A 144,179-nucleotide genomic window follows, 5' to 3' on the forward strand; every position below is an offset into this window, starting at 1 on the left:
GCAATGTCATAAGCCGTCATTTTGGTGTACGAAGCCTATGGGGTTGTAGCCGGGGAGGGGTCAGAGGCAAAAAAAAGCGTTCCGCTTTGAAGATAATTAAATTGATGTCAAGATAAACCTATAGAAGTTGTAGTCTGATATCTCCTTCACACATTCTAATCGATTTCATAAGACCAAAAGTTGTTTCAGGTCCGTAGAATTGATAATTTCAAGGGCAATGTCATAAGCCGTCATTTTCGTGTACAAAGCCTATGGGGTTATAGCCGGGGAGGGGTCAGAGGCAAAAAAAAACGTTCCGCTTTGAAGATAACTAAATTGATGTCAAGATAAACATATAGAAGTTGTAGTCTGATATCTCCTTCACACATTCTAATCGATTTCATAAGATGAAAAGTTGTTTCAGGTCCGTAGAATTCATAATTTCAAGAGCAATGTCATAAGCCGTCATTTTGGTGTACAAAGCCTTCAGGTTTGTAACGGGGGAGGGGTCAGAGGCAAAAAAAGCTTTCCGCTTTGAAGATAACTAAATTGATGTCAAGTTAAACCTATAGAAGTTGTAGTCTGATATCTCCTTCACACATTCTAATCGATTTCATAAGACCAAAAGTTGTTTCAGGTCCGTAGAATTCATAATTTCAAGAAAAATGTCATGTAGGCCGTCATTTTGGTGTCCAAATCTTATGGGGTTATAACGGGGGAGGGGTCAGAGGCAAAAAAAGCGTTCCGCTTTGAAGATATCTAAATTGATGTCAAGATAAACCTATAGAAGTTGTAGTCTGATATCTCCTTCACACATTCTAATTGATTTCATAAGAGGAAAAGTTGTTTCAGGTCCGTGAAATTGATAATTTCAAGGGCAATGTCTTAAGCCGTCGATCATTTTGGTGTCCAAAGCCTATGGGGTTATAGCCGGGGAGGGGTCAGAGGCAAAAAAAGTGTTCCGCTTTGAAGATATCTAAATTGCTGTCAAGATAAACCTATAGAAGTTGTAGTCTGATATCTCCTTCACACATTCTAATCGATTTCATAAGACGAAAAGTTGTTTCAGGTCCGTAGAATTCATAATTTCAAGGGCAATGTCATAAGCCGTCATTTTCGTGTACAAAGCCTATGGGGTTATAGCCGGGGAGGGGTCAGAGGCAAAAAAAGCGTTCCGCTTTGAAGATAACTAAATTGATGTCAAGATAAACATATAGAAGTTGTAGTCTGATATCTCCTTCACACATTCTAATCGATTTCATAAGATGAAAAGTTGTTTCAGGTCCGTAGAATTCATAATTTCAAGAGCAATGTCATAAGCCGTCATTTTGGTGTACAAAGCCTATGGGGTTGTAACGAGGGAGGGGTCAGAGGCAAAAAAAGCTTTCCACTTTGAAGATAGCTAAATTGATGTCAAGTTAAACCTATAGAAGTTGTAGTCTGATATCTCCTTAACACATTCTAATCGATTTCATAAGACGAAAAGTTGTTTCAGGTCCGTAGAATTCATAATTTCAAGGGCAATGTCATAAGCCGTCATTTTGGTGTACAAAGCCTATGGGGTTATAGCCGGGGAGGGGTCAGAGGAAAAAAAAGCGTTCCGCTTTGAAGATAACTAAATTGATGTCAAGATAAACATATAGAAGTTGTAGTCTGATATCTCCTTCACATATTCTAATCGATTTCATAAGAGGAAAAGTTGTTTCAGGTCCGTGAAATTGATAATTTCAAGGGCAATGTCTTAAGCCGTCATTTTGGTGTACAAAGCCTATGGGGTTATAGCCGGGGAGGGGTCAGAGGCAAAAAAAGTGTTCGGCTTCGAAGATATCTAAATTGCTGTCAAGGTAAACCTATAGAAGTTGTAGTCTGATATCTCCTTCACACATTCTAATCGATTTCATAAGACGAAAAGTTGTTTCAGATCCGTAGAATTGATAATTTCAAGGGCAATGTCATAAGCCGTCATTTTCGTGTACAAAGCCTATAGGGTTGTAACGGGGGAGGGGTCAGAGGCAAAAAAAGCTTTCCACTTTGAAGATAACTAAATTGATGTCAAGATAAACCTCTAGAAGTTGTAGTTTGATAGCTCCTTCACACATTCTAATCGATTTCATAAGACGAAAACTTGTTTCAGGTCCGTAGAATTGATAATTTCAAGGGCAATGTCATAAGCCTTCATTTTGGTGTACAAAGCCTGAGGGGTTGTAACGGGGGAGGGGTCAGAGGCAAAAAAAGCGTTCTGCTTTGAAGATAGCTAAATTGATGTCAAGATAAACCTATAGAAGTTGTAGTCTGATATCTCCTTCACACATTCTAACTGATTTCCTAAGACGAAAAATTGTTTCAGTTCCGTAGAATTCATAATATTTCAAGGGCAATGTCATAAGCCGTCATTTTCGTGTACAAAGCCTATGGGGTTATAGCCGGGGAGGGGTCAGAGGCAAGAAAAGCTTTCCACTTTGAAGATAACTAAACTGCAGGCACCGTAACACATTCTAATCGATTTCATAAGACGAAAAGTTGTTTCAGGTCCGTAGAATTCATAATTTCAAGGGCAATGTCATAAGCCGTCATTTTCGTGTACAAAGCCTATGGGGTTATATCCGGGGAGGGGTCAGAGGCAAAAAAAGCGTTCCGCTTTGAAGATAACTAAATTGATGTCAAGATAAACATATAGAAGTTGTAGTCTGATATCTCCTTCACACATTTTAATCGATTTCATAAGACGAAAAGTTGTTTCATGTTCGTAGAATTGATCATTTTTCAAGGGCAATGTCATAAGCCGTCATTTTGGTGTACAAAGCCTACAAAGGGGTTGTAACGGGGAAGGGGTCAGAGGCAAAAAAAGCTTTCCGCTTTGAAGATAACTAAATTGATGTCAAGTTAAACCTATAGAAGTTGTAGTCTGATATCTCCTTCACACATTCTAATCAATTTCATAAGATAAAAAGTTGTTTCAGGTCCGTAGAATTCATAATTTCAAGAGCAATGTCATAAGCCGCCATTTTTGTGTACAATGCCTATGGGGTTATAGTCGGGGAGGGGACAGAGGCAAAAAAAAAGCGTTCCGCTTTGAAGATAACTAAATTGATGTCAAGATAAACCTAAAGAAGTTGTAGTCTGATATCTCCTTCACACATTTTAATCGATTTCATAAGACGAAAAGTTGTTTCATGTTCGTAGAATTGATCATTTTTCAAGGGCAATGTCATAAGCCGTCATTTTGGTGTACAAAGCCTAAGGGGTTGTAACGGGGGAGGGGTCAGAGGCAAAAAAAGCGTTCCGCTTTGAAGATAGCTAAATTGATGTCAAGATAAACCTCTAGAAGTTGTAGTCTGATAGCTCCTTCACACATTCTAATCGATTTCATAAGATGAAAAGTTGTTTCAGGTCCGTAGAATTCATAATTTCAAGAGCAATGTCATAAGCCGTCATTTTGGAGTACAAAGCCTATAGGGTTGTAACGGGGGAGGGGTCAGAGGCAAAAAAAGCTTTCCACTTTGAAGATAACTAAATTGATGTCAAGATAAACCTCTAGAAGTTGTAGTCTGATAGCTCCTTCACACATTCTAATCGATTTCATAAGACGAAAACTTGTTTCAGGTCCGTAGAATTCATAATTTCAAGGGCAATGTCATAAGCCTTCATTTTGGTGTACAAAGCCTATGGGGTTGTAACGGGGGAGGGGTCAGAGGCAAAAAAAGCGTTCTGCTTTGAAGATAGCTAAATTGATGTCAAGATAAACCTATAGAAGTTGTAGTCTGATATCTCCTTCACACATTCTAATTGATTTCATAAGACGAAAAGTTGTTTCAGGTCCGTAGAATTCATAATTTCAAGAGCAATGTCAGAAGCCGTCATTTTCGTGTACAAAGCCTATTGGGTTATAGCCCGTTAGGGGTCAGAGGCAAAAAAAGCGTTCCGCTATGAAGATAACTAAATTGATGTCAAGATAAACCTATAGAAGTTGTAGTCTGATATCTCCTTCACACATTCAAATCGATATCATATAATGAAAAGTTGTTTCAGGTCCGTAGAATTCATAATTTCAAGAGCAATGTAATAAGCCGTCGTTTTGGTGTACAAAGCCTATGGGGTTGTAACGAGGGATGGGTCAGAGGCAAAAAAAGCTTTCCACTTTGAAGATAACTAAATTGATGTCAAGTTAAACCTATAGAAGATGTAGTCTGATATCTCCTTAACACATTCTAATCGATTTCATAAGTCGAAAAGTTGTTTCAGGTCCGTAGAATTCATAATTTCAAGGGCAATGTCATAAGCCGTCATTTTCGTGTACAAAGCCTATGGGGTTATAGCCGGGGAGGGGTCAGAGGCAAAAAAAGCGTTCCGCTTTGAAGATAACTAAATTGATGTCAAGATAAACATATAGAAGTTGTAGTCTGATATCTCCTTCACACATTCTAATCGATTTCATAAGATGAAAAGTTGTTTCAGGTCCGTAGAATTCATAATTTCAAGAGCAATGTCATAAGCCGTCATTTTGGTGTACGAAGCCTATGGGGTTGTAGCCGGGGAGGGGTCAGAGGCAAAAAAAAGCGTTCCGCTTTGAAGATAATTAAATTGATGTCAAGATAAACCTATAGAAGTTGTAGTCTGATATCTCCTTCACACATTCTAATCGATTTCATAAGACCAAAAGTTGTTTCAGGTCCGTAGAATTGATAATTTCAAGGGCAATGTCATAAGCCGTCATTTTCGTGTACAAAGCCTATGGGGTTATAGCCGGGGAGGGGTCAGAGGCAAAAAAAAACGTTCCGCTTTGAAGATAACTAAATTGATGTCAAGATAAACATATAGAAGTTGTAGTCTGATATCTCCTTCACACATTCTAATCGATTTCATAAGATGAAAAGTTGTTTCAGGTCCGTAGAATTCATAATTTCAAGAGCAATGTCATAAGCCGTCATTTTGGTGTACAAAGCCTTCAGGTTTGTAACGGGGGAGGGGTCAGAGGCAAAAAAAGCTTTCCGCTTTGAAGATAACTAAATTGATGTCAAGTTAAACCTATAGAAGTTGTAGTCTGATATCTCCTTCACACATTCTAATCGATTTCATAAGACCAAAAGTTGTTTCAGGTCCGTAGAATTCATAATTTCAAGAAAAATGTCATGTAGGCCGTCATTTTGGTGTCCAAATCTTATGGGGTTATAACGGGGGAGGGGTCAGAGGCAAAAAAAGCGTTCCGCTTTGAAGATATCTAAATTGATGTCAAGATAAACCTATAGAAGTTGTAGTCTGATATCTCCTTCACACATTCTAATTGATTTCATAAGAGGAAAAGTTGTTTCAGGTCCGTGAAATTGATAATTTCAAGGGCAATGTCTTAAGCCGTCGATCATTTTGGTGTCCAAAGCCTATGGGGTTATAGCCGGGGAGGGGTCAGAGGCAAAAAAAGTGTTCCGCTTTGAAGATATCTAAATTGCTGTCAAGATAAACCTATAGAAGTTGTAGTCTGATATCTCCTTCACACATTACACATTCTAATCGATTTCATAAGACGAAAAGTTGTTTCAGGTCCGTAGAATTCATAATTTCAAGGGCAATGTCATAAGCCGTCATTTTCGTGTACAAAGCCTATGGGGTTATAGCCGGGGAGGGGTCAGAGGCAAAAAAAGCGTTCCGCTTTGAAGATAACTAAATTGATGTCAAGATAAACATATAGAAGTTGTAGTCTGATATCTCCTTCACACATTCTAATCGATTTCATAAGATGAAAAGTTGTTTCAGGTCCGTAGAATTCATAATTTCAAGAGCAATGTCATAAGCCGTCATTTTGGTGTACAAAGCCTATGGGGTTGTAACGAGGGAGGGGTCAGAGGCAAAAAAAGCTTTCCACTTTGAAGATAGCTAAATTGATGTCAAGTTAAACCTATAGAAGTTGTAGTCTGATATCTCCTTAACACATTCTAATCGATTTCATAAGACGAAAAGTTGTTTCAGGTCCGTAGAATTCATAATTTCAAGGGCAATGTCATAAGCCGTCATTTTGGTGTACAAAGCCTATGGGGTTATAGCCGGGGAGGGGTCAGAGGAAAAAAAAGCGTTCCGCTTTGAAGATAACTAAATTGATGTCAAGATAAACATATAGAAGTTGTAGTCTGATATCTCCTTCACATATTCTAATCGATTTCATAAGAGGAAAAGTTGTTTCAGGTCCGTGAAATTGATAATTTCAAGGGCAATGTCTTAAGCCGTCATTTTGGTGTACAAAGCCTATGGGGTTATAGCCGGGGAGGGGTCAGAGGCAAAAAAAGTGTTCGGCTTCGAAGATATCTAAATTGCTGTCAAGGTAAACCTATAGAAGTTGTAGTCTGATATCTCCTTCACACATTCTAATCGATTTCATAAGACGAAAAGTTGTTTCAGATCCGTAGAATTGATAATTTCAAGGGCAATGTCATAAGCCGTCATTTTCGTGTACAAAGCCTATAGGGTTGTAACGGGGGAGGGGTCAGAGGCAAAAAAAGCTTTCCACTTTGAAGATAACTAAATTGATGTCAAGATAAACCTCTAGAAGTTGTAGTTTGATAGCTCCTTCACACATTCTAATCGATTTCATAAGACGAAAACTTGTTTCAGGTCCGTAGAATTGATAATTTCAAGGGCAATGTCATAAGCCTTCATTTTGGTGTACAAAGCCTGAGGGGTTGTAACGGGGGAGGGGTCAGAGGCAAAAAAAGCGTTCTGCTTTGAAGATAGCTAAATTGATGTCAAGATAAACCTATAGAAGTTGTAGTCTGATATCTCCTTCACACATTCTAACTGATTTCCTAAGACGAAAAATTGTTTCAGTTCCGTAGAATTCATAATATTTCAAGGGCAATGTCATAAGCCGTCATTTTCGTGTACAAAGCCTATGGGGTTATAGCCGGGGAGGGGTCAGAGGCAAGAAAAGCTTTCCACTTTGAAGATAACTAAACTGCAGGCACCGTAACACATTCTAATCGATTTCATAAGACGAAAAGTTGTTTCAGGTCCGTAGAATTCATAATTTCAAGGGCAATGTCATAAGCCGTCATTTTCGTGTACAAAGCCTATGGGGTTATATCCGGGGAGGGGTCAGAGGCAAAAAAAGCGTTCCGCTTTGAAGATAACTAAATTGATGTCAAGATAAACATATAGAAGTTGTAGTCTGATATCTCCTTCACACATTTTAATCGATTTCATAAGACGAAAAGTTGTTTCATGTTCGTAGAATTGATCATTTTTCAAGGGCAATGTCATAAGCCGTCATTTTGTGTACAAAGCCTAAGGGGTTGTAACGGGGAAGGGGTCAGAGGCAAAAAAAGCTTTCCGCTTTGAAGATAACTAAATTGATGTCAAGTTAAACCTATAGAAGTTGTAGTCTGATATCTCCTTCACACATTCTAATCAATTTCATAAGATGAAAAGTTGTTTCAGGTCCGTAGAATTCATAATTTCAAGAGCAATGTCATAAGCCGCCATTTTTGTGTACAATGCCTATGGGGTTATAGTCGGGGAGGGGACAGAGGCAAAAAAAAAGCGTTCCGCTTTGAAGATAACTAAATTGATGTCAAGATAAACCTAAAGAAGTTGTAGTCTGATATCTCCTTCACACATTTTAATCGATTTCATAAGACGAAAAGTTGTTTCATGTTCGTAGAATTGATCATTTTTCAAGGGCAATGTCATAAGCCGTCATTTTGGTGTACAAAGCCTAAGGGGTTGTAACGGGGGAGGGGTCAGAGGCAAAAAAAGCGTTCCGCTTTGAAGATAACAAAATTGATGTCAAGATAAACCTATAGAAATTGTAGTCTGATCTCCTTCACACATTCTAATCGATTTCATAAGATATAAAGTTGTTTCAGGTCCGTAGAATTCATAATTTCAAGAGCAATGTCATAAGCCGTCATTTTGTATACAAAGCCTAAGGGGTTATAGCCGGGGAGGGGTCAGAGGCAAAAAAAGCGTTCCGATTTGAAGATCACTCAATTGATGTCAAGATAAACATATAGAAGTTGTAGTCTGATATCTCCTTCACACATTCTAATCGATTTCATGAGACGAAAAGTTGTTTCAGGTCCGTAGAATTGATAATTTCAAGGGCAATGTCATAAGCCGACATTTTCGTGTACAAAGCCTATGGGGTTATAGCCGGGGAGGGGTCAGAGGCAAAAAAAGCGTTCCGCTTTGAAGATAACTAAATTGATGTCAAGATAAACATATAGAAGTTGTAGTCTGATATCTCCTTCACACATTCTAATCGATTTCATAAGATGAAAAGTTGTTTCAGGTCTGTAGAATTCATAATTTCAAGAGCAATGTCATCAGCCGTCATTTTGGTGTACAAAGCCTTAGGGTTTGTAACGGGGGAGGGGTCAGAGGCAAAAAAAGCTTTCCGCTTTGAAGATAACTAAATTGATGTCAAATTAAACCTATAGAAGTTGTAGTCTGATATCTCCTTCACACATTCTAATCGATTTCAAAAGATGAAAAGTTGTTTCAGGTCCGTAGAATTCATAATTTCAAGAGCAATGTCATAAGCCGCCATTTTTGTGTATAAAGCCTAAGGGGTTATAGCCGGGGAGGGGTCGGAGGCAAAAAAAAGCGTTCCGCTTTGAAGATAACTAAATTGATGTCAAGATAAACCTATAAAAGTTGTAGTCTGATATCTCCTTCACACATTCTAATCGATTTCATAAGAGGAAAAGTTGTTTCAGGTCCGTGAAATTGATAATTTCAAGGGCAATGTCTTAAGCCGTCATTTTGGTGTACAAAGCCTATGGGGTTATAGCCGGGGAGGGGTCAGAGGCAAAAAAAGTGTTCAGCTTTGAAGATATCTAAATTGCTGTCAAGGTAAACCTATAGAAGTTGTAGTCTGATATCTCCTTCACACATTCTAATCGACTTCATAAGACGAAAAGTTGTTTCAGATCCGTAGAATTGATAATTTCAAGGGCTATGTCATAAGCCGTCATTTTCGTGTACAAAGCCTATGGGGTTACAGCCGTGGAGGGGTCAGAGGCAAAAAAAGCGTTCCGCTTTGAAGATAACTAAATTGATGTCAAGATAAACATATAGAAGTTGTAGTCTGATATCTCCTTCACACATTCTAATCGATTTCATAAGATGAAAAGTTGTTTCAGGTCCGTAGAATTCATAATTTCAAGAGCAATGTCATAAGCCGTCATTTTGGAGTACAAAGCCTATAGGGTTGTAACGGGGGAGGGGTCAGAGGCAAAAAAAGCTTTCCACTTTGAAGATAACTAAATTGATGTCAAGATAAACCTCTAGAAGTTGTAGTCTGATAGCTCCTTCACACATTCTAATCGATTTCATAAGACGAAAACTTGTTTCAGGTCCGTAGAATTCATAATTTCAAGGGCAATGTCATAAGCCTTCATTTTGGTGTACAAAGCCTATGGGGTTGTAACGGGGGAGGGGTCAGAGGCAAAAAAGCGTTCTGCTTTGAAGATAGCTAAATTGATGTCAAGATAAACCTATAGAAGTTGTAGTCTGATATCTCCTTCACACATTCTAATTGATTTCATAAGACGAAAAGTTGTTTCAGGTCCGTAGAATTCATAATTTCAAGAGCAATGTCAGAAGCCGTCATTTTCGTGTACAAAGCCTATTGGGTTATAGCCCGTTAGGGGCCAGAGGCAAAAAAAGCGTTCCGCTATGAAGATAACTAAATTGATGTCAAGATAAACCTATAGAAGTTGTAGTCTGATATCTCCTTCACACATTCAAATCGATATCATATAATGAAAAGTTGTTTCAGGTCCGTAGAATTCATAATTTCAAGAGCAATGTAATAAGCCGTCGTTTTGGTGTACAAAGCCTATGGGGTTGTAACGAGGGATGGGTCAGAGGCAAAAAAAGCTTTCCACTTTGAAGATAACTAAATTGATGTCAAGTTAAACCTATAGAAGATGTAGTCTGATATCTCCTTAACACATTCTAATCGATTTCATAAGTCGAAAAGTTGTTTCAGGTCCGTAGAATTCATAATTTCAAGGGCAATGTCATAAGCCGTCATTTTCGTGTACAAAGCCTATGGGGTTATAGCCGGGGAGGGGTCAGAGGCAAAAAAAGCGTTCCGCTTTGAAGATAACTAAATTGATGTCACGATAAACATATAGAAGTTGTAGTCTGATATCTCCTTCACACATTCTAATCGATTTCATAAGATGAAAAGTTGTTTCAGGTCCGTAGAATTCATAATTTCAAGAGCAATGTCATAAGCCGTCATTTTGGTGTACAAAGCCTTAAGGTTTGTAACGGGGGAGGGGTCAGAGGCAAAAAAAGCTTTCCGCTTTGAAGATAACTAAATTGATGTCAAGTTAAACCTATAGAAGTTGTAGTCTGATATCTCCTTCACACATTCTAATCGATTTCATAAGACCAAAAGTTGTTTCAGGTCCGTAGAATTCATAATTTCAAGAAAAATGTCATGTAGGCCGTCATTTTGGTGTCCAAATCTTATGGGGTTATAACGGGGGAGGGGTCAGAGGCAAAAAAAGCGTTCCGCTTTGAAGATATCTAAATTGATGTCAAGATAAACCTATTGAAGTTGTAGTCTGATATCTCCTTCACACATTCTAATTGATTTCATAAGAGGAAAAGTTGTTTCAGGTCCGTGAAATTGATAATTTCAAGGGCAATGTCTTAAGCCGTCGATCATTTTGGTGTCCAAAGCCTATGGGGTTATAGCCGGGGAGGGGTCAGAGGCAAAAAAAGTGTTCCGCTTTGAAGATATCTAAATTGCTGTCAAGATAAACCTATAGAAGTTGTAGTCTGATATCTCCTTCACACATTCTAATCGATTTCATAAGACGAAAAGTTGTTTCAGGTCCGTAGAATTCATAATTTCAAGGGCAATGTCATAAGCCGTCATTTTCGTGTACAAAGCCTATGGGGTTATAGCCGGGGAGGGGTCAGAGGCAAAAAAAGCGTTCCGCTTTGAAGATAACTAAATTGATGTCAAGATAAACATATAGAAGTTGTAGTCTGATATCTCCTTCACACATTCTAATCGATTTCATAAGATGAAAAGTTGTTTCAGGTCCGTAGAATTCATAATTTCAAGAGCAATGTCATAAGCCGTCATTTTGGTGTACAAAGCCTATGGGGTTGTAACGAGGGAGGGGTCAGAGGCAAAAAAGGCTTTCCACTTTGAAGATAGCTAAATTGATGTCAAGTTAAACCTATAGAAGTTGTAGTCTGATATCTCCTTAACACATTCTAATCGATTTCATAAGACGAAAAGTTGTTTCAGGTCCGTAGAATTCATAATTTCAAGGGCAATGTCATAAGCCGTCATTTTGGTGTACAAAGCCTATGGGGTTATAGCCGGGGAGGGGTCAGAGGAAAAAAAAGCGTTCCGCTTTGAAGATATCTAAATTGATGTCAAGATAAACATATAGAAGTTGTAGTCTGATATCTCCTTCACATATTCTAATCGATTTCATAAGAGGAAAAGTTGTTTCAGGTCCGTGAAATTGATAATTTCAAGGGCAATGTCTTAAGCCGTCATTTTGGTGTACAAAGCCTATGGGGTTATAGCCGGGGAGGGGTCAGAGGCAAAAAAAGTGTTCGGCTTCGAAGATATCTAAATTGCTGTCAAGGTAAACCTATAGAAGTTGTAGTCTGATATCTCCTTCACACATTCTAATCGATTTCATAAGACGAAAAGTTGTTTCAGATCCGTAGAATTGATAATTTCAAGGGCAATGTCATAAGCCGTCATTTTCGTGTACAAAGCCTATAGGGTTGTAACGGGGGAGGGGTCAGAGGCAAAAAAAGCTTTCCACTTTGAAGATAACTAAATTGATGTCAAGATAAACCTCTAGAAGTTGTAGTTTGATAGCTCCTTCACACATTCTAATCGATTTCATAAGACGAAAACTTGTTTCAGGTCCGTAGAATTGATAATTTCAAGGGCAATGTCATAAGCCTTCATTTTGGTGTACAAAGCCTGAGGGGTTGTAACGGGGGAGGGGTCAGAGGCAAAAAAAGCGTTCTGCTTTGAAGATAGCTAAATTGATGTCAAGATAAACCTATAGAAGTTGTAGTCTGATATCTCCTTCACACATTCTAACTGATTTCCTAAGACGAAAAATTGTTTCAGTTCCGTAGAATTCATAATATTTCAAGGGCAATGTCATAAGCCGTCATTTTCGTGTACAAAGCCTATGGGGTTATAGCCGGGGAGGGGTCAGAGGCAAGAAAAGCTTTCCACTTTGAAGATAACTAAACTGCAGGCACCGTAACACATTCTAATCGATTTCATAAGACGAAAAGTTGTTTCAGGTCCGTAGAATTCATAATTTCAAGGGCAATGTCATAAGCCGTCATTTTCGTGTACAAAGCCTATGGGGTTATATCCGGGGAGGGGTCAGAGGCAAAAAAAGCGTTCCGCTTTGAAGATAACTAAATTGATGTCAAGATAAACATATAGAAGTTGTAGTCTGATATCTCCTTCACACATTTTAATCGATTTCATAAGACGAAAAGTTGTTTCATGTTCGTAGAATTGATCATTTTTGAAGGGCAATGTCATAAGCCGTCATTTTGGTGTACAAAGCCTAAGGGGTTGTAACGGGGAAGGGGTCAGAGGCAAAAAAAGCTTTCCGCTTTGAAGATAACTAAATTGATGTCAAGTTAAACCTATAGAAGTTGTAGTCTGATATCTCCTTCACACATTCTAATCAATTTCATAAGATGAAAAGTTGTTTCAGGTCCGTAGAATTCATAATTTCAAGAGCAATGTCATAAGCCGCCATTTTTGTGTACAATGCCTATGGGGTTATAGTCGGGGAGGGGACAGAGGCAAAAAAAAAGCGTTCCGCTTTGAAGATAACTAAATTGATGTCAAGATAAACCTAAAGAAGTTGTAGTCTGATATCTCCTTCACACATTTTAATCGATTTCATAAGACGAAAAGTTGTTTCATGTTCGTAGAATTGATCATTTTTCAAGGGCAATGTCATAAGCCGTCATTTTGGTGTACAAAGCCTAAGGGGTTGTAACGGGGGAGGGGTCAGAGGCAAAAAAAGCGTTCCGCTTTGAAGATAACAAAATTGATGTCAAGATAAACCTATAGAAATTGTAGTCTGATCTCCTTCACACATTCTAATCGATTTCATAAGATATAAAGTTGTTTCAGGTCCGTAGAATTCATAATTTCAAGAGCAATGTCATAAGCCGTCATTTTGTATACAAAGCCTAAAGGGTTATAGCCGGGGAGGGGTCAGAGGCAAAAAAAGCGTTCCGATTTGAAGACAACTCAATTGATGTCAAGATAAACATATAGAAGTTGTAGTCTGATATCTCCTTCACACATTCTAATCGATTTCATGAGACGAAAAGTTGTTTCAGGTCCGTAGAATTGATAATTTCAAGGGCAATGTCATAAGCCGACATTTTCGTGTACAAAGCCTATGGGGTTATAGCCGGGGAGGGGTCAGAGGCAAAAAAAGCGTTCCGCTTTGAAGATAACTAAATTGATGTCAAGATAAACATATAGAAGTTGTAGTCTGATATCTCCTTCACACATTCTAATCGATTTCATAAGATGAAAAGTTGTTTCAGGTCTGTAGAATTCATAATTTCAAGAGCAATGTCATAAGCCGTCAGTTTGGTGTCCAAAGCCTTAGGGTTTGTAACGGGGGAGGGGTCAGAGGCAAAAAAAGCTTTCCGCTTTGAAGATAACTAAATTGATGTCAAGTTAAACCTATAGAAGTTGTAGTCTGATATCTCCTTCACACATTCTAATCGATTTCAAAAGATGAAAAGTTGTTTCAGGTCCGTAGAATTCATAATTTCAAGAGCAATGTCATAAGCCGCCATTTTTGTGTATAAAGCCTAAGGGGTTATAGCCGGGGAGGGGTCGGAGGCAAAAAAAAAGCGTTCCGCTTTGAAGATAACTAAATTGATGTCAAGATAAACCTATAAAAGTTGTAGTCTGATATCTCCTTCACACATTCTAATCGATTTCATAAGAGGAAAAGTTGTTTCAGGTCCGTGAAATTGATAATTTCAAGGGCAATGTCTTAAGCCGTCATTTTGGTGTACAAAGCCTATGGGGTTATAGCCGGGGAGGGGTCAGAGGCAAAAAAAGTGTTCAGCTTTGAAGATATCTAAATTGCTGTCAAGGTAAAAATATAGAAGTTGTAGTCTGATATCTCCTTCACACATTCTAATCGACTTCATAAGACGAAAAGTTGTTTCAGATCCGTAGAATTGATAATTTCAAGGGCAATGTCATAAGCCGTCATTTTCGTGTACAAAGCCTATGGGGTTACAGCCGTGGAGGGGTCAGAGGCAAAAAAAGCGTTCCGCTTTGAAGATAACTAAATTGATGTCAAGATAAACATATAGAAGTTGTAGTCTGATATCTCCTTCACACATTCTAATCGATTTCATAAGATGAAAAGTTGTTTCAGGTCCGTAGAATTCATAATTTCAAGAGCAATGTCATAAGCCGTCATTTTGGAGTACAAAGCCTATAGGGTTGTAACGGGGGAGGGGTCAGAGGCAAAAAAAGCTTTCCACTTTGAAGATAACTAAATTGATGTCAAGATAAACCTCTAGAAGTTGTAGTCTGATAGCTCCTTCACACATTCTAATCGATTTCATAAGACGAAAAGTTGTTTCAGGTAAGTAGAATTCATAATTTCAAGGGCAATGTCATAAGCCTTCATTTTGGTGTACAAAGCCTATGGGGTTGTAACGGGGGAGGGGTCAGAGGCAAAAAAAGCGTTCTGCTTTGAAGATAGCTAAATTGATGTCAAGATAAACCTATAGAAGTTGTAGTCTGATATCTCCTTCACACATTCTAATTGATTTCATAAGACGAAAAGTTGTTTCAGGTCCGTAGAATTCATAATTTCAAGAGCAATGTCAGAAGCCGTCATTTTCGTGTACAAAGCCTATTGGGTTATAGCCCGTTAGGGGTCAGAGGCAAAAAAAGCGTTCCGCTATGAAGATAACTAAATTGATGTCAAGATAAACCTATAGAAGTTGTAGTCTGATATCTCCTTCACACATTCAAATCGATATCATATAATGAAAAGTTGTTTCAGGTCCGTAGAATTCATAATTTCAAGAGCAATGTAATAAGCCGTCGTTTTGGTGTACAAAGCCTATGGGGTTGTAACGAGGGATGGGTCAGAGGCAAAAAAAGCTTTCCACTTTGAAGATAACTAAATTGATGTCAAGTTAAACCTATAGAAGATGTAGTCTGATATCTCCTTAACACATTCTAATCGATTTCATAAGTCGAAAAGTTGTTTCAGGTCCGTAGAATTCATAATTTCAAGGGCAATGTCATAAGCCGTCATTTTCGTGTACAAAGCCTATGGGGTTATAGCCGGGGAGGGGTCAGAGGCAAAAAAAGCGTTCCGCTTTGAAGATAACTAAATTGATGTCAAGATAAACATATAGAAGTTGTAGTCTGATATCTCCTTCACACATTCTAATCGATTTCATAAGATGAAAAGTTGTTTCAGGTCCGTAGAATTCATAATTTCAAGAGCAATGTCATAAGCCGTCATTTTGGTGTACAAAGCCTTAAGGTTTGTAACGGGGGAGGGGTCAGAGGCAAAAAAAGCTTTCCGCTTTGAAGATAACTAAATTGATGTCAAGTTAAACCTATAGAAGTTGTAGTCTGATATCTCCTTCACACATTCTAATCGATTTCATAAGACCAAAAGTTGTTTCAGGTCCGTAGAATTCATAATTTCAAGAAAAATGTCATGTAGGCCGTCATTTTGGTGTCCAAATCTTATGGGGTTATAACGGGGGAGGGGTCAGAGGCAAAAAAAGCGTTCCGCTTTGAAGATATCTATAAATTGATGTCAAGATAAACCTATAGAAGTTGTAGTCTGATATCTCCTTCACACATTCTAATTGATTTCATAAGAGGAAAAGTTGTTTCAGGTCCGTGAAATTGATAATTTCAAGGGCAATGTCTTAAGCCGTCGATCATTTTGGTGTCCAAAGCCTATGGGGTTATAGCCGGGGAGGGGTCAGAGGCAAAAAAAGTGTTCCGCTTTGAAGATATCTAAATTGCTGTCAAGATAAACCTATAGAAGTTGTAGTGTGATATCTCCTTCACACATTCTAATCGATTTCATAAGACGAAAAGTTGTTTCAGGTCCGTAGAATTCATAATTTCAAGGGCAATGTCATAAGCCGTCATTTTCGTGTACAAAGCCTATGGGGTTATAGCCGGGGAGGGGTCAGAGGCAAAAAAAGCGTTCCGCTTTGAAGATAACTAAATTGATGTCAAGATAAACATATAGAAGTTGTAGTCTGATATCTCCTTCACACATTCTAATCGATTTCATAAGATGAAAAGTTGTTTCAGGTCCGTAGAATTCATAATTTCAAGAGCAATGTCATAAGCCGTCATTTTGGTGTACAAAGCCTATGGGGTTGTAACGAGGGAGGGGTCAGAGGCAAAAAAAGCTTTCCACTTTGAAGATAGCTAAATTGATGTCAAGTTAAACCTATAGAAGTTGTAGTCTGATATCTCCTTAACACATTCTAATCGATTTCATAAGACGAAAAGTTGTTTCAGGTCCGTAGAATTCATAATTTCAAGGGCAATGTCATAAGCCGTCATTTTGGTGTACAAAGCCTATGGGGTTATAGCCGGGGAGGGGTCAGAGGAAAAAAAAGCGTTCCGCTTTGAAGATAACTAAATTGATGTCAAGATAAACATATAGAAGTTGTAGTCTGATATCTCCTTCACATATTCTAATCGATTTCATAAGAGGAAAAGTTGTTTCAGGTCCGTGAAATTGATAATTTCAAGGGCAATGTCTTAAGCCGTCATTTTGGTGTACAAAGCCTATGGGGTTATAGCCGGGGAGGGGTCAGAGGCAAAAAAAGTGTTCGGCTTCGAAGATATCTAAATTGCTGTCAAGGTAAACCTATAGAAGTTGTAGTCTGATATCTCCTTCACACATTCTAATCGATTTCATAAGACGAAAAGTTGTTTCAGATCCGTAGAATTGATAATTTCAAGGGCAATGTCATAAGCCGTCATTTTCGTGTACAAAGCCTATAGGGTTGTAACGGGGGAGGGGTCAGAGGCAAAAAAAGCTTTCCACTTTGAAGATAACTAAATTGATGTCAAGATAAACCTCTAGAAGTTGTAGTTTGATAGCTCCTTCACACATTCTAATCGATTTCATAAGACGAAAACTTGTTTCAGGTCCGTAGAATTGATCATTTCAAGGGCAATGTCATAAGCCTTCATTTTGGTGTACAAAGCCTGAGGGGTTGTAACGGGGGAGGGGTCAGAGGCAAAAAAAAGCGTTCTGCTTTGAAGATAGCTAAATTGATGTCAAGATAAACCTATAGAAGTTGTAGTCTGATATCTCCTTCACACATTCTAACTGATTTCCTAAGACGAAAAATTGTTTCAGTTCCGTAGAATTCATAATATTTCAAGGGCAATGTCATAAGCCGTCATTTTCGTGTACAAAGCCTATGGGGTTATAGCCGGGGAGGGGTCAGAGGCAAGAAAAGCTTTCCACTTTGAAGATAACTAAACTGCAGGCACCGTAACACATTCTAATCGATTTCATAAGACGAAAAGTTGTTTCAGGTCCGTAGAATTCATAATTTCAAGGGCAATGTCATAAGCCGTCATTTTCGTGTACAAAGCCTATGGGGTTATATCCGGGGAGGGGTCAGAGGCAAAAAAAGCGTTCCGCTTTGAAGATAACTAAATTGATGTCAAGATAAACATATAGAAGTTGTAGTCTGATATCTCCTTCACACATTTTAATCGATTTCATAAGACGAAAAGTTGTTTCATGTTCGTAGAATTGATCATTTTTCAAGGGCAATGTCATAAGCCGTCATTTTGGTGTACAAAGCCTAAGGGGTTGTAACGGGGAAGGGGTCAGAGGCAAAAAAGCTTTCCGCTTTGAAGATAACTAAATTGATGTCAAGTTAAACCTATAGAAGTTGTAGTCTGATATCTCCTTCACACATTCTAATCAAGTTCATAAGATGAAAAGTTGTTTCAGGTCCGTAGAATTCATAATTTCAAGAGCAATGTCATAAGCCGCCATTTTTGTGTACAATGCCTATGGGGTTATAGTCGGGGAGGGGACAGAGGCAAAAAAAAAGCGTTCCGCTTTGAAGATAACTAAATTGATGTCAAGATAAACCTAAAGAAGTTGTAGTCTGATATCTCCTTCACACATTTTAATCGATTTCATAAGACGAAAAGTTGTTTCATGTTCGTAGAATTGATCATTTTTCAAGGGCAATGTCTTAAGCCGTCATTTTGGTGTACAAAGCCTAAGGGGTTGTAACGGGGGAGGGGTCAGAGGCAAAAAAAGCGTTCCGCTTTGAAGATAACAAAATTGATGTCAAGATAAACCTATAGAAATTGTAGTCTGATCTCCTTCACACATTCTAATCGATTTCATAAGATATAAAGTTGTTTCAGGTCCGTAGAATTCATAATTTCAAGAGCAATGTCATAAGCCGTCATTTTGTATACAAAGCCTAAGGGGTTATAGCCGGGGAGGGGTCAGAGGCAAAAAAAGCGTTCCGATTTGAAGATAACTCAATTGATGTCAAGATAAACATATAGAAGTTGTAGTCTGATATCTCCTTCACACATTCTAATCGATTTCATGAGACGAAAAGTTGTTTCAGGTCCGTAGAATTGATAATTTCAAGGGCAATGTCATAAGCCGACATTTTCGTGTACAAAGCCTATGGGGTTATAGCCGGGGAGGGGTCAGAGGCAAAAAAAGCGTTCCTCTTTGAAGATAACTAAATTGATGTCAAGATAAACATATAGAAGTTGTAGTCTGATATCTCCTTCACACATTCTAATCGATTTCATAAGATGAAAAGTTGTTTCAGGTCTGTAGAATTCATAATTTCAAGAGCAATGTCATAAGCCGTCATTTTGGTGTACAAAGCCTTAGGGTTTGTAACGGGGGAGGGGTCAGAGGCAAAAAAAGCTTTCCGCTTTGAAGATAACTAAATTGATGTCAAGTTAAACCTATAGAAGTTGTAGTCTGATATCTCCTTCACACATTCTAATCGATTTCAAAAGATGAAAAGTTGTTTCAGGTCCGTAGAATTCATAATTTCAAGAGCAATGTCATAAGCCGCCATTTTTGTGTATAAAGCCTAAGGGGTTATAGCCGGGGAGGGGTCGGAGGCAAAAAAAAGCGTTCCGCTTTGAAGATAACTAAATTGATGTCAAGATAAACCTATAAAAGTTGTAGTCTGATATCTCCTTCACACATTCTAATCGATTTCATAAGAGGAAAAGTTGTTTCAGGTCCGTGAAATTGATAATTTCAAGGGCAATGTCTTAAGCCGTCATTTTGGTGTACAAAGCCTATGGGGTTATAGCCGGGGAGGGGTCAGAGGCAAAAAAAGTGTTCAGCTTTGAAGATATCTAAATTGCTGTCAAGGTAAACCTATAGAAGTTGTAGTCTGATATCTCCTTCACACATTCTAATCGACTTCATAAGACGAAAAGTTGTTTCAGATCCGTAGAATTGATAATTTCAAGGGCAATGTCATAAGCCGTCATTTTCGTGTACAAAGCCTATGGGGTTACAGCCGTGGAGGGGTCAGAGGCAAAAAAAGCGTTCCGCTTTGAAGATAACTAAATTGATGTCAAGATAAACATATAGAAGTTGTAGTCTGATATCTCCTTCACACATTCTAATCGATTTCATAAGATGAAAAGTTGTTTCAGGTCCGTAGAATTCATAATTTCAAGAGCAATGTCATAAGCCGTCATTTTGGAGTACAAAGCCTATAGGGTTGTAACGGGGGAGGGGTCAGAGGCAAAAAAAGCTTTCCACTTTGAAGAGAACTAAATTGATGTCAAGATAAACCTCTAGAAGTTGTAGTCTGATAGCTCCTTCACACATTCTAATCGATTTCATAAGACGAAAAGTTGTTTCAGGTCCGTAGAATTCATAATTTCAAGGGCAATGTCATAAGCCTTCATTTTGGTGTACAAAGCCTATGGGGTTGTAACGGGGGAGGGGTCAGAGGCAAAAAAAGCGTTCTGCTTTGAAGATAGCTAAATTGATGTCAAGATAAACCTATAGAAGTTGTAGTCTGATATCTCCTTCACACATTCTAATTGATTTCATAAGACGAAAAGTTGTTTCAGGTCCGTAGAATTCATAATTTCAAGAGCAATGTCAGAAGCCGTCATTTTCGTGTACAAAGCCTATTGGGTTATAGCCCGTTAGGGGTCAGAGGCAAAAAAAGCGTTCCGCTATGAAGATAACTAAATTGATGTCAAGATAAACCTATAGAAGTTGTAGTCTGATATCTCCTTCACACATTCAAATCGATATCATATAATGAAAAGTTGTTTCAGGTCCGTAGAATTCATAATTTCAAGAGCAATGTAACAAGCCGTCGTTTTGGTGTACAAAGCCTATGGGGTTGTAACGAGGGATGGGTCAGAGGCAAAAAAAGCTTTCCACTTTGAAGATAACTAAATTGATGTCAAGTTAAACCTATAGAAGATGTAGTCTGATATCTCCTTAACACATTCTAATCGATTTCATAAGTCGAAAAGTTGTTTCAGGTCCGTAGAATTCATAATTTCAAGGGCAATGTCATAAGCCGTCATTTTCGTGTACAAAGCCTATGGGGTTATAGCCGGGGAGTGGTCAGAGGAAAAAAAAGCGTTCCGCTTTGAAGATAACTAAATTGATGTCAAGATAAACATATAGAAGTTGTAGTCTGATATCTCCTTCACACATTCTAATCGATTTCATAACATGAAAAGTTGTTTCAGGTCCGTAGAATCCATAATTTCAAGAGCAATGTCATAAGCCGTCATTTTGGTGTACAAAGCCTATGGGGTTGTAACGGGGAAGGGGTCAGAGGCAAAAAAGCTTTCCGCTTTGAAGATAACTAAATTGATGTCAAGTTAAACCTATAGAAGTTGTAGTCTGATATCTCCTTCACACATTCTAATCAATTTCATAAGATGAAAAGTTGTTTCAGGTCCGTAGAATTCATAATTTCAAGAGCAATGTCATAAGCCGCCATTTTTGTGTACAATGCCTATGGGGTTATAGCCGGGGAGGGGTCGGAGGCAAAAAAAAGCGTTCCGCTTTGAAGATAACTCAATTGATGTCAAGATAAACATATAGAAGTTGTAGTCTGATATCTCCTACACACATTCTAATCGATTTCATGAGATGAAAAGTTGTTTCAGGTCCGTAGAATTCATAATTTCAAGAGCAATGTCATAAGCCGCCATTTTTGTGTACAATGCCTATGGGGTTATAGTCGGGGAGGGGACAGAGGCAAAAAAAAAAGCGCTCCGCTTTGAAGATAACTAAATTGATGTCAAGATAAACCTAAAGAAGTTGTAGTCTGATATCTCCTTCACACATTTTAATCGATTTCATAAGACGAAAAGTTGTTTCATGTTCGTAGAATTGATCATTTTTCAAGGGCAATGTCATAAGCCGTCATTTTGGTGTACAAAGCCTAAGGGGTTGTAACGGGGGAGGGGTCAGAGGCAAAAAAAGCGTTCCGCTTTGAAGATAACAAAATTGATGTCAAGATAAACCTACAGAAATTGTAGTCTGATCTCCTTCACACATTCTAATCGATTTCATAAGATATAAAGTTGTTTCAGGTCCGTAGAATTCATAATTTCAAGAGCAATGTCATAAGCCGTCATTTTGTATACAAAGCCTAAGGGGTTATAGCCGGGGAGGGGTCAGAGGCAAAAAAAGCGTTCCGATTTGAAGATAACTCAATTGATGTCAAGATAAACATATAGAAGTTGTAGTCTGATATCTCCTTCACACATTCTAATCGATTTCATGAGACGAAAAGTTGTTTCAGGTCCGTAGAATTCATAATTTCAAGGGCAATGTCATAAGCCGACATTTTCGTGTACAAAGCCTATGGGGTTATAGCCGGGGAGGGGTCAGAGGCAAAAAAAGCGTTCCGCTTTGAAGATAACTAAATTGATGTCAAGATAAACATATAGAAGTTGTAGTCTGATATCTCCTTCACACATTCTAATCGATTTCATAAGATGAAAAGTTGTTTCAGGTCTGTAGAATTCATAATTTCAAGAGCAATGTCATAAGCCGTCATTTTGGTGTACAAAGCCTTAGGGTTTGTAACGGGGGAGGGGTCAGAGGCAAAAAAGCTTTCCGCTTTGAAGATAACTAAATTGATGTCAAGTTAAACCTATAGAAGTTGTAGTCTGATATCTCCTTCACACATTCTAATCGATTTCAAAAGATGAAAAGTTGTTTCAGGTCCGTAGAATTCATAATTTCAAGAGCAATGTCATAAGCCGCCATTTTTGTGTATAAAGCCTAAGGGGTTATAGCCGGGGAGGGGTCGGAGGCAAAAAAAAGCGTTCCGCTTTGAAGATAACTAAATTGATGTCAAGATAAACCTATAAAAGTTGTAGTCTGATATCTCCTTCACACATTCTAATCGATTTCATAAGAGGAAAAGTTGTTTCAGGTCCGTGAAATTGATAATTTCAAGGGCAATGTCTTAAGCCGTCATTTTGGTGTACAAAGCCTATGGGGTTATAGCCGGGGAGGGGTCAGAGGCAAAAAAAGTGTTCAGCTTTGAAGATATCTAAATTGCTGTCAAGGTAAACCTATAGAAGTTGTAGTCTGATATCTCCTTCACACATTCTAATCGACTTCATAAGACGAAAAGTTGTTTCAGATCCGTAGAATTGATAATTTCAAGGGCAATGTCATAAGCCGTCATTTTCGTGTACAAAGCCTATGGGGTTACAGCCGTGGAGGGGTCAGAGGCAAAAAAAGCGTTCCGCTTTGAAGATAACTAAATTGATGTCAAGATAAACATATAGAAGTTGTAGTCTGATATCTCCTTCACACATTCTAATCGATTTCATAAGATGAAAAGTTGTTTCAGGTCCGTAGAATTCATAATTTCAAGAGCAATGTCATAAGCCGTCATTTTGGAGTACAAAGCCTATAGGGTTGTAACGGGGGAGGGGTCAGAGGCAAAAAAAGCTTTCCACTTTGAAGATAACTAAATTGATGTCAAGATAAACCTCTAGAAGTTGTAGTCTGATAGCTCCTTCACACATTCTAATCGATTTCATAAGACGAAAACTTGTTTCAGGTCCGTAGAATTCATAATTTCAAGGGCAATGTCATAAGCCTTCATTTTGGTGTACAAAGCCTATGGGGTTGTAACGGGGGAGGGGTCAGAGGCAAAAAAAGCGTTCTGCTTTGAAGATAGCTAAATTGATGTCAAGATAAACCTATAGAAGTTGTAGTCTGATATCTCCTTCACACATTCTAATTGATTTCATAAGACGAAAAGTTGTTTCAGGTCCGTAGAATTCATAATTTCAAGAGCAATGTCAGAAGCCGTCATTTTCGTGTACAAAGCCTATTGGGTTATAGCCCGTTAGGGGTCAGAGGCAAAAAAAGCGTTCCGCTATGAAGATAACTAAATTGATGTCAAGATAAACCTATAGAAGTTGTAGTCTGATATCTCCTTCACACATTCAAATCGATATCATATAATGAAAAGTTGTTTCAGGTCCGTAGAATTCATAATTTCAAGAGCAATGTAATAAGCCGTCGTTTTGGTGTACAAAGCCTATGGGGTTGTAACGAGGGATGGGTCAGAGGCAAAAAAAGCTTTCCACTTTGAAGATAACTAAATTGATGTCAAGTTAAACCTATAGAAGATGTAGTCTGATATCTCCTTAACACATTCTAATCGATTTCATAAGTCGAAAAGTTGTTTCAGGTCCGTAGAATTCATAATTTCAAGGGCAATGTCATAAGCCGTCATTTTCGTGTACAAAGCCTATGGGGTTATAGCCGGGGAGTGGTCAGAGGAAAAAAAAGCGTTCCGCTTTGAAGATAACTAAATTGATGTCAAGATAAACATATAGAAGTTGTAGTCTGATATCTCCTTCACACATTCTAATCGATTTCATAACATGAAAAGTTGTTTCAGGTCCGTAGAATCCATAATTTCAAGAGCAATGTCATAAGCCGTCATTTTGGTGTACAAAGCCTATGGGGTTGTAACGGGGAAGGGGTCAGAGGCAAAAAAGCTTTCCGCTTTGAAGATAACTAAATTGATGTCAAGTTAAACCTATAGAAGTTGTAGTCTGATATCTCCTTCACACATTCTAATCAATTTCATAAGATGAAAAGTTGTTTCAGGTCCGTAGAATTCATAATTTCAAGAGCAATGTCATAAGCCGCCATTTTTGTGTACAATGCCTATGGGGTTATAGCCGGGGAGGGGTCGGAGGCAAAAAAAAGCGTTCCGCTTTGAAGATAACTCAATTGATGTCAAGATAAACATATAGAAGTTGTAGTCTGATATCTCCTACACACATTCTAATCGATTTCATGAGATGAAAAGTTGTTTCAGGTCCGTAGAATTCATAATTTCAAGAGCAATGTCATAAGCCGCCATTTTTGTGTACAATGCCTATGGGGTTATAGTCGGGGAGGGGACAGAGGCAAAAAAAAAAGCGTTCCACTTTGAAGATAACTAAATTGATGTCAAGATAAACCTAAAGAAGTTGTAGTCTGATATCTCCTTCACACATTTTAATCGATTTCATAAGACGAAAAGTTGTTTCATGTTCGTAGAATTGATCATTTTTCAAGGGCAATGTCATAAGCCGTCATTTTGGTGTACAAAGCCTAAGGGGTTGTAACGGGGGAGGGGTCAGAGGCAAAAAAAGCGTTCCGCTTTGAAGATAACAAAATTGATGTCAAGATAAACCTACAGAAATTGTAGTCTGATCTCCTTCACACATTCTAATCGATTTCATAAGATATAAAGTTGTTTCAGGTCCGTAGAATTCATAATTTCAAGAGCAATGTCATAAGCCGTCATTTTGTATACAAAGCCTAAGGGGTTATAGCCGGGGAGGGGTCAGAGGCAAAAAAAGCGTTCCGATTTGAAGATAACTCAATTGATGTCAAGATAAACATATAGAAGTTGTAGTCTGATATCTCCTTCACACATTCTAATCGATTTCATGAGACGAAAAGTTGTTTCAGGTCCGTAGAATTCATAATTTCAAGGGCAATGTCATAAGCCGACATTTTCGTGTACAAAGCCTATGGGGTTATAGCCGGGGAGGGGTCAGAGGCAAAAAAAGCGTTCCGCTTTGAAGATAACTAAATTGATGTCAAGATAAACATATAGAAGTTGTAGTCTGATATCTCCTTCACACATTCTAATCGATTTCATAAGATGAAAAGTTGTTTCAGGTCTGTAGAATTCATAATTTCAAGAGCAATGTCATAAGCCGTCATTTTGGTGTACAAAGCCTTAGGGTTTGTAACGGGGGAGGGGTCAGAGGCAAAAAAAGCTTTCCGCTTTGAAGATAACTAAATTGATGTCAAGTTAAACCTATAGAAGTTGTAGTCTGATATCTCCTTCACACATTCTAATCGATTTCAAAAGATGAAAAGTTGTTTCAGGTCCGTAGAATTCATAATTTCAAGAGCAATGTCATAAGCCGCCATTTTTGTGTATAAAGCCTAAGGGGTTATAGCCGGGGAGGGGTCGGAGGCAAAAAAAAGCGTTCCGCTTTGAAGATAACTAAATTGATGTCAAGATAAACCTATAAAAGTTGTAGTCTGATATCTCCTTCACACATTCTAATCGATTTCATAAGAGGAAAAGTTGTTTCAGGTCCGTGAAATTGATAATTTCAAGGGCAATGTCTTAAGCCGTCATTTTGGTGTACAAAGCCTATGGGGTTATAGCCGGGGAGGGGTCAGAGGCAAAAAAAGTGTTCAGCTTTGAAGATATCTAAATTGCTGTCAAGGTAAACCTATAGAAGTTGTAGTCTGATATCTCCTCCACACATTCTAATCGACTTCATAAGACGAAAAGTTGTTTCAGATCCGTAGAATTGATAATTTCAAGGGCAATGTCATAAGCCGTCATTTTCGTGTACAAAGCCTATGGGGTTACAGCCGTGGAGGGGTCAGAGGCAAAAAAAGCGTTCCGCTTTGAAGATAACTAAATTGATGTCAAGATAAACATATAGAAGTTGTAGTCTGATATCTCCTTCACACATTCTAATCGATTTCATAAGATGAAAAGTTGTTTCAGGTCCGTAGAATTCATAATTTCAAGAGCAATGTCATAAGCCGTCATTTTGGAGTACAAAGCCTATAGGGTTGTAACGGGGGAGGGGTCAGAGGCAAAAAAAGCTTTCCACTTTGAAGATAACTAAATTGATGTCAAGATAAACCTCTAGAAGTTGTAGTCTGATAGCTCCTTCACACATTCTAATCGATTTCATAAGACGAAAACTTGTTTCAGGTCCGTAGAATTCATAATTTCAAGGGCAATGTCATAAGCCTTCATTTTGGTGTACAAAGCCTATGGGGTTGTAACGGGGGAGGGGTCAGAGGCAAAAAAAGCGTTCTGCTTTGAAGATAGCTAAATTGATGTCAAGATAAACCTATAGAAGTTGTAGTCTGATATCTCCTTCACACATTCTAATTGATTTCATAAGACGAAAAGTTGTTTCAGGTCCGTAGAATTCATAATTTCAAGAGCAATGTCAGAAGCCGTCATTTTCGTGTACAAAGCTTATTGGGTTATAGCCCGTTAGGGGTCAGAGGCAAAAAAAGCGTTCCGCTATGAAGATAACTAAATTGATGTCAAGATAAACCTATAGAAGTTGTAGTCTGATATCTCCTTCACACATTCAAATCGATATCATATAATGAAAAGTTGTTTCAGGTCCGTAGAATTCATAATTTCAAGAGCAATGTAATAAGCCGTCGTTTTGGTGTACAAAGCCTATGGGGTTGTAACGAGGGAGGGGTCAGAGGCAAAAAAAGCTTTCCACTTTGAAGATAACTAAATTGATGTCAAGTTAAACCTATAGAAGATGTAGTCTGATATCTCCTTAACACATTCTAATCGATTTCATAAGTCGAAAAGTTGTTTCAGGTCCGTAGAATTCATAATTTCAAGGGCAATGTCATAAGCCGTCATTTTCGTGTACAAAGCCTATGGGGTTATAGCCGGGGAGTGGTCAGAGGAAAAAAAAGCGTTCCGCTTTGAAGATAACTAAATTGATGTCAAGATAAACATATAGAAGTTGTAGTCTGATATCTCCTTCACACATTCTAATCGATTTCATAACATGAAAAGTTGTTTCAGGTCCGTAGAATCCATAATTTCAAGAGCAATGTCATAAGCCGTCATTTTGGTGTACAAAGCCTATGGGGTTGTAACGGGGAAGGGGTCAGAGGCAAAAAAAGCTTTCCGCTTTGAAGATAGCTAAATTGATGTCAAGTTAAACCTCTAGAAGTTGTAGTCTGATATCTCCTTCACACATTCTAATCAATTTCATAAGATGAAAAGTTGTTTCAGGTCCGTAGAATTCATAATTTCAAGAGCAATGTCATAAGCCGCCATTTTTGTGTACAATGCCTATGGGGTTATAGCCGGGGAGGGGTCGGAGGCAAAAAAAAAGCGTTCCGCTTTGAAGATAACTCAATTGATGTCAAGATAAACATATAGAAGTTGTAGTCTGATATCTCCTACACACATTCTAATCGATTTCATGAGATGAAAAGTTGTTTCAGGTCCGTAGAATTCATAATTTCAAGAGCAATGTCATAAGCCGCCATTTTTGTGTACAATGCCTATGGGGTTATAGTCGGGGAGGGGTGTGGAGCCGGGAAATGTGCAAACGCCGGGAAATGTGCAAACGCCGGGAAATGTGCAAACGTCTTACCAGGAAATGTGCAAACGCCGGGAAATGTGCAAACGTCTCGCCGGGAAATGTGCAAATTTCATCAACGGGAAATGTGCAAACGTGACGCCGGGAAATGTGCAAAAGTTCAATTTTGCCGGGAAATGTGCAAAACGTCGCCGGAAATTGTGCAAATCATTTACTTTAGCGATATTGTGTATAAAGATAGTAGATAAACTCCACATCAGAACTGCCCATGAACTTCCGCCATTTAGATTTTCTTAATGAAATCCTTGACAGATTTTAAACAAAATTGGTAGGTAGTACGATTATGGCAATGGGATCTCAATTTGTTTATATAGTAGCCACCCCCCCCCCCCCCCGAAAAAGGGGAGGGGGCCTCAAAGTCCCAGAACTACGGTATTATCAAAATTCTTCTATATAACCAAATAAGAATGAGCTAGGTTGGTTCTTTAAAGATATTGATGACAGGAGTTCACGTTTAATGGCAGATCCAGGGATGCAGGGCACGGGGCCATACGTGGGGAGGAGTCTTCAAATTGAAGCATCAGAGTCCCTAAAGTAAACTAGTGCTATGAAGACATTAATGACTGAAATTGCATGTTTGATTATGACGGATCCAGAGGCGTCCGGATCGCGGGGGGGGGGGGGGGATGAGGGGAGGAGAGGAATGTTCTACATTGTCAGTATCTTCTTGAAAAGTCTAGGACAGATTTTCACTAAACTTGTCAGATAGCCTCATTACGGTGAATTCATAAAGATCATATTATGATCTTTATGAATTGAAATTAGCCCCCAATCCCCCCCCCCCCCAACCCCGGCCGAAAAGGGGGGAGGAGAGTTGAAGCCTCAGAGTCCCTAAACTCTGGATTTTAAAAAAAATCTTTTTCTGTCGAACAAAAAAAAAAAAGAAAGATAGAGCTAAGTAAGTGCCTTGAGAACATTAATGACTGAAATTTCATGTTTTATCATGGCGGATCCAGGGGTGCCCTGATTGGGGGTGGGGGAGGGGAAGTAATGGAGAGGAGGGGAATTGTCAATATTTACTGCATCTTCTTGATAAATCTCAAGAAGGATTTTCACCAAACTTGGCAGATACCATCTTTACGGTGATATGATCTTATAAATTATGGTAAAATGAGCCCCACCCCCTCGCACCGCCAAGGGGGGGGGGGGGGGGGGGGAGGAGGAGTTGAAGTTTCAGGTCCCTAAACTCTGGAATTTTTAATCTTCCTCTGTTGAACCGAAGCATATGGAACTACGTTATATGAAGACAATATCGTTACTAAAATTTCAGGTTTGATTATGACGGGTCCAGGAGTGCCCTGATAAGGGGTGTGAGGGGGAGGAAGGGGATTTTCCACATTTTCTGCATAGTCTTGTAAAATCTATGACGGATTTTCACCAAACTTGGCAGATAGTATATTTATGGTGATTCGATCTTAATTTGTTAAATTGAATCCCCCCCCCCCCCCGCCGACAAGGAGGGGGGGGGGGGTGAACCCTCAGAGTCTCTATTCTCTTGATTTTTTTTTTTTTTTTTTAACTTCTGTCGAACCGAAAAAGTTAATGCTGTAAAGACATTAATGACCGTAATCTCATGTTTGATTATGGCGGGTCTTGGGGTGCTCTTATCGGGGGTAGGTGAGGGTGAGGGTGAGGGGGTGCTGTTCGTTAATGGGAAGGTTCGTTATTCTGAAGGGTCGTTAATCTGAAACACGCAAAGTCCCTATACCTAGAGGTTCGTTAACCCTAACTTACCTGGGGGGGGGGGGCATAATGCCCCCCCCCCCCCCCCGACGAATTCCGCGACCATTCCGGCGCGCAAATTTTTTTGACCGCGCCGCTAGCTGACTTTTTAATTTCAAGTCTCGCACAACTTTTGAGACCAAATTTGTCGCGCCCGGGCATACCGTTCAGAAGCCACGCCCCTTCAAAAAATGTTTGTAAACCCCAAAATTGCTCAGAAACGTGATTTTGCGTACAAAGTCAATACAAATTGTTTTTTCAATTAATTCATATAAAAATTCATATTTTTAATTTGAATGGCTGAAATCAATTTCTTTTAATATAACTATGCTTCAAAAAATTTGTATGACAAATTCTACTGAAAGAAACTGCAAAAACAGAAGTTCAAAAAAAAAGAGGAAATATATAAAGAATTGATAAAACAATAAAAAAACATAAGAAATTAATTTTGATACTGATTTTTTTTAACGCACAAATGTTTGAAATGTCACTAGGAATATTTACACCAAAAATCAGCATTCCATAAGCTTTTATAAGCCAATTACAGACGAAAATGTGTTTTTTTTTTGTATATATTTGCATAATTAATTGATATAAAATAGAAAATGCAATTTTTTTTGAAACTTTAACTAAACAATCTTGTAGATTACATCCGGCTTCATGTTCATGCAAAATTTTGCGGCGATCGCGCAATCAACGGCCGAGATCATTCTGAAGGGGGGCATAATGCCCCCCCCCCAAGAATTCAAGCTCTCTAAATAGCCCAGGTAAGTTAGGGTTAATCCGAAAATGAAAAAAGGATACGTTAATCTGAAAATTTGTGGCGTTATTCCGAATGTTCGTTATTCCGAAGGCTCATTACGGATTAACCAGTCTTCGGAATAACGAACCTTCGGAATAACGAGCTGTAACCAGGGGGAGGAGGGGGATTTTCAAAATTTTCTCCATCTTCTTGAAAAATCTATGACGAATTTTCACCAAACTTGGCAGATAGCATCTTTATGGTGATAGTACTGTAAATACAGTTAGTGCATTATGTAGGTTCAAGTTTACTATGACAGATGAAGGGATGCCCAAAAAGGGGAGTGGGTAGGAAGGAGGCTTAATTTTCACATTTTTTGTCTTTTTCCTGAAAACTCAAGACGCATCCCTCGGATAGTAAAATCATATATCAGCTTAAAAAAAAAGCCTATACAAAAATGATGGCGCTAATAGAGTGCTGGTGCCTGTTATGGTAAGTTAATTCATGAATTAATGTTAAGTGCGGCGGAGGCGGATTTGTCACATATTCAGCGTCTTCTTCAAACCCTTATAGATATTTGCCAAGCTTGAAACGTAGCGTAGCGTATTTATCTGGTAAAATGACCCCAATTTGTCTAGATGAGCACTGCCCCAACCCCTAAGGTGGGTGGAGATGGACCCCCCCCCCACCCCATCTCCGCCCCTTGAACTTGAAAGGGACCAAGACGAGGGGGTGGGGTCGTTCGGGTGGAATACAGAATTTTATTGAAAACCCTATACATACGAAAAAAAAAAACCGGAATACGTACTTTTTAAAGAAATTTTCTATACAACCAAGAGTAATAGAACACAATTCTTATCACATTTTTAGAAGGTAGATCTATACTTTGATGACATTTCACGTCTGCTTACTAAATGACGTGGGGGCTACCCTGGTCGTATCCCTAGATTTGGGGAAGGGGAACAACTTGGGACTTGTTGCCCCTTCGAACAAAGTGGGATTCTATCACACTAGAGATGCTACCTCCCACGTTCGGTGAAAATCCATCAAAGATTTCTCAAGAGGATGCAGAATATGTGAAAATCCCCCCTCCTCCCCCTCACCCCCTCCCCCCCCCCCCCCCCATACGGACACCCCTCGATCCGCTACAATCAAACGTGAAATAACATTCCAGGCATTAATGTCTTCATAGCACTAACTAAGCTCTCTTTTCCGGTTTGACAGAAGAAGATAAAAATTGAGTTTAGGGACTCCGAGGCTTCACCCCCCCCCTCCCCCCTCCTTAAGCGGTGTGTGTGTGTGTGTGTGTGTATGGGAGGGGGCTCATTTTAACAAATTAAGTGCATATCACCGTAAAGAGGCAATCTGCCAATTTTGGTGAAAATCCGTCGTAGATTTTTCAAGAAGATGCTGAAAATGTGGAAAATTCCTCTCCTTGCCCTCACCCCCCTCGATCTGGAGACCCCTTGATCCGCGCCATAACCAAACATGAAATTTCATTCATTAACGCTGTATCTTCATAGCACTAACTAAACTCTATCTTTATCGGTTTGACAGAAGAAGATTAAAAAAAAAATTCCAGAGTTTTGGGGACGCTGAAACTTCAAACCTGGCCCCGCAGCCCCACCCCCTCATTTGAACAAATTAAGATCATAACTATTACCATAATCTTGCTATCTGTCAAGTTTGGTGAAAATCCCTCACAGATATTTCAAGAACATGCTAAAAATGTGGAATATCCCCCTCCAACCATCACCCCTCCCCCCCCCCCCCCCCCCGATCTGGGTACCCCTTGATCGGCCATAATCAAACATGAAATTTCATTCATTAATCACATTAATGTCTTCATAGCACTAACTTAGCTCTATCTTTTTCGGTTTGACAGAAAAATATATATATTTTTTTTTAAATCCAGATTTTTGGGATGTTAAAAGTGAAGCTTTAACCCCCTCCCCCCCTCCCCCTCACCTCCGATCAGGGCACCCCTGGGTCCGCCATAATCAAACATGAAATTTTAGTCATTAATGTCTTCATAGCACTAACTTAATTAGCTCTCTCTTTTTCGGTTCGACAGATGAAGAAAAAAAATCAAGCGTTTAGGGACTCTGAGGCTTCAACTCCCCCCCCCCCCCTCCTTAGGACTGGTGTGTGTGTGTGTGGGGGGGGGGGGCTTATTTTGACAAATTACAGATCATATCACCATTAAGATGTTATCTGCCAAATCTGGTGAAAATTCGTTGTAGGGTTTGCAAGAAAATGCTGAAAATGTAATAATAATAAAAAAAACAAAACAAGACAGATGGTCGCTAAGACAGGTGGTAAAGATGGTAATGGTTCGTGCGCAGCTTTGATTGAGAGTTTCTCTTCCATCTCTACATAATATAGGTGAAATGAATGGTTTGCACATTTCCCGGCAAAATTGAACATTTGCACATTTCCCGGCGTCACGTTTGCACATTTCCCGTTGATGAAATTTAGAGATTTGCACATTTCCCGGCACGACGTTTGCACATTTCCGGCGTTTGCACATTTCCCGGCGAGACGTTTGCACATTTCCAGGCGTTTGCACATTTCCCGGCGTTTGCACATTTCCCGGCTCCACAGATCTTCACTGTGTATACGTCTGGTGGATATTGCTCTTTATACTGTCAATGACCACATACTCAAACGGCAGCAAATGTATTGATGACTTATTACTATTCTCAGTTACTTATAGGACAACGAGTTGTAATGTGATTAGCAAACACATGAATAACCCCCTCAAGAATAGTAATAATAATAATAATAATAATAATTAATAATAATAATAATAATAATAATAATAATAATAATAATAATAATAATAAAATAATAATAATAATAATAATAATAATAATAATAATAATAATAATAATAATAATAATTCTTTGATCTTTGTGTCATCTCTCATTGACTGAACGAATTATTTGAAAATCTAATAATTGGGTCTGGAGGAAAAGGGAGGGGCAACTCCGCCATGGCCATATACGAAAGTTCAGTTCTCAGTTTATTTTTGTTTTATTTTGGCACGGAGCCTGCTTCAGTAAAAAAAAAAAAAGAAAAAGAAAAAAGATAATAATAATGATAGTAAATAAATAAATAAATAAATAAATAAATAAATAAATGAATAAATAAATAGATAAATAAATAGGTAAATAAATGAATGAATGAATGAATAAATAAATGAATAAATAAATAAATAAACAAATAAATAAATAATTAATTAAAATATTAAAAAAAAAATCTTCAGCTGGTCCGTGCCCGATAAAATCACATACAATGTATATACACATCGTCATACATTATACAATAACAAAATAACAATACAAACAAAACCAAAAATACAATGCACTGATTAAAATTAAAAAAAAACCTCTCCCATCCCCCGTCCATTCATAACAAAATACTGAATATTCACATTATAATTGTATCTTAATTCATCAAATATGTTTCATAAATTAACACCATTTCAGTCTAAATTACTTATTTTTTTTTATATGTAAGAGAAGCTGATTCCTTGTGTGATTTGAGGTATGATAAGAAATATAATGTACAAATATGGAATGTTTAGGTTTCAGAAGTAGAGCCTAGTAACAATGGTATGACTCACAGTCACTAATTATGAGGTATCTCGCTGCGATTATCAATGGAAGTGGGCTATTCACATTCAAACAGTGTCACGATAAGAAAATCAGCAAAGTGGTGTTTATTCTTGAAATAGATACAGCATCCATCGTATGTCAATCAAATAGTGTACAGGCCCTACTGTGTCAGATATTACCTTGCCCTTTTTAGTTCATAATCTTGTTTATGCATATTCCAAAATTCACATAGATTTATTATCAATATACAAAATAGAGCTATAAACGTATATAAAGCTATAACTTGTATCTTTTATAATAATCGTCACGATAAACCTATACACGCTGGTGCCAAATCCTGTAAAAGGGAAGCTACCAACAAAATGTTTTGACACCAATGATGCTAATAATCAAAGTAATCTATTATGTCCTGCATGAGATTAAACATATTAATTGCAAACACTAGGTTTGTAATTGTGAAAATTATACATCATTAGTTTGTCCATTATCGTCGTCTTCCGAGGATCCACTCTTCCCCATCACCCCCCCCCCCACCATCACTCTGACATTACTGACTTGTCATTGATACAGCCTATATTCAATAGCTGCGTTTTGAGTTGTTGGGGAAATGTGGACATTTTCAAACTTTGAGTTTTCCGTAGGCGTTGATCTTCAAAAGAGGAAGTTTTAATTGCCCATAAAACACAAAAACTAAACAAAAGAGACAGTTTTAGTTCCTTAACGAAATTAACAATAGAACAAGTAAAGTTCGCAAACAAGAATGATAAAAACAATAAACATTAAACGACTGTTGCGGTTCAGAACGCAGTTTCAAGGTCATTATATAACCCCTGGTCGACGCTATTTAAAGAGCATAATTTTCACTGCCTCTTTTTCACCGTAAAATGATGAATTTCTCCTCAGCTGTCATATTCTGTATTCAGAGGGCAGTTTACAGGATAGAAATTTAACGCGAACCCGGTGAAGGGGAATTCTTTTTCACCCCTTGAAATATCCAAGGAGCTTCGATTAACCCCTTCCCTGGCCTAGTTCTGCAACTTGACCAATTAGAGAAACTGTACAATACGCTCTTTCGGTCAGTCGTGGACCAATGAACGACGCCGTATATCGCTTCAGAGCATTACATAGACAGAGAAAATGTCGACCTAAAGAATCTTCGAAGGAACTGGGAGATTTATCTACTAGAGTTGGACATGAAATATCCCTTTCTTTCGTGGGTAAATGAGTAATTGATCAACTATGACGACAGTTCATTTTGTCGTCCATCCGTTACCGGGTACAGAGGATCAATTGAATGATAGGTAAGGACTAAAAAATGATTTTGAACGTGATCCAACACAACGACTACGTCGCGGTGCAATGACCCTCTACTTGCTTTATCCCTAGCAGTATCATGCGTAGTCCCATTCACTGTGATTTACGTTCGCATCGTGTTGTTGATTGAAAAGCTCAGAAGCATGGTCCTGCAGTCCAAACAGTGGACTCTAGAGAGCATATTATTAAGTGTGGTATCGTACAAATACACAAGAAAGCATAATTTGTCGAGATACGTTGTCCAGTTCCACGTCTGATTAGTTTTTACTTTGTCTTTGAAACCTTATTTAGACTCGAAAATTGTCTGATGTCAGCACTGGTCAGTGTCTATGCAACTGCCAGTGCAGCTTGTTGCCATGTTGGGATTGGCTTGGGAAATTGTGCATACATGGTTTAATGCTGTGAGTGAGAGATTACTATGATATGAGCAATGAGTGGGGTCTTAAATTTCATTGGTGAGATCTCTTCAAGCTTCATACTATTATTCCTGTGCGTGACACAGCTCCGTAAGAAGAGAAGGATAGGATTAGGAGTCTAGTCTGAAAAAAAAAAAGTATATTGTTTGTTGACTGTAGTGTTTCCTGTGCATCAGCAGAGATGAGCTCGAGTTTGTTGATGGAATTGATGATGACAAAGCAGCTTGCAACACAGTGAGAATTCTGCCACCCTGCCACAAAGAAGTCTCCTGGGAATGCAGCCGAGTTGTCATTAAATCCTTCCAGAGTCACATAGAGGAGAGCGAGAAAAACATCTATATTATTTGAAGCAAATTGTCCAAGGTTTTACCTTCCGTGCCAAAATTCAACCACACGCAAAAGGCATAGGTTTTACATACATGTATCAGGCAGTCAAATTTTGGATGATGTTGCAGTTGAATTATGGGCGGCTTGGTTTACTTACTCATAAAGCAGGATGGGATAAAAATCAGGGTTCCACATTAGTGGTTTCCGGTCCCATGGCCACTGAAAATTTGATGTCGGGCCACCAAATTTCCCAAAAGGTTATGTTTTACCGGCCCAGTCTGGCAGCGAAAATTCAAAATAAATTTTTATATTTCCTTTTTCTTTTGGGGCACCTAAATTTCAAATTGCAATGTTTTAGTGGCCCGAATGTCCCACCAGAGAGAGAAAGAAAAGTTAGCGTCAAGTCCTGTATAGAGATTGATTATGATGTGTCACATGTGTAGGTATTATGGTGCGGGCCTATGATGAAATACCTAACTAAATTATTACTCACCGAGTGGCTAACGGGACTTGGAGCTGAAGGCACCACCAGCAGGAATGGTAGGCGACCGTATCAGTAGTGGAATGCACTAGGGCACCAGAAAAGGTGTAAAGTGTCCTTGTAGGTTGTATTGCACTTCCCGAAATAATATGGACTAACTCCGAATGCACTAAGGGTGTCCGAAGACGACAGTGTCCCATAGAAATATGTACAAAATATCCAGCGGCAGCGTGGAGTATCCTCCGAGTGCCGCGGCTAGCACAAGCGAGGGTAAAGTCGATCCACAGCTGGAGCGCTGGATAGAAGAACTGCACGGTCCCTAGCTGGTTGTGGTAGAGTCTGCACACCACAGACCACGCGCTAGCAGGACAGAAACAGCGATGTGATGGGACGCAGCTCGTGTTGAATGCAGCGATGTAACGAGGCGCCGATCGCGTTGAATGCAGCGATGTAACGAGGTGCCGGTCGCGTTGAATGTAGCGATGTTAAGATCCCCAGGTTGGAGTGTAGCCTGAAGAAAGGGCGAGTCGCGACGAAAAGTAGCGAATGCCGCGAAGTACGAAATCCGGGAAAGTGTAATAATCCGTATTGTATGATCCGTATGAAATGCCAGTCCACGGCGCGAGGTATCGTCAGCGCGAGAAGACGTGGGAAGTACGGACGTAGTATGCGGACGTGAGTGACTCCAACGATTAGGACGCGCTCTCGGGATGAAAGCTAATCGTGAAGTGAGGAAGCGTGGAAAATGAAACAGCGTGGTCGGAGAAAACATGTCACGGACAGGAGCTTTGAGAGTGGTAATTGGCTGATGAGAATGCACAGCTCGCCACTAATTGGTAGGTTGTTTCCGTGACACCAAAACAAGATGTGTGTTTATGAAAATCCGACTACTGTTGGAATGTGAAATACGCGTACCTCGGCACGATGACAAAAGCGAAGAATGTAGTGCGCACCTGTCGTGTGTCGGCGCACAAAGAAAGTTCGCGTGGATGTTGACAGAATGCTGGGTTGTCAGACAGCATAATTGACAGCAGGCAGACAGTAAAAATACCGAGATATTGGAAACCGCTACATTTAGCCCCCTTCCAGATCGCTAGTGTAGGAGAAGTCAATGGAGTGAAGACTAAAAACAAGCGATCGATACGAAAAGGGAAACCAAGTAGAGGCTGAAAATATCAGGTATCAAAATACATGTATTGAACGTAATGGGCTGGCCAGTGTACATGCTTACCGCCAGTGCGTGTCGTTCGTGTTGGCTGCTGGAGTGGTGTTGACTGCCGCAGTGTCGTCTGCTGCGGTTGTGTAGGCTGCTGCAGTGTCGTCTGCTGCGGTTGTGTAGGTTGCTGCCGCGGTATGGTGAGAGGGACGCTCGGTGTGCTCGCTGTGCTCCTGGCAGGGACAGGCGTAGGCTGTTGCCGCGATGTGGTGAGCGGAATGCTCGTCGTGGTTGTCTCCCTTTTGGCGTTGATCTCCAGAGTGAGATGCTTGGGATCACGCGTGGAGTTGTGTGGACGAGCGGGAGCGTGGGATGTGGTGTTCCGCTTGCGTTTGCGTCGAAGATTGCGACGCGGGCCAAAGTCGGGCGTGAACGAACGCTCTCCGAGAGTGGTGACGGGGGGCTTCACCGCCTGTGAGTGCGGTGCAGGCGGGGGCTTCGTCTTGTTGGGGGGTGAAGGAGGGAGGGCGCTGACTTCAGCTCCGGTGACGGTCGAGGAGTGTGTGCCGTAGTCGACAGCCCGGTGTTGTCGATCCGAAGTGGGAGATCGGCGACCAGTTGTGTCGCTGCCAGAGGGGCTCGTTGCCGCTGAAGTCTGGCTGGGCTGTTTCCCTGATGCGTTGGAAGTGACTGGTCTCTTTCGCCGCGAGCAGGGTGAGCAGCACTGCCGGGCGGCGTCACCAAACTTCCAATGGAAGTAGCACTCACTGCCAGCGTGTCGGATTTCGGAAGGAGTTCGCTTCCGCGGCGAGCTGCGCGGCCCGCCTCCATGGCCGCGGTTGCCGCCTCTGGACCGCTGACGAGGACGAGGACGGTATTTCCGTTGCGAACGGCGTGATGTTCGCTGAGACCGTCGTTCGTCCATGCGTGCTACCAGTATGAACAGCTGCTCTGTTAGCAGCAGGACCTGCGCCGTGAGGTTCGCTATGACGTCCGCCGGAGGGCTGGTGGTAGCCATTGTATTCGTCGAAGTGAAGGGTGAGGACGTAGAATGGGACGTGAAGTTGGCCCTATACGATCACGTCGGGGTCACCAATGTAGGTATTATGGTATGGGCCTATAATGTAATACCTAACAACTCACCGAATGGCGAACAGGACGACAGGACTGGGGGTACCACCAACAGGAAGGGTAGACACTTGGAGTAGGAAGGGTATGACACTTGGAGTAGTGTAGAAAGCACCAGGGCACCAGTAGAGGTGAACAGTGTCCTTGTAGGATGTATTGCACTTCCCGAAATGATAAGAACGAATATGGACTAACTCCGAATGCACTTAGGGTGTCCGAAGACGACAGTGTCCCATAGAAGTATGTACAAAATATCCAGCAGCAGCGTGGAGTATCCTCCGGGTGCCGCGGCTAGCACAAGCGAGGGTAGAGTCCACCGCTGGGGCGCTGGATAGAAGAAACTGCGAGGTCCCTGGTAGAGCCTGCACACCACGAACAGAACGCTAGCAGGACCGATGCAGTGCAATGTAGAGCGCAGGTAGATCGCGTTGAATGAAGCGATGTAACGAAGCGCTGATCGCGTTGAATGTCAAAGCGATGTAAAAATCCCCAGGTTGGAGTGTAGCCTGAAGAAAGGGCGAGTCGCGACGAAAAGTAGCGAATGCCGCGAAGTACGAAATCCGGGAAAGTGTAATAATCCGTATTGTATGATCCGTATGAAATGCCAGTCCACGGCGCGAGGTATCGTCAGCGCGAGAAGACGTGGGAAGTACGGACGTAGTATGCGGACGTGAGTGACTCCAACGATTAGGACGCGCTCTCGGGATGAAAGCTAATCGTGAAGTGAGGAAGCGTGGAAAATGAAACAGCGTGGTCGGAGAAAACATGTCACGGACAGGAGCTTTGAGAGTGGTAATTGGCTGATGAGAATGCACAGCTCGCCACTAATTGGTAGGTTGTTTCCGTGACACCAAAACAAGATGTGTGTTTATGAAAATCCGACTACTGTTGGAATGTGAAATACGCGTACCTCGGCACGATGACAAAAGCGAAGAATGTAGTGCGCACCTGTCGTGTGTCGGCGCACAAAGAAAGTTCGCGTGGATGTTGACAGAATGCTGGGTTGTCAGACAGCATAATTGACAGCAGGCAGACAGTAAAAATACCGAGATATTGGAAACCGCTACACATGTGTCTCATTACTTTTATTAGATATTGCCAGAATTTGAAGGGACAAAAAGAAGAAAAAAGGATATTTTGAATATTTTTTTGCTACATGTATCTTATCTGGTGTGAAAGAAAGAGAAAAAGTAATCCAAAAGTAGTGTACATGAAGCTCAAAAGTAAATATGAGGTGCACAATCCATAGCACCTGTGCCTAAAACGTTCTGTGATGCCATGTTGTATCAAGATTATGAAGAGAAGAGAGCGATTTAATTCATAAAAATTTCAGACTTTTATTAGTGGAAAAATGAGCAAAGAAAATGGGATTAATTCGGGATTTGAACCAGAGACCTCTGGATACTAGCCTGGTGCTCTACCGACTGAGCTATACAGACAGCCCTAGTTCAGTGTTTGTCCTAGAAACCCTGAATTCTCAATGTTCGGTTGGTCAGAAGCTATGGCAGTGTGTTTATGTGCGACACACACACACACACACACTTCATCCTGGCATAAAACCGAAGGATAATTTAACTTCCCTTTTTTTTTTTTGTGGACTTCATTTGATGTCTTGATTGCCAATAAATCAATTTACAGTTAGCAATGGTCTAGAATGACCTCTGAACCACAGACCTATAAAGATTTCCTAGCTGCTTAAACTTAATATTTTAAAAAGCAGTAGAAAACAGTCAAGCAGAAATGGGTAATTTGCATGCAAATGCTGCATGAATGTTTTTGCTTTTTTTTTTTTTTTTTGATTGAAAGGCTTGGGTATGTACATGTGAACCTACAGTAGATTCTGATATGCACTGTGTTCATTCATGAATATTTGTAACATAGTTTTTATGAAGACCTACATTCCGTACATGTATCCAGTTTTTCAAATAGCTTAGTTACAAGGCAGTGTCAATTTATAAGTCTGCAGGGAACCTTTGTTTGCACATGCTCAGATTGTACAACTGTACATACATGTAACTGAACTGGCTTAAGGGTAGACACAAGCCTGTTAGTTGTTGAATGGTGGGTGCAGATTGTGCAGAATGATAGTTTGGAGGCTACACGTATGTACCTTGTGGCCTTTGAGGAAAGAATAGAAAACTGAAGCCATTGTCTGTTGGTGTATTGGAGAGTGCACTCAAGTAAATTTTCTATGGCACATGTATACTTGACTTTTGGCTCATGATGATACTGAAATTGCATATGGTAATACTGCGCACAGGCACTGGTCCGACGGTCCAGGACCAGTAAAAATCACTGTCGGACCAGCAACTTTTTCAGGAATGAACCAGTAAAAAACTGGGGAAAAAAACTGGGTACTAATACTTCCTGGTCTGACGGGCAGGTCGGACCAGTAGAAAAAAAAAATGGGTTAACGTGTAGCCCTGCATACAGTATACCAGTCACTAACGATGCAGGGTTGACATTGCCCACAGGTAGATAAGAGTGTTGCACAATGTTGATGTAGACCCAGCAGGTAGTACATTGTACAATACATCACACACCAGTGCTTATTTACGAGTATACGATGACAAAATAAAGGTGCAACTGCAAGTAACTTGACTTACAGTGTACGCTGATATACTAGACATTTGTACATAGATATGAATAGTGTGGTTTGGGTTATGTAATTCATACTTTACATTGTAGCATCTGTTTTGACCCAACAATTGATGTCATCTGTTTGCATGTACATTGTCATGTACATATACAGTTTGGTGTAGAAACATTGCATGTACAATGTGCAAGGTGCTTCACTGCACTTGCTCGGTTGCCCAGGGCAACAATGAACAATGCGAATACTGTAAGTGCTTGCCTGTATTTGGGAAGCAACAATTTTTGAAGCCTCCTCTCTTGTTTGTTTGTTTTTTTTTTCTCTCTCTCTCTTTAGTGATGCAATGCATTTAATTTAACACTTACTGTATGTGAAGAAGCTCCAGTGCAATGCAGCATCAACACTTGATCGAACCAAGTTTGTTACTCCAATGTTTTTTAAGCATCTATATGGACATTAGCCTGTGCTGTTCATTCAAATGATTATGTTTTATTACGCCCTTGGCTTTGAAGTGATTTTCTTGAAATCATTTTCTTTTTTCTTTTTTGGACTTTCAGAGACTCAGAATTCAGTCGTGCCACAGTGGCAGTTACAATGGATCCTATGCATTCATGTGAACTGTGAATAAATTGAATAGATTAGGATAAAGAATATCACTTCACTGAAATATGATAAATGCAAGTCATTTTTCATGTCTTCACTGGATAAATGACTAAACATAAAAACTGATTACATGTGGCACTTTTGGAAAGTACAAGCTGTACATGCACTGCACAAAATGTACAATATTGATATCAACATCCTGTACTTTGTTTGTACTCTGAATCTCTCCAAGGAGAAATGTTTCATTGTTGTCTTTCTCATTTTATTTTATTAGTATTTCATTATTTCTCTCTCTCTCTCTCTCTCTCTCTTGCAGATTAAGAGAATTGTCAGAGAAGCTTTACAAACAACCAGCACCATGGTGAGTTACTGCCCTGTGTCTTGTGACAGTTATTCCATGCACACATACAATGTAGTCTGCTGTTTGCTAGTAGGCTCACCAGTCGAGCAAATTGACGAGAATTTGTTTAAATTGTCATTATTGCTGTTATTGTTATTGTGACGTTATGATGACTACAGTTAAAATTAAAACTGTATGTCGTTGTTTGTGTCATGGCTGTTCATGATTGTTATTACCATTATGATTATTGTTATGGTGGTGATGATAATGGTGATGATTATCATTATTATTATTATTATTATTATTATTATTATTATTATTATTATTATCATTATTATTATTGAATTATGTTTTTAACATGTCTTTCAGTTAGTGTGTAAAAAATATAAATTTTCAGTTGCTTACACGAACATATTCACATGGATGGGATGTTATTGCCTGGGCTAGTGATGTGTCACCGGACTTGACCGTTATCATGTGCTCTGTTTTTCTTCCACTTTTGTGTGATACAGCTCTGCAGGAATGCTACCCCTGAAGAACATTGTAGTGAAGGGAATAGCTGTAGGACCAAACCACGTTGCATTCCTACTGGAGGTAAGATACTGCTCTCTGTCGATGTGATGTTGTATTAAAATGTGATGTGTTCTTCAGTAAATGCCACAAATTACATATTACTGTAGCCACCATTGATTGTGATACGTACACCAGATGCTTCTGTAAATTGAAAAAAGAAGTCAAATTATGTGACACCACAGTTTGCATCAGAATTGCCAGTTTTAAAGGTGCATGGTCCCGGTGTTTTAGTCAAATGTGTACGCGGGCGCACGGCGCATGTTTCCTATGGAGACCTATGCTATCGACTCCTCTTTGGCGCTTACGCTGTGGCCCACTTCCCGGAGTCCGAAGAAGTCCTATTCACTGTTGTCAGTGGTCCGATCACAGTTCAGCTCATGATTCGGCTGAGGGTGTTGACAGCTTTAGCAAACTGCTTTTGTGATGTCATAATAACAAGCGCATATGCACGCACCCTGGCATTACTACAGACTGGTCGATGCGCAGAGAAGACAACGAAGGCAACATTACTTAGCAACACCTACGCGCTTTACTCTTGATGACAGCTCAACTTCGGTAATCTTCGTATAAATACTAACGGTGATCGGCAGTATCATCAACGGCGCCCTCTACACTACCGGGACTATGCACCTTTAAAGATCTCATTTAATTGTCTTGCTTACATTGTACACGGTAGCAGTGAGTTGATTAGAGTTGTATAGAGATTCTGTATTGGTTTTCTTCTATGTTTGTGTGTTGTTGTTGTTGTTGTTTGGTATTATTTTCTATATATTTACTACTATGATGAAGATGTGCTGCTGGCATGCACTGGAATAAATGCAATTGGTCAGTGAAAATTTTTGAGCAAAAGTTAATAAAACTATAGGTAAAAAGTTAAACCACTGGAATCCCATGTTACAGCGTAGTCGACAAAAAACATTGCTTCCTACAATTGTATTTATCTACAAAGAGAGGTATTATGAAAAACAGAACAACTTAGTCATATGACTGATATTACTGTACTTACAATATTGTAGGTATTGCACCACCCCTATCAGTCCCTCCCCCCCCCCCCAAGAAAGTAGTGAACACATGATGTATTAGGTGAATTTTTAAAAAAAAATATATATAAAAGAGTGGGACAGAATTTAATTTCTCTCTTTTTTTTTAATGTCATTATTTAAAGAACATGTGACATTATTGACAATTCATTCATCATGCAGAGATGATCATGTTGTCTCTGTTTGCACAAATCCACTGAAAGACACTTGAGTTATATTTGCGAGACATGATTTAATTTCCTCATAAAGTGTACAAATGAGTTTCACTCTCGAAAATGTCGTTGAACATTCCGTAGTGAATTTATGTGCACACAGTGGCTATTGCTCCAAAGAAAAGTGACCAGGAAAAGAAGTTTTATGCCAGGTGATCTTACGTTTGCAGTTAAAAAAAAAAAAAGGAGAAGAAGAAGAGAAAAGGAATTCTCTTAGTCTATTGCTCAAGGGAACTAGATACTGTAAAAGTGGGTATTTTTGCGCTCAGCCAGGTAAGAAGAGTTTCGCGTGTCTTTAATTCTGCGGAATCAAGATATAAACTAGTGGAACATATGGCAAGCAAAAATATTTGCATGCTTTTATTTTCGCGCTTGTTTGTGGTTGCGCGAAAAGCGCAAAAAATTCCACTTTTACAGTAAAGTGTACATGTACCATGCATTGACTGTATCGGGAATTGCTATAAATATATGGACAGAAAGTCAGTATTCTCTTATTAAGTTAGTTTCACATTCATATTTTGTTTGTATGCTTTATCTGGATTTATCGCAGGATGGGAGAGTTTGTCGAATGGCATTCTCCATCAACCCCGACAAGGTGGAGTCGGGACCCTCCAAGGCAGATTCCTCCAAAGGGTGAGTGAAGCAGCTGTGCTGATCTCTTTCGTCCAGCATATCATGCATTATGCAAACATAGTTTGGTGTTGCTCTTGATATCGACACTAAGGTGAACCACAGTCAGGGTATGTACTTGATTTGATAGAACAAACTCTCCCGTTGCAACTGATTGACAAATTGCCGTAAATCGACTGATTTGTCAATCAGTTGCAATGAAAACATCTCGATGGAAGAATTTAATGAATTTGGAAAAAACTCTCCTGTGGCCAACGACACCATTTATTGATACCCAATGATGGTTTGAGGAGACATAACTGCACCAGAATGCAGTTTCCCGATGTTATTAAATTAAAAACCACAGGAAATGCATAAGCTGTGCCAACTGTATACTGGGCTGTGGTAACACTGCCTTACTTTAGCAAAAAGGGAACAAGTGGAAAAAAAATATGTTTTCTAGTAAGTGAGCAAAATGTAAAGGATATTTGTATATATGCTATGCATGTAATGTCACCACATGTTGAATTACATGTTGTCAATATCTCTCTGCATAATGGGTGTTTCTTCTCAAAAGTTGGCAGCCATACACATGTTAAGAACACTGCTACACATATAATTTGCAAGTATGATTGTGACTAACATTGATTTTTCTGCAAATGCATAAGAACCATTAGAATCATGTAATCTGTTACTTTTATATGATTGTCATGAAGCTGTTACTGTTCTGTTTGCTGACTTTAATTTCTAACTCTGTTGAAAATGGAATGGAGGTTCACTTTACACTGACTGAGATTGACAGAACCATGATTCTTTGTCCTCATTTTAGGAAGAAGAACTGGTCATCATCGGCTCAGTCATCGTCCTACAGATCTTCCTCATCGTCCACCTCTTCGTCAAAGCCCACAAACCCACTCAATCCCTGGCTCATCAGTGCTGAGGAGTCAGGAACTACATCATCATCAAGGTACATTGTACCCCACATTTTGTGATGTCATAATAAAATACCAAAATACTGTGGTACCATGAACATGGATTTTACTTGCAGAAGTCACCGCTTCTTTTGTGTATTGTCACTTGACTGCGCTGATGCCATCATGCTGTGCCATGCCAGTTTAGATCTTTGTGATCTGCTTACGGATTATCTGGTCAATGGTTCCAAGTCATTAGACATGTTGACTGTCTCCTCAAATCTAAATTCCAGTTATTGAATATGGTCTATGGGAGACTCCCATTTCTAAATGGACCTTTACCTTGAACCTAAGCAGGGTTGATAGATAAAATCATAGAATGCTACATTTAAACGCATACATCAGTGCTCCTGTGTTCCTGTTTGATTCTTCACAGTGCACACACCGTCTTTCTTTTTTAAAGATGAAGTGGCAATATTTGGTCAAGACAGATTATATAGTTCTACTTTTCTTATCTTTGTTTTGCATTCAGAGTAGTCAATTTTGTGTGTGCAGGTAATTTTTTTTTTTTTTTGCAGCACAGGTATCATGTCATGTACATCTGTTGTTTCCTCTCTGTTCCCTTGACAGCAAATGGTCATCAAATTGCCGCACGCCATCTAACCGGACGACGTCCAACAACAACACGAGCGCCCCTCGCAACCGCGGTCGCGTGATCCGGGCCCACTCCCGGGGCCGCGGTGGGGTGATCGTGGGAACGAGACCAGTTGTCCCGGCATCTGTTGTCCCCGAGGAATTAGTGTCCCAGGCCCAAGTGGTGCTACAGGGAAAGAGCCGCTCTGTCATCATCAGGGAGCTTCAGCGGACGGTGAGTGTCGCATGGAATAGTGTCTCCAGCCTGGTCTTCCTCTCAACCAAGAACTAGAAACGTTATTACCCAAGTTTCGGCATCAAAATTATTGTCTTTTTTGACAGACTTGTTTTGCTCTTCGATGATGAAAATGAATGAGAGCATGTCATGCATGTGGTTCCATGACATTTGCTTCTACAACAGTTGCTCCCATGAAATATTTGCACGCTAAGCCAAACGTGAATTCTACCCACAAGCATAACCCTATCCCTAATCCTAATCTTCACAGCAAACTAAACATAAAACCCTACTACAACCCTAGCCCTAAGTCCTTGGAGAAAGTAAGACTAGGGCAATTGTTGCAGGAGCAAATGTCATGTCACCCATGTGTAAAGCATCAAATAAACATGCATTCTCATCAGAAGGTTTTGTATGTTTTTTCACCCAACATACCTTGAGATTTTCGTACATCTTGTCAATTTTCCTGATATTTTAGTGTGGCACATCCAAAGGTGGAAAAGTATGACTTTCCAAACTTCTGTGAATTCTCAAACTTTGTGTCAGAAGATATATGAAGATACATCGCCAGGGTAACAGGATTACATTGTAGCAATTTTCTGTGACTGTCCCATCAGTGTTATGGCTTGACAATCGTTCTCCGTATCGTTTCCACCTCTTCCAAATGACACAGAACCTGGACGTCAACCTTGCAGTCAACAACCTGCTCAGTCGAGATGATGAGGATGGAGAGGAGCCGGACGACAACGACACCTACCTGTCCGGAGGAGGTAGGCACAACTTGGGTAGGGCGTGGCACTCAGGTCAAGTATAGGTCAAGTCAAGATGTAAAAAAAAAGAGGAAAAGTCTTAGCTTATGATTTATGGGACTCATTTGGCGTCGACTAAGAGGTTGTAATATCAGTGAGGTCATTTAAAGGTCGTATTTCCCTTTTGCAAATGTCAGGAAATTTTGCATGGTTGAAGAATGTCTCCCAACAACATGCATAAAATCTTATAGTAATAAACCTCACAAGGTTTTGAAAAAAGAAATGGAAAAACTAATCACATGTCACTCAGATTTTTTATTTATTTATTTATTCTTTGTACTGGGAATTACGGTTGGAATTTTTTCGGGATCTGTATAAATTTACTGGAAGTATATAGTATAATTTTCCTCTCCATCACAAGGAAGTTTTGAGTCTTATTATTCTGAGGAAAGATCTGAATTATCTACCTCTACAATATGCCAGCTTATGAAAGGAATCTAATCTTCAGGGCTCCAAAAGGGACACACAAACTTTAAATTTCACAAGTGAGATTTCTTCTTTATTATCCCTGTGTAGTACAGCTATCTAAAGAAGAGAATATTTATCTGGGGGGAAAAAGTCTATTAGTTTAAAGTTCCTGCTCATCAGCAATGAGCTCAACAGAACTGATGATGTCAAAATGGCCATGTGGCACCACAGGATTTACGCCATCCTGCCAAAATGACTCAAGTCACCTGGGACCCCAGCAGAGTGTTCCCTGGCAAGACATGAGTCCTTCCTGTGTCATGCAGAGGGTAGAGAAGGTCATTCAAAACTATTGCATTATTCATACAGCAGAGTGTGAACTGCAAGTTGTATGGCGGGTCCTGTTAATGTTTGATATCACCAGAATTTAAAGGGACCAGAAAAGTCTCAACATATCAAAGGCTGTATTCTTTTTGGGCATCATGTTAGAGAACTGTGTTCACTGTCAGCATTAATTACATGGAGCAACAATGAGAGAGAGAGAGAGAGTAAATGATTTTTTTTTTTTTTAATTAAAGTTATTTTGAACAGCCATTTTCTACTTTGCAGTAGATGAAGGCAACATAGAAGGGGTGAAAATGTGTTCGTACTTTTTGAGGTCACTCTTGGTGTCCTTATATTGTTTTGCATGTCAAATGAATATTAATGCCATGTGACTTCTAATGTAATGTATGTTATTTAGATGATATTCATGTAGTTTTCCAGCTGTGTTCATATGGTGTATTTAAATCTTCAGGGGTATTTGTAGTGCCTAGTATAGTGTGGATGTCGTGAGCCTTGGTCATCATGTGCTATTTTCTGCTGGTCCACTGAAAACTACTTATTTTCTACGTTTCTCAAAATACTACTTGAAACTACTCAAAGCCAAGTAGTTCAGGGAACTTTGAGTTAGTGTAAATGCATACAAATGTTATAAAAATCATGTTGTTATATTAGCCTTTTAAACTATCTTGGCATATAAAGAAGACATTTTCGACAAGTGTCCTCTGGTATTTTCCCCTTTCAGATGATCTGGTTTCCCTTCTTGATGGGGGTATCCACTCCGACCACCCTAGCGTCATCATTGATGCAGATGCCATGTTCTCAGAGGAGTTTCTAGGCCTCCCTCCGTCAAGGAGCCGTGCCAGGGGCTCTAGCAGCCGTGGTGAGTTCTGTTCTATAATTTTTTTTTTCCCCCAACGACAAGAGTTGGCTATTTCTTAGATTGGCTTGATCTTGATGATGTTTAAGTTGATGTTGAACAACAGCAACAACAATAAAACCAAGCCCAAATCCCTATAGATCGATGAAGGAAACACGACAGTGCAAATAAAGTACAGAAAGGGACAGATGGCAAACTTCTTCACTGCTGCAGTAACCCAGGTGTTTCATTTTATCTTGAATAGGAGAGTGACTTTTGCCATTAGAAACGTTCCAAAATGACATAGTCAATTTGGAGTCTGACAGAGATCCCTTTTCCCCGATTCAGATCGTGACCGCGATGCCGAGAGGGATCCGTTGCTTCGCAGCAGGGAGCGCCGCTGGCCGGAGATTGTCCAGAGGGACCCCGGCTCTGGCGCCAGCAACATGAAGTCGGGCTCCGCAGAGGGGGCGGGCTCCTCCGACGCCCGGCGGGGCGGGGCGCTGGCCCACTCCCAGAATCCTGTGGTCATTGGCGAAGATCTGGAATGGTGGTCGGAGAAGGTACAGAAGAGGGATTCCAAATTTTGAATAACCTCGTGTGAGATATATATTTTGATGTTGGTCGGGGGGTAGATATGAACGTAGCATATAATTTCAGCAATCTTGTCCTGACCATTCATCCTCACTGACATTGGAAGTGGAAATCTTGTTAGGTTTACATGAATATGAGATATTTCTGTTGTGTCCACTTACACTGAACAATCATGTGCCAAGAGATAAACTAATTAAAGAATTGTATTTTATCATAACAGAGGAAGAAATTGAGCTCAGCATCATGTAGATGCCATTTTGGTCCAGTGAATCATGGATCCATGTGCATTACAGTTAAATTTTATGAAGTGTGTGCTGTTTGTACAGCTTTGCCCTGGGAAAAATGAATATGTCTGAAGTAACACAAACCTGAAGCAATGGAAAAAAGCTGTATCTTCACTCTGTATATAAGTCTGTAATATTTCTGTATTTCTGTATTTCTTTTCAAATGAAAACCTTTGTAAACAAAGTTGCTTCTGTACAAAGATTTGCAGAGCTGTAGTCTGTTACTTTTTTGCAGTACTTTGTACTGTTTTGCCCAAAATATGTCAGGTTTCATGGATAATACTGTTCTCCCCAAATTATATGACTGCTAATATCTTTTGCAGGAAAGGCAAAAAATAATGTTTTCCACCAAAAATATGACTTTTCAATCCTCATGATGCTGCAATGCTCTTTACAAGGTTGATATCTCTTGATTTTATACATTCAGTGTACAGAGGTCAGATTGAGATCCTCAAATGAGATATTTATGATGTCATAATACTACTTGCATTCACTCATTCAGGGAGAGGAGGTACTGCGGTTTGTGGCCATCGGGGCCATGTACTCGGAGCTGGTGGCCCTGGGCCAGAATGGGCAGCTGTACCAGTGGAAGTGGAGTGATGCAGAACCCTACAGGAATGCAGAGGTGAGGATTGTACTTCTCCCCCCACCCCCTCCAGCTATTAACCCTTTCTGTTCCAGGAACTTTAAGGCAGGGCATACAAAGCTATGGGGTTTTCTCTGACAATTAGCACTTAAAGCACACAAAGAGTTAATGATAGTTAATTTATCCTGTTTGATTTCATTTTATCTCATTCTGTATGACTCGGTGCCAAAATGTACACATCAGATTGCTGTTTAACAGTGATTTATTTGAAGTACTGTATTTTACAATATCGATGGAGTTTCAGGAAAAGATCTTCGAGGGCAGTGTAATTAGAATTCTCCCCCAAATGCACATGTTTTTCATAGAAGCTTGGGCAACTTTTTACTTGCGTTACACGGAAATGAATATAGATGCATATTCTTTTATCTCTGTTTAAAAAAGGTGGTACCATATGTGTATTCAGAGAAGGGGATAAGAAAAATAAACAATGTGTTGGTAATGGAATCTTATGCTGTTCCATTTCCTTTGATATGGAGAAATTCTGTCATTTCTTCTTGAGACATTTTGGTTTGTACTGTTTTGTTGCTGTGTGATAATATGTATTCTTTTCTCTTTCTTTCCTTTTTTCCATTGATCTTCAGAATCTCTCTCTCCATCACCCAAAAGTCCCCTTCCTTGGCCTGGTTGGGGAGAAGATTTCCCAGGTTGCGGCCTGCTTTGAGAAGGCTGTCATACTCACTGAGACGGGAAAGGTAAAGCCATTAGTTTCCACCATTACGCATGTCATTAAATGCCTCAATGAAAGATGACAGGTACAATATATCCCTTTCCTCCTAACTAGCATCATGGATTCCATCATACACTTCTTAAGTAATGCTTTGATGACCTGTTGCGGATGTGCTGATGTTGCTATGATATGCATTCCGACACCTGCCCGAGTATACTCAGGATTATATTAGTCTTCGCGGGTTCAATTTTGTTGGTCTGACAGCATGTTGGATGTGAGAATTCTATTACAGTTTCTCTTGCATAGTTTCTTCTCTCTCCATGATTTATGAAACCCTCATCTTAGCCGTGCAAGCGAGTAACTTCAAACAATAATTGTTTCACTTTTTTTTTTCAAAATGAACTAGATTGAGCTAACTGTTTAATTCTAATATTGCTTGTTGTTCCTTTTTACTTCTGATCTACAAGTTAGCTAAATGTTCATATGAGTGAAAGATATTCACTGTAAGCATTGTTATTCCAGGGGCCCATTTGGTAATGTTACCCTGGCATTGTAGAGTGTCCCGTTAGCACCCCTTAGATCAAGAATAACATTTTGGAAATCACTACGGAGCAACTAAAAAGATCCTTACATCTTGGATATGATTATTTTGTGATACTACCTCCCTTCTGCTGAGGGCTGTATGGTTCCTCAGCCAGTAACAATGTAGTGATTCGTCATGCAGCCAAAATATTGTAGCAACATAATCTGAGGGGAATTTAGTGATACACCTTACTGCCAAAATATTGTAGCGCCGTAATCTAAGGGTACTCTAAAAAATTGCAGTTATAGTCTCATGAATATAGATCAGTAATAATTGCTTCTTTTAGGAAATTGAAGATTGCATATCATGCTGATGATGAGAAGGATAGTGGAATGATGAAAAGATTAAACTATGAATATTTTGTTTTTGTTTTCATTTCTTTCAGATTGCCACAATGATTGATGAGACTCTGTCCCCGATAGCATCTAGACTTGAACACCCAGCCACTTTCTACCCAGAGTTTGCCTGCGACAAGGTTGTATCAATTCACACCTGTGCTCTTTACAACTGCACCTGGATGGAATCGGGCCATATATTTTGGTGGTGAGTTCAGTTTTTATGTGTGTTTGTTGTGTGTGTATTTGTATTTGTTTTCTTTTTAAGTAATTCTAAGAATATCAAAGGGAGGAAATGGTACAAACCTAGCATTTCATTTCTATGACCTGGCAAGCATTTCATGATACTTGTCAGACACTGACAACTGTTTTAAGCTACTGAAATCCTTGCATCTGATTGGCTGATAGCAAATTTGTCAGTGAAAATTACTTGATGAAATGCCCCCTGATTTAAATGACATTTTTACTAGTGTATGAGCCAGGCAGCATGCAACCAGTTTTAACTTTACATCTGTATGAAATCTTTTGCTTTGAAAATGAAATATTAGTACCAGATATGGATCAAAGAGTAATGGCAGAGTCTGAAGCAATGTTAGTAATATCTGCTTTTCCGAGGGTAGTGTTAGTGTTGACACTGGTGTTCCAGTGTTAACGCTGCTCTTTCAGAGGGCCCTGCCATTATCATTGTCCTAGCATTGCCAGGTAACCATATTTGTTGTACACCTGGATGAAGATGGGTACAGCAAGTGAAACGTAAAGTCAATAGATGTGTGTTCTGGAGAGGGTTTGATGTATTTGAAGATTTGCTGTAAAAGTAGATATTTTTGCGTCTATGAAACTTTCGCAGATTTTGCTAGGAGCCAAGATTCGCGAAAGTAAAGTGGATGGGAGAGTGTTTGTCTGCACACTGCATTGAATGCCTGTAATAATTTGTGAAGTTTCATGCCACGAAAAAAGCCAGAGGCTCCAATTCACAAAAGTATCGTGCTGCCAATGTCCTTTTCAGATGGAATGGTCCTCGTATGATGTTGCGCTTGTTGTTTTTTTCCTAGTGGAAAAATGAGCAAAGAAAGTGGGATTTCATCGGGATACGAACCAGAGACCTCCACATTGCTAGCCCAGTGCTCTTCTGACTGAGCTATATAAAGCCCTAGTCCAGTGTTCATCATAGAAACCCTTATTGTTCTTACTAATTCCAGGGGAGTTCTACCACTAGCACTAAGGAGCAAAGTGCTGGAGAAAGCGAGGGAGAGAGCCAGGGCCAAGAAACGAGAGGCCATGGCTTCCACAACTCTCACAGCAGGCACTCAGGTAAGAAAGGTTGTTCACTCTTTTACAAGGAACTGGAGTTTATCATCAGCACTGGGGTGTCAAGACCTTCTATCTCAAAATTTTGCTGAAAATCAATTTTTTTGGATCAATTGTAAGATTATCTTTCAAGTGATGTCCTGTCCAAATTCTAGCTGTCTAACCCCAAAGATAAAGTAACCACGGCATACGCATGTCAAAAGAAAGCCGATCCCGTTTGTTTTAGTGCTTTGGCTGCCATGTCTTTTTGCTCTCCTAAATATTTGACTGTTTTTAGATACAAGGTTTAATAGCCCGAACAGCATTATGTCAATGATTACACTTTACAACCACCCCTTTTTTTCACAAGATTTTTGTGAAAAATTTTGATGTTTATTAATGCAGTCACCTGATTTGTAAACTACATTTACATGTAGTTTGTGCTTATAGGCATAAGCTGTATGATTTGGTTATGTCTATTTAAGAAGGCTGCACAATCAAGAAAGGAAAGAATTGTCTAATTTCATCTGTCTGTCTGCCTCTGATATCAGGTCTGTCTGCGCAGCTGCCCAATGTATCACTCAGGTGCCCTGGCATTCAACGTTAAGAGCTCCCCGCCACGGGTGGGCCAGCTGATGGACACCGCCTGGCAGCTGACCGACACCTGCCGCTTCCGCATCCGGCGCTCCTCCCTGGAGTGCACCGACCCCTCGGCCCCGTCCACCTCCTCTGGCCTGTCCTCGTCCCGGGGGTCCGGAGTGGGCGGAGTCGGAGGCGGAGGAGGCGGGGGAGGAGGAGGAGGAGGGGGAGGGGGAGGCCCGGTGGAGATGAAGGAGGAAGGGAAAGGGGAAGGGAGCAAGGCGGACGGGCGTGGCGACGCCAAGTCAGAAGGGGCCAGCAGCAGCCGGCTGGACGTCAAGCAGGAGATGGGACCGCCCCCGTCTCCGGCCTCCACCAGCAGTGACGTCTCCATAGTGTCTAGTCCCGCTGCCCACCGTGAGTGTTTCTTGGTATCATTCCATTTACTGTAAAAGTGGAAATTTGGGGGATGGGGAAATTTTATGTAATACATACAATGTATGTAATGTTATTAAGACAAAAAAGGCAAACTAGTCTCTAGGGGAAATCTTATAAAAGGCAGGAGTCAAAATCCTAGGCTGGTAAACAAAAGGTAACCAAAAACAAGACAAAATCCAGCAGTACATTTTATGTGGGTGGGAATCTATTTTACATGCTTTTGAAATCAATATATTCATTCTCCTGTTGTGTTGTTTTAGTTTGAAGTTATTATTTTTGAAAAAAATAAAAGGATTGAAGGTTGAAAGAAATAGTGTGTTGTTTATGGCATTAGCAACTGAGAACTCAACCTTCTGAAGTGTCTGCTTGAAATGCTTCATTCCTCTTTTGGTGTTTATACTTGTGTAGGAAGAGGATCAAAGCGCCCTCTGTCGTCCCCTGCCCGCGAGGTAGAGAAGAATGACATCGAGGTGTGGGCCCTGACCGATGTGGTGTTTGTGGAAGACATCCGCTCAGCCCCCATCGGCAAAGTTCTCAAGGTTTGCGCATCTCTTCTCGGACTTTGCCTCTCCAATGCACGGCTTGGCTTGTGTACTTCGAATCGATGGACAATTTGCTGTTAATTTTTTTTTCCCCCTCAGGGATCATGGAAAGAGCAATTTTTTTTTCCCACTGGTTTGCATTGGGCACATTTCAGTTGATTGGAATCCAGTTGGCATGCTTTAACCCTAAAGGGGCCAGGCTTTTTTGGCTATGCTCAGACATCGAGGGGGGGGGGGGATGGATTCCGCCCCCCCGAGATCTCGGCCATCGGTGGTGCGATCGCGATTAAATTTTGCATGCGTGAGACCCGCGTCATAATCTACAAGATTGTGTCATAAGATTTTTTGAAACAATCAATTTCTAATTTTAATTTATTAATTATGCAAATTAAGCTCAAGATCATATTTTAGCCTAATTAAAAGCATTGAGAGTCTAATTTTTGATCTGTAAATCTGTTTTAGCATATTCAACAATTGTACATCACAAAAACTTCCAAAACTCATTTCAATTCTTATATATTTTATTGTTTTCAGAATTTCTTATATATTTCTTTATTTTTCAACTTTTGTTTTTCTTTGTTTTTTCATTAGAAATTGTCACTGACCACTTTTCTACCATAATTAGCATAAAACTAATCAATGAAAGTGATTAATTGTCAAAATAATAAGGGTTTTATGACTTTCATGACAGAGCACTGTTTTCCATAGGAAATGTACACAAAATCACAAAATTGTGCCCGTTTTGTGGTGACATTCCGTTACAAAAATGGGCGTGGCTTCACAAAAGTATGCGCGGACGTCGCAAATTTGGTCTCAAAAGTTGCGCGAGATTTGAACAAACAAAGTCAAGAATCCTCGTGATGTGTTACAGAATTACAGCGCGAAACGTCGAGGGGGGGGACGGATTCCGCCCCCCCCCCCCCCCGGCCGTTAATCCTCACCATGTGAATTATGTCTATGGCAGGCTGTGTGGTCAAATATCAAATTTCAGCAATCCAAATTTAAGGGTATGATAATCATTTCCAGATGTACCTTTATTACTATTTTATGAGGATAATTCCCGAAAAGACCTACCAGAATAATTTTCAAATGTGAGCTTCTATTGGTGCTGTACCTTTGAAAGGGGAGATCACTTGTCCACTGAATTAATCCTGCCATCTTTCAAATTCCAGCCATTGATCATCTGTGATCGTGTTTGTATTGAGCTCATTCCAGTTGCTTGGAATCCAGTTCGTGTACGTTAGTCCTTGCCATGTGAAGTAAGCCTCTGGCAAGCAGTGCATCATACTGGATGTACCACCAGTATAATTCACATGAGGGGAATTCCTGAAAAAATCCTTCTGGTATAATTTTCAAATGTGAACATCTATTGGTGCTACACCTTTGAAAGGGGAGGTCACTTGTCCACTAAATTAATCCAGCCATCTGCCAAATTCTAGCCATTGATCATCTGTGAATGTGTTTGTACAGGTGGACGGCGCCTATGCCGCAGTCAAGTTTCCCTCCTCGGACCCCAGTGGGGACTCGTCCAGCGATGGAGAGCTCTCCACTCTTCTCCAGGACTGCCGCCTTCTTCGCAAGGATGACCTGCAGGTGAGTCTAGCGTACTCGCCTCATAGCAAAAATGTAGCCCCTAAACTTCACTGCCCATAGCCTGTGTAGTCAAAGCAATCTTTCATAGCGATTGGCATGCCCCTCTTGTAGTTGTTGATGGTAGCTAGGCCAGTGATAGATAGATTATTCAGCTTTGAATTATCTTGAGCAGGAACTTTGCATCGAAGTCAGAATCAGCTGTGTTATAGTGACTCTGCCATACACTCTTGAGCAGGTTACCAAACGATTTTGCACTATTGTAAAAATGAAAATAAAGCTGGGGAACTGGAAAAAAAAAATGAATACTTTGGTTACATTGTTTTTCTTTCTTTTTTACTCTTGAGGTATCACATGATCACTAAAGAAGTGTATCAGAGTTCTCTTATTGTCTGCATGCATTGAAAATATAAGATATGCGGAACCGATGCATAGGTTAACCTGGCTGAACCCAACCAAGGACTTTTATTTTGTAACTGTGAGGGTTATCCATGAGAGTCTGAAATATGTTCATTTTGCTACAATTTCTGCTAATAAAACCTTCATATATTTGGCAATTCAGTGACAGAAGTTGAATTGAATTATCATGAGAGAAATGTTCAATTTTAGATGGCTGCAATGAACGTTTGAATGGTGGCAAGATATCAATTCACACCCCATACTCAACTATTGTTTTACTTCTGTCTTCCACAGATTGTCAAGCAAGGATCAGGACCGAAGGTACCTGATTGCTTCCAACGAACACCAAAGAAGCTCAATGTCCCGTCCAACGGACAGATCCTGGCCGTCTCTGTCGACTTCAGAGGTAACGTGACGAATAGATAGATAGGAATCAAATTTCAAGAGAGCTCGTGAGATGTAGGTAGTTATTCTATGGATTTGCCCATTCCCCCGTACTTCTTTAAAGATCAGACTGTGCATATTGGCGAAATACAGAGCGCTCCTGTTACAATGAACACAGTTGCAACATAAGTTTGTTTCAGCAAATTAAAAATTCAGGTCCCCAAATTATTCATCATTATAGTTTATGGTGAAAAATTCCTTTAGGTTATAATGAAATTTTGATGTAACAAATAAAACGGCTGGTTCCAAGGACTTTGAGTCTCCTTTACCAGAATCGCTTAATTGGCCATTATTATTTACACCATGATAGGTAGGGTATATGCTCAGGGAGGAGAGGAGAGGAATGATTGGAATGTTTTGTGATCATATCAGTGTCATGCATGGTGTCCTTTTGTGCTTAATAAGAGCTGGTTGTTGTAGTGCTGTGCCTTTATCCCGCACAGCTCTCAAGCAATATATCAGCCTTGTGCAGTCTTAATGACTAAGATGTGAAAATTTTCAGGAATGTCTACTATCATTGTGTGATTGAAATTTTTGATACATTGGTCCAGTTGGTGTGCTGAATATGTGAGCAGACCAAAGACAAGCAAAATTGTCAGAGACAAGGATACACTCAACATGTAGGGAGTGTAAGTGATGAAATTGTATCCCGAGATGAGGCATGAAGAAATAATTTCTGTGTTGTCCCCACAGGCGTGCACGTCTTGGTCAAGGTTCAGTCCGAGCTGCTCTACCAGCTCTACGAGCTGTGCTCCAGCCGTCCCACCACCGAGAGTCCATTCCCCACGGACACCAACGCCTTCATGGGAAAGAGCATCGATAACATCAGGCTGCACAACCCTGGAAAGGTCAGGAGCAGTCTTCCCTCCCCACCCACCCACCCCCTTCTCTCCAATATGCCAGTCCAGAGTTAAAGATTAAAGGTTAAAGGTTAATTGTCAGTTAACCCTAACTAGGCCGGGGGGGGGGGGGGGGGGGGGGGCCTCTGAGGCCCCCCTTGACGTTCCGCGCGATGTATCGCTAACGCGAAAAGCTATCGCCGCAACGTTTCATGACTTTTTTCTTTCGAGTCTCCCGCATCTTTTGACACCAAATTTGCGATGCCCAGGCGCGCGGTTTCGAAGTTGCGCATAAATATGTATGTACATGTCAGACCAAAAATTGCTCAAAAACATGAATTTGTGTACAATTTCAATGCAAACTGTGCTTACAGGCAAATTTCATAAAAGCAAGATTATTTTGGGGTTTTATTGATTAATATCAATCATTAATATATTTTCTTGTTCGGAACAATGTCGCGGACAAGTTTCATCGAAAAAACAATGAAAAACAAAGTCGAAAAAACAAAGAAGTCCATAAGAAATTCAAAAAAACAATAAAATACTTAAGAAATTTTTTCTGATGGCACAATTTTTTTCTCTTATATTTGCTCAGGACACTAAAAAGAATATTTACACAAAAAATGTGCCCATTTTGAGCTTCATTTAGTTATTTATACCAAATTGTCTGATTTCATGCATCATCACGCATAAATTAGCATGATTTAGCATGAATGATAATTTTTTAAAAAATTTAACTTCATGGTACTTTAGATTACATCATAGGCAATGTGTGTGCCAATTTTCGTCGCGGTCGACGGCCGAGAACTGGAGGGGGGGCCTGGGAGGCCCCCCCGGCTCTATGATCTACCTAAATAGCCCAGCCTAGTTGGGGTTAAAGGTCAATTGAGAAAAAGAACATGAGCCACAGAGTTGTAGTGAGCAATGTCTTGGACTGCGCCTAAACGATTTCTGTAAGTTGCAGTGAAAGAACATTTCTGAACATTCAAGTGAGCTTGTTAACGTAACAGCATATTGGATTGTAAATGATTTGTTTTGATTGTTTAAAACTCTGGCTCATATGAACCATTGCTGACTTTAAACAGGTCTGTTATGTTTGCTGTGTGGGCAAGATTATCCCGTCTGCGATGAGGAGTCTCTTTAGTTGTGTGGTTCCTACTGACGATGTAATGATAAGTCCCCAATTATAATTATCATGTCTTTGTGACCCTGTGGTCTTAGTTTCCTGACAACCAACCGTGCATAATTAAGGATGATATTTATCACAAAGTACATGGCAGTCAAAAAAGAGGAGATTTGTTTGACTGCATCAGCAATTCTATGTTTCTTTTTTCTGCTTTGATATAATATACCTTGATCTAAACATTGATGCCTCATCTAAAAACCAGCATGCGATTCTAGACTTGTTTACCCCCCTAGATAGTGATGGTCTTGTGAAACCTAGAAAAGCTCTTAGTTGAAGGATACTCCACTAATCAGAGATTGTTCCTTACTTCTCTGTTTCTCTGTAGGACTCGGTCACCCTCCTCCAAGATGGAAACAACACTCTCTACCCGCTGGCCAAGACGGCGACCGTCACGATCCGAGACCCCAACTGGATTGACCTGCCTCCCATTAAGAGTCTCAGTGTCGGAGTGCACCATCTTCCTCAGGGTGGACTGTCCACCAACATCAAGACCAAGGCAGCCATCATGGTCATGGCCATTGAGGTAAGGCTCTTCCTTTCTTCGTTTGTTCGTTCGTTCCTTTTTTTCTTTCTTCCTTCATCCACCTCTTCCTTTTCTTCTCTTCCTCATACTCCTCGTCCTCCTCATCCGCCTCCTCCTCCTCCTCCTCTTCCCCTTCCTGCTTTTCCTCCTCATCCTTCTCCTCCTCAGACCTCTCGAAGAGTCTTTGATATCTTTTGTTATTTGGTAGAAAAGTCAGATCTTGAACCAGGACTTGACTCCCATAGATATCTAATGCCATTTTAAAGTTCCTGTTTCAGCGAACGGACAATCATAATGTGACAACTGAATGCCAATCATTTCAAAAACAGTACAGTTGATTCTTTGCCTATTCTTTATTTGGTGCATAGTCTCATAACTTGGTTTGGAAATCTGTTCATTCATATGCAAACTGTCCCCCCTTCCCCTTTCTATTAAAGTATGTGAGTCAATTCTTTACTTTTCACTGAAGTGAGTTTGGTAGCATGCTTCAGCCTCAGCTTCCGCCTTTTCCATTTCTGCATTTGAGAAGTATGTAAATGAAGTTACCGATAAACCTCAACTGTTTTTCCACCCACGCTAGAACCAACTCCTGATGCCACACATCCTGAGGTGTGACTACGAGGCTGTTTCACACTTCTTGAGCAACCTTCAGCTGGAGACGAGTGAGTGTAACCTCCCCGTTCATATCAAATGCTAATAGCTGTCAGTTACAGCCTGTTGTGTAAAGGAAAGCAAGAGTGAAAGCAGTGCACATACATTGCAGTGCATCTTATTAAGTTTTGATCAAAGTGTAATGAGTCGAGTGATTTTTTGCTTTTATTTCTGTACTGTGGCTCGTAGTTGGGTAGCTTTGGAAGGATAATAAGCTCGAACAGGTCCCTATTACTAGACACGTTGAGTCCTTGATTGATGAAGTGACATATTAATGTCTAGTTTTATGGTTGTGTCATAATGATCTTGAGTGTTCCTCATCCCATTTCAGAAATATTACTGGCATTGCAGTGATACCACATGCCATCTGTAGATTGATCATGTGAGATTCAAGATTTTAGGTTACTTCTTTTTATATTTCATATATAATTTGTGCATTTTTATTATTCTTATTTCTACAGATCCAGTCATCAAGGAACAGAAACTACAAGCACTTGTGGAGGAGCGGTGCGACGGAGGGCGCAACGTATTCCACGCCTGCGTCAGTCTCTGTCGACCCCTCTCCAACCAGGATAGCAACTCATCCACCGGTGAGAACTTCATCACTTCTCAGTATCACTGTAGTGTTAAGACTCCATGATGACAAATGCCGGAGGTGGGATGAGGTGGGGGGAGGGGGGTTTGAGGAGCATAAAATTTGACAAATTATCTTTCGGTCATCTGCTAACAGATGACACCCACAGAACTGTAAGATTAATTGGATATTTTCTGACATTTTTGGTTCACTTACCACAAAGTTTTCATCAACCTTCTGCTTTGGTCCCTTCAGTTTCATTCAAACAGCACTACAAATCTCCTCCTTTAAGATAACTGACTTTCAAAAGGAAAATGTTTCCAATGCTGCGTGTAGGATGTAACTCTCATGGAAAAGGATTGTTTCGAGGACCGACCTCTGTATATTCTGAGAATTTATGATGTCTCAAAAACAAATTGATGGCCCCTGAGAATATCTCTTAAGGTAGCATGTTGAGGAGACTCTGTAAAACAAAAAGGAGAATTGAATTATTTTGTTTGATATCTCGTCCCTCAGAAGGAGCAAGCAGTCTGGCCAGCCTGACGTCTGAGGTGAGCAACCGGGCCAAGATGCTGTGCAACGCCCTGCACACCCTTAGCAATGCCATCGCTGGGGCAGCCATGGCCTCCAACACCGGGCCAAGCTCTCACGGGTGGGTGAATCAATGTAACAATGGCCTGATGGCGTTGGCTTTTCGATGTTTATGTTTTCCTCCTTATCAAAGATAAAACAAAGACTGTCATTGTCTGTATTTGTGTGTGTATGTTTGCGTGTGTGTCTGTATCATTGTAAAATTCAGAGCTTCAGATGAAGTGTATCACATCTTCATGAAGTCAAAATTTTTAATGTGTCATCTTTTATTGTGTTTTACATGGTTATGTACTATAAAATGGATGGTAAAGAAAATATCCCTTTTGCATCCTTTTAGTTGCAAGCTTTTTCATTTAAATGTCAAATAATTTGACATTATATAATGGCAAAGGGGGGGGGGGAGGAGTATGGAAGAAGGAAAAATCTTTGTCAAATATATAAAGGCTGAAATTCAAGCCCATTTGAAAAGTCTTGTTTACTCTATCCATGAAATGCAAAGACTTGTGAAGGACGTGCTTTTCTGAACTAATGACTGTTCACACATGATTGATATTGAGACTAAAGTATTCATTCACACTAGCTAATACTTTGTCATCAGGATGTTCTATTGCTGTAATAAGACCATGCACATTCATACCAAATATGTCATTCTCTGTTTGTCTGTTTCTCTCTGTTGACAGTATCGGAATGCGAGATGTGATGAGTCGCGGTGGAAGCTCCGCCCATTCTTCCGGTCCCAGCGGCATGCCTGGTGATGATGGGAGGGACTCCACCTCCTCGCCCCTGGCTTCCGCCCCCATCCCCACCCTCAGCTGGCCTCCGGAACCGTCCGGACTTTACCTGGGTAATGCAGCACATCATAATGGCGCAGTGTCAAATGATGGAATTCCCATCTTCTCTAATGCTGTTTTTCTGTCGTTGTGGGAAATATTGCAGTGTAATTTTCAGGGATTGAAAACATTGCTGTAGCATGTATAATGTTCTAGTTAAGCAGTGTGAGTACATACCTACCACATGTTCCCATTTAGTAGGAACATTCCTCTTTCTTAGGGAAGAAGAAGCTTCTTTCAATGTTGTGTTCCTATTTTTGTCAACACCTTCTAATATAGGTGTATGAGACATGGGTGAAAATTAGTATATGTTGATTATTTTCTCCCAGTTATTCTTTTTTACTGAATTTTGGGGTTGGTAAGTATGTGAATATGTGATGGTTAATTAAATGTTGTTTGAACATTATGTGGTCGTGCATTCAATTACGCAGGTGGATGTGTTCTGTAGGATTTTGTGTGTACCTGTACCAGGTTTGTACTCTATAGGGTGCAGTCATTTTTCAAGAGATCGCCAAACGATTCCTAAGAATTTGTCATTGCCCTTCAAACGATAACAGATCAAGACGAAGACAATCTCAGCCTGGGCAGCACCTCGGCGACAGTGGGCGGGTCTTCCAGCTCATTGGCCAGCAACCCGTCGTCCCTGGCAACCAGCCTCTCCTTCAACCACACGGTGACGCTCACCCCGGAGGAGCGCCGGACCAACGCCCAGCACATCCTCCGCCTCCTCTGCGAGGCCTCGGCCCTCACCGAGCGGCTGCCGGACTTCCTGTCTAGCAAGTGAGTTTTTGTGAGGGTCCATTTCGCACTCTGGTACCAATTTTTGTATTTCCTCTGGCTTTACTGGGGGGCATTTCATGAAGCATTTTGTCGGATAAATTTGCTCTCAGCCAATCAGATGCAAGGATTTCAGTAGCTTCTAACAGTTTGTCAGGTAAGAATATCTGACCAAACGCTTCATGAAATGCCCCCCTTGGTCTTCACGTTTCTGGGAAAGCAGTGGATTAGCTTTCAAATGTGAAGATGACTTTTACCGCCTGTGAGAGATATCATGTCTAGCTTGTAACCTATGAGAGTCTTTCACATTTTACATGTGGTATCAGAGGACTGGTAGGATATATCATTGAAAATGAGTTCTTAGGAAAAGCCCAGAATTAGTATCTGGGGGGCATTTCATGAAGGAACTTGTCGGATAAAATGTCCGACAAGTCAATCATATCTGACAAGTTCAGAGAAATCAGCCAATCAGACTAAAGAATTTCTCAAAACTTGTCGGATATAATTGACTTGTCAGATATTTTATCCGACAAGTTACTTCATGAAATGCCCCCCCAGATGTAAATTGGTAGCAGTCCATCATTCAGTATCTGGCACTAGGCAAGTCACTTTTCTCACGATGCTACACATTATTGTTTTCACTGTTTATGTTATGTTTGTTTTTAAACATAATTAGTTAGATAGTTACATATGAAGGTCATGTGTCCCTTTTGCAACCCTGCAAATTAAATTCTTTGTATAAGCTGGTATTATTGTAGGGGTAGGTAATTTAGACCTTTCCTCAGAATAGTAAAATTGGAAACATTTTATGATGGATGGGGAAAGAATACTATAGATTTACAGTAATTTATTCAGACCCAGAAAAAGTTCCAACTGTTACTTTAAGGACATAGGGGAGCATATGCATGGGTGTCATGGAGTTAGTTTTTGATATATTTTTTTTAACATACTCTGTAGCATTTCATACATGATGTTTGGAGACGTTATTCTTCAATCGAGCAAAGTTTGTTGATGTTTGCAAATGGGATGTACTACCTTTCTTTGTAGACCTTCACAATGCTGCCAAGTGATGATAATATTGATTCATGCCTGTATCTTGCTGCCTTTTCACAGGGATTCTCACGGCAACACGCCTTTCATGGCTGCTGTGAAGATCCGTGCGTACGGCGTTGCCCTGACCATATTTGACGCCACAGAGAACCTGGCCTCACGCCGCCGTCCCGCACCCAGGGCAGCCCAGTCTTCGAGCAGCAGCAGCGGCCAGGGGGGCGGGGCTTCGTCGTCGGGGGCGACACAGAAAAGAGGGGAGGAGCAGCCGGCCACCTTCAACAAGGAGCTGTTTGAGTCGATGGTCTTCCCTCCCGGCAGCCACCCCGACTCCTCCCCGCTCTACGTCCTCTGCTGCAACGACACCTGCAGCTTCACCTGGACTGGCACGGAGCACATCAATCAGGTGGGTTGGCCTGTTTTTGTGTTCTGCAACCCGGAGATAAAATGACTTGAGGAGACAAGTATTGTGAACGGACAGTCAATGCAAAATGAAAGGTTTATTTCAAAGTTGCGGTATGCTCTATATACAATCGTACATCTTCGGTATGGGAGGCAGAGGAAATGGAATGACTTGTCCAGAGTGTGGATGGAGATAAAGGAGTGCAGGAAATCAGAAGCAAAGAGACCACAGAAATGATGACCAAAAGGGTGATTATGTAATGGTTATACGAAATGATACAAGGGGCTGCTATCGACTTCAACAGCAGACTGTAGTATAAACACAATACCTGCTCACAGTGCAGAAGCGAAATAGGCACTATTTTTTTTTTCTTCTTTTTTGCATATGGTTGCAGTTCATGCTTGGTGGGTTGCTGCAAGGATTACTAATAACTACAAATCAATGAGTCATACATTATGTATTTGTGTACGGGTGTATCATTTCATGTTACTAGCTGAAAGAGGGAACAAGAATATCTCTGCGCTTCTTTCCAGGAAGAAAAGAAGTGAAGTGAGATGTTCATTCTCTTTGTTTGTACAATGAGGGAAGAGAGGAACTACCTAAAAGTATATTAATAGAGGGATATAGCTGCATTATCGCATCACGAATATATATTCTCACATATGATATTACAGTTCTTGTTTGAGATTGTATGTATCTTTTGTTTCATTTTCAGTGACTTAGCTTTTTCTTGCAGTTTATACATGTTTTGAATGGCCAGAGAAAGATCATCCATATATGACCAGAGATGTTTGAAATGTCAGAAATGTTTGAAGATCGTCTGGTTATTCTATACTAATTTCTCTGTCATATATCCTCTTATCAGGATATTTTTGAATGCCGTACCTGTGGCCTGCTGGGACCACTGTGCTGCTGCACAGAGTGTGCCCGGATCTGCCACAAGGGACATGACTGCAAGTGAGTTGAACCTGTGCTAAAAGAGTTGTGATGCATCTCTTCCAAAATGAAAATCCATTCCAACTTGGAAGTAGGGATTGAAAGAGTAGGAGTTAACTTGTGTACACACCAGAATTAATTTCATAACATTAGTGTTTACTTCTTGAAATGGGAGTAGGTGTGTCATGTCAGGAAAAATTGCCTTCATTTGGCCTTTGGTTTGCAGCGAATCACACACAAAAAAACCCATCTCTAATGCTATCGTATCCAGAAGCTAGGATGATTACACTGTGATAATAATAATTATGAACAGAATTTACATAGTGCCATTTAAGAATGGAATGTTTAAAGGTGCTTGGCTCCCACGGTATGACACATTATTCACAAGTTGCTGGAAAAATGAGCCTTTAGTTCAGATTTGAAGGTATGATAGATGTTACCATTCTGAAGTTGGATCGGTAGAAAGTTCAGCAAGATGTGGATCAACTGAAGAAAAGGCTCTATCCTGTAAGTTTTTAGGCAGGGGTACTGGGGCACTTTGACCTCTAAATGATGATGATGTTTATGAATATGATGGTCTCTTCGCCACAAATCTGCTGTGTTTGTCAGGCATTAATCTCGGCTTTCCTTATCCATGTTTGATGTCCACTTGTGTATTCATCTGTTTTCCAGATTAAAGCGCACATCTCCGACGGCCTACTGTGACTGCTGGGAGAAGTGTGAGTGCAAGGCACTGATTTCCGGCCAGCACTACACCAGAAGAGAACTCCTCGACCGCCTCATCAACGAGACCAATCTGGTCACCATCCCCAACAGCAGGTGACAAAGGACTATTAAATAATATCATCTGCTCTCTCTCACACACACTCTGTTTGTGTGTTTGGCTGTATCTTATGTTGTCTTTCTTTGCCCTGATTCTCTCCCTTCCCACTTGTCTGGTATCATCACACAAATACAAACATGGTCTCTTTTTCTCTCTCTTTTGCATTTATATCTTTCTCTCTCCTACTCACTGTGCCAGGGGCATGTCAAAAATCATTTATTGCTGAACTGGCAGAAGGGAGAGTGGCAGGGTTATGTTGTGCTTCTTTCATTAAATGTATTTTGTATATTTGTCAAGCAGTTAAATTTGCTGTACACTCCACTACGAACAGTTATTACATTCTTTCTTTACTGATCAGCATAGCGTCCAAAAACTCATTGTAAGCGAACAGGAATCACATTTTCCTGTTTGTCCCTATTACATCACAATTACCTTCACATGGGACTGAGGCAGTGCTACACCTGAGCAGTATTGTCGATCTTCAATGACAAGTAAAATTTGGGGGAATTAAAGGAATTTTCCCTGAAATTCTTGTCAAAGAAAGTGGCCACCTAAATGTTGGGAAGCCTGATTTGAGCCAGAACAAAGAGTTTAAACAATTTGATAAATTTGTAGTATAGAACCCCATACCAAGTTGGAGATGAGCATAACTAATTGTCATTATCAGCCATCGTTCTTTGTCATAAATTCCTCCACCTTTCAAACGTTGTGTTTGCCTGTTTTCCTGTTCCCCCCTGCAGAGGAGACCACATCCTCCTGTTCCTGGCCCAGACGGTGGCGAGGCAGACCGTGGAGCAGCGCCAGTACCGCCAGTCCAGGAGCCGACTCTCACGCAAGAATGATTCGGGTTCGTCACACAGCAGTTCCAGTTCCAGTCATTCCATCATCATCGTGCAACCCCCCCCCCCCCCAAAAAAAAAAAAAAAAAGAGAAAAAAAAAGCAGTTTATATGAACATTGGCTAACGATGACAGTAACCTAATGCACGCTCTGAGTGCCTGGGTATCTAACTTTAATACCAGGTATTTTACTCTTTGCCGGTAAGCTGTCCCTTCATAATTAATTGGAGATGTGATGGAAAGATTGAGAGTCAGATTTGCAGGGCTTGCCAGGAACTGCCCTACTACAGTTTTGCCTGTTTGCCTGGGCAACTACTGTAAAAGTGGAAATTTTCGCGGTGTTGAAATTTTCACGCATTTCGCGCAACCAGAAACTAGCGCGAAAATAAAATCCCGCGAATATTTTTGCTTGCCATATGTTCCTGTGCGTGATGTCTAGATTCCGCGGAATTAAAAACACGCGAAACTCTTCTGACCCGGCCAAGCGCGAAAAATTAGTCGCGCGAAAATACCCACTTTTACAGTAAACATTTCTTTTGGGCCAATACAATGAATGAGCTCTTGCACATTCAAAGTATGCATCCCCAAAGATACACATGACATGTACTCCTGGGCATGTGATACTCTGTAATACCTTGTCCTCTGTAATACCCTATCCTCTGTGCCTGTTGTCCCCTCTACTCAGGCCAGACTCCACATTCAGTCAAAGATTGCTGGGAGATTATGATGAAAAAGTTGGTTAGAGTTTGCAAATTGCTGGAAGGGTTCACGTAACACGTAACTCTAGCCATACCTTTATCCCATGCAGGCATGTTATTCTGTAGATTTAAATCTGATTTAAATTTTTTTTTCTCTAGTCTATACACATTTTACTTTTTCTATGTATCAAAATCACCCGAAAAATTTTGATTTCCAATTTTTTCAACAAGCGTCAATATCATCCCTGATAATGACTTCTTTTTATTTGATTCCCCCCAGACCTGGACATGCCAGACCACAACCTGGAGCCACCTCGCTTCTCTCGACATGCTCTGGAGAGCATCCTACAGGAATGGCAGGCAGTCAGTGCCATGATCCTCAATGGATGCCAAGACAAGAAGAAGTAGGTTTCCATGGCAACTCACCTCCTGTCCATCCATCCATCCATCCATCCATTTATTTCCTATATTCTACTAATTTTCCTTTTCTTATGCATCCAGTTTTAATGAAAACAAAAATATTTGAAGTGCCTTGAGGGTCACTATTTGAAGTTGACATTTTCCTTGTAATTTGATACATCACTCAAGCCAGGGATGTCAGTTTTCAGGCAAAAGCCCGAAGTCAGGCCATGGTAGTATCAAAGTTCTGGCCCTTTTATGTACAAAGTATCTTCATGTAGATGCATTATTCTTTCATTTTAACTTGCATCCTTGTCAACCTCATTCATGGTAATAATAGTAAACTTGTGAAAAAAAAAAATCAAAGAAATAGGTCCTTGCTAGGACCAACCCTTCTGTAAAAGAATGCATTAATAAAATTTTACATGTTGAATGGCTGTATCCACCTATTCGTTCAATCTCTCATAGAAGTTCAAATTTTTTACAGTTTGGAAGGTAAAATCAAATTTATTGACATCTCTGAGGGTTAAGTCATGTGCAGGTGTATGCTATGCAGTATGGTTAAAATTGAATGATCTTTTGAATCATTTGACAGGGAATGCCCCAGTGGGCCAGACACAGTGCATGCACCGATCCCCGAGGACCAGGTCTACCTCATGCGCCAGTCTGGGACCATTAAGCTGGACTGGTTCACCCACACTCTGATTGTCAAGTGTGCATCTTCGGTATGTTGTCTCAGCAATGCTGACCACCTTAACCCATTACCTGCCAAGCTCTGAAAAACTGAAACCATCAGTCAGTGTACGATTTCATCGAGGTTTTATTTCTGCATCATATGGCCTAGAAATAAGAAGTGTCTTTTCTAATTGTTATGTTTAGACACCTTATTTTAGACACCTTATGTTTAGACACCTTATGTTTAGACACCTTATGTTTAGACACCTTATTATTGTTATGTTTAGACACCTTATTCTTAGATTTTGTAAAAAATCTTTTAGTTTGTCCAGTCTGTAGTAGTCAACTATCACTGTCAACAAATGATACGTTAAAGGGGATTCTTGACCAGTTAAAAGCTAGTCTGAGACGAAAGAATACAGTTGTATAAGCACAACAGGGATAATTTTATCAGAATTGGATAATAATTAAGGAAGTATTGAAATTGTGAAGTTTTACTAATTATCACAAAACTCATTGACAGTCAATATGAATATGCAAATGAATGAGTTGATTATGTAATCACCTCCTTCCCTTAATAGTTTATACATAATTATTGCAATTTCCAGGTTTTGAAAATAGGCAATTATGCCCTACTCTCAAATCCTCAAATCCTAATATATCTGGCTGATCATTATTTTGAAGTTATTCAGCCAGGAATAACAATGGTTTTTTTTTAACACTTTTATCTCATAGAAATTAAATTTCTTCTCAATTTTTTGTTCACAATCAATAATAGATTGTGAAGTGATTTCATCAACAGCTCACTCATTTGCCTATTTGTGTCAACTGTTTGAGAGTTATTTTGCAAAACTTAGTGACACTTCTCAGTTTTATAACTTCCCTAATTTTCATCAGATTTGGATCAAATTTTTACTGTTGTGCATATAAAATTGTACCCTTTCTTTTCAGACTAATGTTTAAGTGATCAGGAATTTTCCATTAGGGGGTTAAGGATAGGTATCATATTCTTTTTCTCCCTTGATTTGTTATCACCAGGATCTGGACACCCTCCTGACGACCCTCATACGTCGTCTGCGCCATGCACAGTCTGCTACCAGCAAGGCGGAGGCTGCTGAGGTGGCCCGGCGGTTTGTGCGCTCTGTTGCCAGGGTCTTTGTTGTCCTTAGCATCGAGATGACCCCAGGCAAGAAATTGTAAGTAACCTGGCCTCTTGAAAAGTTTATAATTGTTTTATTGGCATTAACATACAGATGAAAGGATGTATAATTAAGCAATTATGCAGATAAAGCATAATACAATTTGGACAGAAAGCTAATCTTGAGAAAAGAAAGGAGCTAAATCAGAAGAGTGAACAGGCCCCTTGGAGTCAGGGGTGCTGGGGGTGGTGCAGCACCCCCAACATTATTTTTGTAGGGATCTGTAGCATCCCTACAATTGGGAAGCACCCCCAATGTTATATGTGTGCATGTATTGCATGGTACTAGTAATTTATCATAAATTACATATTTATGCACTCCCCTCAAATACTGAAATACTGGTTTTGATTCAGCAACCTAAAGGTAGCTCAGGGCTCAGCACCACTGCAAAAAAAAAAAATTCCCAAGGGGCCTGAGATTGAGTGTACTGGGGTATCTCCACCAAGAACTCAGGGTAATAGCCCATGGATCCCAGGGAAACTTCCAGTTTTTATTGTAGTGCTTTCTCATATTTTTTTCTCAGGTCCGAGCCAGTTCTGCGATGCAAGCGAGTGTTCCAGGCCCTCATCCACCAGTCCATCACCGAGCTGTGTGAGATCGGCGACTCCCTTATCGCCCCCGTGAGAATGGGCGTGGCCAGACCCTCCTCGCCCTTCCCACTCTTCAACAGCCATGCTGATGCCATCCAGGTAAGACTTAAGGAGGAGAACGTGAGATCAGTCCGTCCATGTTTCCATCACTCCTTATCCACAGTATAGCTCTCCATTCATAGATCTCCCTCCTCTCGTAGTCATAAGAGGTTGACCCTTTTTTTTTCAAAAAGTTTGAGCAACTTTTTCTTCCTTATCTTGACTGCACATGTTGTGTTGTTCAATGTATCGAAGAGGCTAGAGTTAATCAGAAAAGACATTTTTAGCATGCAGGCCCAATGTTAAAAAGTGGAATGTCAGAATGGATAACATGTATGCCGTGTAAAGGTGCATTGAAAGGAGACATTATTGCTGTTGATTTTGTTGATGTTATAGTTTGTATCAAAATCGTGGTGGGTGTTGAAAGAATATGCCATACTCTTGCGAGCAGGTATGCAACAGCTGCTATAATTGTGCACTGTATTTAAAGGGTGTGTACAGTTCTGGTTGAGGTGAGGATTTAGCTTTTAACGTTTTGCGAGATATTCAGAAACCACTCTATGAGATGTCAAAGAGCATGCAATTCTAAGGGGTATCAAAAGTTTATTTGATGAAAATCAGTTTTGAAATGGCTGAGATATCCAAAAACAAGGTGAAACAAAGAGATCCTAATAAAAGGCGTGGCCTGTCGCCTTTTATTATTATGCTTTTTTGAATATCTCAGCCATTTGAAGACCAATTTTCATCAAACAAACGTTGAATCCTACATAAAATTACATGCTCTTTCATATTTCATAAGAGGTTTCTCATTATCTCACTTAGGAATGTTCAAAACATGAATCCCCACCTCAACCAGTACTGTACAGTCCCTTTAAGTTATCTGCTTTTCTATAATATCAACCCCATCCCTGAAGCAAACAAAGAACAAAGCATAGGACAGACAAGCCAGCAAACCGCTGCACACTGTTATCATTTGATTACAAGTTTTATTGAGTGAAATGATGATTAAGACAGAGATATCAATGTCTTGTAGGAGCAATGATTTTAAAAATGTTTTGAGTTATCACGTTTGATGCATACAAACTGTATGTGTAGGTCAGTTGCATCACAAAGCATCTTATCTTACAAAAATTTTGCAATAAAACTTAAAATACAAGGATAATTATATCACTATTTTTCTCACTAAACCATATCTGTGGATGGTTTTGTCAAGAAACAATTTTATCATAACTGGTGTTCTCATTTTGTGCATTCAACAATACTTAACATTGGTTATACTTATCATTTTTTTGTTTTTTTACTTTTGTTGTTTCTATCCCTAACTCACATTTTAGAACTATTTTGAAGTGCTAAAGCTAGGTTTCTGTTTCATCTACAAATTGTAAACAATGCCTTTGATAATGATCTCTTTGATACTGCAGGGAAGCGAGGAGCTGTTCTTCACGGAGCCACTGCCGATGCGCTCCTCCACCAGTGCCCAGCCCAGCACCAGCCACGCCCACCACCACGCCCCCTCCCTGAGGACACACCAGCACCGCATCAACCGTATCATTGGTGACGACGACCAGGACATGGAGTTCGGCGAAGGGGAAGATGTGAGCCAGGAAAGCAAATTATCAAAGGGATTGTATAGTATTGGTGGAGATGAAAATTGGGCTTTTACGTTGCTGTGAGATACCAAGAAACCACCTATGAAATAGTACAGAGCATACCATTTTCAGAGGAATTCAAAGATTATTGAAAATCGATTTTGGAATTGCTAAGACATCCAAAAACAAAGTAAAACAAAGCAATCATAATAAAAAGTGGTTCCCGCTTTTTATTAGGAGTGCTCTTTTTTGGATATCTCAGCCATTTCAAAGCAGATTTTCATGAAATAAACGTTGAATCCCTCGTGGAATTACATGCTGTCTCTTATTTTATGAGAGGTTTCTCTTTATCTCACAAAAAAAAAAAAATCAGAAATCTGAAGTCTAAAATCTAAATCCAAATCTTCGGACACGTTTTTCTAACATTGAAAGTCGGGAAATCATGGCCCAGAAAAACATTAATTTCTTGCCTTTCCTTTGATCATTTAGCTTCAAAATTTCGGCAGATGATGGACAAAACTACAAAATTATGCCAAAAACAGAAATCTGATTGTTTTGACCAATTTTGATAATGTAACTTCAAACTTGATTTTCTCGGCTCGGCCGTCAGCGACTTCAGGATCCTTTTGTTGTAGCGGGTCACATATTATGTATAAACCCTGCACTGTAATTTTCTCTCTTTCTGTCTATCTAGATTGACACGGTTGAGGGAGACATTGTTGTGGTGTCCAGCGACGTCCGAGGCCGGGATGCAGACCCTGGCAACGCTCCTCCCAGGGACCCTAGAGACCAGCCCAGTCAGGATGATCCACCAGAAGAGGATGGTAAGGATTCAGATTTCTGTTCAGCGTGATGAGGAAGTCTGTTGGACACTGTAATTGTTGCTGAAAATTTTTCTCATGTTGTATACAAATGATGTACAGATTGAGTACATCGGCTGGTATTATGAACACAAGCTACGTTTTGGCAATTATAATAAACACATGAGGCTTATCTTAAGCTAAGTTTGTTTAATCCCATTCAAGGCACATAATTCTGTCAGTGCGTGAAATGAACTTGTGCATTATTTGTTTTATATAGCTAGCATAAAACAAGTACTTGTGATTAAGAAAGGAAAATTACTGATGAGCATTTGACACATTTGAATGATGAAGGGGTATGAGGTGTGAAGTCTTACAAGATAAAGAGAGAGGCTTCATCTAAGAGTTATGTCGAGCTCCCATGCTTGCGACTTATAGGTAGAATTTGGCATGTGTAGGTTTTCTTAGCTGTTACATACCCTTGAATGGCACAAGATCTTTTAATACATTGTATACCAAATGCCAGAGATGCAATTTTTCATCTCTATACACCCACTCAAATTTAACAAATGTGTGCTCTGCCGGACTGAGGTAATAGCTTGAGGTAATAACTTGAGGTGGTCACTTTGTGACAGGTGGCAACGAGAGCGACATGGACCTTGACCTCCTGGCTGAAAGTGACTACGACAGCGAGAGTAACCATAGCAACCAAGACCAGGAGGGCGGGGGCCAGGATCATGAGACATCCAGTCGCCGGGGCGGAGTCAACCCGCCCAACACTGGCTCTGATGCAGGTAGGGCTAAGATGAAAACTGATTGGCAACAATCCTCAACTTCAAATTAATTTGAATGCAAAAAAAGAGATAAATGCCATTTTCAGAGTTTTTTAAGTAAGGTCATTCATGAAATAGAGAAAGTTCAATCTTTTCCATGATACTGCACTTGTTATATAGCCAGAAGTATTTTCAAAGACGTAAGTACATTTTATCACATGTATTTTTATTATTTTCTTTCGTTTTCTGCACCTTCAATTTCAAATTGGTGACAATAGACTGATCACTTTTTGCAGTTAAACTTTTCAAATACACATATACAAGTGAATACAGGGATCCGGAAATTGAAGGTATGATACATTTCATGAATGGTGACATTTTCTTATGAGCAGCTAATTCTCAATGCATTATGATGTGTAAAAAGCCCCCGAGAAGGGGGTACTATTTTCATGAAAGCAAGCCTATGGAACATAACTTACATGGGGCACATTGATGAAAGGATTTGAGGTCCATGGTCTCAGATTAATTTAAGATGCCTGATGCCATGTACAAAGTTTCTTTCCATGGAAACTGATACAAAATTTCTCGATAGCAAGTGGCTTTGACAATGTTTTATGCATCAAGATCATTCTAGACCCCGTTAAAGATTAGTTTTTTAATTGAAAGGGCTATGCTCCCTGTGACTGGAGATGGATTTATAAATGATTAAAAAAAATTCTCACGTTGGTTGTGATTTCTTTTTCCCGATTACCCGCTGTAGGGGGAGGATTGGCTTCCCTGTTCTTCTCCGAGGATGAGTCATCGTCCAACGCCGACGATGCGGAGGAGGATGAGGAGGAGGACAGTGATAATGAGATCAATGAAGATGAGGAGGAGACTGTGGAGCAGACCTTTAACGAAGACTCACTGGAACGACCCATCGCAGCCAGCTCCAGTGGGTCTCAAAACCAGGAGGGTAACAGGTGTGTAGAGAGCTCTAGGTAGCTTGGCATTGTTGACCCATTTCATACTGAATTCTGAAATGCCCGTAGACTTATGTACGCAGGCCACCAGGTTCTTGTACGGAATGGGTTAACTGTAATACACTGCAACATAAAATGGTAATTACAGAAATATCTGTACTACATTAATTTTCGCTGATTTCACTCTACCTCTCCCCAGTGCAAAATGTTAACCTTAAAAAGACTGGGGGACATCATGCTCCCTCCTCCCCCCCTGGAAATTTTGCAATAACTTCCAGAATTTATAGGATCTCACCACGAAAATTTGTGACTGTTTTATTTAGAGTCTTATGCATTTTTTGATACTTAATTTGCATATATACCTGCAGCGGTTATGGTATTACATAACATTTTTAGAACTCACAAATATAGTGCAAAAATGAATAATAAAAAAAAAAAGATGACTTTTGTTCCTCTGCCCAGTAGGGGGTTGTGGAGACCTGACTTCTCTTGATGAATGGTTGTCACAAAACGCAAGTATGATGTATGAAACATTTATTCCTGAGATCATTTTTATATATCTACATTACTCTGAGTAAGACTGAGATTTCTATTTTTTTTGAGAGAATTGAAGTGCTGTATTAAAGAAACGAAAGGACTGTACCAAACATACATGTGTCAGTGCAGAACCTTTTGGTAATATGATGTCATGATGCATATAAATCATGACACAGTACAAAGGATAATCCTGTCATTGATGTCGGGTGGAAAAGTGGTTGACCCAAAATGAAGCTACCAAAAATGCCAGAGTTTCGATATGCTCTGTCACTGAGTGCATGCTGAGGTGTGACCATTTAAATCCAATGAATGCCCTTCTCTCCCATTCATATTTGTCACAGATCCAACCAGCCACCACACCCACTCCAATGGGCATTCCGCAATCAGCAGCCTTCCACGTCAGGAAACTCTCGCAGTGGTGGCCCGGGGGTCGTCAATGAGGTGCTGGGCTCGGCAGGTGGAGCACCGGCTGTTGGTGAGTACCTACGTCCAGTCCAACTCAGTCCACTGAAGTTATGAGTGTATTGGGCAGTGTGTAATGTATGGTGTGGTTTCATTTTACTGTGTAGTTTGTGATATCAAGTCAGGGATGTGTTCTGTAATCGAGTTGATGTCTTCATCTTGACAGTGGTTGTATGGTAAAATGTCCAGGAGGATCCAGAGTTGCCTTCAGACTCATCAGCGCTCCTAGAGTTGGTACCATTCTTGTTCTCATAAAGTGAAATGGTAAGATGGAGCAGTCACTGAATTGTATGCACAGGTTTCGACTGTGTTACATTGAGAACATGTTACAGTGTAGAAGGAGTTGTGGTCATTTTGTGTATGTGATGTGTGAGTGCTAATACCCGTCAATAATTCTCCCCACTTTTTCCCACCCAGCCTCCACTGGTCTCATCTACATAGACCCCTCCAACCTCCGGAGAACCACCATCTCGACGGCAGCCAATCCGGCCCCGCCCACCACCGGCAACACGGAGACCACGCCCACCACCACGGCTAGCCGGCTGGCACGGGCCTTTGGCATTGTAATGCGCCAGATCTCGGACCTGATGTCGCTGCTGCCAAACTACAAGGCACCGGAACCAATCACAGAGACCCTGGAGATTACTGCAGAGAATGCCAAGGAGCTGCAGGTATGGCCAAACCCCAACTTTTGAAAAACATCTCTGGCAAGCCTCCCAATTTTTATTTTTATTTTCATCTTTTATTTTTTCCAAAAGTACATGTCATTGCACCATGGCTTTTGTTACTAGCACAGCGTACATTGGGTTTAAGCTCCTTATTTAACAAGAGCAGTGTCATTTAAGTTATTGATAAGTTCCGGTTTCAGGTGTTAGTTATCATTCTTACAAGTGGGTTTTGTCTAATGAAAGCTGGCTCGTTGTAGCTCTGAATATAGGCTCCTGTGGTAAAGATACCGTGTAACAGCTGTATGTTCATTTTCACTGTTCATCGGATGCTTTTCATTCTTGAAAAGTCAACCAGTGTTTACAGTCGGATTTTTCTCTGTTTACTTTTGTATTAATGACATGTGATATGCCCTATTAAGCAAGGATTTCAATATCAAAATCACCTTTTTCTAAAGTCCAAGTTTGTAAATCTACTTAGCAGTGTTTTTGAAACAAGATGCTTCCAATATATTCATTGTCAGTCTTCCTGATATAAATTCATCACCTTGTCTATGAAGGTTTGTAGCTCTCAAAATTGATAAATATATGGGTTTGGTGGTGTTGCCTGTATCTTTGAATCTAATTGCCATGAAAGGTTATGGATTATGTTATGTTTTTGTTTCCCTCTGTCTGACAGAGCTATGTACATTCCAGCCTGAAGCCCACGTGGGATTGGCTTGTGTGTGTCATGAACAGCACAGAGGCACAGCTGCGCTATGGTAAGGCACTCATGGGCGCCACTGACCCCTCCCACCCAACACACCCGCTTCGCAGCCAGTACATGCGCACCCTGCGCGGGGCGGCACGGGAGGCGGCAGCACGCGAGGAGGCCGCCTACCAGCACTCGCTGGAGAGCCGGAGACGGGGCGCCCACGGCAACACAGAGGAGCACGGCGCCATGATGGACTACCTCTGCTATGTGCTCTCCCTGATGCGCTCCCACAACAGCGAGCATCTCGGCTCATTGCCCATGCTGGACATCGCAGCTCTCAAGCACATCGCCTACGTCCTGGACTCCTGCATCTACTTCCTGCGCTGCTTCGAGCAGGAACCCCTCTGCGAGCCCTCCCAGGCCTCCGCCGGCAAGCGCCCCTGGTGCTTCGTCCAGGACAACGAGGCCGGCGGTGACTCCAGGATGGAGGTCGATGGAAGGGAGACGGATCGGCCGTCCACCTCTACAGGGCGCAAGCACCCTTTCTTTGTGAGATCGGACTCCACCACCTTCTTGGGATGCCCTCCTCGGGATCCCATCGAAACTCCCCTTGCTGAAGCCCTGCCCCTGGCAGACAGACCCCAGTTGCTGCAGCCGAGTGCAACTAAGGAGCAACTCTTTGGCATGCCCCAGAACCCAATGCTTCCGGGCGATTCAGACATTGTGCTAGGTATGCAATGATGGTGTTATTGTTGGCAGACAATTATTACTTTTTCATTTCACTTCATTTAAATAATCCATTTGTAGGGTGATCCATGAAATGTTTCATTCTTATTCTTTCACGTTATTCATGTGGATTATCTGGGATTTGATAACAATATTCTATACCACCAATGCTAAATTGAAATTAACACCCTGCTAGAATCAAGCATTTCCCCTGATAGGCAATGCATAATTCTATGCCAAAATTCACAATGTGTCATCATTATTTGAAGTCTTGAATGTCGAAGAAGTGTAGATCATGGCCAACATGGGATTTGAACATGAATAAGATTTGAGTCATTGACAGGAATCCTATAACTTAACATCCATGGAACAATACCAAGTTCAAGTTCAAGTTCAAGTTTTATTAAACCAATTCATTAAACATTTGACATTTTACAAAAGGATACAGCATTAAGAATAATGAATGGTTTGGGACCCCAAAAGAAGCAGAGCTTGTAAAAACTCTTTACACGTTCAGCGTCAAATATTTACCCCCCAGGCCACAACCAGTCTGTGACTGTGCACCAGTCTTTCCTGGAGATCCTGCCCACCCAGATGAGCGTCTCTCAGCGACAGATGGTCGGCCAGCTGGGAATGGATGAGGACCAGGAGGAGGAGGAAGAGGAAGAGGAGGAGGAGGAGGAGGAAGAGGATGAAGAAGACGAGGAGGAGGAAGAGGCTGAGGAAGGAGCCAATGACCTCAGCGAGCCCCGCGGGGCAGGCAGCGAGGACGCAAAAGAAGGGGGCGTGTCGGGAGGTGCCACTACCAGCTCGGAAACCCAAGAGTCCTCATCCCTACTCTCTGGTATGCCTTGGTCATAATGTCTCTTTAATGACTTCCTTCTTTTACAATTCTGTCTCTTCCTCATCTTCTTTCTTTTTATCTCATGTTACAGGTTTCTCTGCATGTTATGTACTCCCCTCAGTATTTTTCAATATTTTGAGCATCCACTTTTTTCTTTGAAATTTCAAATATGACTTCATGTCTTTGAAGTATTGTGACTTCAGTAGTAGTTCTTTGGTTTTCAAATCGTTCAAACTCGTGTAGAGGGATTAGTGTACCTGAATACCAGAGTTTTATTTGTTTTTGTTTTTTGCCACATTGATTTGATTAAACTTGTGATATGCTGATCTGGCAAATAAATGTGATGTTCCTTGGCCTTTATGTTGTGAAGATTTGTATGAAATCTTGAGATATATCTTCTTTCATTTGCAGCAAAAACCTGTCTCTAATTCTGATAAATACCTGAAAGACCTGGTAGCTTGCGGACACCATGGACATGAAAGGCTGACTGAACTCTGATATATTTGAGAATCCCTATAATATATAGTGCATATAGCTTTATTGCTGAAGTAAGTGTAAGTACACACATAGCCAAAGAATCTCAACTGAAATCGGCTGTTACCGATGAGCATGCGCTTCGTTGCACATATTTGCTGACCAGTGCTGTTTATGGCTTTCGAATGTACCCCGGTTGGCAGTGAATTAATCGAGCCATCCATTAATCCCCATGCTACCATGTCTTTAAGATAGGTTGGATATGTCTGTTACATTATTTTGTGCTTTTATACCTCATATTGAGGATGCTGGTGTAGAAATGTTGAGATGCCATGATTTCACCTCGAGCAAGGCATCTTTAACCTGTTGAGGACGGTTTAATTTTGCTACAACATGCATTTCCCATAGATGCTTGCCCGAGTATACTCCGGACTCGTCCTCAACGGGTTAACTTTTGGCTTTTCTGCACAGGTGCAACAAGTCTGGCTAGTGCCTCCACGCTGCCTGTGAGTCAGAGTCTGGGTGAAAGCAGTGACCCCTCCCAACCTTCTGGACCTATGTCTTCAATATCCTCCTACATGAGCAGTGGTTCTTCAGGATCATCAGCGGAGCAGGGTCCTGTTCCAAGGACAGTGCCTGGTCCAGCCTCAGATGCCAGGAGGCGGACGCAGGATCCCCCTAGGACTCCCTCGGGGTCCCTCCCAGGGCCCCTCTCCCTGGATTCTGGTGCTGGAGTAGCGCAGCCACGCCCAGGTGGAAGTGACAGCAGTGGAGGGGATCAGGGCCACCCTGCTGGTGGGATGGGGGGCAGTGCTGGACTATCGCTCTCACCGACGATACCCATTGCCGGTGGCAGCAACGCCACCTCGGCAACGCTAGTCAGTGTAATACGCACCACTGGCTCTGTGGACAAGAGCACTGCAGCGGGTGCAGAATCTGCCCAAGGGCATCCTGCTGGAGGGAGCCGGGATGCGGCGGCCAGCATGCCGGGCCCCAGCCGTGTGTCGGTCTCGGAAATCCCCCTACCCCCTGACCCGCAGCGGGGTGCAGCCGAGGACCTAACGGCGGCTGCTTCGAGGGAAGTCAATCTCGGGGCCCTCTTCCATGTGAGCCAGGAAGAGGCGGTCCAGGCGAGTCCAATGAACTTGTCAGAGTCTGCCAGTAACGCAGCAGCAGCGGCAGCGGCTGCTGCGGCTGCCGATCCATTGCCCCTGGAACTGTCCAACCACGAGACGGGAGAGCGCAGTCGGCCAACATCTGCAACCAGAGACCTGGATCAGCAGGACTATGCCGACCCGGAGGATGGGGGAAGAAGGAAAACCCCCAGCCGGGGTGGTCCTACAACCGTTACGGTCAACCGGTCAGACATCCAGCCGGTCAACTCCTTCGACCAGATCATCCGACTCCTACGGTAAGTTGTCAGACTGTGACAGTCTGTTCATATATATCACTTACGTGCACACGCTCGGAGTTGTCTGTACGGCAGTTGCATTCATTTAGTAGTAAGTGAGGATCAGTGAGTTACAACAAGAGTTTCAGAAACACAAGATGATGATGAGTTTGCCTCCATTAAAGGGACATTCCAGACGATTTTCATAATTTCACATCATGTAGTACATAAATCAACAACTCCACGTATAGATTTGTTGAATTTATTGTGGTTCTTGAGCAGAGAAACAATACTTTGAAAAACCTTAAACAAATTACACTGAACAAGGATGATGACATAGGAGGCTCACATATTTCAGAAATGTAGCAGTGTAATTCCCATTACAATACCGCTTGCTTGCGAGTTCACCTGTGTATAATCTATGCATGCCTTCTTCTTTTGTTCTACTTCCTTGAGCCCCAACTTGTGCATTCTTATGGGGACTCTGCCATGTCATCATCCTTGTTCATTGCAATTTGTTCTAAATTTTGAAAATATTCTTATTTTTCATCTGGATTATCATAAATTCTGAAACTCTGTCCTCAGTATAACTAATTTATAGTTGTTTAATAAATGTAAAAATCTGAAAATCATCCGGAGGTCTCCTTTAATTTTAAAACTGTCAGAGATACACCATCTTATACCCGACATCTTGTTACCTCTCAAAGTAAATAATGATTACTGGATGAGTACCAAGCCTAAGTTGTAGTGCCTGTGTGAATATTTGCTGTAACCCCATGAAAAAAGAATACAAAAATAATTTTCGTCACCCTTTAGGTTTTGCCGATTTCATCTGCAGTAGTGTTTGAATTTTAGGGGTTTGAATCATCCTTGAGGTCAAGTGATTGCCATTTGATTTCTTACATTACATCTTAAAGATTTGTAGTTACATTTGACACTCGTTACGTGATGTTCAGAAAAATATTATTGATGGCCAGATGTGCTAATGCTAAGAATGTGTGCTTCTGTATTCCCTTGACTTAGCAGTGCAAGTTTGTTATATCTTTAAATTGTCATAAACACACAAACAGTTATCATGAGTTACGCTGTCGCTATTCTCATATTCAAAGCAGATATTAGATCTTGTTTTGGTAGTAATGTAACTATACTTTTGAGAAAGTACTGTTTTTGAACATTAACATAGGCTGTTATAAGCTATAAAGACATACAAATCAACAAATCTACATTGTATAACATCAAGATGACATCAATCAAGAAGAATCCAGTCAGCATAATCAATCTTCACTCTGACTTTAAAGGAACTGTACAGTACTGGTTGAAGTAAGGATTCGTGTTTTGAACATTCCTAAGTGAGATAATGAAAAGCCTCTTTTGAAATATGAAAGAGCATGTAATTTTAAGAAGGATTCAACGTTTATTTGATGAAAATTGGTTTTCAATGGCTGAGACATCCAAAAAAGTGCTAATAATAAAAGGCGACATGCCCCAACTTTATTAGTATCTCTTTGTTTCACATTGTTTTTGGATATCTCAGCCATTTCAAAACCGCTTTTCATCGAATAAACTGTTGATACCCCTTAGAACTGCACGCTCTTTCACATCTCATAGAGTGGTTTCTGAATATCTCATAAAACGTTAAAAGCGAAATCTTCACCTCGACCAGAACTGTACACACCCTTTAAATTCTCTTATAACCTATGAAGTCACACAACTTAACAAATCTATGAAATTGAGATGATGCACATCTCAATCAAACCCATAATCAATCTTCCACTCTGACTTAGAATACTTATTGTGAGGTCAGTAAAGGCTGCTGTAATTATAGGGGAAAAAAATGACGAAATGATGCTGTCTTTCCACCCGACCAGACCGCTCTCCCCGCTGCTGTCAGCAGACATGCTGCTGGGCCGGTGGCGTCTGTGCCTGGAGCTCTTTGGCCACGTCTTCCTGGAGGACGTCGGTGCCGAGCAGGGCTCCGTGCTCAGTGAGCTGGGGGGATTCGAGGTGAAGGAGTCGCGCTTCCGGCGCGAGATGGAGAAGCTGAGGAACAACCACACCTCCAAGGACCTCACCCTCGAGGTAGGTGCACGGTGATGCCACAACAAATTTTCTCCTCCTCCTCTTCCTCCTCCTCCTCTCCCTCCCCTTCTCCTCCCCTCCCCTTCCTTCCTCCTCCTCCCATCCTCCTCCTCCTCCTCCTCCCCTCCTCCTCCTTCAACTCGTGCGCATGGCAGATTGTCGTTAGCGCGCTTCCCTGCGCCTGGCAGATTGTCGTTGCAGTGTGGGAGTGCGCATGGCAGATTGTCGTTAGGGTGTGGGAGTGCGCATAGGGTTAACAACATTCTGCCATGCGCACGGAAGTGCGCTAACAACAATCTGCCTTGCGCACGGAAGCGCGCTAACGACAATCTGCCATGCGCACGACGAACTGTGTATTCAGGGAAAACTGCCTCCTCAATCCTGAAGATTATTGCAGATTTCAGCCCTTTTTCCTTGTGTGTGTTTGCATGTGTTTGGCCACTTTATCATAATTTCAACCTACTCTTTAGAAGAGAAGTAAAGTGGGTTCTTTTACTGTATGTGCATAGGGTTTAGCTCTCCTTCACAAAAGACCAACAACTTTGAGTCTCCTCTGAAAGATTAGGCAACAAGGACAGAGGACACTATTGCCAGGCAAAATATATATATTTCTTTAATCTATGAGGTTGGCTGTCCAGGAGATTATCCATACTCTTTGTGTAAGATTGTCTTATCATATATGCAAAGAAATACTGAAAAAAGTGTCAATTTTCGCATATTAAGAGAAATATACAAATGTTTCCACTGTGAGCCTTGGAAGTGAGTTAACTCTTCACATTGTGTCTGTTTTTATGGACAGGTGGAGCGTTCTCGCGACCTGCTAATCCAGCAGACGATGCGGCAGCTGAACACCCACTTCCACCGGCGGTGCGGCGCCGGCATGGAGCGCCTGCCCATGCCAGTCCACCGGGTGAAGGTCACCTTCAAGGACGAGCCTGGCGAAGGGAGCGGGGTGGCGCGCAGCTTCTACACGGCCATCGCCGAGGCCCTCATGGCGCCAGAACGTCTGCCCAGCCTAGAGGACTGCCAGGGATCTAACAAGGCCCCTCAGTATGGTGAGTAAGGGGGCGGGACATTCAAAAACTTTTCTACCCCCTCTCCTCTCCCCTCTTCCACTCCCAAAAGAAGAAAAAAAAACACACACACACACACAAAAGCAAAGAGAGGAGCTGAACTTGACCACACATGATTAGGTTAGGGTGTCCCAAAGTTGGGTGCATGAGTGTCGTTTCTGTGCCCAAAATTAACATCTTGCGAGAACATGCAAATTGTTGCATTGCCTTGACAGTGCTCCCAGGAAATTACAGGCAGTTTAAAAACTGATGGGGGAGGGGGGGGGGGGGGGGGTACCAGATGAAAAGGAATTCAACAAATGATTTATTTTCTCATTTCTTTGATTGGAAGCGATTGAATCCCCTCTTTGACTTTCCACGCCCTCTCGTAAAGAGCTACTCATCACTCAGAATTCTGCGTTTCAGCATCATCTACTATCTGCAGATAAAAGTTTATGGAAATTCAGAGGGTTAGAAAAAAAATGGCCATCATTACGTAACTTGTATATTGTCACTTTTTACCAGTGTGATGTTTTTTTGCTGTTTACAACAACAGTGCCTTGGTCGTTTTCTCATGCTCATTCAATTCACATCATGTCACTTGTTGTGTATGTTGACAATTATCGGCAGTGTTATGCTTTTCCTTTCTACAAGACTTGAGCCATGTTTCCTTCCCAGGCCTGATCCAGCGGCTCCGGAGCCGAGAGCGGGAGCGGGAGCGTCAGCAGCGGCGCAACGAGCTGCGCACCGGCAGCGGCCGCATGGCACAGAGCCTGGACCGGGACCGCAACACACTCTCCTACGATGCCCGCCCCTTCTACCCGCGCGACAGCGCCAACGCGGACGACCGCAACGCGGACTTCGAGCCCCTGCCCCCGTCCAAGCAAGCTCTAGGGGAGAGGCTGTTTCCCAGGGTGTATGCCCTGCAACCGGTAAAGCTTGCCTTTGAGCTATATTGTGATACAAAATGTATTTCATATATTTTGCAGAGAGAGAATCAGGCATAAACTCATAGGTCCAAATTCACCAAGATACTTTAGACTTATCTCATAGATTATGGAAATTTCATCTGCATAAATGTGTGAGACAGATCTTGTCTGGCAGCACTTTTTTTTTAGTCCATGGTCTAAATGTAAATCATTGATTTGACTACATTTCTGAATTTAGGTCATTGAGTTAGAAAATAAGCAGTGCTGTTAACATTTACACTTCAAAATTAGCAAAATTCTCAAGAGCTTTCAAGGAGACACTCGTGTGTTATGTGCATATCTACAGGCAAAGAGAATTTCTGAATCTAATTTTTTTACATCCCCTTAGAATAATGATGCCCTATATCATTTTGCTTGTCTGTTTTACATCTCCACCAACTCCCTCCCTTTTCCCCCCTGCCATCCCCCAACAGTCCCTAGCCAGCACCATCACAGGAATGCTCCTGGAGCTGCCCCCAGCCCGTCTCCTGCTCCTTCTGGCCAGCGAGGAGTCTCTCCGGGAGAGGGTGGAGGAGGCCATGGACATCATTGTCTCAAGAGGGAGGTAAGAACCACCATCTGTTCAGCTCTCAATCACTCTAGCAGAGATGCCAACTGTTAATTTTTTACAGTATTTTGTCTCCCCCTCCCCCCCCCCCCAAAAAAAAAGAAAAAATAATAATAATGATACTGCAGATATGGAAATACTGGTTTTCCCAAATTGTAGTGCCCTGCATATCTATCACAGGAAAGGTAAAAATAGTGTTTTTCCACCCAAGATACGCCTTTGCAGCATTGAGAATCCTGCAATGCTGTGTGTATAGTTGCCATCCCTGCTGTAGTGACAAACATATGAAAAATCAAGCAGAAATACTGGCCAAGTTAGAGGAAATAAGACCATGAGGTGAAATTTAGTATTTTTTAAGGCATAGATGTGCAATATTCATGTCATGTGTATGAAGCACTTTCTATTTTCTTATGATAGTACTTATGTTTTCCATGACACCAAAGCAGAGGTTTCAAGGTATATGGCTGCACAATTGCTAAGTTATGGGAATCAAGAGTCATTTGTATAAATTAATATTAAGGTTTGATAACCTTCAAGGACTAATTAAGATTTATCATGTCTCTTTTTCACTGTCTTTGACTCCATCCAACCCCCCCCCCTCCCTTTCTTTTTTATCTTCCCCTCCCTAGCCGGGACGACCCAGCGGACAGCAGCCGCCTGGACCTCGATATCTTTGGCCTCGTGGAGCGGGACAAGAGTAAGGGCCCCATGGAGACGGCCGGGGCTTCCTCCGGCGTTCCCATGGAGACTGAGGACTGCGACGATGCGGACCGCGACAACGAACCCCTCTTCTTCCAGCCGGGGAAGAGGGGCTTCTACTCGCCCCGCCCAGGCAAGAACTCCACGGAGAGACTCAACGTCTTCAGGAATGTCGGCAGGTTAGTGAGATGCTCAAGGTCTTTAACCCTTTGTGTGCTTTGAGTGGCGATTGAAACAGAAAACACCATAGCATTGAGCACACTGTCCAGATTCCCTGGCTCTGACACGATTAAAGGGGATGACTAGTAACTGATAAGTGTGAATCAGTGGGAATGCTAGGGATGATTGTTCCAATCCTTGTGGGATTCATTTAAGAGTACATTATATATCTATTGTTGTGTGAAAATTATTTGCTTCAAAATGGTCTCATATTCAAGTAATGTGCAGTTTAATGTTTCCAGGTTAGCATGCTTGTACAGTGACGGGGCGATCGTTAACGGCCTGTTACAATCCCCCTGACACGCTAACCTGGAAACACTGAACTGCACATTACTTGAATATGAGACCATTCTGAAGCAAATTATTTTCACACAACAACAGATATATAATGTACTCTTGAATGAATCCCACAAGGATTGGAACAATCATCCCCACCATTCCAACTGATTCCCACTGATCAGTTACTAGCCATCCCCTTTAAAGGGATCGTATAGTTTTGGTTGAGACCTAATTTCAGGTTTCTAACATTTTTTTGGTGAGATAATCAGAAACCTCTTATGAAATATGAAAGAGCATGTATTTCTATGAGGAATCCAACTTTTATTTGATGAAAATTGGTTTTTAAATGGCTGAGATATCCAAAAAAGAGCGATTCTAATAAAGTGTGGGACCCACACTTTATTGTGATCGCTTTGTTTTACTTTGGTTTTGGATGTTTCAGTCATTCCAAACCCGATTTTCATCAAATAAACTTTGAATTCCTCTTAAAATGGTATGCTCTGTACTATATCATAAGTGTTTTCTTGGTATCTCACAAAAAGTTAAAAGCCCAATTTTCATCTCCGCCAATACTGTATCATCCCTTGAAGGATAGCAAGATGTAAGAGAAAGTGAAAGTTTGTCTGAAGATATCTGACAACTCTATATAGCTGAGAAAGTAAGTTGAGTCACCACTATCTACTTTGGATGTAAACTAATCAAAGCACCTTTTTATAACTTACACCATATCTCCTTTTTTTCCCTCTTGTGTAATGCTAAAATGAAAAACTGAGCAGTATGAATAGTGAGAGTCATTGATGGAACCAGTTGATTCGCTGTAAAAGTGGTTATTTTCACGCTCGGCCGTGTAAGATGAGTTTCGCATGTTTTTTAATACGATGGAATCAAGACATGAACTACTGGAACATATAGTAAGCAAAAATATTCTCTTTCTTTTATTTTTGCACTAGTTTCTGGTTGCGCAAAATGCAAGAAAATAAGAATTTCTGCTTTTACAGTGGTGAAATTAATGTCATAAAGAAGATAATCACTTAGTTTTGTTTGATCAGTGTGATTTTGTCTGCAAAATGCAGTCATTATGTAACATCTCTTTCATGTTCTCCTTTTTCTGCACAGAATCCTGGGCTTCTGTCTGCTCCAGAATGAACTCTGCCCTCTGACACTAAATCGCCACGTCATCAAGTTCATGCTCGGAAGAAAGGTAAGGCACCAGAACTTTGTGGGGCAATCTGTCGCTTGTCAAAGACTGTTTTGTGTTGATTCTGTAGTTCTGTGAGCGAGTTTGGCATAAAAGTTACCCACTGATGGTTGCATCCGAGCTTATGGAGAATCCTAGAAATTTCAATCATATTGTGATAAAAATGTTGATGCACATGTGATGAACAGAATAAAGAGAATTATTGGAAATCTGTGGATCACTTTATGCTATGGTTTAGTTTCCTTTCACCATGTAGACCACACAATCTGTGGTTCTGTGCTAGTGCTAGTAGTAGCGGTAGTGCTAGTGATGGTATATGTGACCCTGCACCACAAAACAAACAAAAAGTCGCCAGACATGGATTTTTAGTTAAGGACAGATTCTGAAAGAGCGGACTCTAAGCTTTAAAATGATGTATAACTCAATTCAAATTGATTCTCCTAACCTATATAAATATTGGAAAGAAAGCACACACTCTGGAAAGTGTGAACTGAGAAAAGAGGCTCTGAAGTACAGGGTCTATTCAAGTGCTTAATCTTTACTAAGCCGTACTACCTGTGCCATGAATGGAACAAAAACATGATGTTAATCACTGCAGCACCAACAATTAAGGGATTATCAGATCAAGCTGAAATTAAGCATGGTCTATAAACACATTCTGACCATGATAAATGTCAACTTCCAGAGCAGTAGCATCATCCTTTCAAAAGTTATTAGAGTTGAAAGGGAAGAGGGTGCAAAGGATTCTCAAGAAATGATAGGGGCCTCTAAAAAAAACCTGATCGCAATACTCTACCAAAAAATGGGGTTGTAGAAGAACTGCTGAAAACCCACTTTTCCCATTCAATTTGTGATCCCAAACTCAAGAATAATGCAGAAGAAGAATAACTCTTTCAGAAAATATGGAAAACTCAAAATTGACTCGGTTCACCCATTTCACCTTTCTTGAGTCCTCACGTAAAATCAAGGGGTGCGACTTTTTGTTTGTTTTGTGATGCACGGTCACATATGTACATTTGTAGTAGTAGTAGTAGTAGTAGTAGTAGTGATAGTAGCAGCAGTTGTAGCAATCATAGTAGTAGTAACAGTTAATACTGGTAGACATGCTACGTTGTTAAAAGGAGAAGTGGCAGTAATAGTAGTAGTAGTAGTATTAGTAGTAGTATTTAGTCGTATTAGTAATGGTCATGACAGGAGTAGCAGTAGAGTTAGTGATGATGATAGAGACAACGATGATAAAATCCTTTTTTCCAACAGATTGGCTGGCATGACCTAGCTTTCTTCGACCCGACCCTCTACGAGAGCCTGCGCCAGCTGCTCTTGGATGCGGAGCGTGGCCGGGCGTCGGCCATCGAGGCCATGGAGCTCACCCTCTCCATCCAGCTCTCCAAGGAGGAAGGGGGTCAGGTGGTGGACTTGATGCCCGGTGGCTCCCACATCCGTGTCACCGCCGACAACGCCTTTGACTATGTGCACCGCTACGCCGATTACAAGATGGTGGTGGCAGCCCAGAAATGCCTTTCGGTTAGTTGAATAACAGTGATGGTGATGATGTTCATGAAGATGGTGTTGATGATGATAGTGGTAGTGATGATTTTAATAGTGATGATGGTGATAATGATGATAGTGTGTTGATGATGATGATGATGATGATGACGACGATGACGCCGATGGCGATGATTACGATGATGGTAATGTTGATGATGTTGGCGATGATGATGGTGTGTATGATAATGATGCTGGTGATGATGATGATGATGGTGAAGATGGTGATATGGTCTTCTTTATTCAATGTGGCCTCCATGGTATATGCACTGTTTTGCCTTTATCATTACCTCAATATTGTGAAGAACCAGTCAATATGTCTAGATGTAGAATGACATAATGTGTAAAATGTCTTGCCCAAGGATGTATTAACCAGGCAGGACTCCGAATTCAAGATCTCCTATGAAATAGAGTCAAGAGCATTTTTACACACCTTATCACAATTCTCCAACTGATACATCAACTTCAGCTATCACATACCTTATGCACATTCAGAGGTTGTAGTAACTTCTAAGTAGAAGCCCTCATTTGTATAACTTTGAGGCTTGCATGAAATGATGACAATCACCTTGTAGTCAATATGTAGGTCTTGTCCATTGTATGTCTTGGACTTTGCTGGTATGCTTACTTTGCCAGTGAGCACAATTTTTCTGAAAGAAGCTGGTCATGAGGAGTCATTTCGTAATCTTCCTACTCTGTGTTGTATCGCAGTGGCCTTTTACAGTTAGAAAGTCCATGTTGCACCATAAAGGGTGAGTCACGGTTTCATTTAACGTTAACATTTGGGGATTCAATGAATGTCAGAGAGTGTCGATCTAAAAAGTTTGGCAGGTTGTGGGCAGTTGCATGGGCTCTTGAGGGGTGACTGATGATACAAGTGTAAGTACAGAAAAGAAATGAATGATGAATATTAGAAGAAGAATAAAAAACAGTCATTTGAGTAAAAAAGAAGATGGAAAACTGCAGTGGAACAGCAATGTATTCAAATGGCCCTGTGATGTGTCTGGCCGTCAAAAGTGTATATTGTCTTGCAAGTATTACAAACTTGGTCTCTGCCGTGTTTGTGTTTTAGTCCATGCGGCAAGGTCTATTTGACGTCCTACCCCGTAACGCCCTGGACGGTCTGACGGCCGAGGACTTCCGGCTCCTGGTCAATGGGTGTGGCCAGGTCAACGTCCAGATGCTGATTGGCTACACCACCTTCAATGATGAGACGGGCAAACTAGGTAAGCAGATCTCGGCTTTGTCTTTATTAGAATTTCACTCCTCTCAAACTCGCAGAATCCAAGCAATATTCATTTAGTTCTGTTCTGTAGACTACTTCAAAAAAAAAAAAAAAAAATCGTTTTTGCAGTTCTCCTTGCATTCTCGCCACCAGTACTTCACTGTGGTAGCACTGATACAAGTCGTGGCATATTTTTTGGGGGGATTGATGTGTTTAGAAATATAACCATGTAGAGATTCACTGACTAATCATTGATTTTTATGGCAGGACGTCCTAGATGTTTACGGACCATTACCATTAACACTGTTTACGGACCATTGCCAATTACCTGGTAGGGCGTGAACCACGAGGGATTTTGGTATCGTGTGCTCATTTTCATGCTCCTTGAGGAAAAAATGAAGTGATTTCCATTGGCTTGATCTTTTAAATGAAGTGTAACTCTCTAACACATGGAACCTACCCTCTATGTCCCATTCATGGGACCAAGTATTTGCATCTCTTGCAAGAGTGGACTAGTTATTCATTGGTATCAAGTACCTGCTTCCTTTGACATTGAAAAATAATTATCTTATGTGACATCTTGTCTTAACTTGACTAACTGGTCAGAACTGTCAATTTTTGTTACCACTGGGAACAAAAATAGTATGAAAGACTGAAAAGTGAACCTGATATAGGAGCAAGCAATATGATGGATAACATGCCTATTGTGTGCGTGTCTGTTTGTGCCCTTACAGGTGATGGTCACAGCAGTGAAGGCAACGACAAGCTGGCAACCTTCAAGCAGTGGTTCTGGAGCATCGTGGAGAAGATGAGCACCCAGCAGAAGCAGGATCTGGTAAGTATGCATGTCTGCTTAGAGACCGCATCACATGTCCACCTACAATACCACATCACACATCAAACTTAACAATTCATCACATGTATGCCTAGATACTGCAGTTGGAAAAACCTCATTTCTGCACATGCAGTATGCCAGTATTTGAGTCATGAAAGTTCATTTTTCGCTTCAAGTTGTCATTTTTCTTTCACTGGCAGATTTATAGATTTAATTAGTAAATAAGCAGGAGTTATTACATAAAGTAGTAATAAGTACCTGTAGTCAATGTAATGATTACATGAAGTCCTGCTGAGTCATTAAGAGAGAAATTTGTGTTTGACGTAGTGTGTGCAAAGTATGTGGTTACAGATGAGCACACAGTCAGAGAGATCAAGTGCAATACCTAAGAGACGATGCTGTCCCATTTCAAACCAAGTCCTTGAACTGCTCACCTTTTCCTCCTTTGTAACTTTGTTGCCCTCCATTGTTCTCTGTGACACCTACTCATAATTATTTGACATACCACGTTCCCCCTCCATCCCCAAGGTATACTTCTGGACGTCCAGCCCCAGTCTGCCGGCCAGCGAGGAGGGGTTCCAGCCCCTGCCGACCATCACGGTGCGGCCGCCGGACGACAACCACCTGCCCACGGCAAACACCTGCATCAGCCGCCTCTACATCCCGCTCTACAGCTCCAAGGCCATCCTGAAGAAGAAGCTCCTCCTGGCCATCAAGACCAAGGCATTTGGCTTCGTCTAGGGGTGTGATGGCCACGCCCAGGAGGGCGTCACCTCGCACCATGGCTGCTGAGTCTACCGGAGTGATGCCCTTCCACATTATGTCTCTGTGATTTGCTCAACTGATTCATTGTGTGCAACATCACCATTTGTGCATCACCTCATGACTGTGGAGTTAAACCAGCGGGATCCCATACACTCCTGTTTCCATGGTAACTGGTTCTGAACAGGTGGACCTTGGTGTGAGGTGTACCTCAAAGCCTTCTAAGCTGCGATTCTTGAGGAAGAATTGTCACCAACTAAGTGCTCCTGGAGTGGTTGATGCCCTGACGGCACAGAATAAAGACTTGGAACTCATATTCAGGATGACTTTGAAAAAAAAAAAAAAAAAGCAGAAAAAATCACAGCTCACACTTCTGTTATAAAGGTGGAGAGTTTATGTAAGTAAGAGGCAAACAACAGTCCTTTCTCCTGTAATTATTCTCTCGATGCAATTTCATGACAACGTTATCCACCCTAGTTCACTTGCTTGTCCTCCTCCTTCTCCCTTGTACATGCCATTGCCAACCTCCTTCTCCCTTGTACATGCCATTGCCAACTAGTTAAGATAGAATTCACACAATTCTGTTGCATTCATAATTTTGTGTGAAAACAAAAGAAAAAAAAAGGAGAGAAGAAAAAGAAAGTAGTGTAATTCAACAAATTTTGATCACTGACAATGAGCTGCCTTTGTTGGTGGGATGATGTGTGCTCAGAAAAAGTGTTTCTAGATACGCAAACATAATGATATTCTGAGTTACATTTTGTATATTTAGCTACACAGTGTGGTGTCTCAGTGGAAAAGTATTACAGTAGATGTACGCCTTGTTTACAAAAGAATTGAATGTGAATACGACAGAGTGGCCGATGATGTGAAGTACACGTGTAGTATAGCAAAATTGTTTGATTTGAGGCCAGGTTGAGTTGAGAATGAAGATAAAGATGCTGTTTTTCATGTTTTTCTGTTTGTTTTTTACAGTGCATGTCAATTGTTTCAGCTGTACCTTATTTCCCTGCAACGTGTGGCTTCTGATAGGAGTCAAGACAAATGAATAAAAGAGCAAGAAAGAACGGTAATGATTAAGGGAGTCAAAACAGGCAGATAAAAATTCAGTACATTTATGTTACTTTGATAACAATTACTGCAACTCTCTTCAACCAAGCGCAGTAATGAAGCGGAATATATCAGTCCTGACACGCTCTCGCTGAGCTCACTTGATAGTCGGTCCAGCCGAGGTGGCTTTATATACATGTATATGCTCAGTACTCAAAACTGAAAAATGTGCACGGTCCCATTTGAACCAGTCGATGATAAAACAATGAATGTTAGGAAGGCATGTGAGGGGGATCCTCGTGCTGCAGACGTAGCAATACTTTTGGCACCTCGTGATCTGTTTGGCAACTTCTCCACTCTGAGCATCACAATTGTGGAGGTATTTGGACTCCTAAAACTTTTTTTTTGATGTGCTAGTCAGAGACGAATGCTTGCTAGAGATAATCGAGTTATGGCATCACACGCGTTGGACTCCTGTGAAATGACTTCTGTCCACTCTTGCGAAGTGACTTCTGTCTCAAACCGTGCAGTTGCTGTCTTTTGCTTCGAGTCCTTGTTTGCATTGATGGAACACAAGCTGTAGTGTACTACGTAAGAACCATGTGACAGATGTAAAGTACAGCCACCAGTGAGTGCACCAGCCATCATTTCCAAAGAATCTTTTGCCATCAGAACACGTGGTGGCTTAATTTCAGGACAGATGTTCAGAAAAAATAAGTAGTAGTATTCTGTGTTTATGTATGTCCTCACCTCGGCAGATATGAGTTCTTTGTCGATGTGCATATCTAAGACAGACCAAAGCAAGAGTTCATACTTCTCTTGCAAAAGGGAATAGAATTTCTCAGACAGACTTACTCCAGAGCGAGAGATAGTTGAGATTTGGATGGCCCATTTATAACCTACATGTAGTATTCTCCTGCAGTGATGGTATGATAGGACATAACATCATGTGCACACACAAAAAAAATAATAAATAAATTCACAGATGAGGAGGAACACACACATTGTTACACACACTGTAGCAGTAGCAGGTCTGTAGACAGAGAGACCCAACATTATGTGTGCAAAGAAATCTCTGTCACGCATTTACACATCTTGTTTGTTGTTGTGAGAATGAAGCAAACTTCTCAACTTTCGCACCAAAGTCTCTTGCATATGGAGGCAGATAGCGAAACAAACCAAACCAAGCCCAGTACACGTCTCAAGCTGCAATGCACACTCACGACACAAGCACGCCCTCATGCCTCGTTCAGCCGTGATTTCTGTTTGTGTCAAGAATTTGTTCATGTTTGCTGGGTACCATGCATACATCTGATTGTCTTCAGAGGTAGTATTTTACAAATTGTCTAGATAATTTCCCTGATTGGTTTGGATGTGTTGTATAAAGTTGGCTCGGTTCGAGGAAGATGAAATAAAAGCCTATGTGAAACTGGATGGGACCAACCCTCTTCTCTTGGATGCATCTCGTGCAATTTTTCTTTTAATTTTACTGTATTTAAAATTTCTTCATGGATGGAGCATTTTGTTACTTTATTCTGTAATATAGGTCAGTTTGGTCTTAGGAAGCCTGAAATGAAGTTTCAGTGATGGGTTTTTTGCATATCTCCCCCTCCCCTCCTTATTTTAATTGTGTCAGACTAATGATCTGTATTCAGGTTGATTGCCAAGTTGATTGTTTTTGTAAGTAATGTGGCCCTGTGGTCACTGCAAGGGAGACCCACTTGAGAGGGTTCAGGTTTCACAACTCAGAGGTCCTGATCCTCTTGTAGTGCAATGGTGTGTCATACTGAGCATTTTTGGGTGTAAATACTCTCTTAAATAACACAGGATGTGACCCCCACCCCAAACGGTGTCGCAGAAAGTATTTTGGTGGCAAAAGTCGTGTCAGTAGAGGTCAAAATCTGTAACGTTCAATAACTCAGTCCTGGCCCAGCTTTGTAAATTTGATAATAGAACTGTTTTTTGGAGACATGATAAAACTTACATTAATGTCACTTTCTTTTCCTTTCCCCCACTTTTTTTTTATTAGCAAAAAAAAAAAACCCCAAACTTTATGCTTTGAATTGATTTTATTGTTGTAAATATGTTTTTTTTTTTCTTCTTCTTCTTTTTAGTTTTTACACACATGTGGGACATTTAATGGATGCTGCAAGGCACACCAGTTGGTCTAGGAGTATGTGTGTATGTATTATTCCTGGGTAAAACACTGCAGTTCAAACTGAAAACAAGTTGATTTTGATGTGTCTTTTTGATTATTAGTTCTGTGTTTTTGGTGCTGCAAGATTAAGTCCCAGGAATACAGAGAGAGATGCGAAGAGACTGTGTGGATCTTGCAGTGGAAAGTGCAGGATTTGAAGTTTGTCATTCAAAGTGTTATGTTTTGATATCAAAAGGCTGGTTGTCTGTTTAATGTTGTAGGTAGAAAGAAAGAAGGAATTGTTCATACATTTTTTTTTTTTTATTTCTTAGCATGAGATATGTTCATCACAGAGTCCTGATGCCACTGACTAATCAAGAGATGCACACATTTCTTTGTGACTCGTTCAACTTTTCGACAATATCCCAAAGGAGATATATGTAGGAGACTTGAATGAGCAGATGCATCTCAAAAGTGATAGAAACCATTGCGTCATGCGGACAGAGTTTAGTAGTTAGACTAGCTGTAGTGTCTGGTGTAGAGATAGTAATGTATAGTTTCCCCACTAGTTAGTGTTTCTGCAGCTATAATTGAGGTCAATGCGATTTATTTGCGGTCTGTTGAGACCGTTTCTGTTTTTTTGCACTGTGGTTAACCCTTGACCTGCCACCCCCCTCTTATCTCCCAATGAAGATATGTATGTGTAAAATGTATGTTGTGGATGGAAAGACACACAGTGAAATAAATGCAACAGCACGCCCTCAACAGGGTGCTGAAACATATTCATTTTGTTGTTGTTGTTGTTGTTGTTATGTCTTTCCTCGTCTTGGATTGTGTCAAATATTTGTATTGGTAACTTGATCTTGTTCCTTCATTGCTTGCACAAATATCTCATTCACTGCCTATGAAAAGTGACCAAAATACATGAAGAGTTTGTTCGCAAAAACCGATAAGTCCATTTTTGAAGATTTTGAAGTACGGTCTCTGTCATAAAGTACAAAATAATACATTTTAAATGATGTATTGGTCACTACATAAAAAGGTACATTTTAGAAGTTATGGTCAAAAGAAGTAAAAATTTTCATATTCTCTTTATTTTTCTTCATCTTTAATCGCAAATATCTCCATTTGGCAAATATGGACTTATCGGTTTTTGCGAACAAACTCTTCACATGTAGTTGAAATTTCTGTATTTTGTAGAATGGATCAAGTCTTTTGTTGGTAAAGATGTGCAGTGCAAAAGAATATCCATATGTCTTATGCTGAGTCAGTATCACAAGCTGTAGTACATGTACAAAATATATTCCAAGCAGATACAAATGTACTTGATATCATTTCACAATGGCAAAGAGGAATGTCCCACAAACCAAGTCGCACAAAGTCATGAATCCAAATAGGTTCTTCAAGTAAACTCATGGAATGCCACTTTGTGTAACATTACTTCTTTTGAGATTTGTTTGTTATTTCTTGTTCATACATGCCCATGCTGCTAGCTGCCTCTGTGTTTAAAGTTGCATTCCTTGAACACTTCTAAGACAGTTCTCCTTGGTGTGTGTTCCTCAGATCACATGTACCCATTAAACAAACTTAACTAACTGTACTTTGTGTCATGGCCACACAAATTGTTATCTGGCTACTTTTTATTTTATTCACCCAGACTCATTCTGTAAAGCATCAACGGTTTTTAATAGTACAAACATGATAAAATACACATATGCGTGTACATCCACAGTGTACAATGTAATTTATAATCAGTACACATTCAAATACAAGCACGAACACGCATACACACTCGCAATATGCAGTGTTTCACTAAACATGCTATACTGATACATAATCATAAAGTAGACTTTACCCAAAATACATTGTTGATGCAGTAAATTCAGAAATGTTGTTGCATGTACATGTATGTGTCTTACACAGCAGTGCAGTTTGAGGAAAAATCGGACAGTCTGCTCAAAAGCTATGATTTTTCAATCCATTTCCTGTCGTCAATGGATATCCGAGGACCATAACAATTCATGTCACATTGGTGTGTGCAGACATGTGTGTTGCAGAGACTCCAACCCAAAGCACCTTCTGATCTGGAGATTCTCCCGCCTCAAACCCCTAGCAAACGGGAGACTCCAAGTTGATGTGTGCGAAGCGCGAAGTTCCTAGGGTTCTAGATGCTCTCTGGTGCTATCTAAGGCTTTTTTCTTTTTTTTTTTCAACATACAATAGCAATAAGTAAGAAATCCTTTCCAACGGGAGACACAGAGCCAGGGCGGGAGAAATTAAATCTCAAGCGGGAGAACAGGAGATTTTGCAAAAATGGGTTTTCGGCGGGAGATCTCCCGTCGAAAACGGGAGAGTTGGAGTCTCTGGTGTTGTAGGGTCTGATATCCTGGATGTACAAAGTGTGTGTGTGCAATGAATTAAAAGAATGGGGCTGAGGAGAGGAAGTTATCTGCAGCACAAAAGCAGGCATCGCACACAGACAAATAACTATTTAAAAATCTGCTCTTAGAAGAATCATTCATAAAGAACCAACAGTGTCGAGGGCTCGGTCATTTTAATGGTGTTTGCGTGAGCTCTGCTCATAGTTATATATTCTCAAGAGTCAGCCCTTACAATTAGCTGCTTTGTACCACAAAATCAAAGTCTAAAGTTCGTTCTACCCATACGGACTGCCACTATTATATGTCTCCACAGTTCTACCTCTGCGGGAGGTATAAAAATGCATGTTTGTCTTTGATGGGTTTTACAAAAGGAAGACTACAAAGTGTACCAGCCCTGTGGTATATTGTACCTTGTGTGGGCATAAAAAATGAAGAGAATAACCTAATTTGGAAGAACTGTGCATATCATTTCCAGGACTCTGGTTTGAATGGGACAGTATACTGTAAAATGCGATATTTTCACGGCATGAAATTTTCGCAAATTGGAGCTGACAGCCTTTTCCGAGGCATGAAATTTTCGCGAGTTGCCCCTAGCATTCAATGCATATAGTGTAGACAAGAACTTTCGCGTGCATTTTAATTTCACGAATCTTAGCTCTCGCGAAATTAAAATGCAAGCAAACATTCCTCGTTTACAGTACCACACATGTGAGTTTTTATAAAAAGGTGATATAATGGATCCTGATCAAATGATTGGCTGAGAGCAATCACATGACCAGTAGTCACAAGTCACTTTACAGCCAAGACACATCACCCAGATATGATTACTCGAAAAGCCGGATTTGCTATTTTCAATTATGAAATTTATTCAATCTAGGTACAATGATGATGATGCTCTTTCACACAAGGTGTAGATTCTATGAAATCGCCACAGTGGAAGAATACACCACATACAGTACATGTAGATGACACTATGACAAGCATTGTAACATTGTAGCATAGTCACGTTACAGACACACATAACTGCCAGGTCTCATGCTAAACATAAAATTAAGTGTGCTATGATTCTGTACCTGTGCTATGATTCTGTACCTGTTTTTCAAAGTCAAACTGCTTGTGCAGCACACATTCTATTTCAGTGAAATACAAAAGAAGAAAAGAAAAGGCAATAAAACATTTTGGCTATTACAAACAATGTGCTTGTGTGTGGTTGACGGGCGCAAAGTTGAGAATGAACACAGTCACAAGGCATCCCATCTCTTCCACAGGCAAGTGTGCATACATGTCTCTACAAGAGGTGAACTTAACAAAAATTGCACCTTACTGTGAATCCTACCAAAATATCAGAACACAAGAAACCTAGATTCTACAATTAACTTGCGTGATACAAGTTGTTTTAACGTATCACAGGGGAACCCAATTAATACTTTAACCAGGGCTCGACACTAACTTTATTTTTCGGTGGCCCGATGGGGCCACCAAAATCATCAATTTCAAATTTTTGGTGGCCAGAGAGAAAAATTTGGTGGCCCGAAAAAAAAAAAACATTGATAAAAGTCCATTTTTTTTGATAAGTCGCACACTCACTGCATGCATTTATGCCTTTCCGGCGCAAAAAGTTACGAATTTATTGACACACTTTTCAAAAAATTTTGGTGGCCCGAGGTGGGACACCAAATTTGCCCTTTTCTGAAATTTGGTGGCCCGACTTTCATTTTTGGTGGCCCTGGGCCACCGGGCCACCGTTAGTGTCGAGCCCTGCTTTAACAAGCTGGTTGGGATCACAGAAATTTCTGTGTTACACGTGTTGTAAAACCGGAAATGTTCCGTTGCATTTCAATTCCGCAAATTTGGCAAGAGCCAAGATTTGCAAAATGAACATGCACGCAAAAGTTACTGTCTGCACTACATGTACAGTTGAACCTCTCGTATCCGGACAAGTCGGGACCGGGGCTCATCCGGATAAGGGATTTGGCCGGATACGGGAGACTCAATGCTTTATACATGCACATATACATACACATGTACTGATGTAGCCCATTGTAGTACCACATGTAGTAATGTGTATACTGCAACCTTTTCATTGTTACACTCAGTAACAGACCTCAAAATAGAGGTGTATGCTAATGTTGGAAGTAATATGTAATTCATGTGTGTTTGTGTAGGAGTTCTCGAGGAGTTGGGAATCCCCCTTTCCTCCCGTAATTATTAAAAAAAAAAAAAAAAAAAATCACGGCGAGATTGCGTCCGTATAATAGAGAGATCCGGATAAAGGGAGGCCGGATAAGAGAGGTTCAACTGTACATGCACTGAATGCCAGCGGCAATTTGCGAACATTTTATGCTGCAAATAAGGGCCGTCAACTCCCAAGTTGCAAAAATTTCATGCAGCAAAAATGTCGTCGATTCCAAATCACAAAAATGGCGTGCCGTGAACATTTCTTGCTTTACATTATCAGGGATAAAAGCAATGCAATGAATACAGAAGGAATGGAAGCTTGTTACATCAGGTATCTGGCAATATCCGACCTCCTTTTAACAAGACTCCACTGTATTACAATACTCATGAAAGACATAAGTTTGGACATGGCGAAAGTCGTGAATGTGAGAATTTCCTCGGTCAACCTCAATGTGACATCACATGAAAACGGGCTGCATCATAAATGTCTGCACCTACTGGAAAATAAAGCAAGCCACCATATTTGCAGAGACTCCAACCCAAAGCACCTTCTGATCTGGAGAGTCTCCCGCATAAAACCCCTAGCAAACGGGAGATTCCAAGTTGATGTGTGCGAAGCGCGAAATTCTCAGGGTTCTAGATGCTCTCTGGTGCTATTTAGGCTTATTTTTTCAACATACAATAGCAATAAGTAAGAAATCCTTTCCAACGGGAGACACAGAGCCAGGGCGGGAGAAATTAAATCATAAGCGGGAGAACGGGAGATTTTGCAAAAATGAGTTTTCGGCGGGAAATCTCCTGTCGAAAACGGGAGAGTTGGAGTCTCTGTATTTGCCAATGGGTGGGGGGGGGGGGGCGGATGTGGTCAACATAAAGATTTATTGATGCATGTAATAAGAACCCAGTTCATCTTATGGCTGTCGTAAGAGTACAATGCCACGCCATGTTCAAATCTCCCTTTTTTTTTTTTGGAGGGGTGGGGGGTCCTCTTTATTTAAAATCAACTATTCAGAATCATGCATAAGTCAATACAAGCATAAAACAATTGCAATCATAGTTCAATTTACTTCATATAAAAATCCTGTATGTAATGGATCTTAAAGGTAGGGAATCCCATTTGCATGCCTTAAATGAAGAGTTGTATAAATACAGTGGTATGTTGAAGAGAGTATCATTTTAGAAACTCCCATAAAGTATTGAAAGTGGAAGGTAACATTTAGTACATTTTTATTGACCGTTAGATTTTGAATTGAATTTTTTTCGGGGCTCACCGTAAATTCCAGTACATTACTAGGCTACCTTTGCAGACCCATGCACTGCATGTGTGTCCATCATGTATATTTTGTGAAAGAAAGTTCATCAAAACTTACAAACATTTCTATATTGATACATTCTTGCCACACACTCTATATGTTATTACATCAGCTCATATACTTTTAGATTTGTGTTTATAGATAAAAAATACAGAAGACTGCAACAAAAAGGCTTAAGTGTGGCTGACACACGGAACTACTGAACAGTTGAGTTTTGTGCATTATTCAAATTGTAGATAACTGTTGACTTTCAAATTTCTCAGCAGTGGCCTAAACAAGTCCCCTGAGGTTCATATTTAATGTTTTGCTGCATTTTTGGAGGTCTGTAAAAGGTATCCCCTACCTTTAAACTCATATTTGAATTCTTTTACAAATCTCCTATTTGTTTGTACAAAAACAAACTCTAAAAGTCATAGTTTGGTTGATGATAATATAGCAAAACTATAATATGTGCCAACTGACAAAGAAAGTGTTCCAATGGACATGCCAATCAGCAAACAAAGCAGGTAAGGATTAAGAAATACAGACAATAAAACTTTCAATTCAATCTGACCCCCCCCCCCCCATACCCTAAGCAGACGATGACAGAGCTTTACACTGTAGCAGCAACAACAACAATGACAAAAGCCAACCTACATTTACATGCCATTGACAAGGTAACAGACATGACAATAAAGGTCCTCTAGAGGAAAAATGACCATGTTAACAGTGCACTTCAGAATAGCTATACTTGTACTACCCTCTTAAAATCAATGCAGACAGACACACATGATTACTTTGCGGGATGAGGGGTAACTACAACCATCTCATAGTGTAGTCAAGGCAACTTGAATCACATTTTTTTACAGTACATTGTTGAAACAAAAGATCAAGGCACTTTGATACATTCTCAACAGGTCAGAGCAGTTCCAGACTACTGTACATGTATAAAAGCACTCCCATGTCTTTGCACTTCTGAAAAAGAGAAAAAGACAATTTTGATCATAAATCTTGCTAACTAAAAATAACAACCAATGGCTAGTGTAAAAGTGGAAATTTTCGCAGTGTGGCTTTTTGCGCATTTCGTGCGACCAGAAACTAGCGCGAAAATAAAAGCATGCAAATATTTTTGCCTGCTACATTGTACATGTACCAAGACCGTGTAATGCCTCGATTCCACAGAATTACATTATTACATTATACTTTGGCGAGCGCGAAAAATTATTCATGCATAAAATATCCACTTTTACAGTAACTGAAAGAACATTTTTCACATCAGCTGTAGAAAAATCCTGTGGCCTTTCAATGAAATGCACAAATCTCATTATTCTTGTTGTATGCAAGCTTACATGTATCATCATCAACATAATATGCACCACCTCAGAAGTGGAAAAGGCCAAGCTTATGTAGCTCTGCCCTTAAAATGTTTTTTAAAGGTCATAAAATTCATACTACAGAAACCGAGATTAGATACACTTGTACAAGAAGCATGATCCAACTTCATATCAAACACTACTGGACTATATATAACTTATTTCAGCAAAGAAACAATAGAATACAATTATAGTGGGTGGATTTTTTTTTACTGAAGATACTCTCTCTATCTCACACACACAAACACACTACTGTTGTAACTAAATCTGAAAGTTTGTAGTCTATTTACTATGTGAATGGTGATATATACCTCTACTTTGGTCCTGATACAATTTAAAAAAAAAAAACACACAACAAAACAGCTGTTTTAATCAGAGTCAGCTTGCCATGTTCATTTTGGTCCTGTCATAGGAAGCGGCATACTGTAATAACCAGAAACATTTGAGGCATGAAATTTCTGTCAATTGGAGTCAACGGCCTTTTTTCACAGCATGAAACTTTTGCAAATTGCAGACCATGAAAAATCATGCGTATAATATTCCATAAAGAGTCATTAATCATACAGAGATTTCTGAAAACACACAGCTGGTTGATATAAAACACACAACAAAACTGAATACGCACTACTAAACAAGTGTAATTAAAGAAAAAAAAACAAAGTAAAGCAAAACAAATGCGCACTACCAGTATGAGTACAATGTACTAAAATACTTGCATACACTAGTGTAAAGCATTGTACTGGCATTCAATGCCTTTAATATCTAGACTAAAACTTTCACATGCATTTTACTTTCATGCATCTTAGGTCTTCGCAAAATCTGTGAAAGTTTCATGAATTCAAAAATTTCTGGATTTACAGTTGTACACATAACATGTTCCAATCACATGAGAGAAATAAAGACGCAATCGGTGGTGGGATTCTAATGAAGCCCAAAGGACAAAAGTGGAAAACTCTGAACTCATGAATTGCAGAAGATCTACACTGTAGTGGAGGTAATGTGAGAGGTTCTAGTCCTGGTAACAGTTGAGCCTTTGACACGCATTTGTTCCCACAGCTATTACGACATATATAGCACTTGCTATGTTTAATTTGAAGCAGAGGAATGTGTATACCTGGCAAATATTCAACAATACTGGTTCTTTCTGCCACACACACACGCCTCAACGAAAGGCAAACACTTATCAACTGTGAATTTCAAGGTTGAAGTACACTTGAGTGTTTGAAAGACCGAGTATATAATTAATTCATTAAAAGAATGTTAATACAAAATGTACATGTGTAGCTGCATTGTGGAAACTGAAAGACACATAAATTGAAAACTATAGGAAAGAGAAAACATTGACAGCAAAAGTAAACATTCAGCAAGAATATCCATATTGCTATTTTGCTGTGACCACTCGAGGAACAGTCATAATTTTTGGCCTGTCACATACCTTTGCATCTTAAAATAAGAGGCACAGTGTGCATGGTTGACGCCATTTGCTGAATGTTGTGAGTGACCGAAAACGGGCAAACCACAAGAATTTGGCACTGTTTGCCGCTTTTTACACTGAAAGATGACTATGATGTTAAAAACCTCTCAGAGTCTAAACCACTCTGAATTATTCTGCACATGTAAAGTTTATGCAACGGTTGTCAAAAGCCATTGAAATAAAACAGAGAGAGGAAGTTGTTTGATCATATATTGTATCTTCCAGATGGCTTCTGCTGCCGGGAAAATACCTAGTAGGAATGTTACTCTACATTTTATAGTTAAGCTTTGATAATTAACTTTACTCTACATTTCTATTAAATATAAATCTTTTCTGTTTTGGCAAGACTAATGGAATTCATTCACATACACATTGTACATGTATGTAGGTCCTCTATAACAAAGCACTACAGTGCGAACTGGCTGTGATGGCACAGCTGTATGTGTCTGAATACCTCCATGCCAAAAGGATTAGAGCGTTTTAATCCTAATGGCAGTTCCTATAATTAGCTTCTGACTTGAGATGGCTTGTTGCGGTTTAGGCAGCACTTAAGATTAAAAATATACTCTCATATGAGTTCAACTGCCAGTCCTCTCTGAGATGATAGACAATGATGATTTTTTTCTTCTTCAATTATGAATAAAGTTCTCTTTCAAAGCAAATACAAAAAGATAGCAGTAAGTTTGATGAGATAAACATCAATCATGTTCACAAAGTTTCAGTTGAAAATTGGCCATCTTGACTACAAGAAACATACATGTATTGCTGTCAAAGTAGACTATTCTTGGGCGATGAACACATCAGTTGCACCTTATCTCGAGCATATATACCAACATTAAAGCATGAACTTGAGTTACTATCACAACTATTATCCTATTTGGTACTTCACATTAACATTTACCAATCTTTGACCACTCTACATAATGACATTTCTGTACAAACTTCCATACACCTATCATCCTAGGCAACCAAGGTGTAGAAAGCATTTCACTTTGAAGGTAAAACTAGCTCTCATATTAGGGCTCAAACTTCATCTTCCACCATTCAGAATTTTCTTGCACTCTATTGGAAGGGTCTACTAAGAAACTTGCCTGGCTATTAAATGTGATATGTCAGGATAATGAGTTGTTTTAGAGTATTTCAAGATCAAAAAGAGTAAAATAATTCAGATTGAATTACCTGTCTTTTATTCCTGAAGTGCCCTACGTACTGTTCAGCAGTGGGTAGGTAGAACATTACACAACGATCGATCATGCCCTAGCAGAAGTATTTCCCAACAAGGCGCATGCATTTCACTCTTGTGCAGAAGATCGAGGGATACTGCTATGGTCCGATTTGCAATCAATTACAGTGTATAAAGCATTCCACAGCAACCATGATCGGAAATGTTCTACGATTGCAATACTGTACGAGCTGAAATTTTCGCGTACAGATATTTTCGCGAATTGCTACTAGGAGGACATTTTCACGTGTTGTTAATTTCGCGGTTGCGAGGTCTAACTGTACTTATCCTATTCGCACGTTGTTATTTTCGCGTGTTGTTATTTTCGCGGTTCAAAGGCGATTCGCGAAATTCGCGAAAATAAAACCACCGCGAAAATTTCAGCTCGTACAGTACTATCAGCGTACCTTTTTTGGGGGATTAATATTTCACATTTTCATCGTTAACCAACTGAAATTGTGTTATCACAGCATTATTTCAAACATTTCTTATGCATAAGTGTCCATTTCATACCAATCATCAACACTTTCTGCAGGCATATGGAAACTACAGTTGTATGTTCTACCTTGAATTAACCCATGGGTAACAAGGACCCATGAGTGCCATACATGAATACCATTGGCAATTACCACTTCCTATGGGGCAGTTAATGCCTGTGTTCTAGCTTGGACATTTCCCCCTCATAATAGGGGCAATACATATGAAGTAACTTCATGTCCTGATTCAAATCCATGGCTGAGGTTTAATCCATTCAGAAAGTATTAAAACAAGCACTAAAAAGGCATACCTTGCACATGCATGTGTTCTTGCACAATCTGCAATTTGGTATTTGTTGGAATGCTGAACATGTTGTGTGCACTTAATAGGCCATGACTTACCGCATTTATTACTTCATATCCTGACCACACAACCATTTCCTTCATTCATCAGATTTGGGCCAACGACAGCAACCTATTGGCATGTCTCTCAAAGGTTGGCCACATCTACTGTACATTGTAGCACCAAGTCTATAGCAGAGAGCAATTAAAGCAACTGTTGCAATATCCATTCATCTTCTTTACATGCTACAGACATCTTCTGCTTTATAGTCTCATGTAGACTGGCAGCAATTATGCTATCAATTGATAACTGTTCACAGATAGTGAATTAAATGTATGCAATGGTCTGAAAGACATGAGTTGTTATCGTCACCTACATGAAGCACAAAAATTATATCCACTTCTGGTCTATCCAATATAGCATAGCACATTTCTTAAGGTGGTTTCGGCCTTGGAAATAGAAACTGTAAACCACTTACACTTTATCCTGCAACAAGATTCAGGTCTGTTCATTGTGAAGTTATTAAGTGGTGTTGTGCACAAAAATTTCTGGCAATAGCCATAAGAATGTGCAAGTAACAACATTACACAGACAATTAACGTATTTCTTCCTTTCTTGTATTTTGGGGGGTGTGGAAGCTCTCATTTCTGTTGCAGAAAATTCATATTCACAGGTCTAGGCAATTACCCCTGACCCTTCCCCTGACCCTAGCCCTAATCCTAATCCTGAACCTAATCCTACCCCTAACTTAAAATCTAACCCTAACCTTACTCTTTACTTTAACCTAATAACTAACCAGTATTTAGCCGGAGGGGTAATTGCCCTGATACGCACACCCACATCTGTGCCATATTTCATAAAAAGATGTATTCAAACATTAGTCAGAAAATCAAACTTAACTCAGGTATTAGCCAATCATACTCAAGAATTCAGAGATTTAAGTTTGATTTTCTGACTTACATATAGTAAGTATGTGTGATCTCAACTTTTAGGCAGCAGGGTCTTGGTCCCATAATTTGAGATGTTTGACGCTAACACATATTGTATGATCTCATTTGCAAATCTGCTGCATTTCATTTTCTCTTTGCACAGACAAGACTCTCTGTTGCCTGGTGGTGTGAAAGAGTTGAGCTTAATGCCATGGTCATTCATGAGTTGTCATTGTCAGGTACAGCTAGCGCTAGTCTTCTCACAGACTGAATGGAGACATTGTTTCATCACAAGAAGCATTTCATATCATCACGTATGGGAAGTACTGTTTTGAGTCCGCAACATGATTTTGGGGGAATATTCTCCCTGAAATAATGCAGAAAGATTTAATACACTCCATGAAATTTGAAGAAACTAGATAATACATTCCTGCATTATGAGTTGACACTGTTTTGGTCTATTTAACATACACTGTCCTATCTAGATGGAAAGTTTATTTGTGATGTCACATTTAGTGGTATGGTATCAAGAAAATGTAGAATAGGAAATTCAGCCTATTCCTGTAAAAAGCATGATTTTCCTGGACCCATAACTAAGATATCTGTATGATAAGGCAAACATTATTTTCCATGCCTATTGGAGAAGTTGGGTCAAATGCTCTTCCCATGTCCTCGAAAAAGAAAAAAAGATTCTTTTTGTGAATTTCTTTTTTACAGTGTATCTTCTTTCTTTCTTTTTCTTCCAGAGTGACATCAAGATTGCAACCTCTAATCCAGCCAGATTGACACATGAAATGAACCTAAGGAATAAATGACTGTGGTGCACATTATCTGATTTTCTTCAAACTCTCCTTGATTATTTGAATAGTTTCTTTGCATTTGCCCACGTCTACAAACATACTTGGATAAATTACCACTTTAAGCAAATACAATGTATATACTGACTCACTCACACATATCATATCAACTCACTCGTCATCACAACCTTTGAGTTGGCAAGGTTTCTTTCATTTGTGAATAAATTCGCTTCAATATGATAACAATGACATTCAAAAGACACTTACTGGGTACCCTTTCATAAAACTTGTTATCAGTAACAACTGCCGCATTTCTATGACAAATATGCTCTCAGCCAATCACATGAAAGGATTTCAGTAGCTTGTAAAAACTATCATAACTTGTTGTTGATAACAAGTTCTATGAAACAGGCCCTGATTTGACAGTTTACAACTGCAATTACAGTCAACTCTATTTCTATTGCTTTGTGCTTAGAGCCAAAGAGCAAATACACATTTCAATGCATTTATGAAAATGCAGATAATAAATAAATGTTCTCACTCTGTTGAGGAGCTGGACAGTGCCCTGCATTCAGTACACTGAAGCTTCTTTCAGGAGGAATGCAACGCAGACTGCCAGACTGCATACCACAAAGCCTACTGCTAGATTGATCCCGACCCGACGCATCGACTGGGGAAGCAGGAACGTGGAGAAGATGGTGGTGATCTCAAACAGCCAATAGGAGATGAAGAGGTAGATGGCCGTCGCCAGGGAGAAGTTCAGGAGGGGGTATCCAGGAATGTAGGCAATGAGCTCGGTGGCATTGCCCTGGAGAAAGATGTGGAGCTGGGAGATGTACGTCTCCAGGGTGATCTTGCCGAGGAAGGTGAAGAAAGCCAGGTAGCGGGTGCGCAGCCACGGCGTCAGGTTGCGCAGCATGAGGTAGCCGATGATCGGGAACCACGACGTGTACGGGTGGAGGCGGTTGTAGTCGTACTTCTCGCGGAGCATGAACTCGCGGTACCAGATAACGGCCAGCACGAGTATGAGTCCGACGATGAAGGCCTTGATGATGATGGAGAAGAGCATGTCGCGCCGGTCGACGTGGCGCTTGTCGAGGTAGTTCATCCAACGCTCAAAGTGGGGATAATTGTACGCGCACAGCATCCCAACGAAGCAGGCATAGTGGTCGAGACCGGCTCGAAACTGCCACTCGTGCATGGAGCCCTGGTAGCCGAGCACAAACCAGAGCGGTCGGAAGGCGTACAGGAGGAGGGGCGTGTCAAAGATGATGGCATTGCACACAAAGTAGGCCACAAACTTGGCTGCCATGAAGAGCGGACGCTCGTTCCAAGAGCGCAGGACGAACATGAAAAGGTAGACGGAGAAGAACCAGTAGGTGTGCATTGCACAGATGTAGTACAGCATGTAGCTGTTGTTGGTTGTCATCAGAACCATAATGACAAGAAAGTTAAGGCGGAAGAGCATCTTCATCATGCGCCACAGACTGTAGTCCTTCCTGATCCAGAAGAAGGAGAAGTTTCCTAGGATGTATAAACAAGAATATAGTGCAATATATAGGACAATTCTTCTTTGGGATCTTGAACATTGAAATACAGAATATCCATGTACAAGTTAAAAGCGTGGTATAATTTCAGTTGATATGCAGATTCAGGTTCTAATGTTTTTGCGAGCTGAAAATTGGTTTTGAAATGGCTCAGATATAAAAAAAAAAAAAGAGGTCTTAATAAAAGGTGGGTGATGGGACCCACCTTTTATTAGGACCACTTTGTTTTGCTTTGTTTTTAGATATCTAAACCATTTCAAAACCAATTCTCATCAAATAAACTCTGAATTCTTTTTGGAACTGTATGTTCTTTAATAATCAAAATAAGTGATTTCTAATTATCTTGCAAAAAGTAAAACCTGAATCCGCATTTCAACAAAAACTATACCATCCCTTTAATTGTAAATACATCTATCCCAATAACCACAATTCTTTTCATGACACCAGCAATTACGATATATAATACAATGAGTATTGTGGATGCCATTGTGGAACAGCACCTTTAAGTCAAAGAAACCAAAAACTGACGGGCAGACTAACATAATACTTGTATACTGGTACGTACATGTACCAGTGTAACTGAACCTAACTAACTTCTATCGAAGTTAATTAAGCGTGGCAATTGGTGAAAGTTGCAGTCAAAACAACTTTTCTTTCTTTTTTAATGTAGCATCCCTTTTGCCACGTCATGGTGCTCAGAGCGGCTTACAACTTATGAATACCCTTGTCACTGGTATCGCTTAATACAATGTACATTGTTCCAAAAAAAAAGTTCAACTAACGATTACGAACCTTCTGAATTATGAACCTTATTTCATTTTTGGATTAACGAACCTTTGGAATAACACACCTTCTACATTTTCAAACAACAATCCTTTGGAATAACAGATCTTATTTCATTTTTGGTGCGATAACAAACCTTCAGAATAACAAATATCACCCCTGGTATTATAATCCACAATAACTAGAAAAATGACTTCACCTCCAGCGAGTGTTCCAGGCAGACGTCACACACACTGTAATGGCCCATACTAATCACTGGTGCCCAGAGGTCTCTGTACTAGGCACGTATCTATACTTAAGGTATACACCTCAAGTAAGAGAAGAGCGCTCACAAAAAGAGTGTCCTACCATGTATGTAGAAAACAAGTGCCCTGGCAAGGCTTCCCCTCCCCCCCCCCCCCCCCCCCCCCCGTGAACCCTGAACCTTCTTATTGAGCGTGTAGTTCACTAACCACTAGACCTACATGTACTTGTAGACACTGTGAACTAAAACTTGTGAATATATAGAGCATCCTACCCACAAACCAAGCACCATGTACTGTACGAGCTGAAATTTTCACGGTGGTTTTATTTTCGCGAATTTCGCGAATCGCCTTTGAACCGCGAAAATAACAACACGCGAAAATAACAACGCGCAAATAACTAACTTGTTCAGTTAGACCCTCACAACCGCGAAATTAACAACATGCGAAAATGTCCTCCAAGTAGCAATTCGCGAATATATCTGTACGCGAAAATTTCAGCTCGTACAGTACCATGGGAGGATATGAACCCTAGACTTTCTCATATCCACGCTATTCACTACACCTAGACATATAAGGGCTTTGACTGGTTATAACTTTTCAACTGTATGCTTTTTCAACACATATGTAGTAACTAGCCATGCTGCATTCTTTGATGGCTCTCACCGAAACCCGTCATCCAGACGTAGCAGGCAATGTAGACACGCACAAGGTTGTACGTCTCCGCCGCCTTGAAATAATGGTACCAGACAAACATCACTTGCATCCATCCTTTCCACTCCTCCGTTTGGTCCCTGAAAAATAAATTCAAGAAAGTGAAAGAAAGTTGCCTATGAGTAAGATTTACAACTGAGGAAATAGTGAGGAAAAAAACAAAAACAAAATATAGTATACTGTAACAACACAACACGCAATACATAAATTGCTCAGTGAAAATCAGATCACAGCCATAGGAAAACTGCACTGTAGGTTAAAGATTATGGCATCTCATCCAAAATTAGTGGCACAAAATATTGTTTTGACATAGATTAGTGTCACATAAAGAACCTTGAAATTTCTCCTGAGTGCAAGTTTTGAAGAAAATCAGTCCAATGATTAGTGAAAAACTGTGACTATTGTACTAATAATTGGTATCATGTGCCTTAACACCTAGATATCTATAAACATTGCAGCCTTGTTATCTTTCCATCTACGTTGTAGGTACATTCTAATACACTTCACAACAAAATGTTACATAATGATCCTCTTTTTCTTCAATGAACACAAAACAGAATCTGTGCGATGTCTACATTGAAACATATAAGACTGCATTCATATTTGGCTTCTCATGGAAGTCTTTTTTTTTTCAAAAACAAAAATGTTTCAAGCAAAATGTATCAACATCACTTGACAATAGTCACCTGTACACAGTAACTTTTATTGATAGAGTACTGTTTGAATTCTATTACGTAATACTCGTATAAGTCTTCAGAGGTTAGCATTTCCCAGGTGTTTAAGGCAGTGAGGTCACATAATGAAATTCAAAGTAGGTGAAAATTCCAAGCAGTCCAAGATTGTTATAAATACCCGTATCAGATACCAGAAACCATCCTTTTCAAGTGTGACGGCAGTGAATTATAAATCTCCAATGTCTAGTGATTGGGAAGACGACGCTACCTCTCAGCCCCCCTCCCCGCGGGGAGATCAGGGCATGGAAGGCCGCCTTGAAGCTCAGGCCATGGAGATCCGTAAACTTTTCGAGACACTCTCCCACTTCTTGGATAGAGCGGCGCCAGACCACGGCGATGACAAGAGGCATGTGTGCCATGCCGGCTCGGGCAGGAGAGTTCCTCCTCCCGACGATTTGTCTAGACATGCGAGCCATGTCCGCGGGGACAGGGGCGCTGCCCTGCCCACCGAAGACTTTAGCGATCTGATCAACCCCATAGGAAGCTCATGGGACGACGGTATTCTCAGCCTCTTTCCAGGCGACCCCGACTGCCTCGCCCTGGGAGGTGACTCAGCTTCTACGGTTAATAGTCGTGTCGCTAAGAATTACGACCCGGCTGAATTCGATTCAGACGTCATGCCCACACAACCTAAGTCTGATACCGAGCTGGATTTTGACAATGACATATATGACACTAACTCTGATTTTGGCCCGGCCAAATTTGAAAAATTGGCTGATTTGCTAACGAAGGCGGTTACTTTGCCTCCCAAGAAGGAAAGCCTCGATAAAATCGCCGAGCGCTACCAAACGCCATCAAATGCTCAAGCAGCTTGTACACCTAAAATCGAAAGCGAAATTTGGGCGACTCTCCCCGGCAAAGCTCGCGGCATTGATGCGAGCTTTCAACGGCTACAACAAAATGTTGTGAAGGGCCTTCTACCTTATGGGGAAATCCTATCTGAGATTTATGGATCATGCACGAAAAATCAGCCAGTTGACACTAAGCGAATCAAACAACTCGCCATCAATGGCCTAACACTTCCCGGCTTTGCTTCATACGAACTGAGCATGCACCGTCGAGCTAGCCTGAGACCTTTTCTCAACCCCAGATACAAAGGCTTGTGCAGCAAATCGACTCCGCTTGATAGTAAGCTGTTCAGGAAAGACCTCCGAGAAACCTTGGCAAGCGTCGCACAAGCATACAATGTGGGTCAGAAACTATCCACCCAAGCCGGCAAAATGCAACGATCAAAAAGGATGCGAAGCACCCCCTTTCAACCCTATGGCTACAAACAACGACCATCTTGGCAGAGCCAGAGGCCCAGCCGTAGATTCCCTCAGCAGTGGCATCGGCTCCCAGTATCGGGCGGTCTCAACAGTGCCACGCCCACCCCCATCACCCCGGCGCACTCCGACGGATACACGTCGCAACATGGTGCCCGCAGCCTCGGCTTGCTTCCCATCAAAAAACTAGTAAGTCCAAAACCATTCAAAGCTAGAAATCTCAAGCTTTTCAAAGATGATTGGTCAAAAATATCTTCAGATTCTTGGATATTAGATACAATATCCGGCTACAAAATCGATTTCATTTCAACCCCATACCAGCCAATTCCTCCACCACAAAGTTCACATTCTCCCGAGGAGGAGAAGGCAATCGACGAAGAGTCATCTAAGCTTATCTCAATGCAAGCTATTAGAGAGATTTCTCATTCCGAGTGCCAATTCATTTCTACTATTTTCACAGTCGCCAAAAAGACTGGCGGTATAAGACCAATCATAAATTTGAAAAACTTGAACAAGTTTGTGAGATATGAGCATTTCAAAATGGAACAGTTTCATCTGATGAAAGATTTAATTTTGCCTCTGGACTTCTTGACTAGCATTGATCTTAAGGATGCATATTTTTCAATTCCCATCCACCCTGCTCACCAAGTGTATTTGTCTTTCGAATGGAAAGGGCATCTTTACTGCTTTCAGTGCCTTCCCTTCAGAGTTCAGCCCCACGGATATTCACTAAGGTTATGAAACCCGTTATTGCCTCAGCAAGGAGTAGAGGCATTAGAACGATTATATATCTAGATGATATTCTCATTCTTTCTCGCACTAGAGAAGAGTGCCTCGACAACACTAATTTCATGATCAACCTGTTATCCTCCTTGGGGTTCTCAGTTAACTTTGACAAATCCCGTTTAAACCCAAAACACGCCGAGTCCTTCTTGGTTTTCATATTGATTCGCAGCAAATGAAATTCAGCTTGCTTCAAAACAAGATTGACAAAATAACTACCCTTGCAAATTCAATCTTGTCTAAAGAAGAGACCATAATTCGGGATTTAGCCAAATTCATTGGCCTTGTCATATCTACGTTTGAGTGCTTCCCACAAGGAACATTACACTTTCGTCACCTGGAAACAGAAAAGACAAATGCTCTACGTAATGCAGAAGGTGATTTTGACGCTTTAATTGCGTTATCTAGTCATGCTAAACGAGAAATTCTTTGGTGGCTGTCTTGCAAAGTCGAAGAATTTGCCACCCCATCAACCCTGCCCCTATTAGCATAACAATCTCAACTGATGCTAGCATGTCCGGATGGGGAGCGGTCCTGAATAATGACAAATCCTTTGCTCAGGGAACCTGGACTGCCAAGGAGGCTTCCCTGCATATTAATGTGCTTGAATTACTGGCAATTCAGAACGGTCTTGAGGCCTTGTGCAGCTCATGTACAAACGTACATATTCATATTCAGTCTGACAACACCACAGCTGTTTCATACATAAACAAAATGGGCGGTAACATACCCGAATTGAATAAATAACAGTCGACATTTGGAATTGGTGTCTAACCTCTAATAACTGGATGTCAGCTTCACATTTAGCAGGTGTAGACAATTCTGAAGCTGACTGCTTGTCTTGCAGAGACATGAACAAAGAACTACAATTATTACCTTATGTTTTTCATGACATGATCTACAAACTCCATACACTCATTGTCCCTGATGTTGACCTCTTTGCGTCTCGCTTCAACAACCAACTCCCTTCCTATGTAACATGGAAGCCTGACTTAAATGCCCTGGCCTCCGATGCCTTTTCCATACCTTGGAATGTTTTCACCCCATACATTTTCCCCCCATTCTGTCTCATCCCCAGGGTCCTCCACAAGCTTCAACTGGACCAGGTGGACAAAGCACTCCTCATCGCCCCAATATGGCCGGCGCAGCCATGGTTCCCGACACTGCTGGAAATGATAACAGCCCCACCCCTACTACTCCCCGAGAGAAGCCTCGCCCCACACCCCCACCCACCAACAAATCTTCGGTTAGCCGCCTGGGTGCTCTCCGCCAGCGATGGCAAGCGACAGGCATATTGCAACACGCTGCAAAGCTCCTTTCATCATCATGGCGAGACAATACCAACAAACAATATGAGGGCGCTTGGAGACAATGGCATCGCTGGTGTTCTGAACAACCTTGTGATCTCTTTAACCCATCAATAGAAAATATTGTGAACTTTTCAAGCTATCAGCATAGCTTAAACAAAACCTACTCCACGATTAACTCGTATAGATCTGCTCTCTCATCCATACTACCTAAAATTGAAGGGTACGACATTGGCAAACACCCCCTTGTAATCAGACTTATGAAGGGAGTATTTAACTTCGACCCTCCTAAGCCTAAATACAACAAGACTTGGGATGTTGCAATTGTTTTAAATCACTTTGTATCACTTCAGGATAACCATGAACTTTCTCTGCTCGCCTTGAGCCAAAAACTGCTTTCATTGCTTGCACTCGTCTCGGCCCAGCATTCACAAACGCTGAGGTACCTTGATCTTAACTTCATGACATTATCGGCAGACGAGGCGACGTTTCACGTTAGAGATACATTGTATTCTTAAAACTACTAGTGCTAAGATACAATGTAGGTATTTCTAACCAAGTGATTAAAGTGCCTTCTTTCACATCCAATCCTAAACTCTGCGTGTTATCAACTCTTCAAGAGTACATCAAACGCACAGAACCTCTCCGACGAGTCAGTTCAGAAAGCAAACTCTTAATTTCTACGAAGCACCCACATAAATCGGTGACAACAAGCACCTTGGCGCGGTGGCTAAAAGCATCCCTCGCGGCCGCAGGTATTTAAACACTTCTACATTCTCAGCCCATAGCTACCGAAGCGCCGCAACTTCTAAAGCTTTCGCACATGGAGTAAGTCTTAACGAAATCATGTCCACAGCTGACTGGATGAACGCTGGTACTTTTCGAACCTTCTATCTTAAGCCAATTGACTCCACCTTTAGCTCCACAATTCTCAGTTCTTCTGAGTCAAGGCAGGCACATGTAAATTGTGGTATGTGATATATGTACATGTTTGATGTGAATATCTGGAGAACGATGTCCTTAATGATAGCAATACGAGTCAGATAAAGCCACAAGATACGTGCATTGGGGTATGCCAACACCTTAACCGTTCACCCGTTTAGCTTTACTTTGAATTTCATTATGTGACCTCACTGGGAAATGCTAACCTCTTCGACTTATACTTCATTATTACTAATAGAATTCTAATTATACTTAATATTATTTGTATAATATAGGAATTATCCAGGATAGCAGTAAAAATTATAATTGTACATTGTATGGTAAACAGTTAATGTCATCATTTAAGTGTAAACAAAGGTGTGCCATACACCAGTCAGCAAATTGATTTTAAACATAATAATCACACAATGGTGGCACACTGTTTAAATGTTCACCCATGGGCAGAATTCTTTGCCATACATGGGAGTACCACACATTCATGCTTACAATATTACGGAAGATACTAACAAGCAGAACAATGACACAACATTTTTGGCTAATCAAATGGAACACATTTTCTTTTTTTCAATCTATGCTACCAACAACACTCAGTGCCAACAACAAAACTCCCTGAAACAGATGACTGATAATTTGCAACATACACATTGTACGTGGAAATGTGATTTTAAAGGACTCACGACGTAATGAAATTTGTGGTCTCTGAAAACATTTTTGAAAATGATCTGTAGAGATCTCCATTACAGGTTTGGCAAAGTCGCCATGACAAGAAGATGAACAAATACAATGTACGCTTTCAGAATACTTCAACTGTAAATCCACATAACGTAACATCTGATGCCTTCTGTTGCTGGAAAAATGTCTACATCTGTTCTAACTGTACAACATCATGTACGAGCTTGAAATGCTACAATTGTAGAGGAATTGAAGTCTTTCATTAATCAGCATTTCTGTGGAATATTTTGTATCATCTGTCCTCTCTGACCTATCATCATCCACAAAATAAAGAAAAAAAGGGACAAAAAAAAAATGTTCCCCTTTTATTAGAAGAATATACATATATGTGCACTCAACAAAACATTAGTTGCATTTTCTGGGTGCACTGTCTCATACACTTTCTTTTTTTTGTTTCCTTCTAATAGTTGATGTCAAATCTTGAAACCATATTGTTCAGAATCGAATGCTTTTAACAACAGCTCTAGATGGTCATGCTACTTTGTACAATGTACAGTATACACCCAGTTGGCACAACTGGCATGGGATACTCAATCACAAAAAGCTGGCAGCAATACCTGGAAAATGGACAGGAGGGGCAGTGTTGAAAGGCCATGACCTAATTAGGTCTGGAGGCAGAAAAAGACACGACCAGTCATATTTTGGGGCCAAGACAAAATTCTTCATTTTTCATGGTGTGATTTGTGACAATCCCCCAACCCCCCCCCCCTCCTCCCCAGCCATTCAAGTCATTTCTAAAAAAAAATTTTCTTTCTCATCCACAACCCATTTCCGTGTAAGATCATTGCCACTTTAATATGCTATTAGAAAAAAAAAAAAAAAAAAAAAAAAAAAAAAACCTGTGCATCACTATACACAAACTACAAATGGTGGTCACAACAATCTGCAGCATGGTATGGAGGTTTAGGTACGGTAAAACAAGATATTTTCGCGGCATGAAATTTTCATGAGTTGCCTCTAACATTCAATGCATATCATATAGTGTAGACAACTGTATACGTACTAATGGTATACGTACTGTATGTACACACACACACACTTATACAAATATATCGTCGCTGGCGCGACAAGACATCGTATATAAAAGTCAAGTGTTCAGGAGAGCCAAAAATCATAGCGGCCAAAGCACTGCACAGAATGGGAGAGCCTTTCCTTGGACATGCCGTGGTGCTTTTATTTTTGGGGTAAGACAGTTACAGTAGGATTTGGACTACCTAGGACATCACTTGACCGATTATTTGACCATTAATAAAAAAAAAAGTCATTTTCATTCACCAAAATTTCAGATACAAGGTCTTGTCAACCCAGCGACGATATGATGTTAAAAATGAATCTGAGACAGATCAAGCACTGCTGTTATGTTGACAGCCAAAGACTCAGCGACCAGACTAAAGAGAGTGCAGCCTTGAGATGGCATAACGATCTACATCCAACCTCACTTCCAGTAAATCGAGTTTGAAGTTTTGCAAATCTACAGCTGTTTTTCTGTTTTCGCACAAAACTTCATATCTTACCCTAGGACCATGGACCAACAACACTATCAAATACAGTGCATGAAAATTGATCTCACTTGACCCTTCATTTCGAGAATAATTTGCATTTAATCAAAACATATTGTTTTGCTATCTCAACATAACCACAGTATCGCCATTGATATGGCAAAACAATGTAAGTCTCAATTACTAGCATGCATATGATGTATTACAATGTCAATATGCGCATGCTTCTGCAGTCGCATGCGGCGCGCAGTCTATTACTGCGTAAACATGGAGATGGCAAAACAATGTATCGGTTGCCACGTCCATTGCAAATTGCAAAATTCGCGAGATGTTATTTTCGCGAACCGACGCCGACGCTAACATAAATGCGCTATTACCCTAGCGCATGGAGACATTTTCGCGTGCTGTTAAATTCGCGATGCAACTGAGATTCGCGAAATTCGCGAAAATAACAGATAAATACAGTACCTTGTTTTCTGCTTCATGGACAAATTTTGTTGTATACAATGTACACTCTACGTATGGTTTTCTTTGTAATAAGAGCTCTCACACTGAGAGTACTGCTACTTTTCCTTTTACATTGTATTCCTTTTGGTGCATTATGTTACTTTTTCCTCTGTTTCTCTTCTAGTTCTTGGCCATGCTTGACATAAATACATTGTATATGATTCATGAAATAAGCATTTAAACAGATCAAGGGAATAGATCCAAATTCAGCAAATTTTTTTTCGTACACTGTGTGGGTAATTTCTCTGGTAGGAAGCGTACAGTGAGCTTACATAGAGTGAATTTTAATAAATGCTGATGAAGGTAAGGAGCATGGCAAGTTGAGCCAAGTGTCTTGATGCTAAAAGGGTTTATAATTGGGAGGGATACCAAGTTTACATTAAAGAGGATGAGGGTTCCTTGTTCCAGTCTTGTAATCTCTGTTGAGAGGTCTATGTGTTCACTTTTCTTTCCAAGGAAGAGTGATACCCCCAAAGCACTTTTACAAGAACTAATCTGCTGGATTCTTTCAAAAGCAAGCTGGTAGAAGCAGGGTTTCAGAGGAATTTCACTTTGTGTGCAGGCAGGCATGGCTGCAGGCAGGCATGGCTGCCTGATATTCACAGCAATTTTAACCCGTTGAGGACCCTAAATGCGTGGGTCTCATGCAGAATGTGTGAGACTTGGTGGCTCTGATTTATGTAAGGGGGGGGGGGCACTTTCAAAATATTAAAGAAGATAAGATGATTCAATGGGTTATGCAGTGAGTCAGGTACAGTGTACATTGCTATGTCAGTGCATCCCAACTCTTGTTTAATAGTATGCATACTGAAGCTGGACAAATTTGCAGATGTTGTGGGATTTTATATCCCCTTATGCTAGATAAATTTTGCAATAAACACTTTGTACCTACAATACATCTTATGCTAGCCATACATTTGCAATTTGCGACGATAAAGGAAATGTTCTAATTCCATTCTGATCATATAAAGGTCTGGTTATTTGTCAAGACACCATAATTAACACCAGTGGAGTTTCTTAGGCTGCAACAAAACATTGTACTTGCTTTGGATTTTCATTGGCTTGTATCTGTGCGACTGTATGGCCATCACGTGTCAATTTCGGGACAGTGTGAAAGAATGAATGCTTCTATTTCTAAAGCAAATGAACCTGTGACCAAAGTTTTAAAAGTCCTCTCCAAAGTAATATCACATGCAAAAAGGATTATAAAGTGCTTTGCCAAGGGACACAAACCACTGTCACTCAAAGGGACTTGCATTAAACAATCTGAGTGGAAATCATACCTGTTGAGTATTTTGTCAGGACAGGTCCGTACTGTGAAGGTCATGGCCACGAGAAACATAATGAGCACAAGGAACAGGAACTGGTCCCTGACGTAGACCCTCTCCGCAGCCGGAAACCCCTTCAGGACGTCGCAGTAAAAGAAGTAGAGGAGGATAGCCCCGAGCGCCATGGTGTACAGCAGGAAGGTATTTAACGTGGGAGGGGGCTTAACGTTTGAAAAGTTCTTTTGGGCGGTCTCTGCAGGTGACCTCCCCTTGCCGGAGGCTTTGCTCTGCAGCAGCCGAGCACCATCTCCATCCTGAGGCTGATCTGTCACTTTTGCCGCCGGTTCCTCAAACGCTGCCTTCCCGTTCGGGAACTCGTCCTGCGATTTCGTCTGCTGGACGTCTCCGTTGGCAACTTTGACGGCCGAGCCGTGCAGCGGGTGGTCGTCTGCTGATACCTGCTTCCTCGCAGGCTTGGTCGCTTTGCTTTCGCTTGCTTCCTCGTCCTTCCCGCTTTCCTCTTCGTCCATTAAGTTCCGCCTCTCTTCTCCCACTTGCAACAACGACTCCACATCCTCGATCACTACCGTGACTTGCTTTCGACGCGCGTACAGGAGCCGGATGCCGAGCACGACGCATGCCACAACCCACAGGATGAAGAGGGTTGCTTGGGGTATCGTCAGCCTAGTGAGGTCTTCCGCATCCTGTGCCGATGTGAGGTCGCTATCCCTCTTTGTGAAGTCCGGATCGCTGCGGGTGTGACTGTGCCAGTGACCTTTGAAGAGCACCTCCATAATTTGAGCTAATGTCACCAAAGATCTACCATGAATGAGTTGTTTGATCACTCCTGCTTGTCACCCTCTGTAAAAAAAAGAAAGAAAAATAATTAAATTAAAAAATAGACATACACAACAAAAAGCATTTAAAACAAATAAGATATTGAGCATACCTCACTGACAATGGCCAGAGCAACAAAAAAAAAAAAAAAAAAAAAAAAAAATCAATTAAATCTGCAAAATTGGTAGGAAAGAAAAAAACATAGTCAGAACAGATCTATCTTAAACTTTTGTCATAAAATGTTGATTACATTTACATTATACAGGACTTGGACTCCTGTTATAACGAAGTCCTCGGGACCGGATGTTTTCTTTCGTTATATTGAAATGTCGTTACAACCAAGCAAATAAACAATGAAAATAGATAGAGTGGATAACGTTTCACCCTGAATTTTTACTTCATTGTAACCGGAATTTCATCGTGTTCGTTATAACGGGAGTGCACTGTAATAGTAACCCTGGCGGGGTCCCATTTCTTAGGGGACTATAATGGCATGGAATGCGCTCCCAATCAGCATCCTGGCCTCCACATCAATAGAAGCCTTTCAGGGTGCACTCGCATCACTCAACCACTAAATGATGTGGCATTTTTTACTTGCACCTTGTACTAAAAGCACCGTCTGTCGGCACTGCACGGGACACTCACTATAGATTCTAGTCCCCTCGACGCTACATTCAGAGTGATGGATCCTGTCGAGTACCAAAGTAGAAGTAGAAGTAGCGATTCTTGCTGCAATGGCAAGTGTCATGGTCATGTCAAGAATCCTGATTGGCTGTTGCTACAAGAGGTTGCTATTCTATCAAGAACTGCTATCTTAACATCTTTTATGAAATGAGCTCATTTGTGTGCAGATTGGTATTAAAAACAGATCATTCAAAATCACACTTTATTCTCATTGAATAGTATTCTTTTTCCTGGTGAGCAACTGCAATCAACTCTACTACATTGTTCAATCTTGTAGTTCAGGTAATTGATACTATACTGTATAGAACACGTCTATAGTGCCCATGGTTATGTCACTTCAGAGGCTGGCAATTATGCACACAATACCTCTGCTCTGGCTCATATCTTGTCAAGTGTAAATAAAAACAACAATGAAAAAAAAAAGAAAGAAATGAAATGGTGTTGGCTGGGCTCTACACCAACATGTCATTATCAACTTTTCCTGAAAATTTAATCCAAATCTTTAAGTGTTTGAGTTATTTTGCAAGCAGACAACAAGACGTAAATTTACACAGAGAGACGACAAACCAAACCAACACAACACTGACAAAACATAACCTCCATCTCCATCATCATCGCATGGCAAGGTAAAAATGGGCAGAGGTTGCCTGCTGCTCATTCCTTGTCACTGACTTGATACTTATATTAGATCGTTCATAGACATAACTTACTTCTTTAAAATTTAGTATGTTATCATGGATTAATAGTATGATATTGATACGTACAGCCGAACGACTGTTCAATTGTTCACCACTCCAGCAGGCTCCTCTGCATTTTTATCCTCTCTCCTACTCAAGGGTGGATAAACACATAAAATATGAATCCAAGACCTGCAGTTCAGTGCTGCTACGACGGACTATGGTACTCAGCGGCGATTCTTTTAGTCCCAATTCTCAAGAATGGTGGACGACAGCAGGAGTTAGTTCGGAGTGTTCGTGAATCCGCCGGTTCTACTGGTTCGGTTCGACGTGATCAGCGTGCGTCCGCGAAGGTGCGCACGGGCCAGGTACCGCGGATTAGTGGTTGTACTGTCGCTAGAGTAGGGACGAGGTGACTAGCTCGGGTTGAGAAAAGGAAGGAAGGAAATACAATTAGATCTATATTACTTGGCGGATGTCCTCATAACAGTTAGTACGCGTAGTTATCGGATCTATTCCGCCTGTCTTGACCACACATCGGCGTTAACAGTCAGTGATCTCTCTACACAGAGTGATCGTGGAGACTTAAAAAAAGACAGAAAGGAAAAGACAAATTCGCTTCCGATCCAGACGTCCACCTTACCGGCCGTTTTTGCTTCCCAGGATATTAACGCCCTCTAACGACGAAATATGTTGCAGGTGCTAAGCTAGCGATCTCGGGCAATCCCCCCCCCCCCCCCCCCCCGTGCCCTTCCTCTAATGATCTGACCCTAAGAATCCTAATCCTAAACATATTCCTGACGGAAGACCCTAACCCAAACCGTTACCCTAAACCTAACCCTAACCCTAATCTTTACTCTACCCTTATCACTAACCAGTATTTAGCCGGGGGATAATTGCCCTCCGGGCAGTACTGTAATTGCCCCGATGATGCGGTTCCAAGGTTTCCTTGGATGTTGAATCGATGAATCCAGGGAGGTGAGACACCTCCCTGACTCCGACTTCAGTGCATTATGGATGACGGCCATAAGGGGGGGGGGGGGGGAGAGGAGGCTTCTAAAGAAGAACAAAAGTACTTGCAGTGGGTTATAGCCTACAATTAGCCAGGTGCTTTACTATGTCAGTGTATTATTGATTATCTTTTATTAGAAAAGCCCCCAATTAGAAATTCCCCTAAAAAAAGAAAAAAAAAACAGCTCTATAGTACCAAAGCGAATTATTTGGTCTGGGCCTATAAGATAAGATACTCAGTAATACTAATAGGCCCATACTATACTACCATCTTTGGTAATACTAGACGTCTACGGATTACTGATCTCTATATAGGGTCCTATATTAGTAACACTAACGTACAGTATGTCAAACAAAATTACAATCAGATTTTCGCATTGATAACACCTAATATGATTAAATTTTCTAAATGCTGCTTCAAGGTCTTAGAATATAACATTTTAGCTCTATTTTGCAGAAAACCCCATTCGATTTGGTTAAGCGGTCACAGAAAAATGTGGATTGTTTTAAAGCATGTCATGAGTCTGATTCTTCCAAGTTTAGCACTTCAATGATCTTGTGTGTAAATACAATAGACAGAACTTGGAGGGAAGAGATTCCCGGCATCCTCTACAAATTCCTCATAATCTTAGACCACTGAAGCAAATCGAATGGGGTTTTCTGTAAGATGTGGGAAATGAGATATAGTTTCATACCCTAAATTTGTATTTAGATTGATTCAATATTACATTGCGGAAGGCCCCGTTGTATTTTTTTTCCGGGGGGGGGGGGGGACATACGGTATATAGTTTACATCGAGATGAGTGGGTTTCATCACGGAGCTTCCATGATACAGATCAGGATCAGTGTCGTATTGGTAAGTCCGAAAATGGAATCCTCGAACAACATACTTTATGTACTAAATGTTCGTTAATTTTTATCGGAAAGAGGGTGAGGGAAAATTATAAGTACTAACAACCTTTCGGAATGTTGTAAGCCGGGTTAATGATGACGCCGACAGTCTCCAGTTGACGTTGCATGGATTTTATTGAACAAATCAAACAGTCTCAGTCTGCCGATACATGTATAAACTCCGTATCATCCGCATTATCCTCAGCTACATGTCGTAATGCGTCTAGACTCTATACAGAATAACAAATATAGTCGAACTTTTGATTATTCGACATCAAAGAGCTCGCAGAGACTATGTCCACGTCCATTTGTCTCACAAGTCAAAATCAAAGTCAAGAATCATTTAAATCTGCGTCATCTTCTCATGAAAATAAAAGTTGCGTTGTGCCCATGCCAACCGTAACCACACGCACACTGCGCCATTGGCATGGACACAACGCGCATCAACGCATTGACGCAACAATAACAGATCGCATATTTCCATTTACCACAAACTTCCCCGCGATTATATAACACAACCATGGGTTATATAATCCCAATTACATCATATCATTTTCATAACATTGTACATAATAATACATAACAAAAAATTCCCCGCTCTTCATGTCAAATCATTATACACTTTACAGCAATCCCATATAGAGCGGATTAACAGTTATAGATAATCACTAAAATATATTTCAGGAAAGCGTGTGTTCCCCGCTTTTCCAGTCAAATATACAAACGCGGAAATACTACAAAATCGAACATTATTTTTGAAATCTGCCAAAAGCTGAAACTCTTGAACCTTCCAAATTAACAGTAAATCATACAAACTCAGATACATGGCATAAAGGTTCGGGCCAAGAGAATAACACATCAATACGTTATCTTCAGTTCCGCTTCAATGTATAGCTCAGTTCTTCCACATTGTCAGTAAGCAATGTTCAGATTCTCCGGGAAAATGGTCTTGGTATAAGCCCAGAATAACGTCAAACGTGCCGTAACAGAACAATGTTCTGCGTCGTATATAAAACCATACATTAATGTCTGTATCAATTAAGATTTATATCGAGGCACAACATAGACAGGTCTCTTAATACATATGCAAATTGTACATACAACATAGACAGGTCTCTTAATACATATGCAAATTGTACATACAACACGACAACTTCCCCGCGATTATATCATACGACCCGTATGATAATAATCTATCTTCTAAGAGTAATATTTCTCAATTACTCAATATTACACAATTATATCAGGAAATGCAACACTTAAAACAAAGTGAAGTCACGGAATATTAGAATTCACTACTAACAGAAATGAGCTTCCCCGCTTTAGCAAGCATATAATAATAAAGGTAACTTCCCCGCTTTATGTGTCATATCGTCACAGTCAACAATTTGCTCATTGACAAAACTTCACACAAATTAAGGGATCATTCAAAGCATGAATTTTTGACCATCTATTCTCATTATCAAAAGTTTCTGACTCACTGAACAACCACTAATATTGTCAGAATGCCATGTTGTTCAGCTGCCAACAAAACAATTAAAACAATAGCCATAGTTCCTTCGTTTTTCCGCGTAATAGTGATTTCAAATGCTTTCATATCACTATTCCAATATCTCATTAAAAACTTCTTATCAATCACATATCAATTAAAACAACCATATTATACTGATAACCATTTCTCGCATTGCATCTCTAAATTGGCATATAGTTCCTAATTCCATTGCTACTTGAGATGGTACACAAGTTTCAGCTGCAGTCATGAACGTATATAATTATATACACTGTAAGCGAATCAAGTCACAACGAATTCCATGGACGGACAACGAATTTCTAACCTGCAGCGACCAAGCTTTCATGAAATTTCGGTCTCCAATTGGACTCCCAGGGCCCCCATACCGTTCCCTGAACATGACATCCATTCTTCCACACGTTACAGATAGGTATGCATGCCTCCCTTGTTATTACATCATTGACAACAATGTTACCATGAGTAATATTCCCCTCTTTTGAAATTGACCACTCCTTTGGCGCTACGTGAGTGCTTGGTGGCTGCACTTTTGCATGCTTTTGGACATCCTGACCTTCATGTGATAATTCGGGACCCCTCTTGGTACCCTCTCCCACAGGTTTTGCAATTAGACGCACTCCAGCATCTAAATCCTTTGCATCAACCTGTTCATCACATGACTCATGTCCATGTCCCCCAGCATCAATTTCTGCACCACCCTCATCTACATCAACGCAACCCAGAATCTGCGATCCCCCATCCAAAAGAATAGGTATGGCATCCTCCTTCTCCTTTTCAGCTGTATCTGAGGAAAGATCTAGCTGCTGAGCAACCGGGTCGGTGAACATTCCTTGTGTTCCAGCATCAGCACTCCCAGTTTTCAGCTTATCTCCCTCTAGCATACAATCTTCACGGAGAGCTAACAGTGCTTCTCTCCTAAGCACTTCAAATCGGCATCCCCGATTTTTCATGTGCAAACGCCTCAACAAAATTCGTTCCCTCTCATCCCGTGTTCCACTGACAAACTGGCTGGACAGAGCTTCGTCTCTAAGCTGCCTCAGAGCCGCAGCTTCCTTCTCATCGTCTGCAGCATCTACCGATTTTGCATAAAGACGCATGAGAGCCCTACTGAAGCCTGCCAAGTCTTCATCATCACGTTGAACACGTTTATAGAACAAACACCGCAAATAGTGAGAATTCTCTCGACTAAAACACAGACGGAGAGCTTTTACAACCTCTGTAAAACTCCTCCGCTTCTCGTCCGACAGACAATAGCGAATCTCTTCTCTTGCTGGCCCTATGAGGTTGTTCACTAAAACTCTAGCCTTTTCCTCATCACTTAAACTGAAAGGCTCAACAGTGAGATTGAACATTTCCATCCAATTAGAAAAAGGTGTTTCTGTGCCATCTTCACAATACCCACTAAACTTTTCAATTAGTGCATGGCCTAGAGCGAGATTTACACACAATCCTTTCATTGCCTGTCCAAATGAAGAGAAATTATCAATTTGCGCATCCTTATGAACAAACTGTTCACACATGACTAATTACGCAGTTAAACTGACCAATTAAGACACGTCATTTTCAAACATGAAACGTAATGCCCAAATGGCATCATAGGTCCAAAATCTGCATGAAGTCCAATCGGTTAAACGAAAGTTCAGCATCATCCATTATTTCAGTTACCAAATACTTGCTCAGTGCGTGAGATGCCATATCGCAGCTCTGTAACCGTCGATTTCGCATCCCGATTGATGTTCAGCCGCCCCCAACGCACGCCAGCGCACTCCGACGTCCACAGCAAAACTCCCGACGGACCATCATCAGCTCCAGTCTCCAGCCCACCATCGACGAGCCTGATCATCATGAAGCTGCCTCACAGAGTAGTGCTGCTCTACCAGGGCTGATCAACGTAGATCGATCTACACCATCAAGATCAAGATCAAGATTACCCAGCACTCCTCCATACTCCTGTCCGCTACTAAGTGTAGTCAAAACAGCAGGTCTCCTCGGAGCGAAACGTGGACCATTATTCCGTCATACTCGAGGCTGTTATTCGTCGATCAGGGTTCTTCAACTGGATGAAGTGGATCACTCCGTCAGGCTGTCATCATCCCACTCCTGACACCATTTGTTGTAAGCCGGGTTAATGATGACGCCGACAGTCTCCAGTTGACGTTGCATGGATTTTATTGAACAAATCAAACAGTCTCAGTCTGCCGATACATGTATAAACTCCGTATCATCCGCATTATCCTCAGCTACATGTCGTAATGCGTCTAGACTCTATACAGAATAACAAATATAGTCGAACTTTTGATTATTCGACATCAAAGAGCTCGCAGAGACTATGTCCACGTCCATTTGTCTCACAAGTCAAAATCAAAGTCAAGAATCAATTAAATCTGCGTCATCTTCTCATGAAAATAAAAGTTGCGTTGTGCCCATGCCAACCGTAACCACACGCACACTGCGCCATTGGCATGGACACAACGCGCATCAACGCATTGACGCAACAATAACAGATCGCATATTTCCATTTACCACAGGAATTACGAACCTCATACGGAATGGCGAACTTTATTTGAAGGGAAAATCCGGGACAAAAATAGATAAAAGTAAAAGTCTAAACAGAAAGAGTAGAATCTTATAAGCACAACGGTGATAGAAAGTTTGATCAAAAATCGGATGAAAATCACTGAAGCTATGAAATTGGGAAGTTTCGCTACTTTTTAACAAAAAGTAATGGGACACTAAATATGAATATGCATAGAATATAGTGAGTTCAATGTCATCCCCTCACAATTTGCCATACAGTATTATACATGCAGTCATGAAATTTCCAGTTTTGTTTTTTTTTTAATCAAAGTAAAACGCATGTTAATATGCCCAAGCCTCAAATCCTGATATCTGACTAATCATTATTTCTAAGGTAGTCAGCAAGGAGTAAAATAATGTTTTACATTAATAAAGCAGAAAATGGATATTTTGTCAATTTTTGTACACAATTATTGTGAGGAGATGACATCATCAGTTCACTTATTTGCATGATATTATTTCATATTAACTTTACAATGTCATGACTTACCTAATTTCCCTCCGATTTTGATCAATTTTTTTACTGTACGTTGTAGTTGTATACGAACATTATGGCCTTGTAAACGAATCTCATTTCATTTTCAAAGTTACGAACCTCCGGAATAAAGAACCTTGCCCCCCTAGCTGTCACACTTTGTAGGATAAGGCGAACGCATGAGAAACGAAAGTCGAGTTTTGGCATCCGTTGATATCCGTTAAAATGCGTTTCATGTCATTTTTATCCTTTGGATTCAATTCAATTCAATTCAATGTTTTTATTTCATTTTCCGACAAAAAAGATATGAACATCACTTTTTTGATAACATGTGACAGAAATTAAGGTGCGTAAAGTATAACATGAAAGAATGTATATACAATGATTGTACCACCTTATAATAATTATACACTATCATATAACTCAAGTGATTAGAAGTAATTATGTAGTACGCAAAATTCGAAAAATGGAGGGACCCACTAAGAAGACAAAGCTTGTAGATTGTGGGCCCCTCGGATGAACGCTTATCTTCCGGTGATTTCCGTGAGAGCGGCCAGAAAACTAAATTGTGCATGCATAAAGTTTTTTTCTCGCTATAAGTTAAGATAGCGCGATCTGACCCTTGTACAATAGTTGTATATGTTTTCTCCTGTATCTGTACTGTAGGGGGCCTACTTTGTCGTTTTCAAACTGCTAGGCCTCCTGTAGAGTCCGTTGCTGCAAGAGATGGAACGGATGGAACGGATGGAACGGCTATTATGTACAGGACTTCAAACGCATATTCCCAACGCACGATTCTCTGACGTTCGATGTATGTCTCATGCGTCACCCATTTGTTCCTCGTGCGATTTGTCCTGTGGACATGCGGTTCATATTCGTTTCTCATGCGTTTTGCGCACGTCCTGTACCTGTGTCCTGTATACACAATCGCCCCATAAGTGAGGTGCGTTGTTTGTTGTTTTGTTCAGCCCCCATCATAGACCTTGCGTAGCTCCCCGTACGCTCCGACCTCTAGAGAGAACGGAAACTTTACACTTGGTCCACAGGACTGACGATTCAAACAACGGATGAGCAAAATATCGCTCGTTCCTAGGTCACTGGGCCCATCCGGCAAAGTGTGACAGGAGCCTATTAGGAATAATGAACGGTAACCCATTGGGCCTGATATCCTTACATAAGGACCAGGGTGACTGGGTTGGCATGATGCCACATTAAATCGATGCATGGTTGAGATGGGGTTTCAGGTTTCAAACTTTTTTGTGAGGTAATGAGAAATCTCATATGAAATATTAAAGAGCATACAATTTTAAGAGGAATTCCAAGTTTATTTTGATAAAAATTAGTTTTGAAATGGCTGAGATATCAAAAAACAAAGAGGTCCTAATAAAAGGGGGATCCGTCTTTTATTAGAACCACTTTGGTTTTTTTTTTTTCCAGTCATATTCTATATCTTAGCCATTTCAAAACCGATCGTCATCAAATAAACTTTGAATTTCGGGGTTTGAATATTCCTTTTAGCATAATGCTCTTTGATATTTTATTAGTATCATCTTATCATCTTGTAACAAGTTAAAAATCAGAATCTCCCATCTCAACCAAAACTGTAGAGCCACCCCTTTAATAGAACTGTTTAATTGACCACTTCTGGTATTAAAACCATGGGATCGACGGCATACCTCCGAAGGTCTACACAATGAGAGATATTAAAGGACAAGTTCACCTTCATAAACATGTGGATTTAGTGAATGCAGCAATATGAGTAGAACGCAGTAGTGAGAGCTTGAGGAAAATCGGACTATTTCCTGAAAAGTTATGAATTTTTGAAGTTTCTGCTCTGTCATTACTGGATGAAGGACTATACATCTTGTGATGTCACGTGTGTATAGAATGATGCAAAGAAAATACAAAAGAAAATTCAACATGTTTCACTTTTTTTCGCTGAGTTAACGGGGGGGGGGGTGAAGGTATATGATGATAATAATCATTTCCTTCTTGTTTGTTTGGTTGTTTTTTTTTTTACATGGAAGCATTGTATAGTTTCTTTATACATAATAATAATAGTAATAATAATAATAATAATGATAATAATAATAATAATAATAATAATAATAATAATAATAATAATAATAATAATAGTAATAATAATAATCATTATTATTATTATTATCATTATTATTATTATTATTATTATTATCATTATTATTATCATCATTATTACTATTATTATTATTATATTCCTCTTTTTTTCATTGAAGCAAAAACAAAAAAGCAAGTCTTCATTATAGCCTGGCGCTATCACTCAATCACGCACTCTATACATGTGCCCTCGTCGAGTGCAGTTAATTATTGTATGTAGTCGGGCGATAAAAACATACTTGTGGCCATAGATACCTATAGGCTAACCCCATTATCATGATTATGTCGTCTGGTTCGACGTTGACATTCGAATGTAAACAGATGTGAGTGGAACTTATGAAATGAGCTGCAGAAGATAAGGGGATCTATTAATAGCAGGCGGAGTCTATAAAAAGACATGTTTCATTCTGCACTACAAAATACAGTAAATATAGATCACAGCGAAAAGTTGCTGCTCATGTTGTCGACTCTAAGTGACAGTTGAAGAACTCGTCTTTAGCGACTGGACACCTAAAGTGAAGAAAAAATCGTTCAAAATGAGTTTAAAGTCGCAGGTTGCCAGTGTTTTTCGTCCGGGACTTTTTTCGAATAAAGTTGCCGTGGTGACCGGTGGAGGAACGGGTCTCGGCAAAGCGATTACAATGGAATTATTATCTTTGGGTAAGTTTTGTAATAAAACACCATTATACTCCGTAATTCTATGTCTACAGTCATTAAGAAAATTTGATTGCTTCCAAAGGGGTGAATAGATAGAAAAAAAAAAGATATTGAGTAATGAGCAAAATAATACATAACAATCATTCATACAAGTTACGCCTGTATCACAGTCTTGCGCAAAAGCAGGCTCACGCACATATCGTAAGGACCTGTAGGCCTACACTTGTTTTTTTCTGTCGAACTATACAGCTCTGTCAGTTAGATTTTCTTAAAAGTTGCAGATTTATGAAAGGATTATGATTCACGCATACCACTGTGGTCTTGCTTGTGTTAGATTCTAACAAAGAGATGTAGGTATCATTTTTATAAAGTACCCTATGCAATACCAGTGGTTAATCAACCCGTTTAAAGTAAAGTTCTATTTTTTCTTCTTATTTTTATCTTTCTTCTTCTTTTCATTATTTTTGTTATCATTATTATATTAGCATTCTTATTGTCATCACCATTTTTATTGTTAATATCATTATTGTTAGTAGTAATATCATTACTATTGTCATTACTATAGACATTTGCATATCCTGCATGGTTAGTTTAAGGCAGGCATGAAATATCAAATGCAACACAACTCATGTCAATGTTTTAAGCTTTCATCCTCTTTTCTTATTCATAGTCCAATAATAATGATACCATAGCATTAATATTGAATAATCTAACAAAGAAAATCGGCACAGTTTGTAAGCTTGACCTAGAAACTGTAAGGAAAATTCCTCTTAAGAATTTTCTTCTTCTTCACTTCTTAAAAAAAAAAACAACAACAACAACTCTGGACGAAAGGAATCATTAATTGATTTTCTCGTATCCCACTTTTTTTTTTGCTTGTCAGACCCCGTCAAAAAAAAAATCTAAAGACTACACTCGTTGCCGACAATTATCTTCCATACTTCCCAATTCTCATGTTTGCGCCATAAGGAGGAACAAGAAAAAAAAAACACACACTTTTATTGAATATCCTTTTGTATCTATAGGTGACACATTAACGGATGTTGGTTTTGAATCACGAATGTGAATCAAGATAACAATGTGTTGGGTACTATGGTATTTCGTTAAACAACAACGACAACAGCATACAAATATCAAATTGCGCATTGCTTAAAGAGAAATAACACGTATTATCTATTGAGAAGTGTTTATTCCTCATAACATCCATTTTTAAAGATTTTGATTTATAAATACGCTAAGTATATCAGTAATATGTCGACGTATTTCATTTCTTTTCATTTTTGTTTTTCATTTTTACGCATTTTTTTCGCAGTTTGTAGGGCCTACACTGTAAAAACATCGGTGTTAGATTTAACACCATGGGTGCTAAATCTAACACCGATCTAACTTCAATAGAGGACCACACCCACAGGTGTAGAAAATGTATTGTGACGGTGTTAGAAAGTGTTCACCTAGCACTTCGTGGTGTTAATTTGACACTGTGGCTGGTGATATTTTTGACACTGCGCTAGAGTTAATTCAATAATTACACCGCATGGTGTTGATTTGATATTGGTGGTGTTAATTTCAATGGTATAACACCCGTCCAGCTTCAATAGGGGACCACACCAACTGGTGTTACTGTGGTGTAAATGTGTTTACACATTTTTTTCAAAAATCAAGTACTTTATCGGAAAATTCTTTATCGTCTTGTTGAAGTTCAAAATTAACAAGAAGTGCAGTAACTAAGAAACTATTCAAAAAACAATTTTAAATTTTGATTTGACACCCGGAGGTGTTAATATAACACCATGAATGAGCACCGGAAATTTAACACCAGCTCGGTGTTTCATATTTAACACCGGACTTTTTGCAGTGTATATCTTTTTTTTTTCATTTTCATCACTTCAGTTTTCATGACAATGTATAATTACTATAAGGTTCAACAATAATTACTGTATACTCTGCTCAGTTTGCTTTGTTTTGCTTATGGACCCTTATTCTCTGTTACCAAAGTAAGTAAAATGTTTATGTTCTCACCGAAAAATGAAAACAACAATGGATTGGTTAATTGAATTTGTAATAACGATATAACTTTTGCAAAACAAAACAAAGCAAAACATATCACCACAATGTACATATGTACTTAGTATTTGTTTACTCTTACGGTAGTATACGCGATTTCTTTTCAATCATTACAGACCCGCCAATATTGTTCCCCAAAAAGTTTTTCTCGGATATTTGACTTTCAAATAAGACGATCAGTAGATTTGAGAATTAAGTACCCCACCCCCCCCCCCCCCCAATTGAGCATATTCCTGTTTCCCATTCCAGAAAACAGTCGTATATACTTCCGCCCACCCAGACTCCCTCGCCTCACTCCCTCAGAACGGTCAACTATTTCAAATTTTGGAACCACACCACCCCCTTCCTCCACACACTGTTACAATCCTTGTTACGGGTCTGCTTTTCGAAATTGATATTTGAAATATGTTTCTTACGACATAATGTGGAAAGTTCATTAGTTACTAAAAATTGAGCCGCCACAATGGTTAAAGTTAATTTGCTTAATCACGATATGGGGTGATGAGTAAACACGATTATCACGGCCTAGATCTGTTATGAAGACAAAAATAGAATTATCACTTCATGAGACGTGCACATCGTGTCATTTTCGTATTTACATAACGATACATGCCCCGGCCAGGCTCGTAATGGAACAAAACATAGGTATGGAAGATGACTATGGATATCTCTGGAGAGTCCTAAAAGTTGCCTGGTTCAGGGGCTTATCTCATTGAAGAAACACTGGCGAGACTTATAGTACTCTTTGGTATGCAGTGTCTAAATATACCTTGCGAAAGTTGAACATTAGGACACGATTACCAATTTCTGTGCCAATGGGTCAAATGTGCACACGTTTCACACGCGTACATACCTACGAGCAGTTTGATCAGTGTTATATGGCACGCAGAGGGCATATAATAATATAGTTTTAAGGCGAATTAATAGCATTTAGCTGTGAACGAAGTGAAATACAACCATTGTTCTTCGTTTTGTTTGCACTATTTGCATTATCATCATGACTATGGAGTCTACAGTTTACTAGCTTCTACTTTTCATAAGTTCCTTAGTGTATTACACGTAATTCGTATAGTAATGTGCTTCTAAGTTATATTTGCTTATTTTCATCTCAAAGTGACTGTCTTTTGTTGAACTTCGGTCTTATACAATCATAAGGAATGTAGAATTGTAAGAAAGGTGGGATGTGAAACAATGAATTAATATGATTCTGTTGTTATGATTGTTATGATTTTCTGTACATGTGTTCATGATGTTCTGTACATTATTTTGATTGGGTGTCGTTTTGTGTAACAGGATATGCATATTGCACATACATAATAGTATTTTGTACAGTAGCGCATATAAGAGTATAATTATATTCATGTTATGCATACAATTGTATACATGTATCATAAGGCATTGATTAGTTCCAGGTATCAAGTCAGTTTTCTTTTTTTTTTTTCATGCAGGCTGCAAGGTTTCTATCGCATCGAGGAAAACGGAAAGACTCGAAAAAGCCGCCAGACGGATGAAGGAATCTATGCCCGAACAGTCCGAAAACGTCCATGCCTTCACGTGCAACATCAGAAACAAAGAGCAGGTTAGGGAATAAGTGACTGTGTAGCATTTGGACAAGGCCTTGCGCCGAGCAGTCAGTGTCTGAAAATACTAGTAGACTGACGCAATGTGCGTCACCGCAGTGATCGCTGTGCCGAGCCGTGTCAGCGGCGAGGTCTGGGCACATGACATTGTGAGAACTTGATTTTATTTGGGAGTTCGGTTGGTCTGGGCCTCGACGTCCCCTCCGAATGTGATCGTTGTTGTTTCGCGATAAGTCAAAGGCGATATAAGTCCAGACCGCGTTGGCTGAAGGCTATAGGTAAATATTGTGACTAATGTCATTCAATTTTTTAAAAGAACTTAATCTCAGAAACAATATACCTCAGAATTTGCATTCGGCATTTTGGTAAAAAGTTGAGCAACAGATCTGTCTTATATAATAAGTAAGATTGGAAGGGGAAAAGAAAGGAGAAAAGTTTCAACAATCTAACAGCAGAAAGTAAAGAGGGATGTAGCAAATTAATCAGCATAGTATACTGAAAAGCAGCTAATAACACTCATTTTGTGGATATTTTCAATAGCATCGTTAGGGATAGCTGCTTTAAAAAACAAACAAAAAAAAAGCTGTCTTAGGAAGATGTGAATGCTTACCTGAAAATCCAGTGATTATTATTGTTTTGTTTTGTTTTTTCTCCTTGTGGCCGAACCGTCGCTTCATCTCGCTTTCTTGTTCTTATTATAAGTTCACTGTCATGTCACTGTCAAATAGTACTGCCATATTACTACCATAATACCGCCATACGACCATGAAGGGATCAGTGGAACTGATGCCTTTGTGTCATACCAACTTGCCGTCTGTGATGGCGTAGTATAAAGCGAACCCAAACTTTTAGGGCGGCAAGTCAATACGGGCTTATCGCGATCAGTCCGTCGTGGCGTATACGGTTTGCGATCACCGATTTCGGGCTCAAGGGTGGGGTTGTGACTGAATACAAAATTAATATCAGAACGTTCAGAATTTGGACTGTCTTGTTCTACGCAAGGGCGTTGCCTTTTCTCCCCCTCCCTTTCTCCTCCCAATAGACCATCATCAGGCATCTTTCAATATCGTGACGCCTTCTTACCGCACCATGGATATTTCGATATTCGTTACGTAGAGATACCCAAATTCCTTTCCATTCTACCTCCACGTTACAGAATAAATCAGACTCCTGTTTGTTTGTCTCGTTACAACGACAACCGCACAGGTAAAATCTCTGATGCAGACCACTCTAGACAAGTTTGGCAGAATAGACTTTCTGGTCAACAACGCCGGTGGTCAGTTTTTGAGCCCTCTGGACAAGATTTCCTACAAAGGATGGCGTGCCGTGGTGGACACAAACCTCACAGGGACCTATCAGTGTTGCGTGGAAGGTGAGTTGCGGTTAATGGCTTCTTCTATATATTATTTCTTCAACCTTCCTGGTTTCCAAGGTGGCAAAAGAGAACTCTTGTATTCATACTATAGGTGCTCCCTTCATCCATCTGTATAATACCAGTACACCAATTCATCATGTCATTCAAATTTAATGAGCATAAAAAATTGTCACATCTGTATATTTTACTTTCAAACTGTCGACATACAATTATCATCATAATACAAGTTACACCCCGCACACAAACACACACACACACACACACACACACGGGCGAAAACACACATTTGTTGAGATCACCCTCCCTGCTCCCCCCCCAAAAAAAAAAGAAAGGGTGATGATAAGCCAGAGTATAGATGGTGTATATAATATTATTAATTTTCCTGTTCCATAATATTTCGAAGGAGAGATATCTTTTTATCAAGTGGTAAACGGGAACAAAATATACAACATGTAGGCTTACACTGAACCATTTCCAACACTCTGTCCAACGACAATAACAACAACAACAACAACAAACTGCTCTTACTAAAACTCACAGATACACAGATTATAATACAGATAAACATTGAATTTGATTTAGAATTTCCTGGGAAAATAAGCAAAGCAAACTATGAAGTCCTGAATATGAAATACAGTTCAAATTGAGCATTGAATATAGATTGACGTCAGGCGTGTATTGTCTCTGCAGTGTTTTCACTGCTCATCCAAGTGGCTTTGCCATTATTATTATTACCCTAGCGTTGCCAAGTAACAACATTGCACCTGTTTCGAGAGAGGCATGGTGAGTAAGACACGTTTTGTTCAAGGACGATGTATGCTTGACATATAGATTGCCTATCCACGTATAACTTTACTTCACCCCACCTCTTTTGAATCGTATTGCCTGTTTTGATTTTGTAATGCGTATCATACAACTTATCTATTATTGACATGTATAATCATTCCATGGCGAACATACAACTATAGAATTATATACAGACATACAAAGTGTGGCTCTCATTTACTCTTCATTTTGTCCTCCAGCATTCGACTTGTGGATGAAGCAAAACGGGGGATCGATAGTCAACATCATCGTACCTACTCACAGAGGGTCACCGCTGGGGGCGTGAGTACAGGATCTTCATTAATTTGCCATCCCAATTTGGGAGTAGGGGTGTAGGTAGGGTAGATAGGGATTGCCTCTATGTATGAAAGTCTATGATAAGTCAAATGTCTCATAAAAGAGATAAACTTAGTTTGTCGCTTAATCGGTCCATAAACAGAATTGTTATTTATGTGACATTTGGTTTGCCATAACACTTTCCTTCAATACGTATGAAATACGCCTGGAATTACCGACAACGTCTTTAATTCGTATGACATCATCTAAAAGCGAGGCATTTTGATCTGGGGGAAATTTCTCTAAGCAAATTTTGTTCTTTATACAATACAGTCACCAAGGCGTAGCCCGGGAAGGCGTCGAGAACTTAGCAAAGGTTACAGCGGTGGACTGGGCGAAATACGGCATCAGGATCAACTGCGTGGCACCTGTAAGTGGCTTATTCAAGAAACGCATGCGCAGTCCATTCGAATCTTACAAAGTTTGTGCCAGAGTTCAGCTCGACAAAGAGTCTTACTTCTAGACAGGTGTCAGCTTCGGAGTATTTCCACTAAATTTGACATTTAAGACTGTCTCTAGTACCTCATGCCTGCTATCTTTTCTTCTACCAGTTACAGTAAAAAAAGAAGAAGCCATCCGTTGTGAAAGCAACCGAGATGTTTTTATAACTCCTATCAAACATTTTTCAATTACAGTCATAACGCGAGCAGCCACTAGATGATTGATATGTTACGTTTTATTTCAAAGAAAAATGGAAAGTGAAAAAATACAAATATCAGTAATAAACATGGAAAGAAAGCAATCATTTTAAATTCAAAGAACTTTAGCGTCAATAATGAAACATTATATAATTCATAAGCTGTTTTACAACGATGTCAATGCTGTCTTTGAAACAGGGTATAGTGTTCGGGAAGGAGGCGGCTGAACATTATAAGAGTATCAACGTGGATCTCTTCGGGAAGTCCCTAGCGGGAATCCCAGCCAAGCGATTCGGTACACCGGAAGAGGTACGAACAGCTGCATCTTGGTGATGTCCTGTGGTGTAGGTGGATGAGACGTTTGTGTCGTAATGGGAGATCCTGTGTTCAAATCTCGCCTGAAACTTACAATATGTTACCCACTTTGTGCCTATTGATCAAAATGTACAAGATGGGTACCTGGCAGTCACTACCTATATAGACAATGACAATTGCATAGGCCTCTTCGAGAATGGATCAAACAAAGGCTGGACTGGGTATATAGATAAAGACTTTGCTATTAAAATGTATATCTTATCGTTATTCATAAACTTTAAGCCTCATCTCAACATCAAAGGAATTTGTGAGTATCTATAACAAGGTTATAGCTTGTTTGGACAATGATGTTTATTGTGATGTTTATTTATTTCTTTGCACTGAGAGCTTTGAGAAGATCTTAGGTGTGTGTCCGTGAGGGTCTGTGCGCTCTGCTGGGGGTTCGTGAGCTTGTTGTATGACACACTTCACATGCCAAGCTGACCTTTGAATTCAATTTGTACATTTCAGAATGAGTTGGATGTGCAAGCCTTAATTTCAAGTCCCATTTTTACCACAATCGTTTATCGTTTGCTATATACAACTCCTCTTTCACTCCTTTATGTTGGGGAGCTTATCTCTCACGTGCCCTGGTTTTGACCCATCATCTTCCTCCTCCTTCTCCCTTTCCTTTGTCCACTATGTAGATAGTCTCTTAGATCCTGTCATTCATCCTACGCTTACTTGCCTCTCCTCTTTCTTCAATATTACAAGAGAGCTGTCTTGTATTAGTTTGTGTCTGTATATAACTAAACTAAACTAAGAAAAAAAAAAACTGTTGCTCTGCACATGCGCAAGACAGCTGTTTCCATTGTCCAACCTGGGAGGAGGATGTGTGTATTTCATCTCTGTCTTGCTATACTTTTTTACCTTATTTGCCTGATCAATTTTGTATCTAGATTTTTTTTTTTTTATATAAGGGGATCGCAGACTAGAGGCTCTGCTTTTTAGCAGTCCTCTCCATTTCCAACATTTTTCGGTATTTGTCTTGAACTCTCCAAAATTGTATCAGTGTTCATAGTTTGTTTGTCACTGCATTGTCGTGTCATTGTATTCAATAATGTTGTAATCATATGTGTTGGAAATGAAATAAAACGAAATGAAATGAAATGAAATTTGTCGTCGTTACTTGGGTACGGTGGAACGAAATACTCCAGTAGTTCCTTTCTTCATCCAGGTATCGGCCGCCGTAACCTTCCTGCTGTCCCCGGCAGCCGCCTTCATCACTGGCCAGACAGTTGCCGTGGATGGAGCTCACAGGTTCTACATGCCTACCGCCGGATATATCGTCAAAGGTAGGTCTCTTTGGACTTTAATTACCAGCTCACCATCTTCACCCTATGTACCAATGTAAAGTGATTATGAATATGTAAAAGTAATACAATATTTTGGTCCTGTGTTGTTTCCGTGCTCCTTCCGTTCAATATGGGACCTACGCTTATAAAAAGTTTGTTTTTAAGTAGGTTCAATCACATTTCGTTAGCATTATATACTAGTAGTTACATCCAAATTTTCATAGATTTACTACCATGTTCTATATGTTTGTAATAAGTTATTGTGCATCCTAGTCGGATATTTGGTATTTGTTTTCACTTTGTTATATTTGATGTTTTTTATTCATTGAAAAATATGAAAATGAATTGAAATTGAAATTGAAATCATTTTCTCATTCCAATTATAACAGTTCTTCTTCTTTCCTGCTTACCCCATAGATCACAACAATATGCCAACGTACTCTTGGGAAAACGAACTGAGAAGAGAAAATGAAGACGACGAGCTCTCTGCCTATCAAGCAAACTGACTGCAGAATGTAAAATGTGGCATACATAGAAAATAATGTATGTCGACAGAGGTGGATATGGATTGATAGGAAACAGAATTTTCAGTGTATACGGCAGCATATTAAAGGGTACACGTCACGAGATCGATACGCACGAGTCATACAGCCCACGAGCTAGACGCTTAGTGAACGAGGCCCATGAGCTCGACATCAAGTAAAATAGGCCCATGAGCTGGACACTTGGCACTAGGCAAATAACACCTACGAGCTAGATACTAGGCAAAAAGGGGGGACGGGCATGAGCCCAACATTACATAACGGGGTTTATGTACGCAGTGTCGAGCTCATGGATTTTTTTCTTTTATAGTGCCGAGTTCATGGGCATTCTATTATTAGTTCCTGGGTCTGTTTTACGTAGTGTCTATATAGCACGTGGGCCCGATTTACGTAAATGCCTCATGGACCGTATAACTCATGGGCATTTTTTTTCAATGTCTATCTGGGTGACCTTATGACTTGTGGGTGTCGAGCTCATAAGATGACCGCAGCATTAATAGTAGTTACTACAGTCTCGTATTTGTACCTGTGTACTGTTATAACTTTAACAACAAGAAAAAAATATCTGCTCAGTCCACTACAAAATTCTACGTGATGAGAAATCGTGGTGAAACACTAGCAAACATAATGTATATATGGCAAGAGAAAGCTTTCATCACAACCACAACGACAAAGACCTTGATTATAACCCATTTTTACGCACTACTTGAATGCATTCAAAGTCCAAATTTAGTGGGTAAATACATGTGGGTCATGTTTAGACCTACTTCCGTGATCAATGAATGTACATTTCAGGAACCTGAAAAAAAAATCAATGTGGATATACCGACATGTGCCAGGTATGTATTTATAGATATTTTCAGACATGTTGAGATTGAATGATAACGCGCGCTGCTAACAGGCGTGAGAGTTGAACAAGTTGATAAGTTAATAACTAAATTGTATATGGTGAATAAATTGTGATGACAAGCAAAAATGACAGTTCAATTCAATTCAATTCAATTCAATTCAATCCAGCAGTTTATTTATTCCCATCATCAAAAAAGAAAAAGAAAAAGAAAAAGGATCATGATCAAAAGTGGTACAAGTTTTCAATTTATCTTTCATTCGTCTGATAAAGGCATTTTTTTCAAATACAATATAAAGTATATCTGCACGAATGATGTCATAAAAGAGGAACAATGCACTTTGCCATGGCAACAAAAATAGTAAATAATCACAACGATTGAAAACAGTGTTCTACTAAAAAGCCAAGCTTGTAAGACGTGGAACACTGGAACAAACAACAACAGCACCAAGTTGTTATACCAATAAAACATATTCATATATTAAATTCTTCTATATACTATTGTACACTTACAATAAACAATAAACAATACTTACAAGCAAAGAGAAACGGAAGCACGTAAAACATACCTTTATAAAAACGTAACAATTAAAATGATGTAGAGTTATTAAGTTATAGGCCCTACTTATTCTATAAAATTGCAAATGTTCAGGGCATTATTCAGTTTGAAAAGGAATCCATGCTTTCTTCATTTTAAACTGTATAGAGTATTGTGGATAAATTTTACTTACTCAGTAGCATAATTATATACTATATTGTATAGGCCTACATTTCAAAGGTAATTATCAAAACTTGTTTAAAGCCTTCCAGAATAGCATTAAGAACCTTGAAGAGAAGGAAAATAGGAAATGGTACTCCTTAACTAAAATGTTAATCTACATTGTAACAACCACTAAGGCAACGTTTTATACTGTAATAGACCTACATCATGTATAGCTAAACAACTGATGAGCATTTCCTATGATATATCAGAATCATATAGAAGTGTTTTCAAGATTCTCATAATGCTAATAAGGTCCTAAGCCCATCACACTGCACGATCCAACCGGTCGCATGACTGTGGACTCACCGCACACCCGCAGCTGGGCTTGCGACTGCGATGGCGTCAGTACATTGCTACAGCGTGATTGGCTGAAAGTCCACGACCGGTCATGAAAATTCGACATGTCAAATATCTGCGACTGGCATTGCGACCCAGTCCAGGCTGGTGACGTCACACTTCCAGTATAAGGTCGCACGACCGATGCATAGTGGCAAAGTCGTGTGGTGTGCAGTGGCCCTTACGACGACTGAATTGTTCGCAATGGAGCAGACATGCAAAACAAATTCGACAGAAGAAAAAGTGCATAATTTGACTGTGAATCGTGTGGCTTAAAAGTAAATAAGTGAGAGTATTCAGGGGGTTTGAGTACAATGTTCTAGTAAATCAAGATTTTTAATGAGAAAGAAATGGAGGCTTGCATACAGATTCCCTTGACAACCCTGCTTCTCATTTGCGCAGGTAAATCTTGAAACATCCGGTAAATCAACTGATTAGAGGGACACTATTATCCGTGATAAAGTAGTCGCACTGTCTCTATTGATATTAGTATTAATGATAATTATTTTCCTTCAAAGGGATCGTATAGTTTTGGTTGAGACCTAATCAGGTTTCTAACATTTTTGGTGAGATAATGAGAAACCTCTTGTGAAATATGAAAGAGCGTGTAATTCCACGAGGAATTCAACGTTTATTTGATAAACATTGGTTTTGAAATGGCTGAGATATCCAAAACAGAGCGATTCTAGTAAAGTGTGGGACCCTCACTTTATTACGATCGCTTTGTTTTACTTTGTTTTCGGATGTTTCAGTCATTCCAAACCCGATTTTCATCGAATAAACTTTGAATTCCTCCTAAAATGGTATGCACTGTACTATTTCGTAAGTGTTTTCTAGGTATCTTGCAAAAAGTTAAAAGCCCAATTCTCATCTCCACCAATACTGTACCATCCCTTTAAGCTTCTTTCTCTTTCTGCTTCTTTTTCTTCTCCTCATTCTGGGAGTAATCTGCCTCCTTTAATACTCGAGATTCTTGCATATATCAACCGAGTTTGTGTGTGTGTGTGTGTGTGTGTGTGTGCGCGCGCGTGTGCGTGTGTGTGTGTTTGTACGCGTGTGTGTGTGTGTGTGTGTGTGTTTAAGTAGGCCTACTTATGGTGGTGCGAATTTTTAATCTGTAATAATCCCTATTACATTTACGTAAGATGTTGTATTCATATTAGATCTGAAGTCATCATGGTCATGCTCGATATGCAGAGTATATAGTAAAAGAGCATAGCCTGCGAAAAGCAATATAGGTTTACATGCACAGTGTCATTCTGCTTAACTGAAAATATATTGCCAAAAGCTCATACAGGGTCATGTAATTTACAGGAGCATCCTAAAAATGACGTAAATTTGCTATGGCAACAGGATTATAAATGATCGGGTGTATTATGTTCGTCACCAAAAACAGCAATCTTTTATCAAACGCAAACCACTGGTGCTGCTTATGTCATGCTTTGCACATTAAAGTTGCATCTGAACATTGGTCATTGATCTGTCATTGATTATCCTTGTCTGCAGCTCATACACTGGTTTCTTCAGCATGTGAAAGTGAATAATGGATTTAAAGGAAAATGGCATTGCAGGCACTGAGGCATCATCTCATGTACGATTCTTTTTCCGTAATG

At 40.3% G+C, this 144,179-nt stretch overlaps 3 protein-coding genes and 1 pseudogene across 3 annotated transcripts; 3 read left to right on the forward strand and 1 right to left on the reverse strand.

Moving 5' to 3' along the window:
- Positions 1-35,068: 35,068 nt before the first annotated feature.
- On the forward strand, positions 35,069-96,132 carry LOC140239573 (E3 ubiquitin-protein ligase UBR5-like). The gene is given in 52 exon segments (XM_072319403.1): positions 35,069-35,148; positions 42,182-42,226; positions 42,718-42,799; positions 44,581-44,663; positions 45,469-45,606; positions 46,181-46,418; positions 47,092-47,188; positions 48,699-48,836; positions 49,161-49,375; positions 50,193-50,315; positions 50,918-51,028; positions 51,972-52,129; positions 53,121-53,232; positions 53,760-53,970; positions 54,025-54,204; positions 54,634-54,764; positions 56,238-56,360; positions 57,051-57,162; positions 57,894-58,048; positions 59,551-59,748; positions 60,329-60,410; positions 60,861-60,989; positions 61,490-61,625; positions 62,245-62,408; positions 62,952-63,174; positions 64,285-64,624; positions 65,487-65,578; positions 66,230-66,376; positions 67,121-67,227; positions 68,197-68,320; positions 68,911-69,040; positions 70,029-70,186; positions 70,713-70,878; positions 72,240-72,413; positions 73,102-73,231; positions 73,843-74,001; positions 74,741-74,942; positions 75,821-75,954; positions 76,359-76,612; positions 77,286-78,030; positions 78,565-78,870; positions 79,816-80,755; positions 82,603-82,813; positions 83,613-83,868; positions 84,544-84,797; positions 85,268-85,398; positions 86,031-86,279; positions 87,715-87,799; positions 89,054-89,320; positions 90,414-90,567; positions 91,301-91,401; positions 91,930-96,132. Coding segments are annotated over 52 exon segments (9,693 nt in total). The 3' UTR covers positions 92,143-96,132.
- A 12,019-nt stretch (positions 96,133-108,151) lies between these two features.
- Positions 108,152-122,475, reverse strand: LOC140240053 (uncharacterized). The gene is made up of 4 exons (XM_072319863.1): positions 122,424-122,475; positions 120,154-120,999; positions 111,054-111,181; positions 108,152-109,339 (listed from the first exon to the last, which is right to left on the reverse strand). Exons 2-4 carry the CDS (start codon positions 120,930-120,932, stop codon positions 108,387-108,389), a joined length of 1,860 nt encoding a protein of 619 aa, XP_072175964.1. The 5' UTR covers positions 120,933-120,999; positions 122,424-122,475; the 3' UTR covers positions 108,152-108,386.
- LOC140239488 (uncharacterized) lies at positions 112,885-115,239 on the forward strand (annotated as a pseudogene).
- Positions 122,476-131,490: 9,015 nt separating the features above from the next.
- On the forward strand, positions 131,491-140,584 carry LOC140239639 (peroxisomal trans-2-enoyl-CoA reductase-like). Its single transcript, XM_072319469.1, has 8 exons — positions 131,491-131,614; positions 135,124-135,254; positions 136,462-136,627; positions 137,656-137,737; positions 138,065-138,161; positions 138,628-138,738; positions 139,961-140,078; positions 140,496-140,584. The coding sequence occupies exons 1-8, from the start codon at positions 131,491-131,493 to the stop codon at positions 140,582-140,584; spliced, it is 918 nt and encodes a 305-aa protein (XP_072175570.1).
- The last annotated feature ends 3,595 nt before the right edge of the window (positions 140,585-144,179 follow it).

The sequence above is a fragment of the Diadema setosum genome, chromosome 16 (genome assembly GCF_964275005.1).
Source record: "Diadema setosum chromosome 16, eeDiaSeto1, whole genome shotgun sequence".
Lineage (NCBI taxonomy): Eukaryota > Metazoa > Echinodermata > Echinoidea > Diadematoida > Diadematidae > Diadema > Diadema setosum.

Coding starts and splice junctions, on each gene's coding strand:
- LOC140239639 (XM_072319469.1), top strand. CDS start 131,491: ATGAGTTTAAAGTCGCAGGTTGCCAGTGTTTTTCGTCCGGGACTTTTT. Junction 135,255..136,461: donor ACATCAGAAACAAAGAGCAG/GTTAGGGAATAA, acceptor ACAACCGCACAG/GTAAAATCTCTGATGCAGAC. Junction 138,739..139,960: donor GATTCGGTACACCGGAAGAG/GTACGAACAGCT, acceptor TTCTTCATCCAG/GTATCGGCCGCCGTAACCTT.
- LOC140240053 (XM_072319863.1), bottom strand. CDS start 120,932: ATGGAGGTGCTCTTCAAAGGTCACTGGCACAGTCACACCCGCAGCGAT. Junction 111,182..120,153: donor CCTGACAAAATACTCAACAG/GTATGATTTCCA, acceptor TTTATTTTTCAG/GGACCAAACGGAGGAGTGGA. Junction 109,340..111,053: donor CGTCTGGATGACGGGTTTCG/GTGAGAGCCATC, acceptor TATACATCCTAG/GAAACTTCTCCTTCTTCTGG.